General features: G+C 40.3%; 1 protein-coding gene across 1 annotated transcript; it reads left to right on the top strand.

The window, feature by feature from the left end:
- Positions 1-596: 596 nt before the first annotated feature.
- tgfb2 (transforming growth factor, beta 2) lies at positions 597-98,720 on the top strand. Its single transcript, XM_043695788.2, has 7 exons — positions 597-1,651; positions 31,902-32,065; positions 82,605-82,737; positions 82,873-82,983; positions 86,720-86,897; positions 91,780-91,933; positions 94,385-98,720. The coding sequence occupies exons 1-7, from the start codon at positions 1,306-1,308 to the stop codon at positions 94,541-94,543; spliced, it is 1,245 nt and encodes a 414-aa protein (XP_043551723.1). The 5' UTR covers positions 597-1,305; the 3' UTR covers positions 94,544-98,720.
- The last annotated feature ends 6,395 nt before the right edge of the window (positions 98,721-105,115 follow it).

The following is a 105,115-nucleotide window of genomic DNA, read 5'->3' as shown; positions in this document are numbered from 1 at the left end:
GCAACTCGGCGGGGGATCGGGAAGGGTGCAAACATCTATCGATGCTACAGAGGGACAAGCTTTTAGACAAACGTGTCAGTAACAACACACACATACCCTTCCCCCAATATGTGGCTGTCGCGTTTACTGTGGAGGGTTAAACAACTGTGCAATCTTACCTCACAGAAAAATATTCCGATCTATCTGTTGTGAATGACCGGGAAGGAGGAGAAGGGGATGGAATTGTATCAAATCCCCCCGGAAGGACAGTCGACATTAACTCTATAGATAATTTAATGTACAATGTTACTACAGTGTGCTTCAGCCGAGTCATTCAACACTGGCTTTGGTGGGTTAGTCTCTCTCTCTCTCCCCAGGAAAGCTGGCTTTGGACAATCCAAGTGTGACTCCGATGGCCAGGAACGGAGTGGGGTGTTGAGTGAGTGAGTGTGTTTGTGTGTGCGGGGGGGAGACGTAGCGCTAGGAAGCCCCGCGAACCAAAATCAGGAAAATCTTCCATCGGCCGGAGCCCCACGTCACTCCATGGAGGCAACACGTGGTAAAGTGAGACATTATAAAGGTCTCCCTGTGCAGCCTGATGTTATCTGCTGGCAAGTCGCTCACTGACACGCACACTGTACAGACTGTGCTTCTCTCTCTTACTCACTCACTCACTCATTCACTCACTCCCCGCTTGGGCTGTCAGACTAGAGGATGGAGCAGCAAAAATAACGGTTTGCCAAGGACAAGATTCCTTCTCATATACATCAATTTTTTCCACTTCTTGCCAGTCTTTTTTTAAAAGAAATTGAACTCAATTTTTTTTGACAAATTCATTATTCTCACCCCCTCCCCCTCGTGTGTAAGATTCTCTTCCCCCTTTAACTTCACCCTGGACCGCAGGAGAATTCAACCGAGAAAAATAAAGCTGCTGTTTTATTGACTTTTTTCAAAACTGGAGAAAGCAGAGACTGACAGAGAGAGAGAGAGAGAGAAGTTGAAAGAATTCCTCGGGACTGCGATGAAGTGAAGGTGTGTTGAGCCTCGGCAGAAGCAGTTTTTAGCGCCTGGACTGCAGCTGCACCCAAAAGCGAGTCACTGAACTGCACAGGACTTGAGAATCAAGGTTAAACAATAGCAACAAAAAGTGCCTTTCCTCTTTATGTTTTTTTTCTTTTATTGTAAATATTTAACTTGTTGATTCTTTTCGCGTGACGGTCACAAGCTGCAGCTGACTCTCTTGTTTCCCTGGCCCTTACCACCCACTCTCTCTCTCTCTCTTGCTCTCTCTCTCTCTTCAACTTTCCAAACTGCCCAGCTTTGAAAATGCACTACTCCATTTTCACGGTTTTTCTCACGCTGGATTTTGCAATGATCGCCGCTTGCTTATCGACCTGCAACACCCTCGACATGGAGCAGTTCATGAAGAAGCGGATCGAGGCGATCCGTGGGCAAATCCTCAGCAAACTGAAACTCACCAACCCCCCGGAACATTACCCGGAGCCGGAGGAGGTCTCCAACGAGGTGATCGCGATTTACAACAGCACCAGGGATTTGCTTCTTGAGAAAGCGAACGAGAGGGCAGCGACTTGTGAACGGGAGAGGAGCGAAGAGGAATATTACGCGAAAGAAGTTTACAAGATTGACATGAACCCATTTAGCTACCCTGAAAGTAAGCAAAAGCAGCAACTTAAAAGAGTTTGTATCCCTTTTTGTCAGCCTCCGGGGATAATGTATTTATATAAATCTGCTTATTTCAAAAACGCCCCAGTTTGGCTCAAGATTTATGATTGGCAATGCTTTATTTAAGACACTGATAGTTGGAATGCCAAACCTGTGTCGACAAAAAGGGATGTCATTCCTCTTTAAGACTTAAACGTTTTTGCATGTACAACCGAATTTACGAAAGCGTTCAGTTGGCAGTTTGCTTTCGTGCTATCATTATGTAATATGTTAGATATACACACATGAGGAATGTGAAGTATTCGCCTATTTGAACACCACAGTTTGAACAGGGCACACTGCGTTGACTGGACAGTTTTTTTCTCTCTCTTGAGTTGTTTATTTTCCTGTAGCGGTAAATTGGATTGTGGGCAGTATGCACGGTCGCCTGACCACGAACCGCGTTGGGCTGATGCCCCGCGGAAATCCTATCTAAAAATATTAATCAGACAATCTCCAAGCTGCTGTCTTCAGTGGAAATGGTGAAATTTCAAGACAGGTGCTGTGTAAATAAACACGGCAGGCAGGCTCATGGATACACAATCTGATCGCCAGCTACCATTTAACCCATTCAGTGCTGAACGACCCTCTGCAACTTTTCAAGTGCTTACTTGAGAGAATTTCGCAACTTGCCCAGCACTTGTCCATTTCTGATACAGAATGTGGAAATTCACGCTTTTTTTAAAAAAAAAAGATAACCTTTTATTTTTAAATTAACTAAAATTACATTTTTTGGCTTGGAAATATTGTTGCTGCTCTCCTGTGGTTAATTTAACGGAAGGATTGTGTGAAGAACGTACGTAGAAAATCTATAAAAATCTGTTCCACATCCCTAAATTGTCAAAGGAGATTTTTCAAGGAGGTCCGCACCAGAAACCAACCCGTAGAATTGTTGCAGACTGTGCATGGGTATGCTTGTTTTTGTTAAATAGCTGATGACCTATCCTATTAACAACGCAATATCATAGTTTGGACAACTGTCGAAATTTGAGGTATTCCCACGGTTCAGTATTGTAACCATGGTCAATGTCAACAATTATTAGGCCAGGTTTTTATCAGTTCAGACCATAGCTCTTCACAACAGAGTTTACCCCCCCCCCCCCCCCAATGAAGTGGGATGGCTATTTCTGTCCGGAACACGTGCACGTCAAATCATTTTGCACCCGGTTAAAGGACGGAAGTGGTCTGCCTCACAATCCTCAGGGTACAGTTTCACGTACAGTGATATCCTTGGCCGTTATAGAAACACTGTCAGACTCTCAGCTTGGGCTGAACGCCAACACCATTCCGCCCCAGCACTGGGTCAAAGGGATAGTGGTGAGATAATAACGATGGTATCAGAACAGCTTAGACATTCGTTTCCCTCTTTAAAAACTCAAAAAAAGTTGCCTTTAATGCCCTGAATCATGTCTCAATTGGCAGGTGAATTTATATCTCCTTGCTGTTTATTGGAGGGCACCTTCCTCGATATTTCTAAACAACGAGGAAGGAGTGTGGTTTGACTCAGTGGTGTTTCTGCTTTGGTTACCTTGGTGAAGAAGACTGGCCCTAAATAGTTGTTGGGTCCGAATATGAATGCAGCCTCGGAAGGGAAAAGTCGCTTGGGATAATAAACGAGAAATCGATGCCAGACACTGACGTTGTGATATACTTCGAGTCGCCCCGAAAGCAAATCTCAAACCTTTCGGGGCCCGTGAGCTGTTTCACTTCAATTCACGTTTATGGACATGTTTCTCTCCTTATAAATATTTTCAAACTCATTTTTATGGGGGGGGGGGGGGGGGTAAATCTGATTGAGAGTGAAAGTGAGTGCTTTTGTTCAAATGCAAACTCGTGCTGCAGACAGAAGTCGCTTTCTTAGATGTAAAGCGTAATGGGGAGGGGATGTCCTACAAAGCGCTATGTAAATACAAGGTTTCCCTATAATTCCTCAGAATTTGGCGCACATGGTGCTAAACTTGTAACTTCTTGCTCCGATTTTGCATGCTGTGTGTTCCAGGTTCAAAACTCCAGAGTGCAAATGACTTGTTCCAATCTCCAGTCTGCTGCCTGGGTGGTGGTGCAGAACTTGCACTGCCCCCGGACTGTGTATGTTTTTTGTAGGGAACAGCAGTCTCCCAGTCTGAGCCTCGGTGCTCTCTGCTCTGTGCTCCGGTGAACAGGCAGAAAGTGATCCAGTGCTTTCAGTTCACGGAATGAAGGTGCAGGACTTTCGAAACAATCGGGGTGGGGGTTGAGGGTTAGTGCTCACCGCGCATGGGATATACACATGCTCCACCATGAGAAACTCAGAACATAGACTCCAGCTTCTCCCCCCTTAGGGCGGCGAGCTGTGTGGCTACTCACTGAAAGCCCAAAGATAGCCTGGGCCGGCAGAGTTCCAAGCTTCATGAGCCACGGACTTTGCAATTTTGTTTTTTTTCTACGTGTATACTTCTCGCCTCCAACGGGCACCGTCATAAAATGTGTTAGACATCAGCTACTTGACACCGCCTCCTGTTTTCTTGCATCATTTCAGCGGTAGTGAAGGGGACTGGAAGAAATGATTGTCGAATAGTCATTTAGACACATCTTCCTTTTTAAAGACAACACGATGTTGAAAGTCCACCTTTCAGCCTTTCCCACCCAGCCAGGCGTTCCTTTCCAGAGCCCCCTCACCTGCTGCTTTTTATTTGTAACCACTTTAAGGCAGCTGGCACCGGTGAAAGTCAAGTCAGGGTTCCTCAGGATTTTTTTTTCCAATACTGTATTTGTTCAAAACCTGTAATTTCACCACTTCCTAAGGAAGTACACAATCAACTGGTTCACTTTCCAGAAATAACTCTTTTATGTTGGCATTTCCTCGATTGAATTTAACCCACATCAAAACCTCTGCTGGTTTCTGCACTCGCCATGCTGTAGAATGTAGATCCAAATTGTGGAGCCCTGGTTTGTATGGCATACTGTTAGAATCAGCATAAAACAAGTGCAAATACAGCACCATCAACAGGTGAAATAACAAAGTGTTATCTTCAGCCATTTCACCTCTTTTTTGGAGCCTTATGCCTCCACCTGCTGCTTCATGGTTCCCAGTATTACATAGGACATGGTTAAGCAGAGTGGGAGGATGTTTTCAACAGTTTTAACCTTTCTAAATGCGGGGACTGTTAAAGTATTTCAAGGAGAACAACACTTTGGTTAGGTATAATACACCTACCTCTCAGCAAGTGTATTGTTTCAAATTATGAGGAAAATCCTGGTCAAACTCCAGAACTCCCATTTATGTCAATATCAGATTCCTAAATACTTGCCATTCATTCTACTCCAGGGCATTTCATTTTATTGCATAAGTCCAGGAAATGTGAAGGATAGAGGATACAACGTAGATTTAATAGAGTGATACCTGAGATGAGGAATTTTAGGTACGGGTTTAGCAGGGCGAAACAGGAATTGAAGTGAAGGAGATTGAGGTGCAATCTGATTAAGGGGTAAATGATTATAACTAATTTAGATGAAGTGGACAAAGAAAAGTTGTTTACATTAGCAGATGGTAGAAAGGCCAACAGACACAGACTTAAGGTTTTGGGCGAGTGGTGCAAGGGGTACATGATAAAGAAATGTTTTTAATGTAGTAAGTAATAATGACAATGATTTTTTTGCTTACAATGGCATTGGAAGATAAGTTATTTCAGAAGGACATTGGATAGGCGTTTAAATGCAATGAGCTGCATCAGTAGAACTGAGTAATGGGTCTGTTGCACAGAGAGCAAAGAGTATGGACACAGTGGGCTGAATGGTGTCCTTCTGCACTGATATATTTTCTGTATGGGGCTTGGTGTTTTGCATGTGATGGAGCTATGTAAATAAGCAGCAGAGAGCTTTGGCAGCTTTATCTCAGAAGTGTTGTAAGTAATTGAGGCAATTTGCACATTGTGATGTATCAGCGGTAAACTGGTGCTAATCAGCTATGCACAAATTTTCTTGGAAAAATCTGGCACACTTCCAATTTTGCAATATAATTTCACTGAAACTTTCCAGGAAATTCCAAGCCATCACTCCATCCTGTGAACCTTCTTCCAACTCATTTTCCTCACTTTATTTTCTTCATTATTATTTGGCTCTGGAGAAATTTTTAACATTTTAGACAACAGTTGTGACCAGCAGCTTCTAGCTGCTGGTGTACTCTACACATGATAGAGAATATTCACTGTTTTATAGGTGCTGCTTTAGAATCTGATAACTTATCATATATTTGTACTTCCTAGACACACAATGCTAAATAATTTCTCAGATTTTAAAAAAAGTTTCTTCTTATTTAGAATATCATTTCTGTAACTCGAGTATAAATTCCTAAAATACCACTGGATTATGATTTTCACAGAAGGATTTATAAAATATCCTAAAACTCTGGTAAGATTCCCAGAATCTCATGTAATCTAAACAAAGAATGACTTCAATCTTTGCAAACTTGTCATCCAAATTGTAGACAAAGAAAGTGCTGGATTGAAATTTCAAAACATACAGATAAGAAGTTTTGGAATCCCACAGAATAAAAACAGCTATTCATTAAATTAGTCACTACAAATAGATCATAATTAAAATATACTTTGAGAAACACCAATTAAACAAGGGTTGCATTTACAAGCATATGTAGTCTTCAAGTTTCCTATGCAAGTTTGCAATGCTGTATGGCATTCTTGTCCAATTTTTTTTGTTAAAAAGCACAGTATCACACAGTTGACAGCAGCAATGAAAACATTTGCTGGCTTGTGGAAGCAGGCTTAGATCCAATCTATGAGTGCCATTTTATTGAATGATTTGATTATATTGCAGTGGTTGCCTTAGGCAGAAAACCTGATTACAGATGGTATTTCTGATTGCTGCTGCCTGTTATCAAAAATATGCAACTATCTTAGGGTTTATATATTTTATAAAACACCCCAAAACAGGTGATATTCTAAACCTCATTTTAATGACAAAAATGCATTAAGATCATGGAAACTATATATAAAAATGTTTGTTTCCCTTGCCACCCTCCCCCCTCAACCCCATGCCCACGAAATCCCTATAAACAACAACTGGTGGTATTGCAACATAGTTAAACAACCATCTGAAACAATTCAGTGAATGAAATTTAGATTGAATCTTTTATGTGACTGGAAATTTGGAACTGTCCTAACTGTCTTGTTCTCCGAGGAATTTGAACTGAAGATGCACAATTTTGTTTGTATTTCATCCATGTTCAAGTGGTCTGTTGCAACTTCTGAGCACTTTATCATCTTAATATTGAATCTTCCTAACGTCATGAGCAAGTGGACACTTAAGCTCACTCTCCTAACAAAAAAAGTACCAGGGAGTGGAGCTCTAGGCATGTGTGGAAACGTGTGTATTCAGTGCTCTTTCCTGTTGGGCCGTTATGACTTTCAGCCATGCACAGTATAATACATAAGTTGGGTATTGCTGGCTGCATTTTATAGTCTGCATTTATGGGTTTTATTCACTAGTGCAGCTCAACTGAAGGCTTGCCGAGAAGTGACTGCTGGAAGTTTATTTTTTACATGTTTTAAATATAGTTCCACAGGAGTCATTTCAAAATATACTTATTTAACCAAGTTAATTTAGGAAGGCCAGTGACTGCAACTAAAAAGCTTTCTATTCAGGAAAATTTTTAATCATTTGCTAATTTATCACATGTTACTGTCACAAAGTAGTTTATGGAACATTATTCTGATATTTTCAAGTTTTGTCAGTGAGGAGAAGATTTGGAATAAGTTAGCTCCAGCCAGATAGTAACATCTATTGAAGAATGTCTTTAATTTGTTTTATATCACTGACAACATGTAACAACACAGGAGAATTGGTAGACATATCTCTAGAATCTTCCAATTACATTCACTGTGAAATTTATTGATCTGGAAAATATTCAAGAATGCAGAGTTCTTTAAACTGAAAAACTTGGAGGAGGTTGGTAAATTAACTGATGTTAGATGCTGCCTTGACACTGTGAAACCATAAAAATATAAGACATGGAAGCAGAAGTAGGCCATTCAGCCCATTGAGTCTGCTCCATCATGTAATGGGATCATGGCTGATCTGACTGCAGTCAACTCCATTTTACTGTCCTTTTCCCAATCACACTTATTCCTTTACTAATTAAAAATCTGTCTGTCTCAGCCTTGAATATGCTTAATGACCTAGCCTCAACAGTCCTTTGTGGTAATGAATTCTGCAGATTCATCACCTCTGAGACAAGACATTCCTCCTTATCTCTCTGTTTATGCATGATCCCTTATTCTGAGATTATGCTCTCTGCTCCTATAATCTGCTATAAGAGGAGACAACCTTTCCATATCTAACCTATCAAGTTCCCCAAGAATCATGTATGTTTCAATCATTCTTCTATGTTCCAACAAGTACATTAATCTATTCAATCTCTCATAGAGGCACACAGGGCTACAGCAAAGAAAGTGCCTTTCAGTCCATCAAGTTTAAAATAGTTCCTCTGTAACCCCCCCACCTCTCCTGTATCAGCCAAATGCCAGCATATGTTTCCTTTGATAAACAGCCTAAAACAATCCTACTGATGCTGTTCATACCAACGTGGACAATGACACCTGGATCCTTCTCCTCCCAGTCCAAGTTTCTCTCCAACCTGAGAAGCTGTCCTTAACCCGGATAGGCAGCATAGCTTTCATGACCCCTGCTCATGGCTGCAGAAAACTGTATCTATTAACCTAATTATACTGTACCCTACCATAACTGCGTTATTATTTCTTCCCGCCACTTGAATGATTCCCATTATCAGGATGCTGAAGTGTGTTTGTTCACCCATCCTGCAATCTTCACTTTCACCTGCTCAACATGCAAGAATCTTGTAACTGCTGGACAATTGCAGAGGTCGAGACTCCTGAATTTTAACCTTCTGGGTCCCCATACCTGCCTTAGCGTCAGTCACATCTTCCAGTTTCTGGTCACAGGCGAACTTTACCTGTCCTGAAAGGTGTGACTGTCCTCTGGAGCAAAGTGTTCAGGTAATGTTCTCCTTCTCTGATATGATGCAATGTCTGCAGCACAGACTCCAGCTCCTCAACACAGGTCCAAAGTTCCCCGAGCTGCAAACATTTACTCCAGATGTGTCTGCTCTGGATCACATTGGTGTCCAGCAGCTTCCACATGTTGCAGCAGCAACACAACACGCACCCTGCCATCACTATCATATTTGATTTAACTTTGTCAATTATTTACTTGAGACTCCCTATTCTTTATACTTCCCTGCAATGATATTTCCTTTTTATACATTTAAAGGAGGAAAGAGAGACACTCACCACTATCCCTCTGATTTCGGATTGCTGTTACTTCACAGCAATATACAGGTTTTGATGTTTATATTGATTTGTCGAGAATAGTCATGCTTCCACCCTCATTGCTTCTTTCCTACCATGTCCTTTCCAGTCTCTTAAACCCACATTCAGAGTGCCATCTCTTCCAAACTGCAGTCTTTGGAACCTCTTTCATAATTTGATACTTGTCCATTTTAGATTAGGATGTATTAGACAAACTTTGACAAAATATGAAGGAAAACTGACGTGCTGAGTGTAGTACTTATTTATTAATGGGTGCAGCACGGTAAAACACATATGCAGTTCTCTGCAGAATGAGTAATACTTTTAATAGTGCCAAGCAGAAAAAGTACAGTGCAGTCGTCAGACATCTTTCCCACCATAAGGATGGAGAGATTGAGAGTGGGTCACTTCAGCCTGGTTTTGCACACCTACAAGTGACGGGTCAAATGACATGACCTAAGGTACTAAAAGTAGTTTGGGGACTGAGGCCAGCCTGCAGGCTGTAAGAATCTCTGGGCCCGTGTCTCTAAAAGGCTTGGGCTCATTGGCCATGCAGCTTGTCAAACTGGGTGGTCTGTGTCCAAAGCAGCTAATCTGGCATGTGAACCATGCCAATTGTCAAGCTAATTGGCCAATGATTGCTGGGGTCCAACGAACAGCTATCATTGAGCCAATGGGATGCATCAGATTCCCCAGTCAGTGAACTGCCTCCTTTTTTCCAACGATGTGTGACTCATGTTGTGGACCATATGTTGGACAAGTGGACCTGTTTGGAAGTGCAGGCTACTGAGGACAAGTTCAATGAATAGAAATAAAGTTGCTGGTGTCTCACACCTCTCACCTGAAGGTCCTTCTCAGCCATCTCGCTTAATGGTGGTGTATGGTCCTGTCCTACCTGGACCAAACCATGTGGATCTAATATCCTGACCACTTACCTGCTCACACATGATGCTATTGGCTGATGATGACAACTTCATCTCCATGACCATCCTAAAACCCAGGACACCTTCTCAGCATCAGACCTCCCTCCCTCTCACTCAGCATGTGTGGAATCATGGCTGATGGATCCTTCATCACTCGGCAAGCTCCCTGACCTGCCACCAACACACCCCTGGAGCCAGCTTCTCAACTAAACCACCTCCCTCTCTCGTGATGCTATATATGACATGGCTCCTACCCTAAACCCCAGCATTTCAGCTTCCTGAATGATCTCCCTGACCTGAAATCCTCCCTCTGACATATTACGGGAACCTATATTTCTGGCTTTGTTTGTGGTGAGGACTGTAGGCTGAGGCTTTATCAATAACCTGAAATTTCAATAATGGGGACAGATTCTTACTTGTTCCATATTCTCAAATCTCCAGTCAGAATATGAAGGTGCAGGGTTTGGAGATTTTACGACACGATCCTTGTCTACTTCCTCCTCCAAAACTTCCTCCTCTGTGTCTGGTTCTGAGTATTCTTCTAAAGGTTGATATTCATACGTTTCCTCCCGATCTCAGTCTTCCCTTGATGATGAGGGTTAGTGAGGCAGTGATTGTGAGACAGTGAGTGAGTGAGTAAGTCAGCAAATGTGAGAGAGAGAGAGAACTTGGAAATAACTGGGTATGAGCAAGGGAGTGAATGTGACCATTAGTGAGTGAGTGTGGGAAAGCAGGTGAGTGTGAATAAGAAAGAATAAATAAGTAAGTGGGTGTGAGAGACACTGAGTGAATGAGAGTAACAGGAGAGTGAGAGAGTAAATGAGAGAGAATCTGGAGAGTGGTTGTGATTTGGGCACACACACATGCTTGGTTTGGGGCATGCACCCTTTTTCCCTTCCCAAAAACTTATCCACACATACACCAAATAAGGAAAGGAGAGAAACCCAGGCTGAAAGGCAACTTACATCTGAATCCCATCTTCAAATGTATTCCATCAAGATTAGTTTAAAGTCTGAGGCACTAGAGGTGAGTGCAGGGTCCGTGTTAGTGAAACTCAACTCCATATCTTGTGCAGTACCCTCCCCCTGTTGACCACATCTTGGGGCTGGTCTGTATACCTCTACCTTGCTTCTTGAGTGATAAAGCCAAGAAGTTTTATTGGTTAGATATCCTGACTTGCATTTTAACGATCATTTTTATTAATTATTCATTTAACAATGAATGATTTTGCCTCAGCAAGTTGTATGTGGTTTTTGTTTTGCCTACCTGGGCCTTTTTTTTGAAGTTCATGTTTAATGTTGTGCCAAGCCCAATCACAGGCAACAGCTGCTGGGTTTTTTGCTGAAGGGGAATGAAAGACTCACAAGACGCCTGACTGATTGTTTTTGCAAGGCTGGCAAAAACTAATAGAGGTGGGAAGTGTTGGAAATGCTGAGCACATCTGGCAACATCTGTGCAGAGAGACACTGAGTTCACTGACCTTCCATTTGAATTAGTGCAGATCATGAACCTGAAGTCCTATTTCTCCTCTTCTCTCTCTCTCTCATCATCCTGTCTGGCCTGCTGAATATTTCCAGTAATTTTCCTTAAAATTTCCAGCATTGACAGTATTTTGTTTTTCTGTTATATTCTCCCCATTGGGCAGATATAAATACGGCTTGCTTCAACTTAAACTGAGAAAATATTTATCTCTCAGTGCAAGATGCAATATTTCTGTTAACAAAGCCCGCTTGTGTGGATAAAAATAACAAATTTGATGGTACTAATTTACTGGAAGGTTTTGCCATTTTTTAAAACTTGGAAGTAAAACCAGGTGTTATGTGCCAACATAATATGTCACTGCTGGTTCAACATTTTTACATTTGTACAGAGGATTGTTCCTTGTTGTGCTTGTGGGGTTCAAACCTTTTTGATATTACTGATGTCAAAAAGGTGGAGCTGTAGCATAATATGAACAATCAAGTTGTGCACAATTGACTGACAAAGCCATGTTTGTAACATGTGTCATATTGCAATGGGGGAGCAGCAGGAGAAGCACCAGGGTCTATGATTTCTCTCTGGTCTGGGAACATGTCACCCCTTGCCTGTATGTAACATGCAGAAACTGAATAAGTAAGAGGCGAGGTGAGGCGAGGCAATGCCCCAATTACACAAAACAAGTACAGGACTTTGGATCAAGTTCCTCATCACCACCAAACCTGGCAGGAGATGTCAGTGGGCTAAAGCTAATGCTCTGGGACATGGGATTTAATCCCACCACAATAGCTGGTGGAGCCGAAATTCAATTGGTAAGTCAGGAATTATAAATGACCATATCATCAGTTGTTTTAAAAAGAGTCTGATTTACTAGTGTCCTTTACAGAAGGAAATCTGCCATCCTCATCCATTCTCATCTACATGGGACTCCAGATCCATAGCGATAATACTGACTTTTAACTGCCCTCAAATATCTAACAATTCACTTAGTTCATTAGTAATTTGGGATCCGCATGCTAGTCTCATCAACAATGCCTATCATCCCAAAAAAGGAGTTTGCTGCATGTAAAATGATTGATTGAAATATTCATCCCAGTTACCTTTTCTTGTTTATATCGTGCATTATTTTAAAGGACTTATCATTCTCATGTAAAATGTTTTCTCTGTGTTTCAACTTTTTTTTCATTAAGAACAGTTACATTTGGAGAAAAGCAAATAGCATCGAGTATTCCAGATAACCAGTTTCGGTGTGCTGTGACAAATGGAATAAATATTTTCTCTGTCTTACTGCTGAGATAAGTGAAATGGCACAGTTTTCTTTCCAAGAAAACATTACCTAATTACCATTCAAAACTTGCCAATATATAGCAGGGCTTGTTCTTAAACTTTACTCCTTAATTTTTGTGCTTATTCGGTGCTCACAATAAGTACAAACTTCAACATTTTTCTTTCAAGTGAAGGGATATTATCAGGTTTTAATTATTAATGACCTGAGCTATAGGGAGAGGTTGAGTAGGCTGGGGCTGTTTTTCCTGGAGCGTCGGAGGCTGAGGGGTGACCGTATAGAGTTTATAAAATCATGAGGGGCATGGATAGGATAAATAGACAAAGTATTTTCCCTGGGGTCGGGGAGTCCAGAACTAGAGGGCATAGGTTTAGGGTGAGAAGGGAAAGATATAAAAGGGACCTAAGAGGCAACTTTTTCACGCAGAGGGTGGTACGTGTATGGAATGAGCTGTCAGAGGAAGTGGTGGAGGCTGGTACAATTGCAACATTTAAGAGGCATTTGGATGGGTATATAAATAGGAAGGGTTTGGAGGGATATGGGCCGGGTGCTGGCAGGTGAGACTAGATTGGGTTGGGATATCTGGTTGGCATGGATGAGTTGGACCAAAGGGCCTGTTTCCATGCTGTACATCTCTTGACTCTATGACTAAAAGGAGCAATATTCCTTACAATATGTTTAAGCCAGGGATTTCCCAAGTTGGGCTTAGGCAATCTTGGCACCTCAAATGGAGTCACAAACTAAAATGTTGGGGTTGTGTGACCTGAAGTAGTAATAGCTGCTGTGATGTTTGGAATAAGTTCCAACAACCATACTCTTCCTCCAGCCAGCCCTCATTCTCTCACTGAGGAGTTGTGGCAATTTTTATGCCTCTGTCTGGAGTTACAAAGAAACAGGACTTAGGAAGCATAGTTTGAAGCAGATTTAATTTTAAATGAATAACAATAAGTGTTGTAACATAAGCAATATTGTTTAAAAACACATTGTATTCCTTTTCATAAGATTATTCCTTGTCTTATTCGTAAAGAGTGTGTGCTCACTATGAAGGTGAATGTTAATATTAGGAATGTCACTAAAGAAGAATCTCCCAGTGGGCTTCAGAACCCCACTCTCAGGCTGAAATATTTGTGCGAAACTGGCACTGTATGAGAAGATTCACTTGCTGCAAACCTTGGACTCTAGGTATACCCACAGTGCTGTTAGAGGAGGAGTTCCAGCCTTTTGACCCAGCAGTGATGATCGGATGGTGATAATGTTCCAAATTTCAAGTCTTGATGGTAGCACGTAGCTTGGAGGGAAACCTGTTTCAAAACTCATTCACAGAATATGAGTGTTGCTAGCTAGGCCAGAATTTATTGCCATTCTTTAATTGCACAGAGGGCAATTAAGTGTCAACAGCATTATTGTGGGTGTGGAGGCCACATCAGGTAAGGACAGCAGCTACCTTCCCTAAAGGACATTAATAAACCAGAGATGTAATAGTTAACATCAGATGCTTAATTCCAGCATCTTATTGAATTCAACTTCTACTATCTGCCTTGCTGGGATTCAGACATGGGTCCCCAGAACATTACCTGTGTCTACTAGTACCACTAGATCATCACCTCCCCCAACTAATTGTGACAGTCTTCCCTCTCATAAAACAATGAAGTGAGACATACTGAACAAAGGCGCATCAAAGCCATACTGTTGGATAATGGCTACCCTGATTAGATCAGATTACACGCAATTGAATAAAACGGTATATAAATTTCAGTGCCAGTGTGATGCCATGTTTGTGGACCATCTGTTCCAAAGACTGACAGACTATATCCAACAAGATGTTCCTTCTTCCATTTGTAACAAACAATTTGCTGACTGTACTCAACCAGCCCGTGCTTGCAAAACATGCAACCCACTGTGCAACATTATGTGTCATTCTGCAATTCAACAATATTTGCTGTATAATCCTGAGTGTGCAAGCAATTATATTAATAGTCAGAATACCGTAAGATATAGGAGCAGAATTAGGCAATCTAGCCCATCAAATCTGCTCCATCATTCGATCATGGTTGATATGTTTCTCAGTACCATTCTCATGCCTTCTCTCATGCCTGATCCCTTTACTAATCAACAGCCTATCTATCTCTGTCTTAAATACACTCAATTACTTGCCTTCCATAGCCTTCTGCAACCATGAATTCCACAAATTCACCACTCCCTGGCTGAAGAAATCCTTCCACATCTCTGTTCTAAAGGGTCACTGCTTCACTGTGAGGCTGTGCTTTCAGGTCCTGGTCTCTCCTAATAATTTTGGATATCAGTCACGCTCAAAGTGTGGTGAATGCATATATACTGGAGGTACACATATTAATAGAGTGGATCTTGCTCCTTACAGACAGACCAGGTACATACACACTGTGCCTATTTCAGTTTAACAAAATCAGTGACAGCCATTGACTGGTTCATTTTTCAAGGTATTAATCTGACTCGTTAAAGTTAATCGGCCTGGTTTAAAATTTAAACAAAGCCTTGCAGTTATTTCTCAATTGAATTCACAGTGATATTCTCCATGGCAATATTTCTATCAATCAGCACTCTCCTGTCTCCTGATATAAATGTGTTTTTTTTCCATTGAATTGGTATTCTTGTGAATTGTCCTGATGAGCATTAGATGAAAAGCTTCAACAAAATAGGTCTTTTTTCAGCAATACAGAAATGCAAAAGTTGGTGTTACTAAGTGACTGCATCAAGTTGGCGAGAATAAGAAAGAAGTTTCTGAAATCAAAAAGTAGCCCTTGAGAAAAGTGCTCAAGGAAAAAGAAAGATCCTTATTAGAAGATGTGAGGGGGAGGATTAAGGTAGGGGTGAGGCAGGAGTAAGGAGCCCAGAAAAAGGACCAGAGCACATATGTCTGCCCAGGAGGTCATGGACAGTGGCCAGGTCACCATACGTATGGTCTTTGGATGTGTAACTGTCACTTATCCAGTGAACTTGGCTGAGTTTGTGCAGATATTGATGGCTTCCCATTCGTGTATGCTAATTGAATTTGCCTGCTTCAGGAGCAATGGGCTAGTGACCTTGTCCTTCCATGAGATGCAAAGGATGCATAGGAGATGGCAAAGATGGAAACCTTTCAGTCTTTACTCCTGCCTAGTGTACATTGTCCAGATCTTATTGTTGTAGAGGAGTGTTCTGAGGATGCTGGATAGTAAACCCTAGTTTTGATGTTCTCAGTTAGGTTGTGATTGTTCCATTCTCTCTTATTCAGTTGAAGCTTTTGTGATATGTGTGTTGATTTACGCACCAAGTGACACAGTGCTGCTGACTGTGGAGGCGGGAGATGAGAAGCTGGCAATATCCTCCATAGTCACATTAGCAGGGCTGATCAATGGCAGTATGGCAATATCCTGCACCATGATGTTCTTCCTCATGCAGGTGGTCAAATCAGTCTCTTTACACATGTGAGAGAATCTGTCCATTTGCCACTGAATGTGTGTCTTAGCATGGAATACTAATACAGCATTAGAGTGTAGACAACCCTCCATGAGGTCTGAATGTACTTTTATCTTGGATCTCAAATGAGCAAGGATGACTAGCTTTCTGTCTATTCTGACATCTTCTGTAGATGACCTGAAGATATATGATAGCAGCAAAGAAAAGGATGTGTCAAAGGACATCAGTATTTGATTATTCCCACTGTGAATGTTAAAGGCTTGTAATGTCCTAATTGATCTTACCCTTTACAAAAAGAGTATAATGCAGTGAGCCAGAAGTCAATTTTCTGCTGCTGTTTAAATAAACCATCTCTTCTTACATAGTTGAGAGTCTGGTGCTGGAAAAGTACAGCAGGTCAGGCAGCATCCGAGGAGCAGGAGAATCGATATTTCAGGCATAAGCCCTTCAGCCATTCCTGATGAAGGGCTTATGCCCGAAATGTCGATTCTCCTACTCCTTAGATGCTGCCTGACCTGCTGTGCTTTTCCAGCAACACATTATCAGCTCTGATCTCCACTAACTGCAGCCCTCACTTTCTCTTTCTTACATAGTTAAATGACTTGCTGTCACCAATAAAGACAATGTCCTCTTTGTTCATGGATTTTTCTCTTACTGCAGAAAATCATGTCAATTATAGATCTCCTAGTCCTGAGGCCACACTGGGATACAGTCAACAGCATGGTCTGGCATAGTCCCAAGATGCCCAGCAAGGAGATGCCTCAATATTTGATGCACTCACTACAGTTGACCCCAGTCATGTACAAGGGTCACAATCTACGCATCTGCTTCTCACGAGTCACTGCCCCTCCCTCTGGTAGAAACAGCAGTTTTTTCCGACATTGCCTAACTGCCAGTTCACCAAGCTTGATAAATTCCGGTGGGATATCATCAGCATGTGGAGGAAGTCAATTGCTTTGCTAATCTGCCCTGTTGTGGGTTTGATATTATCCTTTTCCATGATAGGCAGGCATTCTGTAGAGTCTAATTCTTCCTTGATGACAGAGTTCTCCCTAGGGTATAACTCAAGGCAGGGTTCCACCATCTGACCAACTGTTTACTGCAGTCAGTAATGACCCCCCCAGGCTTTGTTTGCATTGTTTTCATTTTTTTTTGTTATTGCCTTTTTGATCATTTCATACAGTTATAGCATTCCATGTGTCGAAGGACATCTGGATATGCTGGCAAAGTTACAAACTGTAGTTATTGACATGCTTTCTATTTGAACTGCTATTAATGCATTCACTGTCTTCTTTCTTGGATTTCTCTTACAAATAAAGAGAACCGACCACTTGAATTCAATGACAAGTGCAATCTCAATGATTTTAACCACAAAACAGTCAGCAATTTCCCATTCTTGTTTCCCATATATTTCGAGTGTTACTGTGGATGGTATCTCCCAGTATCTTTCTTTTCCCTCATGCACTTTGTTTGTGAAGGCTTGAGGATACCAAGAATCAGCTAAGTTGAGGATTTTTTAAATATCTCAGCAGGCAGTACAAGTGATGTTGATGTAGGGACAGCATTTCAGCTTTCAGTGAGAATCATGAAGTCTTGCACCCTAACCCTGGTGAATACCAGGTAGGGATCTGTATCACAGTATCTGTCAATCAGATTCAGTTGGTGCCAATGCGCTGAACTTCAATGTCTCCAGACACCTTGTGGAAAAGAAGCTTTGAGTTACACAAAACTATTAGCAGCATAGCACAAGTAGTCTCTGTCCATTGTCATTTATCTTTCCCAGATCATAACATCCAATGCAGGAGGGCCTTGTCTCATGTACTGTTACAACTGAATTCCCTCAGTGAGTAAAGATAATCTTACTTAGTGATTCTGCTGATAGCAGTGCCAGGCTTCTCATAGTACTGCTGTAGTGGAGCATACATTGGAGAATAAATACTTATGAGGCTAATGGCCCTGTTTGAGTTGAGATTCTGAACCATTTGTGGAGGGTTCTGTCATCAATAGTGGCAAGTTACTTATAACAAAGCCTACACTTTGCTTACATGTTTCCTCTGAACTCTTCCAGCTGTACAAGACACTGATAAGGCCACAGCTGGATTATTGCATGCAGTTATGGTCATCGTATTGTAGGAAGGATGTGGAAGCTTTGGAAAGGGTTCAGAGGAGATTTACAAGGATGTTGCCTGGTATGGTAGGAAGGTCTTACAACAAAAGGCTGAGGAAACTGAGGTTGTTTTCGTTGGAGAAGAATTTGAGAGGTGACTTAATCAGACGTATTAAATAATCAGATGGTTAGATAGGGTGGACAGTGAGAGCCTTTTTCCTTGGATGCTGAAGGATAACACCAAGAGACATAGCTTTAAATTGAGGGGTGATACATTTAGGACAGATATCAGAGGTAGTTTCTTCACCCAGAGAGTAGTAAGGGTGTGGAACAGCCTGCCTGCAATAGTAGTAGACTCACTGACACCAAGGCATTTAAATTGGCATTGGACATACGTATGTATAATAATGGAATGGTGTAGGTTAGATGGGCGTCAGATTATTTTCACAGGTCAGCGCAACATCAAAGGGCCTGTACTGTGCTGTAACATTCTTTGTTCTATGTTCTTCCCTTGCTGGTTGAACCTGGGATCCTTTCAGCGTTCTGCTCATTGTGTCAGTGGTCTCTGGAAGACAAAGTGCATCTATATTCACCCTATCAGGTTCCTTATAACTCACTACAGTAAATGTGAACTGCACATTATCAACCAGCTATATTCTTCTCTCAAAGCAGTGCTTGCTGATGGAAGACTTAACTTCTTTTTTGCTTAATGTGACAGATTATGTCCACTTGTTGAGTAAAACTCTAATCTGTATTGAAGGAGAAAGGTAGAGGCAGATCAGTTCTTTACCCATTAGAGACAGTCTGATTTGAGCTGGCCAATGCTGACCTGTGGGTCACAATGGACTGTCCCATCAAGGAAGGCTACTTGAAATACCCCTTCTCTTGACCAATAGACTGGGCTTATCGATTGTAACTTTCATGTTGTAGTGACATTCTGCAGCAAAACTGAAGTGTTCTCTCCAGGATACAAGCCTGGGCAAAGCTTACGGAGACCTTGGGCAGCCCAAAGATTAGGTTGTCCTCGTGACCGCTCCAAATGAGTATAATGGAACACAAAGCGCTGTGTTTGGGATGTGCTTGGTTTCAGGAGTTGCTGGAAAGTTGCTGCCAACTTTATATTTAAACCAGAAAGTGACTTTGGCAGCCAAGTCACCATGGTGAAAGGCAGCAGAGCATTCATTGATGGAATGGCCTGTAGTTACTGCTTCATGAGGCAGGCAGGACGGGTCCTTGCAGAGTACCACTTCCTTCCCCCCCCCCCCCACTTCTCTATCTGACACCAAGAGGCCACTTCTAAACAGTTACACTGGGCTCATTGACACCTGCATCAACCCAAAGACTGACTGAATAATCTGAATGTGGACAGGTAGCCCTGGTGCTGCCCCCATTTCACTGCTGCAAAAATAGTCCATAAAGGGATGAAGCCAAGAAACTGGGTGTCCCTGCCACTGGAGCAACTTTGTGTCCCCCTGCCAACATGTTTTTGGAGCAGTTTTGTGCTGATGATTTTTATGCTATCAGCACCAACATTTTGACAGTCCATCAGTATACGTGGATTAATGGTCTAAAATGATATTTCCATAGACCAGCAGGTCCCTTGGAGCTGGTCTTGATCTGCCATAAATATTTTTCCAGAAGCATACCATGAATCTCGTTATGCCACATTCCAGGCAAAGTTATGCTGGTAGAGTACAAGCAGGTTCAAGGAATTTCCTGGCCATAGTTTCCTCCACGTGATTGGAAATGTACTGTAGGTCTCAAGAAAATGAATTCTTGTGGAGTGAGTTTTCCTGAAAAGCAGCAGTACCGTTTACAGTCAGGAGGTGACTTACCTGAGCGCAGTTTTGGGAAATAACTTCACCGTTTCAAAGGCAGCATTAGGACATTAATTTGTTTACAACTCCAACTTATTTTAAACGCAGACTGGGGTGGAAGCTGGTGATAGTGGATCAGCTGTCTGTTTTCATGTGGAACAGACATTTGAGTGGCATGGAAAACAGGCAACCATTTCATTACCTCATGTTTATACCACACTGAAACAAATTAATCCAGATACAAAAGGAGCAGTTTCTGGATTTGAAGCAAATGTTCCTTGCCACCAAGGTTGGTTCAATGGTTTATACGTAGCACTGCACAGCGTTAACTTACTTGAGCAGCATCAATTGCAAATTAATTCCACTCCTTATGAAGGATTGTGGAATTTAAAGCTTCTTTTATTTTATGAGAAAGGTGTGTATGGAAACTAATATTGTCAAGTGAATGTTTTGCAAAATAAATACCACACAACATTCTGCAACCCTCCCTCAAGTCTTATTTATGGCTTCTAAAATATTTTCTAATCAGTCAGAATGACAGCACAAAACAGTTGTCTTCATTTGTGTGCCTATAAAGTTACCTTCCATTGTTCAAACTAAACGTAGATTGAAACAACTCGGAAATCCTTGAAAAGAGAAATAGTAGCAATAAAGATCTGTAGCTCTAATTTGATTCATTTTCTCAACATAGACTGTGGTAACTGTGGCTGAATATTTTTGAAGGGTAGTGCTACATGAATGAATCAGGCATGTTAGATATTTTTAAGTACGTCTGCACAGGTATCCTGCTTTATTCCCTTCATTTACCTGCAGCCCATCTGAACCCCTTCTGATGCTCCATGCTGTGTTGGGTAGATAAGTGATATGATATGTGATTCCCTTTAGTTTACCTTTTGGATCAAAACAGGGTTAAATTCTTGGATTTGATATTGAGTTATAATCTTAGGACTAGAGTAATGTTTGGAACTCACATGTGGGCCATGGAATCCAGCATAGTATCGTGCCATGTGCTGGACCATGTATTACAGCACATTGGTGTAACAATACACCATACCACCATGGCAATAAGCCTCCTTTCACCCTTTAAAGTCAAATATATTTTTGCGTGTTACACAAAATAAACACAAAATTAGAACTTGCTGTTATTCCTGTTAGTAATAACCAGGATAAAGCACAAAACTTCAAAGCAGGGATTGAATTTAACAGTCAGCATGTAAATCCAAAGTATGAATTACATAATTTAACAATAAGAAGTTGTTATTAGCAGCTCAATATTTGTTTTGAAAATGTCAACACAAATGTAATGTCTGTGATGATCATGTGGGAATGCAACGTTTCCTGTAAACTAAAAGATTAGACTTTACCAATTGGTAGATTAGAAAAAGACCAAAATCCACCTAGTTCATATTCTATCATTGAGAGATGTTACATGATACAATGGAATGGGAATGTTAACAAGTCTTGGCATCCCATTTCTATCAATCAGTTTGCTATAGACCCAAGCATGAGGTGAGAGAAATCAGTAATGATGGAAGATTTTGTGAGCCACAACTCAAAGGTTATCTATTCCTCAAAAGCATGCTTCAGTTTCCATATGTCACTCCTCAAATGATTCACACATCATTCAGACGCATCAATATTATGACAGAATTCTATCTATTTTGCATTTGAAATAAGACGTAAATGTTAATTATGAAAGATGAACTGTAATTTCACATTTTTCCCTGTGTAGTATAACTGCACAGCAATATAAATCAAGAACAAGCAAATGAAAAGACTTGTATTTCAAAGTTTTGCTGAAAGAAAGAGACGTGGGGGCTAAATTTTGCCAAAAATTATGTTAAGTGTCAATTTCAGGAAGTTTCACAGAGGGTCTCCGTCCATGAGCTCTAGCAAGTTATCTCACATAATGTTCCGCTGCTCACCTCATTATGGATGCACCACGCCGGAAATCGCTCACTTGCGCTATCAGTCTACTGACCAGCAGCAGAAGTATTGACAAGAACTTCTGGGATTTAGTCCACTAGTGCCATATTCAAACTCCAGCTGTGCACCAGGTCAAATACTGCCAGCCACAAATAACCCTTCACACAGCGGGAGGGAAGTGTAAAAGCAAGGCTTGCTAGGCCACATAGTTGGTACTGGTGACACTTCATTGGACATAGATATGCATATTCATAGAAGGTATTGCCACTTTATATTATCACCAATTTGTTTGACTGTTCTTGTAACTGCAGCTACAAGATTGAAGTTACAAGGGTTACCCATCCTTAGCATCATACCAGTTTAAAACTTTGTCTGAAGGATTGCTACTCTTTTCCTGTCCAACATAACATCTTGTCTTGGGGGATATCAGAGTATTGTAAAGGCTCCAAACATTTGTTAACATTAACTTTTATTAAACAACAGGAAAAGCAAAGGAGCAGCTAATAAAAAAAAAAAGCTGCATTTGCTTCTGGCAATAAATAGGGGCTGCATGCCTTTCAGTCAACAACAGATTTACAGTCAATGATTGATGACCTCTTTCAACTCATTTCAATTGGATACAGATATCTGTTAAGTTCTGTCTGACGTCTTGTACCTGGGCTGTCATAGTAAAGGTACCATTCTTCCTGCTCAATATCCTCATCTTCCACCTTTGGAGACTGCTTACACTCTCACAGCACCCATTATATCCCCTCCACTTCTGCAAAGCACAGCTTGCAAAGATTATGTGGCACACTACATGTCTGGAGTATACTACAACCCCCCTGGCCCATATACAGACCCAGATATCAGAACCTAACTTTCAGGAAGCCTGTTATCTGTTCTACCACAGCCCTTGGCCTTGTCAAAGACTGAGTAACATTATATTTGCGCTCAGCCTTAATGAGGGGACCTTCTGTAACTCCTCCTCATCCTGTGGGGACCTTCAGCTGCAAATTCTTCATGGAGAGACAGTTCAATAGCTGCTAGAGTTTGCTGCTGGCCTTGGGCTTACTGGTTCATTTGTTCTTCCTCAGTTTCTCTGTGCCTTCAGTGAGGATAAACCCTGCTGTGACTGGACCCATTACCCATGATTGCAATGAACCTGAGTGAGTGATATCAGAAACATCAAGGGTCTTTAATAACGTGAGCAGTCAGCATTTGCATTACTCACATTTGGAATAGTCCTTGTTGCAGTGGGACATGGAGGACCCTGACAAGGAGGGTTTCTGTCCATGGACTTCTGGTGTAGTGGACCTTGTTTCAATGTTTGTAACACAAGCCATATCACACAAATACAGGAGGAGATTGGAAATGTGGTAGGATTACTGAAACCATGCGCCAAACCCCCCGCCCCAACACCCAGCCCCATCTCACCCAATAAAAGGCAAAATTCCATGTACGAGTATTTTGTTAAATATTGTTAAAGGTGAGAGGATATCAGTCTGTGCCTGTGTGCAGCCTCTGAGACTGTAGATTGTCTTTATGAATTGTGGCCTTCAGGTGACATTCTTGAGGTTAACTGCAATTACTTCAGCCTCAAGAAGATGATTGTGATCATGATGCAGTGACAATGACATGGTCAAGGTGCTTGTGACCAGGATTTGTCATCAACACAGTTGGTTACTGATTGTGGTTCACATACAAAATTCTATGATTGTAATGTCTTTAACCTGTACTGTGTAAGTGCTTGATAAATGGAATTGGCCCTTGAAGGTCCTCAAATCACTTACACATAGAGTCGGCCCTTTCAGTCAGGAGGAAAGTTTACTCTGCCCACTCCAGGCATGGTGCGGCCATTTTTAATTCCCGTTGTGCATTTGTGATTGAGATGAAGATGCAAGCTAATGCCTGTCACACTTTGCAGAGTGACTAGCAGGCTCAGCCTGCTAATATAGATGATCTTCCGAAACATTCAAGTTCCTTTCTTCTTTGCGTTTCCTGTCAACCCCTTCATTCCAAATGTTCTCACCCAATATTTTCATTTAAACCTTCATCTACCAACATTATCCCCTGAGTCCCAGTCCTACAGTTTTGTTATGCCAACTGTCATGACATACTGTTCCCCCAATGAAGCCAAGGTGGTGATGAGCATTGATAAACCCCCTTCCCACAGTAAACTGTGACCTCCAATGCATTATAGTTTCCCACCCTTCTACGTATTGAGTTATAAGCCTTTACAGTCTGTGTCCACTCGACATCCCATTTTGCGTTCTGAAATTCCCACAATTGACTTTCCCACCACAGTAGTGTACCTGATAAGCCTACTTGACTTCAAGTCAACTAGAACCCATAGACTGACTGTCCCACGGCCAATCAACTTGAAAGGCGAGGTCATACTATTGCGTGATAAAACTCCTAATTGAACACTGTGCAACTCAGTGACTGACTTACTGCTAATCCCCAGATTGTCTGCACTGATCCTGCAGGTCTGACCATGACCCAATCCCTGGGCTAAAGTGATACAAAATTCCTGACCTCGAATGCCCCAAGTGACTGATCACATTCAAGCACATGGACTGAGATTATACAATGCTCTGAACTGAATATGGCAGAACCCCCTGACTAATGACACCAGATCCTTAACTTGATTAAAACCTGCTTCCTTTAGACGTTGACACATGGAAATGTATTTGAAGCAAATTCAGTGAGTTTGCCATATAAGTTGCGGGCACATGTCTGTAATTGTGATATTATTGTGAAATGGTGCTGTTGACACATAGCTACACCCATGCCTGGCAACCATGACAAACTGCCTGCCTTTGTATCTGTGCTAAAGGGCAAAGCCACACAGGGCAAAGATGCTATGAGCATCAAAGTAGGCTCAAAGTGAGTGAGTGCTAAAAGAACAAGCTAAGAGCTCTGAGATGCACTGTTACAATGCACAAGCTAGGTGCCTGTGCCTATGTACGAACTGGCCTGGCAGCAACATTGCCACAGAAGGTGTCAGTGAATTCCAAAGTACAATATTGAAAGGGTGAACTGTATCATATCTGAGTTGGAGATGTGCCATGTTGATGTGGTAAGGCTGGTACCTGTCCAGTGCCAACCAAATGAATGAAGGATGTAGATGGTTGCTGTTCGTGGAGCATGCCATGAGATGTTGGGAAATACTGACCAAGGTGGAGGTCTGGATGAGCAAGCAATGAACTGGAGGTGCTTGGTACATGCACACACCTTCATCTCAGGAGCGACCAACATTAGTTTCTCTATTCCTTTATTCCTGATGAAGGGCTTTTGCCCGAAACGTCGATTTTGCTGCTCGTCGGATGCTGCCTGAATTGCTGTGCTCTTCCAGCACCACTGATCCAGAATCTGGTTTCCAGCATCTGCAGTCATTGTTTTTACCCCATTAGTTTCTCTACACTGTGTGGGAAAATAGCAAACTGCATTGAAATAATGAGATTATATAATCATCATAACTTATTTGGGTAGAGTGCACCAATAATTGAACCCCACTCTTCCATTAACTGTCACAAATGTGTAATGATCCAACTAAACCCCAAGATTAGATTCCCTACAGTATGAAAAAGGCCCTTCGGCCCAACCAGTCCACACCAACACTCCGAAGAATAACCCAACCTGACTCATTTCCCTCTGACTAATGCACTTAACATTATGGGCAATTTAGCTTGGCCAATTCACCTGCCTTGCACATCTTTGGATTGTGGGAGGAAACCGGAGCACCCAGAGGAAATCCACGCAGACATGGGGAGAATGTGTAAACTCCACACAGTCACCCGAGGCTGGAATTGAACCTGGGACCGGAATTGAACCTGGGACGCTGGTGATGTGAGACAGCAATGCTAACTACTGAGCCACCATGCCACCCATAGATGATCAAAATACATGACTAACAGCTATTAAGAACAAAACGAATTCACACTGTGTTACATAGAGTCATAGAGATGTACAACATGGAAACAGACCCTTCAGTCCAACCCGTCCATGCCGACCAAATATCCCAACCCAATCTAGTCACACCTGCCAGCACCCGGCCCATGTCCCTCCAAACCCTTCCTATTCATATACCCATCCAAATGCCTTTTAAATGTTGGAATTGTACCAGCCTCCATCTCTTCCTCTGGCAGCTCATTCCATACATGTACCACCCTCTGCGTGAAAAAGTTGCCCCTTAGGTCTCTTTTATATCTTTTCCCTCTCACCCTAAACCTATGCCCTCTAATTCTGGACTCCCCCACTCCAGGGAAAATACTTTGTCTATTTATCCTATCCATGCCCCTCATAATTTTGTAAACTTCTATAAGGTCACCCCTCAACCTTTGATGCTCCACGGAAAACAGCCCCAGCCTGTTCAGCCTCTCCCTATAGCTCAAATCCTCCAACCCTGGCAACAACCTTTTAAATCTTTTCTGAACCCTTTCAAGTTACATCATTAACAGGAAAATAACTATTTGTTGTAAATAAACATAGTCTTTAACAAATGGCAAACAAAACGGATTAGTCATTAATAAGATGCAGCTTAAAATATACTGCATTAAAACCCCAAACACATAACAGATTCATCCATAATTGAGACAAAGGCAGACAGCTTGACACAAATTTTACGTGTGGGAAAATATAAACAGGAAAGCAAAAATTCTCTGGTTCATACATCCGTACCACAATGGCAGAATGAGTGTTTTAAATTGTTACTTTGATGTTTCTTTGTGTTGATGATGTAATGTTGTCTGTAGAGTGATAGTTGATCTCCCATTCAATAGCCAGTGGGGTGGATCCAGGTGTTTTTTTGTATTCAAATGTTTTCTAGTCAGAGTCTTTAAGTTCTGTCTTTTGTCACTCAGAGAGACACAGAGAGATGCTTCTTGTTTGCAGGCTTCAGGATGTCTGAGTGCACTGCAACTACAGGTCTCTAACAAACTGCAGCCGGACCATTCCAAAGGCTGTTGTTAGGCAGTCTTTCCTGAACTCAAAGGCTCATGGTGCCACTTTGTCCCAAAATGTGTACACCTGATTCTTCTGAAAAGTGCCATAATCCCATGCAACTGAAATGTGCACCATATAATCCCACATGATTTTCAAGTTTCAACAATTCTCCTGGTAAATTTTATTATATAGTTATGTACAAGAAAGAGGAGGGACTAGTTCACTAGATCCATATATCCCATTGGATATGAAGCTAGATTTCAGATCTGAAATTTCAGCTCCTCTTCTGGGGTACACTGGAGAGAAGATCTGACTCAGAGACAGAAATGGTGTCACGAAACCACATGCTCTTTCACTTCTGTTTGGAAACAAATTATTACATTTTTACTTCTGATTTGTCCATCACTCAAACTATTTACTTAATTTCCAAAACATAAACTAGCATTTTAGACGAAAACAACTAATTTTGGGGAAATATTGAAGTCTGTCCAGAAAGGGTTAAGTGTGTCCTTCTGTAGTGGGAACATGAATTAGTTTAAACTGTAATTTTGTAAAAACAAGCCAAAACATCTGTTAGCCAAAGGTGTTGTCATGGTGACCTCTATATCCAAAAACATATTTCATGTAGGTTGGAGCAACTTGCTATCCAGGCCACTTACATCTGTTTTTATTGGCCAGTTTTTGTTTTGAGGTCACCTGGACTCTGTAGACTATGGAAAATAATCCAGAATGTAGGCAATGTCAAGATTTGTCTGGCAGCATTTCAAAGCCTATATTTGAAGGACTGCTGCTGATAATTGTCCGTTTGTCTTGCTACCAGATATTGAGAAGAACATACCACACGCAGCCAGTAGATCAAAATGTTACTCCATCAATATAAAGGATGGCTTAAATCAAAATGCTATATTCCCTATAATATTCCCTAAAACTAGAAAGTTGGAAGTAGAGTATGGTGTTCAATTCCTCTATTTGTCTGAGATCATGGCTAATCTGTATCTTTACCTCGTTTACCCTCAGTTCATTTTGTTCCTTATCCCTTAACATATTTCTATCATAAATGTCCCTGACAAAAATCTACAAGTCTCAGCCATGAAAATTTAAATTCATCTAGTCTTAGTAGCTTTTGGGAGGAGAGAGACCCAGACTTCTGTTACTCATTGTTTGAAGAAAAGCTTCCTGATTTCACGTTACCCTGGCGATACTCTGGACTCCCCACCAGGGCTGCAGACTCCTACAATAACACTGTTAATTTGTTATGTTATCTTACATTTTATTATCCTTTTGGTTTGCTTGTACAATGTTCAGACTCTGTCATCTAGTTACAGGACTTCACTCAGAGGCTGCATTGAGCTTAATAGTATATTCTGTTAACTGTACATATATTCCCTCAACTCTAACTTCAAATGATGAAAGTTGAAAGGTCAGAAAAGAATGGATTGATATGTATGATTCCACTTCTAGAAAGTTGCATTTGTGACTGTCACAGCTTGAGAAAGGAACATTTCCTGTGTTTCCTGCTCAGTGCCTTGTGTACTTCCAAGAGAGGTATATTGCTGATTGTATTGTTTCTCAAGCTGGCTATAAGTGATGGGTGTTAAAATTGCGGTCTCATATAAGTGATACCGCTTCCTCCAAAAAGTGAAACACTACTGTACATGCACATTATTAGGATCAAAATGGATTTACAGTACATATATGGAATAATATACTGATTCGGGGAGTTAGATTTGTTCTAGTGAGTAGATAGGATGATGTCATTGACATGCATTGGTTTCTGGGGCACTTTATCAATGTCAGCTGTTATACTGAAGCTGGCACAGTTCCTCGAACACTCAGCCACCTACTCAGGAAATGTTTCTGGAGGTGCAGCAGCCAAAACTCTGTATAATTGGCAACCCTCTACAATGATTTTCAAGTCAAATTTATGCGTTAAACTTGCGGTGAAAATTCCAGATAAAGCGAGTCAAATATTCACAAAGGATGACTTGAATAAGATTGCCTCTGCAGAAAAAGACTATTCAGGACTTCACTATAAATAAGATGGAAGTTTTGTTCAAGCTGAAAGGCTTAAACAAATAGATCCTAAAGCAAAGTTGATATTTATTCCAGTTGATATTTATTCCAGAACATCTGAGGGGCACTGAAAATCATTGAGAGAGTCATTGGGCACGATGAAGATATCAATGGATTAGAAACATATTCATTTTCAAATGTAGAGTCAACAAGGTCATAGCTCATTAATTTTAATTTAATTTTATGCAAATTAATGTAACAATTACCGAGGATAAATTGAGGATTGTCTCTATAAACTGACCCGAGCTGACAGCAGACAACATAGCTTTCTTTGGGCAATATTCTGCCAGATTAAATTCCTTGACATCTTTTAGGATGTAGCAACCCAAATAAACAGTGCTAATTCCTATCATGTGCAAAAGGTGATTGAAGAATCTCTTCATAATTAGAATCTATGCTATGGGGATTAGGATAAAACTAGTGTATGGAACAGAAATTGGATAATGGATACAGCTGCTTAGGTATTGGTTATTGGGGTATTATTGGGGTCGTAGAGTTATGAATTCCGCGAGGAGTCCCAAGGCTCAGTGTTGGGGCCAATGTCATTCCTAATATGTACCAGTGGTGTGGATTCAGAAATTCTAATGCAAGCTTGTCAAATTTCATGACAATACCAGAAATAAGAAGAACAGTTATTGTTTAGAATGAACAGATTAAATTAAGTCAAATGGTCTTTAATATTGGTAAATAAATTGTGACCTTGTGGTGGTAAAGCTAACATTATTTTGCTCTTTAACATTATCCACAGGACCAATGTGATACTTGTATTTAGTCAGCACCAATGTGATGCTTGTATTTGTTACAGGTTTCACTTTACTTGACTCGGAATTAAGTCCTAATATTAATATTGAATTGTTATGTTGTTAGTTAACTTATTTTTTGGGGAAAAGGGTTGAGTTTACACAAACATATTTCATATAATAATTCAACAATCAGAATGGAGAGTAGACAACAACTGAAAGAACTGCAAATGCTGTAAAACAGAAACAAAAACATAAGTTGCTGGAAAAGCTCAGCAGGTCGGGCAGCATCTGTAAAGAGAAATCACAGTTAATGTTTTGAGTCCAGTGACCCTTCCTCAGAACTGATTGTAGGTGGCATCCTTAGCTACCATCAGTTCTGAGGAAAGGTCACCGACCCGAAATGTTAACATTGATTTCTCTTAGATGCTGCCAGACCTGCTGAGCTTTTCCAGCAATATCTGTTTTTGTTGGAGAGTAGACAAACTGTATTTATCCTTAATTTCCTCTTGTCTTTTTTTTCAAAAATTCATTGGCTCTCTATTGCATACAGTTCCATGACTTCCAATTGTTTTCAATATAGTGCCCAAGTGTTTATGATTTGTATATAACATTTGGCATTGAGTATTAGGAGGTTACTATACAATGGAAATATCACAAGAGAGTCTGAATCTGTCCATTCTAGGATTCATACACATATCTCCAGCAGGGGCCACTGGATAATTTGGGTGCAGGAGCCCTAATCTACTTCATGTTAATTCTAATTATCTCATACCCAACACTCTCCCAACAGAAAACAGGAATTCAGAACACATCACATCAGGGAATTTCCTATCCTGTAACAGTAATTTGCTGAACCACTGGGAAACTGATGGAAACAGCTTGACTTTGATCTCCAGATATGGAGGCACAATATGTTTGCACCATTCAGACCCAAAGAGTTTTACTCGTCAATTATGTTTGCAGACACCTGCTATTACTTATATTACTTATTTTGCTCTAATACATAAAGGTTTTGAAAATTACCAGGAGATTTTAGTTTTTAAGTGGCTCAAGTATTGCAGTGATTATTACAAATTAGTAGTTATCAGATTGTGGGACACCTTTGGTTAACAACTAAACCAGAGGACGGCTTTTCCATATCCACATGTTGAAGTCCTTAAGATACACTACCATTTTTCCAAAAGAAAAGGGAATTAAATTACAAGACTGGCAGAAAGAAGCCGTGAAATCAATGCCATGAATTTTAATTCAAACCGTTTCCCAACAGGAAAAGAGAACATATGTATGCAGGATAATACACAGTTGAGAAAAAGTAACAAGCTAGTTACTAAACTGAAGAATCCAGGTAATGTCAGAAGTGGCAAAAGTGCAGCTCAAACTGTTCAGGGACCTGAGCTGAACCTACAAGATTAAATTACAGCCTTTTACTTAATTTCTACCAATATTATTTGTTACATAATACTTTCTTCACTAATGCTTATGTTAATGCCTGATATCTTACAGAATGCAGTCTGTGCTGTTAAAATGAATTATTAGTTTGGCAGTTCCATTACAGCAGATGTTTTATTAATATCCTGACTAACTGTGATGATACATTACTTGTGAAGTACTTGCTATGTGTTACACGGAAGGGCAAAATAAGGGGCCATTTAGAAGTTCTGAGGTAAAGTTATGGGGAATAGCGTCGTGTGTATTAGTGCTGTAGAGTTAAAGTATTGTAATAGTAACATTTTATCTTACAGCTCAGCATTACAAATAGGTTTAGAGGGGTGCTGGAAAAGCACAGCAGGTCAGGCAGCATCCAAGGAGCAGGAAAGTCGACGTTTCAGGCAAAAGCCCTTCATCAGGAATAGAGGCAGGGAGCCTGCGGGGTGGAGAGAGAAATGATGCCTAATTTACATGGAAACCTGAGGCTTTTTACCCTCTGAAGCAAGTTGTTATTACATAATGCCAGAATGTGAAAAATATCATAATTGAATGGTTTATATTTAAACTGATTGTTTACGAAACCTGGGAGCAGGGGTCATAGACGATGCAATATGTAGGACATCTCAGATAACTGACTGAAACTAATACTTTGTATCCTGGCATCAATAGTTTTTACACATATACAAGCTGGTCTTTGCTGATATATTGACTTGCCATTACTCTGTGCTTTTTCATGTAGATGTCATCCCGTCCCAACAATATAACCCATACTTCAGACGTGTGTATTTAGATGTCACCTCAATGGAGAAAAATGTTTCGAACCTGGTGAAGGCAGAGTTCAGAGTGTTTCGTTTACAGAATCCAAAGGCGAAAGTAGAGGAACAACGAATAGAGCTTTATCAGGTCATTTTTCATTTTCATTAAGTTAATGCATTTAATGCTTATTTTATTTATAGCTAATTTAAACGTTTAGTAATTGTTGGATGTCCAGTTATTGTGTATTAATTCATTGCGTAACTTTTGGAGAGACTTTATTGGAGAGAAACAATGTGCTCTACATATATGTATGTCAAATATTGAAATTATGTCTTTGGCATTTGGGGCTTGCTTTTATAAAATCACACCAAAATATCCTAAACGCCTTGGAATTATTTTGTGCTGAGATTAGTTTGATGCATGATCCCAAGATGATTCAGCATAATACTTGGTAGCTGACTGGGGTGGTGATTAGCATTACTTGACATTTCTTAGTGAGCCATGTACTGCAAGACAAGAGTTTTTTTGTATTTCCAGCATTACAACCCCTGTTCTATTTTCATGATTTGCTGTAACTTTGAGATACGTCACTTTGATATTAATGTGAGTCAGCAATCTGCTGTGTTACACTCAAAATGAAGAGACAATTGTAACATACAACAGTTGATCTATTCTAATACTTAAAACATTTGGAGCAAGTTTGTTTTTACTTCAAAGGCTAAGCTTCACTGAGTGCACTTCAAAATGCTGCCAGATTACCAACAAAATATTGCTTAAAAACTGTAACGTTTGTGGAAGAGAGTGTGTAATGCTACCAAATGTTATCTGCTTTGTACCCACATATCCCATCACAGCTTTTTGGCTTCAACAATATAAAACACATGTTCGTTTCTCCTCTATATCACAAGTAGTGAATGTATGGGGCAAACCAGCAGCGTAAATTAACTTATGTGCCACTGCAATCTTCAGTATGACCAATTTTTTCTATGTTGTAGGCAAAAGTCTAAGTTTTAATTTATTTTCATGAACAAAAACTGAATTGTTGAAAAGCCTGAAATCTCATGGACTAAAAAATGACTTGTCTGATTTAATTATTTTAAAACAATGGCACTGGGATTCAAGGTTGTATTTAAGGTTATGTTTTCAATTGTTGATTTATATTCAAATTGTCAACTTTTTGGTGTTTATGAATTTTTAAAATATGACCTACTATACATTCAGTATTTGTGAGTTTTCAAGATCAGTATTGATGTACTGATATTTAACTAGTATAATATGGATTTACCAAAATATTAAGACAATTTATGAGGCAGAATGAGATAATAATATTTGATACATTAAATATGATTTTCTCATTAAGCTGCGAGCCATGCTGAATATGATATTGAGAGTGTAATTTCTCTGTTCACAGTACTGGTCATAGGGGAGGGTATTTGTGTGTGTTCTTATGATATTCCTATTACACATGAGATTTAGCTACATTCATCTTGTTGTGACTGTAAATGCTGGAGCAGTATGTGAAAGTAGAATGTCAGTATTGCTTCCAACTTTGGTGTTCCTAGTGAAAATGGTAGTATTATGGTGGATTAACATTGTGTCCACTTGTGTCAAACATAAAGCTGGTACACATCAGAAGCTGTGGCATGTGATGATGTCATTAGCTACATCAATGCAGCTGTCAAGATGCATATTAATTTTTGTCTGAATAAGTTTCCTTGGAAACTCTCGCAAAAGTTCCTTATGTTGAAGATACAATGCAAATGCGAGTTTTGGGGGTTACTTATCAGCCTATGTCCATATCTTGGATTAACTCCAATAACGAAGAAATGAAGAAACTATTGTGTAGAATTAACAGCGGCTTAAATACAAAGCAAAATGGAACTGTTGCAGACTGGGAGAGCTTTAAAGCAACCAAAGGATACACACATTATTATCAACAACTTGCCTTTATATTGCACTTTCACCATTAGAAAACATTCAAAGGCACATTCCAGAACCTTTATGAAACAATATTTCACACTGAACAATGCAATAAGATATTAGGGCAGGTGATGAATGGTAGGTCTCCAAAAGCATTGTTGAGGAGGAAAGAGATGTGGAGAGGTTTTGAGAAGAAATCCCAGAGTCAAGAGACAAGGCAATGGAAGAAGTGACTACCCATAAACAACGAAATGTAGATATGCAAGAGACCAGAACCAAAGAGGCACAGAGAGCAGTGGGGTTGCTGGAAGCTACAGAGAGAAGGAAGTGCATGGAGGGTTTTGAAAACAAGAAAGAGCATTTTGCAATCAAAACTTTACCTTTCCAAGAGCCAAAATTGGTCAGTGAGCATAGGGGTAAATGAGACTTGGGCTGAGTTAATATACACGCAGAAGTGTTTTGGATTAAATCAAGTTATTTTAGGGTTGATCAGGACAGTATTGGAATAATTGATTGCACAGAAAACATAAGCCATGAGCTATGAGAAGAAGTACAGAAAGAGCTTACGAGGAATTTCAAGGCTGATAATAGAAGAGTTTCAGAAGTAGGGCACATGGTTTATAATACAGATTCACCTGAATAATACTGGAAGTTAAAGGTTTATATCATGCAGACATGTTGCACAAACTAGGGGCTGATTTTCACTCAGGTTGATAGTGATAAGACTATGCAGTTCCTATTTGTGTGCCCTGACTATCATCCCCTCCATGCATTTGCAAAAGAGCTGTGGTAAGGAATAGACAGTTGATCACCCTTTTCTGGAATGCAGCTTTGGAAAGAAGATCTGGAAGCAAATGGAGTGATTTTTGTCAAGATCCATCCCAAAGACACCTGTGACATGTGATACTGGGCTGTTATACAGATACACATCAGGATAAAGATCAACAAGCAGCTGTAATACTGAGCTGTTTTCAGATGCTCACCGTGATAAAGATCAAAGATGGCGGCACAGTAGCACAGTGGTTAGCACTGCTGCTTCACAGCGCTAGAGACCCGGGTTCAATTCCCGCCTCAGGCGACTCTCTGTGTGGAGTTTGCACGTTCTCCCCGTGTCTGCGTGGGTTTCCTCCAGGTGCTCCGGTTTCCTCCCACAATCCAAAAATGTGCAGGTCAGGTGAATTGGCCATGCTAAATTGCCCGTAGTGTTAGGTGAAGGGGTAAATGTAGGGGAATGGGTCTGGATGAGTTGCGGGTTGGTGTGGACTTGTTGGGCCGAAGGACCTGTTTCCACACTGTAAGTAATCTAATCTAATCTAAAAATCTAATCAACGTACAGCTGGAATACCAACATCTCACTAAAAGATGCTGTTTGGTCTGCAGAAAGTCTGCTGACCTATCAGTGCAAAGGCTGCATCATGACTAGGTGTTGCAGATTGGCCCATTCCATGGTCCAGTATGAATTATTAAAACCATGATGTTTTATGTGGATGGGTCCTTATCTGGCATGGATACAAATTCCCTACCCAATTAAGGCGAATTCTCAGAACTGGCCATCCAGTTTGAGGAAAAGAGCAATGGAAGGCGGGTAACTGGGGCAGGGGGTGCTTCAGTCAGAAGATGCACTCTCAGAAACTTCTCAAAATTTATCTGAAAAAAAAAACACAATAAAAAGCAAAGTTACCACAGTGGAGGATGGGAAGGCGTGGCTTGTGGGGTTATTGGGCCTGTGTGTTGCAGCTGTCAGCTACACCCTCACTCAAGTGTGGACAAGCAGAGCAGGCTGGGGGTGGTGGGGGTGAGGCAAAGACATTGGCTTGCTGATATGTGTCAGCTTCCAGGCAGCTGATCCACTCCTTGCCATGTCTGCAAACAGGAGGCTGGGAAATTGAAGTTGTCCTCCTCAAGGCCTACTCAGCAGACCTGTCAGTTAGCCGAGTTGTCTGACTTTCCAAGGCCCTGAATCCACATTCATCAGAATGATGTTGAGAACAGGGTCAGGATGTCAGCGTGGTGGCTGGCCTTGTAATCTTCAAGTCTTGCTGCTCAGTTTCTGACATTAGTACAGCTTAAAAATTCAGCCTCTGGTTGGATTTCATTGAGAACAGGAAATTGAGGGTTGATTTAATCAAGGTATTGGAAATGAAGACAACAATTTGCTAGGGTAGGCAAAGGGCTAGTTTAATGAGGAGAAAGTGAGGACTGCAGATGCTGGAGATCAGAGTCAAAAAGAGTGGTGCTGGAACAGCACAGCCAGTCAGGCAGCATCCGAAGAGCAGGAGAGAACCTGATGAAGAGCTTATGCTTGAAACAACACCTGACCAGCTGTGCTTATCTAGTGTCACACTGAAGAAAATTATTGGTTAGATAACCTATTTCATCTGGTGGTAGAAGCCCTAACAAGGAGAAATAATCCTTAGGTTGGAGCTGAAGTATTTAGATGTTAAATCATGAAGCACTTCTTTATACAGAAGATAATAGGAATCTGAAATGTCGCAACAATCCTTAAAGGCTATGGATGCTGGATCAATTGAAAACTGGTTTGTGAGATTTTTCTTACAGGATCCAGATGAAAGGCAAATAGATAGAGTTGGGGAACTGAATAACTTATTCCTTTTCCAATATTTCTGAGCTGATAACTATGACTGACCTGAGTCCAGCAATGTTCATTGGAAATTTTCTTTCCTTCCAATTTCACAATTATATCTGTACATGCAACAAATGTGGAGAATTGGAGTGTGGGCTTTCTCCTTTGTGATTCTACCCAAAATAGCAGGGAAAATCAAAACATCTAAGCCCCTTGCCCAATCAGTAATCCTCAAAGGGCTTTCTCCTGTTGACCCCACTTACCCCCTTGTCCCAGGGTGGCCATGGGAAAGGTGACAGTAAGGGCCAAACTTCTGCTGTCCTGTTGGATGCGCAGAATCGGGAAAATTTCCAACTACCAAAACCAACTCTGAAAAATCTTACCCAAAAGGTTGCATTTTCACTCCAGGGGCAGGAGAAAACTGGAGTCTGGTCAGCCCCGTCTGGAAATAGTGCAATGGGAGTTGCAGAGAATGCCAATGTTGTGGTGGGCTGTTTAAAAAGCCTGTTTGTTTTTGGACCTATGCACTGTGGGAAACATTTACAAGCTGAGAAGGGTGGGAATGGGGGCATTGGATGGCAAATATGGAGGCACCAAGATGGGATATGATCTTGGTCGATAGGCTGTAGTATTGCTGATCCACACAGGTCATTCCTTGAATGAGAGACTCACCTTCCCATCATTTCACCGAATTTGGTGGTGAAATAGCTTTCTTACTCTCTCCTGCCTTCCACTTCTCAGCATATTGTGGAAGTGAATTGAACCCTTTCATTGCCATTTAATTATGGACTTAATGGACCTAATGGCCTCATAAGCACTATATTCCCCTCCCCCTCCCCTGTATTATGGGGACCAGACCATGCAAGGGTGCGAGCATAGTAAGCCCCCAATAAAGAGTCACCGTGGGATTTTCCTTGGTGTTAAAAAGCAGGGGATTTAAATGATTTGACAGCTTGACAATTCCATCCACCTTGTGTATCGTTTATGCACATTCATGTCTACTTTTAACAAGTCAGAAGTGCTAGTTGAACCTTTCCAAAAGGGTGTCTGACATCTGCAAAAAGACTCCTTAGGATTAAAGCTTGTGATCTCATTCTTCAGGAATGTAGGATGAAAAATGCTTCTGACTGAAGACTGCTGTAGTTTTACTTATGGAAATGGCCAAAAATGTGAACCACCCCTGGTCCCTTGCTGTCCTCCTGTCTCCATGAAAGCTTGGACTTAAGTGCCAGGAAACAAGTGTAAAGGGCACCATTGTATTTCCACCAGTAGAGTGACAGGATCTTGTAGCTGTCTTTCTCTCTCAAAGCATTCAGCTGTAGAAGACCTCATTCTTAACAAAGGCCTTCTGAGGAGGCTTTCATGCTACATGCTACTTTTGTTACATTTCCAATCCTTTTAGAGTTCTTTTGACCTCTTGTTCCCAATGCAGTTCTCTTAATTGCTTTGGTGATCCATCTTGAGGGAAGATATCCTGCCAAGAACCTGTTGTGTATATACACTGAGCCCCATGGAAGGGTGTAGCAATGCACAGCATGTACCTGCATGCATGTGTACTGCGATGATGCACTAAAGGAAAAATGTGGGTGGCCGAATAGCTGTGTAGCACAAATGAACAGGCCAGGATATAGCAATATGCGCCAAGGGAATTTCCGCGATCACTTCGAAATAATGACAGCATGAGGCGCAGCCTACGTTGTGATTAATTAGTATCTCTGTTAAGCATAGCATTATAAATCTGCCTGGAAATTCCTAAAAATGACTTCACACAAAATTTAGGCTGACCTCATTGGTGCATTGTATTAAGAATTTCATGAAAATCTTATTAGTGTATGCCAGCTTCCTTATTTTCTCTGCATGAACATGATTTTAAGCATTCAAATTAGCACATACAAATAATTGACATGCCAGGGCTTCTTCAGTGTTTAGTGCAAATCATTTTGATCCATCAAAATGCATTTAGAGACACAAAAAGGTCGTTTTTCTCTGGGTGAATGGAAAAGGTTAAAAGTAAAACATTCACTAACCATGAAATGCCAGAAATAACACCTTGGGTCCCACTGTGTATGAAATGTTATGGTAGACTTACTGCCCACATAGAAGTGGTGTAAGTTCAAGAAATTTGCATAAATTGCACTCTTGTACAGAGTTGGGGCTCAGTTAGTGAAAAGCAGAGATTTACAGCAAAGATTCTTTTGAATCAAAATAAGAGATTGAACTAATTTGGAGTGGAGTAAAAAAGCACTTAATGACGTACCCCTGAAATTTCTTACCTTTACACTTGAAATTGGCACTACACTGTGATTATGCTGTTTCTCTGGTAAAAATTTACAAGGCACGCTTTATATACATTAATTGTTTACAAGGAGCCATACAGTATAGGAGGGCATGTTTAATATGTTTTCTCTCCTGTTTATTGAATCTTAAATGGTCCTGTACGAGAGTTTATTTGGATTTCTTAAGTTTTGTACTTTTTATTGCAAGCTCTATCTTTAAAAGAATGCACTCATAAAGAAACTTGAAAAGGTTTATTTTGAAACTCTAAGATTTTAAACTTAATGGCCTCATGTTTTATTGTGGATTGCTTCTACCTATTTACATAGAAAGAAAATTACCTCAGATAGTGATGGCGAGACTTATTGATTTTTTTGGGCTGCTGTTTAATAATCTCAGTTAAGTCCTCTTATGTCAGTGCAGGAGTATCACAGTTTCATGTTTAGGTTGGAAATTGGAAAATGTCCTGATGTGATGCTGAAAATATAATTAAATCTTTGACTGCTGGATGGCTCTGTGCCATCAATATCATTTTATACTTTAAAAAAAACTAAAAATGGCTCAACAGCACAGTGATGACTTGGCATTGTGACAATATAGATAGTGGCACAGAATGATAGGATGTCCACAAATAGAAGCAGAGTAAGTCTTTGAATCTCTCTGGCCTTTTCTACCACTCACCTCAAACATTGGCTTCAAATTCTTGAACTCAGTCTGAATGTCAAGGTGAAATCGAGAACATAATCCACACTCCACACAACAGACAGGATGGAAACTTCACAAGAGAGTCACTTGAAAGGTTGTAATTTTGCTGGTTTCCCCAATTATTTGCAATTGACTCAAAACAAATTCTTTGGCCTTTCTCTCTCCTGGAGAATAGTTTGCACAAGTAAAAAACATTGGAAGAAGTCAAATACTCCAGATGTTACAAGTCCATAGTAAAAGCAGAAAATGTTGGGAAAAACTCAGCAGGTCAAGCAGCATCTGCAGAGCAGGAGAAACATCAGGTTAACGGTTTTAAATTTTACTTCTTCAGAAGAAGGATCACTGAACCTGAAACATTGACTCTGCTTTCTCTCCACAGATGCTGGCAGACCTGCTGAGACTTTCTAGCAATTTTTAGAATTGTTTCTGATTTCCAGTTATTTACGTTTTTAAAATATTTTACTGACAATGGAATGGCAGGAACAAACGTGAAATTCCAGTAAAACAGTGGGGAGCTGTGTCAGAACAGTACTGGAGTCAGGGAGGTTTTGCCAGCAGTGGGTAGAGGTCTGGGGTTGGTTTGTTTTAGCCCCTGGATGGTTCTGCACAGCCCTTTAGGAAGCCATTAGCAGTCAAATCACTTGACCAATCCTTGTGTCTTTAAAAGCACTTGAGAGCCTGATTTTCACCATAGCTTTGTAGTTCCATAGCTCATGCATGGTAAAACGCAACAGTGTTTCAGTTTCATGAACTGTTGTTATAATTCTAACAGAATCTCCAGAAACCTCTGTCTTTATTCAGCAAAAGTTAGTGTTCTCCTGCATTTACCTTTCCTGCCCCAAATTCCCCACTCAGCAAAAAGAAAACATAGGATTCTGATCAAAAACTACATTGTTTCCGAATGCCCATTAGGCTATTTTTCCAGTCACTAGCTAGTTTATGTGCAAGTGGGAACTGGGAGAAAAATAGTCAATTCTACATGCAGCAAGTTTAATCTCTAACGCTGCAAACAATATAAAGCAATGAGGAAATCCAGCAATGTGTTGTGAAAATATTGTAGTATTGCTTATGTGCTGTAGTACAGTGCATTGCAGTAGACTAGATTTTTCAAATCAACAGAGCTTTTATGACTGAAGAACTGGCATACTAAACAGTGTTTCTCTCCAGAAATGCCGCCAGGCCTGTTGAGTTTCTCCAGCGTTCTTTATGTTTGTTTTAGTTTCACTAACCTTTTTTATGTAAATCTTGTTGCATGAATAAAATTTTAAACAATGACTTAAGACTTCGCTTCAAAAATGTGTATCATGCGTTTAGTCAGCCACAGATCAGTGAAGGCTGCCTTGCATCTTCCCTGAATGTGCTGCAGTGCAACCTATTAATACACAGCTCTTATATTATCTCATTTCAAGAGCTTATACATTCAAAACTAGTTTAGCTTTGTAATTATATGTTTCTAGGAAGCTTTTATTTTCACACAATAAAAGTTAAACAGTATCGCTATCCTTTGTATTGGAAGGCGAGATAGATTTGCTGCAAATAGCAGCTCTGCCAAAATTGAATAATGTCAATAATACCACTGACAGCATGACCAGAAAATTCTAAGATTACTTCTTTTAATAAAGTTCATTTTCATGGCAAGAGAAAAACACCTTTGAATAGTGATCTCTATCTGAAAAAAATAGGAGAGATATGAGGGTGGGCCAAGGCCTCCCAGAAGTGGCAGCATTCTTCACACTTTGCAGTTTGTTTTCACAAAGCAATCTCCTCATAAAATCAAATCAAAACTCTAATGTATTTTCAAGAGAAAGTGGTAGTCATTTAGGGTCAGAAAATTTGATTAAGAATCAAATATATTTTCCCAAGAGCCCCAGCCTTAAATGGTCCTGGGAGATCTGAACGTTTAGCTCATTCATAGTGGGGAAAAGATTTCTGAGACTGCAGCATTCGTCTGTGGGAATTGAAGAAGCTTTTACCTACTACAGTACACTGTATTGTGACTGTTGGATCATATACAGTCAAAACATGAATATAATCCAGAAGGGAGTCTGTTGGACAGTTTGAATTGATATTAACTTACAGCCTACATTCTACAGTTATCTGCTGGCAATAGCATTTTACTCAGCCTGGCATTGCTCTCCTTATCTACCCTGAAAGTAATGATTTCCCAAAGCACAGGCAGTAAAGCTGATAGTCTCTTTACTTCATGAAATGTGGAATGTATGAAGCCAGCCAGTATCTCAAAGAGTCAAGTTCTTGACTCCTAACCAAAAGGCTGAATATTTTCATGAGCCCCTTTCACTGATTATTTTCTTTGGGAAAGTATTGTCAATTGTTAATGGGCTTGTTAGCTAAAGACACCATACAAAATTCAGCTCAGGTGGGGGCCTGGTAGAAAGTATTTTGACAATTGATTTTGTTGAAAGCCATTATGGAAATGACTGCAGGTAAAATCATTCCAGCCCATCTTGTGTCAGTGGAATGGGAAGGATCAAATGGAGGCAGATGGGAAAATATATTCATTAAAAAAAATTGAAAAGTCACATTTAAAGGATAAATATACATGCATTTTAAAAGCAAAAGCATGAAATGTGAAGGTTTGTAAAGACTTTAGATCTGTACTGGGAACGTGATGCTCCTCAGACCATGTGCAAAGTAATATTGGCTGTGTTTCTACTGCAGTTCATGATGCTAACACAGTGTGGGCTAGAATCCCCTCTCTAATCCTCCTTGAAATGAGTGGGATCATGGGAGACAGTGAGAGGAAATGGGACAGTGAATTCAACTGACACTTTATTGTCCCAGCCTGAATTTTCTTAGCATGAACCCTGACAGAACCAGCCTTGGGAATGCTTTCTCTACCTCCTGCATTTGAACAGGAGTTGTTATGGTGAGAGGAAAAAGGATCATGGATAGACATTGCAGATACCCGGATCTCTTCCTGCTGGCTTCCTAGGAAAGGTGGAAGTAGATTTGAGATTTGCGCAAAGTTTCCAAAATCCTTTCAAATGGTGCGTGAGGAGGGGTGGAAAACATGGGGTGGGGGGTGGGGGGAGGGAGGTGGTTTAATAGAGATATCTTATCTCTCAAATTGAAAACCTATTGAAAGCTTCCATTCTTGAAGCCTCAAATTGCAAATCCATTCAATCCCTCAAATGAGTTCGTCCAATGTTCAGGGCCCGGTAGTATTTCCCATGCTGCAGTTGTTGTCCTGATGCAACAAAATCTTATTTTCCTGTGGTTCACTGATGTGCTCTCAACTGCTGTTGGTGATTGTGAGGGAATATTGTGATGAAAATCCAATGACCTCCAGCACAGGAAGCTGGCTGAATTTGGGGTGGTGGGTGGAAGGTCTGTTGCAGTCTTGTCAGGTGAATTGAGGAAATCTGGCCTTCAACCTGCATATAAAAGACTTGCATTTTTAGTTCCCTCCCCTTTAATAATAATTTCATAACTTCCTGACATGGTCAGTGAAAGATGAAAATAATGTGATAATCCATATTGCGCTAATGTTGCTTCTTTAACTTCGTAGGTGGCAAAACTGCAGCGACATTCTTTTTCTTATCATTGTCATTGCGGGGCAAGTTTTTCCCTTCCTCATTAAAGAAGGGCTGCTAACTTGTAATTAGTAAAAGCTACTGTTAATTATTTTATTCCCATACACACACTAAGTAAATCAGAGCAGGAAGCAGTAAACAAGCTGTTCTAACTCATTGTAAACTTGCAAACACAGCCACCATACAAATACTCTCTGATATACAATGCCACCACAGTTACAAGCTTTACATGGTCTGTGAATATTTCTGACTTTCCATATGGTTGACTAACTGGCATGTTTACTGTTTCTTAATTGCTGTCAATTTCCATTGGAATTGAATCAGATCATCACAATGCCAATATTGAGCTCTCCTTTGGATTCATTCAAAGTAATAATTTAAATATTATTGTATTGGCAAGTACTTGATCTTTGATGTGCACATTGCATTTACATAGAATCCTACTTGTCAGTTGCAAGACCCAATCACTGTTGCTGTAAATAACCCTTTTGATAGGTAGAATCCTTTCCATGGCAGATTTCACATAGCAAGTGCCAAGCTGCAACATGAGAGAGGGAAAAAGCAAACTCTATGATGGCTATGCAGAAGTGGATACTGCAGATGCTGAGATTAGAGTAGTGCTGGAAAAGGACAGCTTGTCAGGCAGCATCTGAGGAGCAGGAAAATCGATGTTTTGGGCAAAAACCCTATATCAGGAACGATGAAGCCGATTCTGATGAAGGGCTTTTGCCCGAAACGTCGATTTTCCTGCTTCTCGGATGCTGCCTGGCCTGCTGTGCTTTTCCAGCACCACTCTAATCTTGATTATGATGGCTATGTTTATTCCTTTTGCAGCCAATATAAATTCTCAGTATGAGGGGTGGGATGATTATCATCAAAATCAATTCTGAATGACTTAGGACTGGCAAATCCTTCCTAAACATTCCTGCCTTGCTTAATTGAATAATTAAGGGTAAAAGTTTGGGTTCAGATATTACTGGAAGGCATGGCAGCATTGTTGGATCTGGAGCCCAGGATATCCATGAGCTGGGAAGTGAAGTCATGAACTACCAGTCCCTCTTTAAAAACGTAATGGAATTCCCACCTGTTGCCAATGGGATCTTTCAACAGCCGCGCCAGACATAGTCCCATAATAGAGCAGGGCTAAAATTAAATGCCAAACCTGCAGAACTGATTTCCATTGGATTCTACAAGCCAGGATGCTCTGTCTATGACCATAAGCAGGGCGTTTCTAATCCTAAAACGTGGCCCTATTTATTCATGAAGGTTTCTATTCAGTTTCTATCCACGACCACCCTGAAAATACAGAAGTTGCCTTCCAGTCAGAGATTGATTGAAGTCAGGTTGGCTATTTGTAGTAAACTGACTAGGTGTGTGTTCTGCACCAGGGAAACAGGGAGGAGAATTTGTGTCTAATAATTCCAGAAGATAGACCCAAGCCACAGGAATTCTGTGAGAACTTAATACCTTTCACTTCGCCTGCTCTCTTTCTTCTGTGGTTGCTCCCTCTGTCTTTGAGCGTTGATACATCGACCAAATGTCCTTCCCTTTAGCTTCAGGTTCACCAGAGCAGCTGCGTCTTTTATATAAATTACACTTGAATCCCAAATTTCTGAGAATATTTTTTCTATGGATTGTATTTCAAAACAATTCCAATTCTTTGTGCAGTATTACAGCCAACATGTACAATAGGTGCCAACTGCAAGCATTTTAGTTTACTTTAAAAATCCACTACAAAATGGTAACAATTTTACAGTGTTAATGACTGGGCAGTTAGCCCATTTCAGATTTTGATTTAGACTCGAGGTCACAAAACTTTGGTATTGCCAAATGTGTGTGTTAATGAATCATACTATAATCAACCAACAGGCATCCAAGATACATTCATTTCTCTCCTCTACACTTGTACCAGACTGCCTAGCATTAGACACACATGCAGATGTTGACACGCACACATGCTCAGACATGTAAACTCAGACACACACTCTTCCTCTTCTGCAGAGTGTCAGCTTTCCTATATTATATTATTGATTGGAAAGATTGATGGGATGTGCTGAGGCTGTGAAAGGTGCTAGGCAAATGTACATCTTTTTTTCTTCTCATATTGCTCCATTTGTTGCAATGGCTCCAGGCACATAAATACAATATTTTTGTTAGATTCATGTTGGATCATTCTTTTACAAGTTTTTAAGTTTTGTTTTTAAACATTTAAGGAAGTAATTGGAATGGTGCTTGAAATACTGTAGTTGTTTTCATTGAGGTTTACATATCTCCCAACATGCAGTTTCTCGGCCCTTCAATCATTTGCCAATGATTTATCAAGATTAAAAAAAGGCCAGACAGTCAGTCCTGGCACATGTATCCTTCACACAGTGGAAAAGGTATTGCATGTGTGCACCACATTGGCATGAATTGATTCCAACTTTGAAGAAATATAATGGAGGCATGTGTGTCCTGTCTCGCCGTACAAACACTTGGCTGAATAATTGCAGGACCAGACTCTTAACTCTTCAGTCTTCCAGTTGTCCCTGAATTGAACAAAAGCCAATAGTACACATCACACTGCAAGTCCATTGCTATTTACTTAACAGACCATTTAATTGCTTTAATTCTGTATATTCTTCTTTTTATTGTGTTTTTTCTTTCGCAGCTCCAGCTGTCTTCCCTGTGGAATGTACTACAGTATTACAGCATTCTTTTCTCAAACAGTCTCAGCTGTCCTTTTGTGGAGCTTCCTAGTTTCTGCTGCTGGTGTTGCCACCCGTCCAGTTTTGGATTAGACAGCTCTGTTTTTGAGTAGGCTGTCCGGAAATATCTAAGATGTAAACCAGACATCAAAAGTCTGATTTTTAAAATATAAGTCCATATTTTCATACATTTCCATGTCTCATAACGTGGAGCCATTAATTATTAAGGTTATTAAGGATACTTTCATCACCAACACATTGAGTCTCTGAATTTAAACTATGGTCCCACGCTCTCTCCTGCCCCAATTCCACCCCCTGTCTGGTTTTGAACTTGGCAAAAGATGACTTAATCTGTTTAATTTGTCTAAAAGGCATCATGAGAGCCTGTTTCCTTATATCATTAACTTCTTGTTAGGAAGGAAGCAAACTTCACTAATGCACTAAACAAATAGAGTACTTTAGTTAAGAGTATTCAAGGTGTAAGTCTTCTGTTTTTAACCACAACTATTCCATATGTAACTAATTTTAAAATTAGTATTGGGATGACAGATCTTACACTGTATGAAGCACACACCATAAGTGTATATCTACCATCTATACATATACCTCAATTTCCTAGCTACAGGTACTATATGTTTAGGCTATGGATGCAGACTTCCTGTTCAAATATGTCAATTTATCGTGCATTGAGACAGATTTCCTAACTATCGACTGGTGAACAAATGAATTATACTATGGTAATTATTTTTTCAAAGGATCAAAACCTAGCATTTAAACTAAAATCCAGGTATTTAGCGAAATAACCAACAAAGAGGCATGAAAAGAGAACTGTTAATCAACAAGCAAAAGCACATTCAGCTTTCTAAAGATTTGAATCTAAACCAGAGATTCCGTGGTTATGGAGTCTCTCACTGAGAGATTCTATCCATGCTAATTTAAAATTTAACATTATCTTTCTCCTTCTGTTCGATACAGCATTCCGTAGTGCAGGGAAGACTGGGAAGTGCCCTCAGTTCAGGTTCTGGACTGTGGTGAGTTAAAGAAAAATGGAAACATTTTGAAACATTCTAATTTTCTTCACTAGTGCTATTTAGGGAAGGAAATCTGACCTCCTTATCTGATCTGGCTTACATATGATTCCAGACTTATGGCAATGTGATTGAATTTTAACTGCCTCTGGGCAATTAGGAATGGACAATGAATGCTGCCTCAGCTAGAGATGAGCATATCCCATTAACTAATAATGGAAATTGGCCGTAGTGGACTAGATTTTCACAACTAAGACAAATTGGGGGAAATCCCCAAATGGGTGAACAAAAAGAAGTCTTCTATTTAGATAGCTAATTCTTTAATAGCCCCTTTAAACTAATAAGCTCTGAACTCAGAGCCATGTGCTGAGATATTTGAAACTTAGCCAAGTCTTTGTTCTAACATAATTTTAGCCCTTGGTTAAATAACAACAAAGTACTCTATTAATAAAGCATGACCAAATGGTAATCATTTTTTCTAACTTCACCAGATGGCCTGTCGATCAAAGCAGTATGGCAAAGTTTTTTTTATTTTTAGAACTCTTGCTCTTAAAAGTCTTAAACTCTTAAAAACTCTAATTTTTCATATTTGTGAGTGGGAGAATATTTTTCATTATGACACTTAAACAGACCTATGTACCCTTCAAGGATATATACATTTACTCCAGCAATTCATAACAAATATTTGGCATTAGACCTGTGAAGCAGCACAAATGACATCTGTTTAAACTTTACATTAAGTTGGTATGGCCCAAACACAAACAGAAATTGCAGGTGAAAATGAGCAGATCTGGCACTATTTGTGGAGAGAAAGCAGAGTGAACATTTCCTGTCCAGTGACCCTTCATCAGAATCATATGGCTCTCCTGGGTTTTTGTCTGTGCCTTTGTGAATCAAGTTTGGCCCATTCCTCCACTGATTAAAAATTGGATCATTGGAAACTAGGGAGGATTTCTGCATCCAGGACTTGCCTATCATCTTTTAGATCCACAGGGTCTGCCTGCCTCCACATAAATTTGGCCCTCAAGTTAGGGAGGAAAAGAAATCAGCAGGGATTCCCACACCCAGTTGACAAGCGGTCATTGGAGCCAAGCTCTGCATAAATTGTTGAAACACAGAGTAATGCTGATTTCTTCTGCTTCCTTTTTAATGTGTCTTTGATGAGATTCTGGAGGACAGCAGCTGTCCATGATTTTGCAATACCTTAAAGAGAGAAGAAGAGAATTAAGAAAATTTTAGAATATAAATCACTCTTACTCATACCCATCATTAAGTGTAACCTGTTAAAAGTTAAATATTGGCTCAGCAGATTCAGACTAAACTATATTTTTTACATTACATTTCGGGGTTCTGATTTTGTTAGAATAACTGCTGCAGAGGTAGAGTCATACGGACTTGAAAGGCCCTTCATTCCATCACATCCATTCTGGTCAAAAACAACCACCTAATTTATATTTTAATGTAACAAACATAGGCAGGACTTATACAATTAGTGGTAGGGCTCTGGGTAATGTTGTAGAACAGACACCTAAAGGTTCAAGTACATAATTCTTTGAAATTTGCATCACAGGTGGACAGGGTGGTTAAAAAAGGCATTTAGCAATCTTGCCTTCATTGCTCAGACCTTTGAGTATAGGAGTTGAGGAGTCATGTTGAAGTTATACAGGATGTCAGTGAGGCATCTTTGGGAGTACTGGGTGCTGTTCTGGTTGCGTTGCTATAGGAAGGATATAGGAGGGTTCAGAAAAAATTTACCAGGATGTTGCTGGAATGGAGGGTTTGAATTATAAAAATAGGCTGGGACTTTTTCCACGGGAGTGTAGGAGGTTTAGGGCGACATTATAGAAATTTATAAAATCATGAGGAGTATAGATAAGATGAACAGCAAAGATCTTTTCCTAAGGTGAATGAGTTCAAAACTAAGCAGCATATTGTTAAGGTCAGAGGCGAAAGCTTTAAAAAGGCCAAGAGGGGCAATGTGTTTACACAGAAAGTGACTCGTGTGTGGAGTGTAACTGCCAGAGGAAGTGATGGATGCAGGTACAGTTGCAACATTTAAAAGACATTTGTATAAGTACATGAATAGGAAATGTTTGGAGGGATATAGGCCAAACACAGTGAGACTCTTGAATTTGGGAAGACAGTTAGCGTGGACTAGTTGGATCGAAGAGTCTGTTTCCATGCTGAATGACTCTATAACTATTCTAATCCTGTTTTCCAGAACTTGACTCATAGCCTTGTATGTTATGGCATCTCAAGTACGCATCTAAATGCTTCTTAACTATACTTAGGGTTTCAGCCTCTACCAGGCAATGACTTCCAAATTCCCACCACCCTGTGAATGAAAATGTTTTTCCTTCACAACTCTAAACTTCTGCCCTTTATCTTCAATCCATGTCTCCTGGTCTTTGATCCCTCTATCAAGGGGAAATGTCTCTTCTTGTCTACCCTCATAATTTCATATCTCTCAATCATGTCCCCTCTCAATCACCTCTGAGGAAACAATCCCAGTCTGTCAGATCTCTCTTCACAGCTGAAACTCTGCAGCCCAGGCAACATCCTGGCAAATCTCTCTCTGCACCTACTCCAGTGCTATAACATCCCTCCTATATGTGGATTCCAGAACTGCACACAATACTATTGCTGTGACCTAAAAACACCATTTTGTATAGTTCTAATGTAGCCTTCCTGCCTTTAAACTCTATGCTCAGCTAAAAACTGCAAGTATCCCATATACCTTGTCAACCACTTTATCTACCCGTCCTGATACCTTAAGGACAACTGGACATGTATACCAAGGTGCCTCTTGTGGCTTGCCAGAATCCTCCTGTTCATCATGTATTCCCTTTCCTTGTTTGTCCTGCATAAGTACATCGCCTTACATTTGTCTGGGTTGAATTCCATTTGCCAGTGATCAGTCTGTCTGATCAACACATTGTTACTTTTTTCTTATGTTGCTATTGATGTTGAGCATTCTAAACTTTGCCCTGGGAGTGTGTTAGGTGAGGAACCTGTTTTAGACTGTAGAGTCATTCTGTAAGCGAACAGAAAGTAGGTTTGCCTGTGTCAAAGAGAAACATGAAATTACTGGCCAATGTGTCACTAATGAATATTTCTGTAAAGACCATTTCACAATCTGTATGGTTCCTCTTGGAGCATCATTAATTGGTGGGTGATATGCTGGTACATTACATTTAACTCCGATGGTACTCGGAAATATTTCGGACTCTTCTGATGTGAACTGTAGACCATTATTTGTTTGACAACACACTAATTGCAAACAAACTTTTTAAAACCACAACCGTTTTGGTTGTTTTGGTATTAGATAAAGACACAACATTTATCCGATAATTATACATATCGATGAAAACAAGAACTCTTTCTCTTTCATTTCAAAGAAATTAATGTGTCCTCATTCCCAATGTTTACTTGTCTTTGACTGTTGAATGAAAGGACGATTGATTGAATCGTATCTAATTCTGAGATACACTTCACAATGTTTTGCCAAATCTTCAATTTCTCAAATAAAACCTGAAGAACTGCAGATGCTGTAAATCAGAAACAAAAACAGAAGTTGCTGGAAAAGCTCAGCAGGCCTGGCAGCATCTGTGAAGAGAAATCAGAATTAATGTTTCGGGTCGGGTGACCCTTCCTCAGAACTGATGGTTTATATGCAGAAGATAGGGTGGAGGAGGGTGTTAAGGAGTAAATGATAGATAGGGATAGAGCCTAAAGAGAAGACCAGTTGAACAGACAAAGGAATGGATAATGATCTGGCTGGGAGAGTGTATAGCTGTTAATGGAAACTGTTAGTGTCTAACAATAGGGAATTTGCAATGGCAGACTGTGACAACAAGGCCTGATGTGTGGGGTAAGGGGCTAGGACATGTGGGAGTTCAGGTCCTAAAATTATTGAACTCAGTATTGAATCCGGAAGGCTGTGGGGTCCCTAAGTCATAAATGAGGTGCTGTTCTTTCAGCTTACACTGAGCTTCGCTGGAGCACTGCAGCAAGCCTGAGAAAGAGATGTTGGCCAGGAAACAGGGTGGGGTGTTAAATCTATTCATTGACAACTAAAGACGTGACATTGGTCACCTTAATTTCTCTGTCCCCGTCACCCAATCTAACCAAGTCTCCCTCCAAGTGCATTCCATATACTTTGATCTAACGTGACTGTTGCTCTCAGATACCTCCTCCTATCTTCCTCTGGACCATGATCCCACCATGGAACATCAGACCATTGTATCAACCACAATCACTGACCTCATTTCATCTGGTGATCTCTCCACAGCCCCCCCAAGTACCTTCAAGCTGATAGCTCTCCAGCCCCACACAGCTCACTTCTACGTCCTTCTGAAAATCCACAAACAGGACTGCCCGGGCAGACCCATTGTTTCTGCCTGCTCCTGCCCTACAGAACTCATCTCTTCCTACCTTGACTCAGTCTTTCTCTGCTGGTCCAGTCCTGCTTACATACATCCACGATTCCTCTGGTGCTTTACGCGAGTTTCAGATTTTCTAGTTTGCAGGATCCAGCCACCTCCCCTTCACCGTGGACAGGCAGTCCCTTTAAATGTGCATCCCCCATCAAGATGGTCTCAGGACATCATCCTGGAGCTAAGGCCTGAACTGTCTCCACCCACCTCCACCCTCCTCCACTTGTCCTCACTTTTGACAACTTCTCTTTTAACTTGTCTTATTTTCTTCAGGTCAGAGGGGTGGCTATGGGTACGTGCGTGTGCCCTAATTATGCCTGTCTCTTCATGAGATATGTGGAACATTCCTTCTTCCAGTCTTATTGTGGTCCCCACCCATGGATTCTCACAGCTAGCTAGGCTGTACATTTTCGCACCCTGTTTCCATTTCATTCTCCCAGTTCCTCCACCTCTGTCGCTTATGTTCTAAAGAGGCCAACTTCGACAAGGGAAACTCCAAAATGTCCACCTTCTTCCTCAACTGAGGATTTCCCAGCACTGTTGTCGATAAGGCCCTCTACCAGGTCCAGCCTATATCCCGCACATCCGCCCTCACCATATCTCTTCCTTCCTGCAATAGCAATAGGGCTCCCCTTGTCCTTACCTACCATCCTACCGGCATCTACATCCAGAAGATGACCCCTCCTGTGAGATAGATTAAATTAGATTAGATTCCCTACAGTGTGGAAACAGGCCCTTCGGCCCTACCAGTCCAACCAACCCTCTGAAGAGTAACCCACCCAGACCCATTTCCCTCTGACTAATGCACCTGGCACTATGAGCAATTTAGCATGACCAATTCACCTGATCTGCATATCTTTGGACTGTGGGAGGAAACCGGAGCACCCGGAGGAAACCCACGCAGACACGGGGAGAATGTGCAAACTCCACACAGTCACCCAAGGCTGGAATCGAACCTGGGACCCTGGTGCTGTGAGGCAGCAGTGCTAACCACTGAACCACCATGCTGCCCCATGCCACCACCAGACATAATTCCTTCCCCTCCCTTGTCTGTCTTCCGCAGCGACCTTTCCTTTTGAGACACCCTGGTCCACTCTTCCTTCACGCCCAACTATGCCCCCACAGCCCCATGGCATCTTCCCCTGCAACCATCAAAGGTGTTGCACCTGCCTATTTATCTCTTCCCTTCTCAGTATTCAAGGGCCCAAACACACCTTCCAGATGAAACAGCACTTTACCTGCACTTCTCACAATGTAGCTTACTGCATTCGCTGCTTGCAATGTGGTGTCCACTACATTGGAGAAACAAAGCATTGACTGGGTGACCGCTTTGCAGAACATCTACATTCTGCCCAGAAAAAAGTTGCCTGCCGCTTTAACAAACCACCCAGTTCATTCCTGAAGAAGGGCTTATGCCCGAAACGTTGATTCTCCTGTTCCTTGGATGCTGCCTGACCTGCTGCACTTTTCCAGCAACACATTTTCAGCTTCACCCTGTTCCCTGGTCAACATCTCTGTCTCAGGCTTGCTGCAGTGCTCCAGTGAAGCTCAGTGCAAGCTGAAAGAACAGCACCTCATTTTCCACTTTGGGGATCCTGCAACCTGCAGAACTCAATACTGAGTTCAATAACGTTAGGACCTGAACTCCCACATGTCCTAGACCCCAATCCCACACATTGGCCTTGTTATCACATATTCTGCCATTACACACTATCCATTGTTAGCCACTAATGGTCTCCATTAATAGCTATTGACCATCCCAGTCAGACCGTTACCGAATCCTTTGTCTGTCCAACTGTTCTTCTCTCTCTTTGGGCTCTATTCACACCAATCATTTATTCCTTACCCCCTCTTCTTACTTTACCTCCTACATATAAACCAACATTTTCCTAGCTACCATCAGTTCTGAGGAATGATCACTGGACCTGAAATGTTAACTCTGATTTCCCTTCACAGATGCTGCAAGACCTGATGAGCTTTTCCAGCAATTTCTGTTTTTGCTTCAATTTCACTGTCTTCGTTTGGATAACCTCTGTTACATTTTTCATACAGATTATACCTGTGTGCGTTTGATTAATGGATTTTAATAATCTATCTAAACATTGGCAGTTGGATAACTCTTAAACACAATAGTAGACAGTCTTACTGTGGGGCTGTGGGGCATTCTTGGGAGTGAAGGAAGAGTGGATCAGGGTGTCCCGGAGGGAAAGGCAGTCGAGGGAGGGGAAGGCGTTATATTTGGTTACTCATTCATTTCCATGTATAAAATAGTCATAGACTCATAGAGATGTACAGCACAGAAACAGACCCTTCGGTCCAACTTGCCCCATGCCAACCAGATACCCCAACCTAATCTCGTCCCATTTGCCAGCACTTGTCCCATCTCCCTCTTAACCCTTCCGATTCATATTCCCATCCAGATGCCATTCAAATGCTGCAATTGTACTAGCCTCCACTACTTCCTCTGGCAGCTCATTCCATATACACACCACCCTCTGTGTGAAAAAGTCGACCCTTAGGTCCCTTTTATATCGTTCCCCTCTCACCCTAAACCTATGCCCTCTAGTTCTGGACTCCCCCCACCCCAGGGAAAAGACTTTGTCTATTTATCCTATCCATGCCCCTCATGATTTTATAAATGTCTGTGAGGTCACCCCTCAGCCTTCGACGCCCCAGCCTATTCAGTCCTGTACATCTTTATCTTCACACTCTAAGCCAGCCATTCATGAAATAATTGAGCACTTCACTAAGCAGCACACCCTTGCGAATTTCTTCACTGACTTCTCCACTGGCATGTCATTTAAGTTTATAAAGTAATTAGCAGCTAACTCCGTCATGAAAAGTGAATCAGTCTTTACAGGAAATCCTGAAAGAACATCTACATTTACAAGATCTGCTTGACTTAGGATTTTAAACCAATGATTAATTTTATCTTTTGGTCCATTTTGTTCAAACACCACTTTGTCTTCTTTTACCTCTTCCTCAATGACACATGTATTCTTACTGATTCCTACTATAAATACATCAGCGCACCTGAACACTATGGGCTGAATCTTGCATTTTTTTTGCAGGGATTTTGGCTACAAGGCCTAGCGAGTTTTGTCACCTCTACATAACAAAATTGCTGCATTCACAAACTAGGCCTTTGCTATGGCGTTCCTCACGTCTGGTTCCTGCCCTACCTGCCATGTGCTGTTCAGAACATTGTGTACCAGCATAAGTGTTGGCAATCCGACATTGTCCCTCATCAGCAGAGTAACGGCACAGTAGCCACAAAGCTACGCTGTCCATTACACAAAGCTGGCATGGCTGACACCCCTCTCATATACAGTCCTGTTCTTTCACCCTCTTTGTTGTATACCAGGGCCACACACACACACTCTACCTGTCTGTGTCTATATCCCATCTGAATATTCTCTAAGACAGCCAGTCCTTCATAGATCACAGCTTGTCATTGTCCAGTAGAGGAACATCACATACAGGCAAACAATCATACAAATGCAAAAGTGAAAACAAACAAAACCAATAGAGGCTAAAGTTTGCTGACAACACAAACCAAATTTCAGGATCATTATCAATGACTATTTTACAGTCCACATTGGTCTGCTGTACCCAGCTCACATCTACTGAAACCGGAAATCATCAGGTTCTATCTGGCTTATAGTGCCAGATGCAGCTGAGCTCTGTGGTGGACCATGACAGCTTCCTCATTCCAGAGTCCTTGTTGTTCTCCTCAGGAGACTTACTGCAGGAAGATGTGGTGAACTCTGTCCAGTCTATACTGGAGGGGCCCCTCAGATCAATCCATGTAGCAGAACCACGTCTTCAGCAGCCCTACTGTGTACTCCGTCGCGACCCTGTTGAAGGAAGGGAGGTATTGTATCTGTGCCCCACATCAGTCAGGGCTTTGAGCCGTGGTCACAGTGGGTAGACCTTGTCACTCAGTCACCAGCTTTGTAAGGCCCCTCGACATCAAATGTATGTGAGAGAGCTGCAGGTATAAGCTACATGCTAGGTGCCAGGTTAGTGGCCATACACCTCCAGGAAGTGCTAATGGTGCTCACAGATCACATATATGAATGGGACCCCTTTGGTTGGTGAATTCCACAAGTGTTGTGATATGGCCCAAAGTGTGCCACAAGGAATACACTGTACCCAGGGAAAACCAGTTGTGTTCCCAAAGCTCACTGCCAAGGCTGCAGCACTGACCCTATCATTGGGGGAATGAAGTGAATTGGTGTGACCTCACACAGATAGAATTGGTCACTGTCATGATACTTTTGTGGGTGCATGATCCTGCGCTAGTTTTCTTGATAGTTTTCTTGTAATGGAATCAACAAGGGAACAAGCTATCCTAGATCTGGTCCGGTGTAATGAGACAGGAATAATTAATGATGTCATAGTTAGGAATCTTCTTGGAAGGAGCGATTACAAGATGGTTGAATTTAGAATACAGATGGACAGTGCAAAGATAAAATTCAATACTGAGGTCCTGTGCTTAAACGAGGAAGACTACAATAAGATGAGGGAGGAGTTAGTGAAGGTAAACTGGAAGCAAAGACTTTATGGTGGGACAGTTGATGAACAGTGGAGGACATTCAAAGCAATTTTTCGCAGAGCTCAGCAAAAGTATATGCCAGTGAAAAGGAAGGACTGTCGGATGTCTAAGGAAATAAGTGAGGCTACCAAATTGAAAGAGAAGGCATGAAAAGTGGCCAAGGTCAGTGGGAGATTGGGAAAGTTTTTAAGGTCAATGGAAAGCCTCAAAAAAACTATAAAGAAAAGTAAGATAGATTATGAGAAAAAATGAACCCTGAATATAAAAACAGATAGATCTGATCCAAACCGCTAAATCACCCTCAATCCTATGCCTCCATATTGTGTGCAATAGCCTATGTACCACATCAACCACTTTACCCTCATCCACCTGTTTCTAGTAGCCTGTATCTCAGTAACTTGAGAAAGGATGCCCTGGCGTGAGAAGGGGTTCAGAGGAGGTTGACGAGATTGATTCCGGAGGTGAGGGGGGTTGGCTTATGAGGAGAGACTGAGTAGACTGGGATTATATTCATTCGAATGAGGGGGCATTTTATGGAAACATATAAAATTATGAAGGGAATAGATATGATAGAAGTAGAGAGGATCTTTCCAAAGGTGAGTGCAACTAGGAGAAGAGGGCATAGCCTCAAAATTAGGGGGAGCAGATTTTAGGACTGAATTGAGAAGGAACCTTTTCACCCAGAGGATTGTGAATCAATGGACTTCCCTGACCAGTGAAGTAGGATCATAAAATCCCTACACTGTCAAAACAGGCCCTTCGGCCCAACAAGTCTACACTGACCGTCCAAAGAGTAACCTACCCAGACCCATTCCCCTACACTATTACTCTACATTTACCCCAACTAATGCACCTAACCGACACATCCCTAAACACTATGGACAATTTAGTATGACCAATTCACTTGGCCTGCACATCTTTGGATTGTTGGAGGAAACCTATGCAGACATGGGGAGAATGTACAAACTCCACACAGTCGCCCAAGGCTGGAATCGAACCCAGGTTCAATTAGTTGAGGCTTCCTCAGTAAATGCTTTTAAAGCTAAGATAGATAAATTTTTGAACAGTACAGGAATTAAGGGTGAAAGTGAGAGAGCAGATAAGTGGAGCTAAGACCACGAAAAGATCAACCATAAAGTTATTGAATGGCAGAGCAGGGTCAAAGGGCCAGATAGCCTACTCCTGCTTCTAGTTGTTATGTTCTTATGTTCTTATTATGACCTAGAGAACCCACCCGGGAAGGGGCCAGTCGTATACTCATTCAGAGGATGGCCTCCCACTCCTGCTGCCCTCAGAACCCGCTGTAGCATCTGGCAAAGCCAGTCACTGTGTCCTGGGATGTGGGGAGCCTGTACCTTCACTGTGTGTCACTCAGCCTTAACAAGTAGAGTCAGGCTCAATAAGCTCTGGGCCTCCTGAACCTTCCATGCATCCTGAAGGGCTACAAGACAGTGACTCTCCCTGATCTAGCTGCTCTTTGTCCTCCACGGGGACCTGCTGCTGTCCCTAGGCTTAATATTTATCCTGGTCCTTCTGCATCTGACTTTGCCTTTTGAGGAAGGCAGCCACAGAGACCCACTGGTGGCTGGGTCAGTGGAACTGACCTAATACCGAAACAAAAGAAATGAAAGAGGATACTAGATCCTAGAACAATTATCAGTGGCAGACTCTACAGATGAGGGCTGCAGACTTGTCCTCACAGTGTGACATGCTGCATCCCAATAACAAGGGACATGACTCCATCCTGCACCACCCACATTCAGCTTCAGCCTTCTCAGCAACTTGTTGAAGGTGTTATTCTGGTTGAATGTCCACCATGTATCATTGTAAAGGAGTGTCTGAGCATTCTGATACCCCTTCAATCCCAGACACAAATCAAGCACGAGTTTCACACTGTATTCAGTAGAGACCTTTTCAACACTTTCATGGCAGAAAAGCACCGATGTTGGGTGGCTGACAGAGGACCATGGGAAGCTGTATACATCATCATTCCCCGTCAAGCAGAAATGGCCTTTTGGAACAATACTGCTGCTAACTTAAATATTATTGAGACGCCCAGGTACACTTTGTAAGCACCAATGGCATGTTGCAGCTCACCTTTGAACAGCATCTGACAGTGGAATTCTCACCCTGAATGCATTGAAAATGGGCAAATTAAATACAGCTGAGGTTTACAAATGGCTGCTTTATGTATTTGCTCCTTTAATGTTTTTGCATCCATCACTTGTGGATCCGGTGCTTTGCAGTCACAGTGACACTTTGCCCACGCTGGGTGTTGTCCCAGCCATTTTCCAGTAGCTCTTCACATTGAGACAATGACAAGTGATGGTGAGGAACACAGGTCATGGTGGATACCATCTGCCTGGTCACCAGGTGCCCACCATAAGGCTCCATATTTTCTTCCACTATGCACTACCCATGCCCCCATGCAAAAGCCCAGCACACTGAATCCCTTCCATTGCGATCTCCCCTGTCCCCTGAACCTCGACATCATGCTTTAATGATGCCACTACGTTCCTCTGTGCTCTTCCTAAGGAGGCCACGGTGATAGTCACTGCCATCATCTCCCTTTCTGGAGTCTACCATGACCATCTGACACTATTCCACAATTCTCCCATTCACTTTGAGATTCCCCTGTGACTGTCATTGTCCCCACCTATGCAAATGTCACTGCTTCCACTCCCCCATTAAGTTGACTCCCCCAACATTTTGGGTAGTGATCCTCTCTGCTGACCCTACAGAGCCTGACCACCCTCCTGAGCCTTCCTGAATGATTGGTAGATGAGCATCCTGTAAAACCCGATATCCAGGACTGTAGACTGTAGATGCCCTAGACTTCTGACTGACTTTAATAAGCACGTGACCAATCAGACTCCTGTCTACTTGCTATGTTTGGAGCTCCCTGACTGACAATACATGATTCCTCTGACAGTATTGGCCTACAGGACTCACTGCTGCCTATTTCCTGGACTCCATTAGGATAAGTTCCCCAAAACATGAGAATCCTAAGCACATGACTGATCATGGTCAAGCCCTGGACTGTGTGTGGACTGTCCCCATACATGATGGTTCTGAGACCCTCTAACTGACAGCGGACTCGCTTGACTGGACTGAAGACTAACCCCGACTAACACCCTCCTGTTTCCAAAATGACTGTTTGGTTGAATGAATGTGCAGTATGTTTGTCACGCACATGCTGGAGGTGTGACATTGATGTCTTGCTGTACTATTCATCAAGATATTACCAGACAAATCCCCACTGATAAGCATAACAAGCAGCCTGTCTGAATATTCTTGAAAGACCATTGGCTATGACTGAAGTACCAACATGCTAACAGGCATGGCATGGCAAGGCAAAAAATGGATGCTAAGTGAACGGGTGCTAAGAAAGCATAGGAACAGCTTGTGATGCAGCCTGGTCCAACCAATGAGCTGGTGTCTATTCATGAGTGCAACAAGTCCCTGCTGCAGCCTTTCAATGTGACTCAGAGGTGCATCCTGCATTGCAAGTCTGCACTTCCTATGGCTTGCCAGGGTATCGGAGAAGTGTCATGACGGTCATGCGGGGTTGGTACATTCTGATGTCAGTGTCCATAGACAAGGGGATACATGTGGCTGGGGCCTGTGAATAATGTACGGAGAAGCATTTTGATTGCATGCAACATGGAGGTTCTTTGGAGCAAGCAATTTCATGTCAGATTTTCTCAAAGTCTAGTTTGTTTCTCTAGTTTGGTGAAATAGAATATTAAATATGAATGATGTGAGTGGGGCCTTCAACTAAGTGTTTAACAAGCAATAATCCTGATTTCTTGGTAACTTGCTATTGCCTGGTGAAAAATCCACCATTGTGAAAAGCATAAAAGATGGAGTAAGATCATTTTTAAGGTGGGCTTCACTAGACTTTCTCATCTGATTCTGTCACAAATATCAAATGTTGCTCAGATCTCTGAGATTCTATCCTACTTTCTTAAGCCATTTCCTTGCCCCTTACTACCACCAATGTCAAGTAAAGTGATGCATCACTATATTCTACCCCAACACTAACTTCCTTAAATATTGGAATGCTCTCATTGAAATAACAATATGCTCCACAGCAAATTTGCATAAGTGAATGTGATTCCGGGACATTTTGTACTCTCCTTCTAAAGTAAAAGATATTGCTGCAGCTGTATCAACAATGAACATTAGTTGCGAATTTAGACTTCCATTTTTCCCTCGGCCAATGATTTATATCTTCAGCCCTTTTACTCTCATCTTCCATGTGCTGTTTTTCTTGCTCTTTGACTGAATACAAGTCTTGATCTTTCTGCTTGATAATGTCAACTTCTGTTTCCTTGTCTATCATATGTATTTTCAAACTTTTACAGTCTCCTGAATTAGCTTTAGATCTAACCAAGACTTTAATCTGGTGCGACCTGGAACTTGATTTTGTGCATTACTGTTTCCTCTCTTCCTGTCTGGATATGATTGACTTTCCACAGTGAGTAAAAAGGGGGCATTTAAATTGTTGGTTGTTGTCACAGCAACAGTAGCGTCTAAATTTCTTACTATGAACTTGAATGGTGACACCTGGATCTTGCTGAAATCCTAAGATCTTCTCTGCCAGCTCTGGAAATGAACTCAGTGCAATTTGCAGCTATCTCATGGCTATGCCTTTATCACAGGTCACCTTCCTCGTGTGCTTATTGGTTTTGCTTAAAAGTATGGCCTGGCTTTTATTGTTTTTTTGGCTTCCTAAGGTTGATTTATGTTTTTAAAACATAAGAATTTAATCTGCAATACTTTCATTTGACAAGTCTTTCCTTTGATAGAACATCATTCTCAGTTTAATGTCATTTTCAGTCATGGTCTCTTGTGAGTTCAGAATTTAATTAATTTCAGCATATTCCACTGAACTGGGGTCTATCCAACAACAGGAATTAAAATCTGTCTCAAAAGCATCACAGTTAGGGAAACATTTACTTTATTCTCATCTCCTAATTTATCCACTTGCTGCCAAATGTAAAACATTTGTTCATAATTGTACCATTTCTCTTTGTAGTGATTGAATCCTCCCATTGTCTCAAATACATCTTCAGAGCTATTTTGCCCATTATGTACAATGTTGACTCATTGCGTATCTGAAGACAATGTGCAACAACAGAGACCTCTTTCAAATTGTCCAAGCTCTCTAAAAAGCAACTGTAGGAATTTAAAGACTGTCATAATGTTCTTCAGTACTTAATTTCTGAAATGAAGTGCAGAAACAAATTCCATCCCAGTTCCATCACCATCTTTCTGTTGTATTGTACAGAGAAAAGCTCAGCAGCAGGGAGGCTTAAATGAGCTAACTTTATTTGTACCTCTCCAGCAGGGAGGGCAACAGAGAGTACAATACAACAAATACTCGTACCTCACAATACACTACTGTGTCAAGCACAATGTAATGAGAGCAGTCACAATTCCTTTCATCTATTTTACACATTTTACTTTCATGCACAGTCAGCACCTATATGAAATCTGCTGTGACCTCAGATGAGATTGTCAAATTTAAGTTACAATCTCTGACCAGCCACTAAATGTGTTGTTGCAATCTATTCAGGGACCAATAAACTTTATTTTTTTTAAGGTAGACAAAAGTTGAGATTCCAGGAATGTGTTCAGAGAATAAATCCACAAGGTTCCACGGTTAAAACATCAATATGTTACTATAGGAGTTAGAACAGTCTTAAAAATTCCAATAAAAGTGCTAATCCTAACACCCAGAATCAACATATGGCAAACATGGGCAACACACTCTGATCAAACACACTCAGTGCACACCAAACATCAAATGTGACCAAGACAGTCCTGCAGATTTGTCAGCAATTCCTCTCAAAACATAATGCCACAATGGGTCACCAGGTCCCACTAAACCTCAGAGGAGAAAGTGAGGTCTGCAGATGCTGGAGATCAGAGCTGGAAATGTGTTGCTGGAAAAGCGCAGCAGGTCAGGCAGCATCCAGGGAACAGGAGAATCGACGTTTCGGGCATAAGCCCTTCTTCCTGAAGAAGGGCTTATGCCCGAAACGTCGATTCTCCTGTTCCCTGGATGCTGCCTGACCTGCTGCGCTTTTCCAGCAACACATTTCCAGCTCCCACTAAACCTCACAAGGGTTTACAACTCCGCTGTCCTTGCTGATCTGGCCTTGAAACTGTCACAGAGAATGCTTTTACCTCCAGTGACCACCCTCCTTTCCTGGGCCTATAATTCCTCTGATTACCAACTTACATGCCAGCATTGCTCACAAACACTACTCCAGCTCTTTGCCAACAGCCAGTTCCGCCAAGCCAGATACACCTGTGTTTTTCCCTGAGCTCCAGATTCGGGCAGTTGTGACAAGTAAACACTGCCTTAGGAGCTCTTCAAGCCCCACTCTCTTAGCAGCGTGAATTTCTAATACTGTCATCCAGTTCTGAGAGAGGGGAGAATGAATTTGGGAGGTAGCAACACGATCAAGGAGCTTGGTAGATTGTAAGGACTGAGGGGTCAAGTGGTTCTTTTTTGAGGATAGGGAGGATGGCAGCAGATTTAAAGGAGAAGGAGCCATTTACAATGCTAGCTAACCTGGGATGGGGGAGCAGGCTTGGAGCGTGGGTAGCCAGTAGTTTAGTGGGAATAGCATTAAGGGAGCAGGAAGTGGAGGAAGTAGATTCAGAGAGGCCATGAAATCAGATAGAAGAGGAGCTATCTGATGTGTGCTTGGTGGAGAGCACTGGGGAGCATTAGAGGTGGAACGGAGGGGTGTGGCAGGGGCAGCTGATCAAAATATATGTAACCCATATAAGAGAACTGTTCACTTTACCAACCTCTGATTTGCTGAACCATATCCCTCCCACCCCCAACCAAATCAAAGAATTCCAGAGTGTCTAACAGTTAAGTACAAAACTGACAACACAATCCTTTGAACTAATGATATTCAATAGCTGAAAATTCTACAAGTGTATATTTTCAAATCCTAACCTTGCGCATCCATAAAATTAAAGTTGCTTCTAATTCCTAACATGAAGGGATGTATTTCTTCATGTATTTCTGTACCCTCAACAGGAACTAAAGGAGTTTAATAACATGCACTATGTTTGAAACAATCTCTCACCTGTGTTTTACCTTGGAACCACCAACTGATGAGTTGGCCACCATTCAATTAAGCACAATGGGCAAGCTGTTAAAACCTGAGAGCTAATCAGAAGCCTTGAGGCCTCTTGTGGCACAGTGGTAGCATACCCAATTCTGAGCTAGGAGGATCGTGTTCAAGTCCAACCGCTGCAGAAGCATCTAGTAGCAAAAGTATCTATTATCCTCATCTCAGGCTCTGCTGCCACCCTTTACCTCAACACCAAAGAGTCAAAAACAGCTAATCGAAGCCTGTCTGCATAAGAAGAGCAGTAGAATACCACTCTTAGTACGTGAGGGAGAGGGTGCTTCAAACTCATGGTGCCCTCTCCCAAACCTTCACAAAACTTGTTGAAAGATTGTATTTGCAACCCGGCCATGTTATGTGGAATGGAGCAGACAGGCTAGTGGTAAGTAAGCCATTCTATGGGATAACCAGCAGCTGCTGCTGCACCCAGGCAGGTAGGGAAGAGCTCACAGCCTGTCTGGAATACTGCTTTCCATTGTGTCTTGGAAACTGGATGTTGAATGGAAAATATTAGTCAAACGCTTTAAGTTGGTCTTCACTGGCCACTAACAAACTGAATAATCTATCTGCTGCTGAATGGGTGGGACGGGGTGAGAGTCCTTCTGTCGACACCACTTCTAGGAAAAAGCCATGGGACTGAATGGAGATAGGGACTCAGCATGCCAGCTAATGGCACTATTTTTAGCACCCACTTTGCATCTGAACCCATCTTGGTAGTAACTAAAATGCCAGTCTTCAGAATATACCTAAAAAGCAAGTTACATTGGACTTCTAAGATACTTTCAGTCCCAGTGAGCGAAACAATTGGAAATTGTTCCTGAGTAAATGTTGCCATGAAAGATTCTCAAGTGCAAGATTACACGGTTTTGACAGCTCATGTATTTCCAGTTTGGAGAGGCTTTCTGTGGAGTAGACAAGAAGAGAGTTCAGGCGGAAGGGCTCGTTATGAGCATACTCTCCTCATACATTCCTTGCTACGTTATTGTCATGAGAAGATTTTCCGTGAAGGAAAATCTGGTTGACTTTTGTTGACTTTCAGTTCAGCAACTTTACATTTGTTTTCTGTGTAGCATTCCAGTTCTTTTGAGACCATGTCCTTATGCGTCGTAAGAATGAAATGCCAGGAACGCCATTCACATTGGGAAAAAAAATTGGCTGTGTTGTGATTCTCAGAAGGCAAACTCTTTGTATGTACAACCGGCCACAAATATTCATACATGGCGATGGTGTTTGAGTGAATATGCCAAAGCAATTTAACTCCTGAGGAACTGAAATATTCGAAATTCACTCATGAATGAGAACGGTGGGAAAGTAAGGCTTTAATTTCTATAGCTGAATATTGTGGAATGAAGGAATGATTTAGAATTCTGGGAATATTCTGAACTCAAAACATTGTTTCTACTCACATAAACATTCTTTAATTTTGGCACAACAGTGATACTCGAGGCCTCAGAACGTGCTGGGTGTTCTACAATCAGGAAGGTTGCAGAGATAAAGCCTGACTAAATGAAATAATTGTTACTATATCAACTCTGACACTCACACTCCCTTGTGTGTGGCTCAATGAAGAAAGGATACCCAGCCAGTAAAATGCAGTGAGAAAGAATGTCAGTCAAAACGTGAAGTATGACTGGCACCATTCCCAGTTGAGAAAGCAGACAAAGTAATCTGCACCCAAAGCTTCACCGGAATCATTCAATCTTAGCAATGATAGAAATTTAATTCTTTTCTGGAAGTCACAAATCAAGAAATGTATATATGACGTTATGTTGAGTTTGTATAGGATGTTGGTGAGGCACTTTTGGACTACTATGTACAGTCCTGGTCGTCCTGCTATTGGGAGGATATTATTAAATTGGAGAGAATACAGAAGGTTTACCAGGCTATTGCCAAGACTGGAGGGTTTGAGTTATAAGAAGAGTCTGGATAGACTGGGACTTGTTTCACTGGATTGTATAAAAGATAAGGTGAAGAGCAAAGGTCTTTTCCCAGGGTAGGGGATTTCAAAACCAGAGGGTATATTTTTAAGGTGAGAGGAGAAAGATTTAAAAAAGAAATTAGGGGCTAGTGTTTTACACAGTGGGTGGTTCGTCTATGGAATGAACTTCCAGAGGAAGTGTTAGATGCAGGTACAATTACAACATTTAAAAGCCATTTGGACAAATACGTGAAGAGGAAGGGCTTCGAGGGATTTGGGCCAAATGCAGGCAAGTGGGACTAGTTTAGTTTTGGAAACTTGGTCGGCATGACTGAGTTGGACCAAAGTGTCTGAATCCATGCTGTGGATCCTGCAGTGTGTCACATTTACAGGTACCAATCCTGCCAGTAATGTTGTATCTTCTGGCTACAAGTGCTGCTGGCTTGTGAAAGACCTTTGTAATTGTTTGTGGGATGGAATAGACTACTATAGAATCTTAACAAGAAGAAGCCCTTGTTTTAAATAGCAGGATATACTTTATTACATGATAACAATAGGTCCAATTAACATTAATTAGTTAGACATAAATACAACTATCAGGAGCTGGGTATGTCATTGCCTGTCTCCATTAGAAAATTGTACAAGATTAACTGTTTCTCCATCAAAATCTGTGTGACATCATCAGACTCAGTGAAACTACTGCAACCTCAACACAAACTCTTTTAGAACTATTATCAATGGATGTGTTGTTTCCAAATATTTTAGGCACAGCCAGGTGTAGTTGCTTTTAAATATATACGAGTGCCCAAACGTATCATAATAATTGGCTTTCTGCACTGAAATAACAATGTGTTGCACTTAAGTGACACTTAACTTAAGTCCTTGAGGTATTTGACAAAGGAAGACAAAGGATTAGAAGATTTTGATGAGGTCATCAAAGGCAAGGCATTGTTGGTTTTTGAGGAGGACAGTGAGTAGTAGAATCTTTCAACATTTCATTCTACCCATCTCTTGTCCTTGTAATCTCAATTCATTGTAATGTCAAAAAAGTAATTTCATATGTTTCTATTTAACCTGCCTTTCTAAGCCTTTTGTTTAAGAAAAATCTGTTTACAAAGCAAGAAATGCAAATTCCTCCAGTGGCCTCTGACAAAAGGCTTTAAGTGACCTTTAATGTCCATCCTGTAGCTACCCTTCTAGTTGGGTAGATTTCCTGAATGCCCATCCCAGTTCTGGGAAAATGGCCTGAGGAAGGAAAAATGGCAGGAAGCTACACGCTAGTTGGCAGCAAGAATTTTCACATTTGTCTGCATCCATACCCATTTCCATCTTGGGATGAACATCCTGACCTCAGTGTCAGCACCAAGCATACTCAGGTCAAGTAAAGCAGGAGATAGGCAACACTCACTCTACTTTATCCCAGTCGCAAATGGGCACTCTTTATTACACCAGTGTGATCTGTTCGATATTTAGTAGATTTTTTCACTAAAGTCACAGTTAATGCTATACTTGGACTATAGTCCCATGGCCACTATGAAGTGACTTAAACTGCCCAAACATTTTCATGTATGAGACATTTTGAATGAGCCCAAGTGTCACTAGAGTCAGTGTAGAACAGAAGAAGGTGAATCAACCCATTGAATCCACTCTGGCATAAGATTTATTCTCCCAAAGGTTCATCGATTTAATGGACTATTGTTTGATCTGTTGCACCAGCCAATTCCCTACCAGTGTTTTCTCATTTTAAAGCTACTATTAAACCTTTCACCTAGCTTTCTGTTAGCTACACACAGTCCATTTGGAGATAAAAGCCAGTTTATACAATCCAGATCTTGAAAGAAATTCCCCTGAGTTTGTTGAAATTTTGAATAATGTTGCCATCTGAATTTCCATTCCAATATTCTTCCCAATGTCTTTAAATGCATGTGAGAGGTATCAAAAATAATGATTAACACCATTTGCCCCAGAAATTGGTGCAAGGTTGGATAGGAGAGTATAGAATTGAAGATTGAATAAAATTGTATTATCACAGTAAATCCACTCTGCATAGAAACCTTTTCAATCCAGTCCATTTATTTATTTATTTAACAATATGATTTTCACTATCATATCTTTATATTCTCTTTGGTGAACATAGGTACACACTTTATAGACAGCATAATTTTGACTCAAATATCTACAGGATATTGTATGCAAATCTGCTTCCACTGGAATCTAAGTCATGCATGATATTATTTAATTAAGCTATGAGTTTAAAAATAATGCATTTTTAAAATTGACAAAATGATAAAATTATACATTTTTTATTTGTATTCCAATAACAAATGTTAATGTGTGGCTTTCTAACAACTCAGAGGTTCATTACTTTGTCAGATATGGCACTGAATTCTAAGCACCAGGGTAGTCCTACAATAAGATCCTGGATTCAGTTGAGGAAGCTTATATTAACCAGTTAAGGACAGGTCTATCACAATTAGCATCAGGATTTTGAGTTAAGGAGAAGGAAAATCATGCCTATGTCTACTAACTGACTCTTCCTCGGAGTATGTGTGTGTGAATGTGAGGATGTGGACAGGCTTGACTTTGATAGACTCTATCATTGAAACATCCAACAATCAATTGCTGATTCAACATAGGAAGAATATGCACTGAATTCACTGCTTCAGGAGAGATGGGGAAAAATGAGAAAACAGTCTTTAAAACAAATGATTATTACCTAGCTGCATATTAAATAACCAAGACCAGATTGGTGTAAAACCTTTGTGCTCATAGGTCTTATGTCGAAATGGGATCAGTGAGTCAATTCAACTTCTTCTGTTCTATAATGACTCTAGTGACTCCACGAGATCCTTACGATGCCAGCAAACTCCTGGATTAGATTTTTTGTTTCTTTAGCGAGGCCAAGGATGTAATGTATGATGTGCAGTATAGCACTCAAGCTGCAAAGGGAGGAGAGAATTCAAAATAAGTTAACTGATTAAATAATATCATCACTGAATTTGGAGAGGTACTGGATCAATTGAGGAAAGGAAGGTTGAAGGTTGCATGGAGTTCAACAGGTTAGACATCCTGGAAAGAATGGGTAGAGCTAGGAGAAAATGTGGTGGGTCGCAATTTCAACACAGTAAGGCAGAAAGAATAGAAAATCTGTGCAGGATGATGAACTTTGAACTTAGGAGGAGCAGAAGACCTATTAATTCACTTTCAGCCATCTATTATCTTGTTGTGAATGACTTGTACTCAAGCACTGATAGTGCTTTGTTTATAATGTGTGTGGTCTGGGTTGCGTCTAAGGCTACAGGATGACTTCATAACCATACTTGCAAGCATCAAGAGTTTGGCTTCTCTTTTCCATCTCTTCCGACAGTACAACTGTCTTTATAGCTTGAAAACTCTCAAGCTCTGCTTTCTGCTCCTGTATGAATGGCTAAAAAAGTTGCCATTACCTAAGAAAATACTTTGAAATTTGAAAAGTTGCGTGTGCTTGGAAGTCAAGTGCAAGCAGCTTTGGACTTTGGTTGATACCTCTCTCTTCTCTCTTATGTAGGCTGGCCACACGATTTAGATTTAAACATGTAAAGAAGATCAGTATTGGAATGTCACTAGTGCCCAGGAACTGAGCTGCATCTTAAGTCAGCACCTTCAAGAGAGAAGAAAGTTGATGTGAAAGTCCCTCTAATTTTATTTCCCATTAGGGCATTTTTAGGATGTTTTTCGATATGTAATATGCACTGTGTAACACTCCACAAAAGGACGAAACCAGCTTTCTTATCTTATAATTACTTTCTTTTAACACAGTGCAACAGCCTGTCTGTGAGCTGATCTTTTTATTCAAGTAATTCCAGAGATTATTTCAGTACCCATTTACTTTAATGAAAAGCACGACACAGGCTGTGTCTTAATACCAACCCGCAAGCCTTTATAATACTGTAATATCACTTTCCTGTTCCCTAAATTTAGATTTTTGCCAAAAGTAATAGAGATAGAGGCCAATAACAACATTTTTGCAGTTAGTAAATGTAAAAACATGTGACCTTTAAATACAAAAATGAATACTGTAAAGAAAAATATTAAACACTGTGGTAATGAATTAAGATAATAGTTTGTGGTGTCTCTCTTCATCTCCAAATCTCTGAACTTGTACTTCTGTACATAATGCTTCATCACTTTTTTTTCTCTTTCTGGTCTATTTAAGTTACAATTTGAATTTTCTGTACTTTTTTAGTTGCAAATATGAAATTACTGAAATCTATATGACTTCTCTAATCTGAGTATGCCGAAAGTTTTAAGAGAAAAGTGAGGACTGCAGATGCTGGAGATTAGAACTGAAAAATGTGTTGCTAGAAAAGCGCAGCAGGTCAGGCAGCATCCAAGGAGCAGGAGGAGATTCCTGAAGAAGGGCTTATGCCCGAAATGTCGATTCTCCTGCTCCTTGGACGCTGCCTGACCTGCGCTTTTCCAGCAACACATTTTTCAGCTCTGAAAGTTTTAAGAGCCTTCCTTTAGACCGTTCCATTTTTTTTTAAGGTTTGGAGGTGCCGGTATTGGATTGAGGTGTAGCAAGTTAAAAATGTCACAACACCAGGTTATAACCTGACATGTTTATTTGGAAGCATGAGCTATTGGACTGCTGCTCCTTCGTCAAGTAGCTACTGAAAGCTAGTACTTCCAAATATACCTGTTGGACTATAACCTGGTATTGTGACATTTTTTTAAAGGTGCTTTATTTGGCCTTCTTTGCTACACCTTACAGATATAGCATCTCAAAACCAGCAACCTTGGGACTGGGTCCATGCTGGATGTCAGACCTTTCTGGGTCAGCTCAAGTGTGTGCAGTGGTGAGGGCATGTTTCTCAAATAAGGAATCCAAAGGGCAATTTGGAAAGAAATATTGTAGAGACATTGTAAGAGGCAAGATAAGGCAGAGCATTTATGGGAACTGCTTCAGATCCATCAGTACTACTTTTCCAGAAACACAGCAGCTCTGTTTATGCATTCAAATGGAGTTCCCGCTGAACTTCACTGAGGGGTTAGTGGTGGAGTGGGAGTAGCTCCAAGGGATTTCCCAGCCACATAGTTAGACCAAAGATGTCGGTGAGGAGGGAAAGTCAGATGGCATCCAATTTTGGACATTGCCATTTCTTGAGAGCAAGATTTGTGATGCTGTACCATCATTTTATAATTAAGGCAGTGATGCGCTGTATGTCAGCTTCGTTAATACAGATGCAACATAGAAAATTGAAAGCTTTGGGTGGTGATTATTTTCTCTGCAAGTATGGAGGTTACAAATGCAGACAGTCAAATATTATAAGAGGTATGTTCTCTCGTTTTTGGGCAGTCGAGTTTATTTCAATGCTAGTATTTTCCAATTCGAAGCGTTAATGGAGGGTGACTTTGTTGCAAAGAGATGCTATTGATGAGACCTGCTCCCTAAATCACCAATGCTAGGATTTCGGACTGGGTGGTGAGGGGAATATGGTAAAACCACAGGGAGCCATATTGGCTCCTGATATGGTCTTGTCTTCAGGATATTTTACTGACAATAGGAAAGGGAGTGGGGAGACTGCCTACTTCCAGAAGGTGGACAATTTCCACAAAGACCCAAATATTGATCTGTTTACACTGCCATGTGTGGGGACCTTGCTGGCTAAATGAGATGACCTCCCAGTTGCAGCTTAGGGCAGGGGTGAATGTGTGTTGGAACAAGGGTGAAGCAGGGAAGGCAGGTCTCACTGCTTAAATATGATGTTGCTCATGGGGCTCCCATCAGACATAGGAACCTCTTTCTCTTATTTTTTTTGTTTACTATCTGTTAACTTGATTTCTCCTATGCCACCTCTCATGGTGACACTGCTGAGGCTTCAGAGGTGTCAGCCCTCTAATTGCCAAAATGAGGAACACTATTCTTCATTACCCAAAGACATGGTAAAAAGTTAGAACAGATTCCATTACCTGCAAGGGTGGAATTGTGACCCATGTTTCATCAAGCCGTATCTTAGCATCTACTCCCTTTGGTGAAAGCAAGTCTTCAATACTTGATACTATCTTGCATTCTACCACCACAAGCGTCTCCTGTGCCCTTTCTCTAATGTTGATCTGCTGAGCTATCAGTTAAGGCTGTCATATTATGGCAAATGTTACTAAACACCTGTGCTCTGAGAGGGATTAAAAATCTTTTTTTTAACACATATTATCCCTACATATCAATGGCAATCCATTGTTCTGATGTCTTTCCAGAAAATATTTTCTAGATCAGAGAACAAATTCAACGTGGGATCTATAATAAGTCGACTAATATACATTTGAAGAAAAAGCTTAGAATTTCCACTCTATCACATTGTTGGTAGGTTTACTTACCAATTTAAAATATATATATATATTTTTAGAAGAAATAATGCATTTATTTTTTCTTTTTCTTTTCCTTTTCTTCGCTTCATAGCTTTCCTGTGCAAAGTTATTTAAAAAATAAAGAGGAACATTTGAGGAAAAAATGTGATACTTAACCATGTGCATGTGTGTGGACATATCCATTTTACTTTACTGGAATAGACTGTGAGAGAGGAAATGGAAAATAGATACGTGAATGGAAGAAAAAATGGGACAGAAAAGAATTCCACACTTCCCTTAAAATGGTTGCTTTAGCCGTCAGATGTATGTACAGATGTTCTATTTACCATTCTTGAGTAAGAAAATGAACCAAGATTTGTTGGATTGGTACTGCAGCAGACATTGTCTGCTTAACAGATGTTTTTCTGAATTTCCAAAAATATGCCAATCAATTGGATATTTCATTATTTGAGTTGCATTTTACCTGTGCTTCAGTGCATTCCTTCATATGAACAAAAGGGAAAGTACAGAGTCAGAGTGTGACAGAAAGAGAGAGCGAGTTAAAAATGACTGAAGGCTTAAAATAGACATGGCTTTTTTAACTCCCAGTCCCTGAAGATAGCACTGGGTGGTGAAACATTTCGCATAGGATAAGCGAGGCAGGCGTGGGGAGGTACTGGCAACATAAATCTTGCTACACCAGCACTTATAGTGTTTAGCGATATATACCAAATGCCATACTTGCTGAAATAGAAACCAGGCTTACTCTGAAGTTAAATTTTTCCTCTATTAACAGATCTTGAAAAATCACTTTTTTAACTCTTTACATGTTATTACAAGTCCATCCACTCTAAAGTTCAAAGCAGCCTTTCAAGTACACATTTACACCAGCTTGGAGAAGCCGATGATTTCTCGTTCCAGTAGTTACACCAGTGGATCATTGAACATGTTTGGGAGGCAGTGGAATAATGTTGACACTCGGTGACCAATGGCTTCATTTCAAAGGGTTTAACCATTCAACTTTCTCAAGTGGAAAGGAGGAAACAAAGCCAGGAAAAAATTGGAAGTACGTTCATACATCAGGAAGTGAGCCCAACATTGAACCTGTATGAGGCACAACATAAAGAATCACAGAAAAATATATACTGATCCCTGCCCGCAGTTTGTGACACTGCAGAACTGACACTTTGACGTAAATAAGCATAACACATAAGTTTAAATTGACATCAGATCTGATACAGCAAATATTTTGAAAATATATTTATTCATAATAGCATGGCAAATGGTAGGATGTTTTAACATCATATTAGTGTAATGTTTATTGGTTGCACTCTTGAGGTCATGTTAATTACCAGATGTAGCAGTTGGATTGGTTTAATACTCACTCTTCAATGCACTTGACAGTCATTCAATTTAACATTCAATTAATAGTTCTTCATCTCCTCTTAAAATCATAGAGTCATAGAGATGTACAACACGGAAACAGACCCTTCGGTCCAACCCGGTCCATGCTGACCAGACATCCCAACCTAATCTAGTCCCACTTGCCAGCACTTGGCCCATATCCCTCTGAACCCTTCCTATCCATGTAGCCATCCAGATGCCTTTCAAATGTTGCAATTGTACCAGCCTCCATCACTTCCTCTGGCAGCTCATTCCATACAAAAACCAACCTCTGAATGAAACATTTGCCCTTTTGGTCACTTTTATATCTTTCCTCTCTCACCCTAAACCTATGCCCTCTAGTTCGGGACTCCAACACCCCAGGGAAAAGATTTTGTCTATTTATCGTATCCATGCCCCTCATGATTTTATAAACCTCTATGAGATCACCTCTCAGCCTCAAACGCTCCAGGGAAAACAGCCCTAGCCTATTCAACCTCTCCCTGTAGCTCAAATCCTTCAACCCTGGCAACATCCTTGTAAATCTTTTCTGAACCCTTTCAAGTTTCACAACATCCTTTCGATAGTAAGGATTCCAGAATTGCTCCCAATATTCCAAAAGTGGCCTAGCCAATGTCTTCATAGCTTCTAAATATTTTGAGATGTAAGTTCCACTTATCCTTTTGTCTTTGTGCCATTATCAATAATTTAAGTTGAAGGTCATTTTTTTCCTATTTCTTCTGGCGTCCAATGATCTGCCACTCCACTGCCTTCTGACATTGTCCTCCTCTTCCACCATATTCTCCTCTCAACTTTTCCATTGTCTTCCTCCTTCACCATTTTTTCTCTTCCCCCTCCGCTGCCTAGGTCTGATTATCTCCCAACTATGAACCTTGCCAGGTCTGAATATTGAACTTGATCTTGATTCCATCGCAGGGCAATGGTGGCCCACAGGACAGGCTGGAAAAGAACTGGGGCAACCCTGCCTCAGCATTCTTAGGGGGCCTGAACAAATTGTGAGTCAGTGTTAAAAGATAATAGCTGATGGTTGCTATGATGGTCAATCCTGTCCTTTCCAGGAGAGCTGGCAGCTTTTCAGCAACAATAGCATCACTGGGAGGGCTGGGCAACTCATAACTGCATTCTTGATGAAGGGCTTCTGCATGAAATATCGATTCTCCTGTTCCTCGAATGTTGCCTGACCTGCTGTGCTTTTCTAGCACCACACTCTTGACTCTGATCTCCAGCATCTGCAGTCCTCACTTTCTCCAACTCATAACTGTATTCAACCTTGAGAGTCAGCATGTTCACCAACTTTGGAAGAAAGTGGGGGTCACTGGGGCCAGTTAGACAGTTCCTGGCAATGCCATTGGGCACTCTTTGCTGCTATGGGAGGACTCAGCAAAGTAAGCAGTTTCCTCACAACCTCTGAGCTCACAGACAACTTCCAGTGTTCACCAGGTGCTCTGCTCTCATAGCAGAGGGGTTAACAGCCATGGGTAAAATGGTAAGAAAAGCGGAAGAGGCTCTCAATTGGTCACTTAATGGTCCCATTAAGTTTGGACTGGAAGGTGGTCCTTCATTTTCCTTGTCACTGACAAACTCCTACTGCTTCATGAAGGCAGCAGACATCAGCCTTCTGCTTCGTTTGTTATTATACTGACCTGTTACCCAATACCCATCCCACTCCCAACCTGCCCATCCCTAGAGGTTCCATAAAATTCAGCCCCATGTGTGATATTTAGAAAATGGGGCTTTTAAAGATGCCCATAATGGGATATTTAAGGCCTCAATGCCTGTTTATATTTCAGCTGCGCAGAGTCAGGCAAATTCCTGTTTCCGTGAACCAGATCTTGAATAATCATTACCTGGGTGTAAGAATCTCTGTCTGTGGTTAGGAAGCAGGGTGAACTGTGAGGTGTTGATGGTGGCAGCCTACATGGAACCCAGTGCAGACTGTACCAGGGATGGAGTGATGCTGGGTGACAGGCTTGCCTCCATTCACCAAACAAAAACCTGTACATAATCAGCTCACACCCCTTCACAATCCACATTACACATCAATATTAGTCCAGGTATGGAACCCTTATGGCTCCCCATGCCCTCAAAACAACCAATGCACCTGCACCCAAATCCCATGGCCATCATAGTTCCACACCAATGCATGCCTCTACCCCATAGACATTTATAGCCCCTATGCCAACTTAATACCAATTCATGTCCATCCCCCACACAGCTTCATCTCCCCTTCAAACTACCATATCAATTTGTCTTGTATACACCATGGGCCACCCTCAGTATCTATGCAGAGATAAACAAAGTAAATTTCTACTCAATAAAATGTCTATTGTCGACTTTAGTATATTAAAATATCTCATTCAAAAAATCACATTTACTGTATTTACATTCTATAAACAATATACTACCTTAAAACAAACATATACTGACTTAGAACAAACATTTCATTAAAGTGCGCAACCTCTTATAACAACAAGCATTGGAATTCTTTTAGAGTCTCACTTCAAAGAGTCTATAACCATTCGCAATCAAACTGTGAAATGGCAGGCACCCTACAGTGATAATGAATGGTTGTAAAATCAGTCAGTTGGCAATAATTCAGTAATGGAAGACCTGAGGCTTCTATCAACAGACAGAATGAAATAGCAAGCATTTTATTTTTTTGTTTGGAAGATTTGAAGAACAGGCTGCTCTCCTATCATATTGTCTTGATAATTATGTTTGACACATTTGCATTTGATTTTGACAAGTCTATTGAGAGTTCCAATGAGCTTGACAGTTAATGAGTTTATGCATTTCTAATATACATTCATGCCTACTTATAACCATTTTGAAAAGAGCCTGACTTCCTCCAGGGACACTTTTGCCTCCTATCAAAGTGCACCAGAGCCATATTCAAAGGGATACCTTACCTCCCCAAAAATATGTACAAAGCATAGACTTGTTCATACCAGGTTTATTCTGTATACTTTGTGTTTCACAATAATGTTTCATAAATATCTGACTTGAATGAAAACAGCCAATGATTTAAATGGCCAGCTGTTTCTGTAAACCACAGAATGTGTGGTTGGTCCAGTCCTGTCTCCATTAACATAGGAAGTGCTCTGTTTGGGGAGGGTGAGAGTGGTTTGGGAGGGGGAACTTGTGATTTGCAGACTCCTGCCCCATTTTTACCATGATGAAAAGGCTGTCTTTTGTGGGGAAAATGCAGGCCTTGCTGGGAATTTCCTGTCCATCACACCTCAATTTCCCCTGGTCCCTCCTGGGACCTGGATTTCAGGGTAATATTAACAGATCGGTAGAAAGTGGAATCTCAAAGGAAAATTGCCAGAGGCAAAATGCAACAATAATTTAGAACAATTTACAAACAATACTGACGAGTAAGAATTCTAATCCTTTTGAGGGTAGTTTGCAGGGTTTAAAGATGTTTTAATCAAAACTGGTAGAACAAAGGATTTGTGTATGGGGGGGTGAATAGTCATTGGACCTCCTGCTCTATGAACTGTGATTGGTCACACAGTGTCATCCCAGTAATTCGATTGGCTGTGCATTTGTGAGTGCCTTCCATTTTTTATAAATGTCCCCATCTGAAAGGCAGTGGGTCTCACTTTATTTGAAACAGCAGCCTCCAAAACTGGCTCGGATTCCGAGTGAGATGGCAACGTGCAAAATCCTGCTCTGGAATTTCAATGTCTCTTTGTTGCAGCCCCATCCATCTTCATTCCCTTCAATGGGAGTCCCTGAACCAGTACAGGCCTGGTGCAACTGGTTCTCTATTGAACTCTGCCAGTCTCCCATTGGAGTGACAGCAGGAGATTACAAAGCCTGCAGAACTTCTGTCCAAATATTTGTACACTCTCTACATTGGAGAGCTCTTGGAGAGAAACTCGCCTGCCTTTGATACATGCAAACCGTATTAGGGCTACAACACAAATTGGCATTTGGTTTTGAAATAATTAACTGTAAATTCTCACAAGCTGCATGAATGCCCTCGAAAATTCCTATTTAATGCCAGAAGGAAAATGTCCAGTAACAACTTCACAAAAATAATTTAACGTAATGTTGATAATATTCTTGGTGAGTAATTACCGCTGTCTCAAATCCAAAGCAAAACCTCAAGCAACTAACATAATTTTTTTTTTCTCTAGATTAGAGAGCCAATAATATTCAGCAATAAATAGGTCAGCTGATACCATAGGGACAATGTCACTGGATCAGTAACCTGGAGACCCAGCTTGTTTTCTGGGGATATGGGTTCAAAACTCACTATTGCATACATTCCAACTGTGGAGCTTAAATTCAATTAATAAACCTGGAACACAAAGCAGTGTAATGGTAAATGGACCATTGAAACTTGTCAAAAATCCATCTTGTTCATTAAAGTCTTTTAGAAAGGAAACCTGTTTTTAACGTGGTCTCGCCTACATGGGAATCCAGATCCACAGCAATGTGATTGACTCTTAAATACCCTCTGAAACAAACTACGAATCATTCAATTGTATGAGGCTACCATAAAAATTGGAACTAAATCAGATGAACCATCTGCATTGAGCTAGACACTGGAACCAACAACAGTAAACCCAGCCCTGTCGATGTTGCAAGGTCCTATACTAACATCTGAGAGTTTGTGCCAAATATTAGGAGAGCTGGCCAGCAGTCGAGTCAAGGTGGTGATACAATAGTATACAGTTAAGATGGAATTCCGTTCTGAGCCCTCAGCATTGATTTCAGACCAAGTATCATGTTACTTGATAAAACATGGACAGTTCTACCTGACCAGCTCTCACCTCAGCCGATGAATTAGTACTCCTCCATATTGAACAGCAGATGGAGGGTGGCAAATGCACAGAATATAGTCTGGGTGTGGGTCTCCAGTGCTCATTACTAAGAGTGATACAATAGCTTCAAACTGACCCACTGGCCAAGCCCTAAAGAATGTAGTAACTAGGCTGGATCCATAGCAGATGGGGAAAGAACAACAAAAGGGAGAAAGTTGCTTTATCTCTTCCTCACCAATCTGTATGTTGCACCTACACCTGTTCATGATAGAATTGGTTAGGGTTGCCACTACTCAGACCACGTAGAGATAAAGTCTGATCTTCAGATTGAGGATACCCAACACTGCATTTTGTGACATTAGTGCTGCTTTAAATAAGAAAGAACACCTCGAGAAAATCAAACTGGGCATCCATGAGGTGCTGTGGATCAATAGCAGCACAATAATATACTCTGTAGCCTCATGGTCCCAATACACAGTCAGGCTGAGGAGCAACCCTGGTTCAGTGAAGAGTGCCGAAGGAGGAGCATCAGGCATACCTAAAATGAGGTGTCAACCTAGTGAAGTTCTTGCCTTTCTGAAGACCTATGCACCAAAGTTAATCACACGCTTAGGGGCTACAACATTGGCATTGACCTGGCAATGTGGAAAATTGCTTAAATTTACCCTGTTCACAAAAAGCAGAATAGATCTGACCCAGTTAATTACTGCCCCTGTCTACTCTCAATGACTAGCAAAGTGATTAAAGGGGACATTGACAGTGCTGTCAAGCTTCACTTGTGGAGTGACAACCTACTCATTGATGCTTAGTTTGGGTCTCACCAGAATTATTCAGCTCCTGACCTTAGTACAGGCTTGTCCTGTGATGGATAAAGATACTGACTCTAGAGACAATGTTGGAATATTAAGGCAGCAATGGACCAAGCCTGGCATTAAGGAGCTCCCTAGCAAATCCAAAGTCAATGGGAATCTGAAAATAAACTCCATCAGCTCAAGTCATAGAGAGAGAGACAGAGAAGCTTTTATTTGTCATTTCTACCATATACAACTGATACAGTAAAAACGAGACCGCGTTCCTCCAGGACCAAGGGTGCTACAAGGACAGCACGTACCATAATCATACTTGGCATAAAGTACATAAGAAGTGCAAAACACACAAGTTACAATCTAATAGAAGAATGATTAGTAATAGACATTTTTTCTAGCAGCAATTCAAAGTCATGCAAAGAACTTCAGATGGGGAAAGAGTCTAATCATATTGTGTTAAGGAGCCTGATCGCTTGGGGGAAGAAACCGTTGCACAGCCTGGCTTTGAGAAACCAAATGCTCCGGTATCTTCTGCCAGATGACAGGAGGGAGCAGAGTTTGAGTGAGGGTTGTGTGGGATCTTCCACAATGCTCTTAGCCTACCACAAAGAGATATAGCTGTGGTTGTTGGAGGTCAATCATCTCACCTCCATGACACCTCTGCAGGAGTTCCTCAGTGTAGTGTCCGAGACCTAACCAATTTCAGCTGCTTCATCAAGGACCTTTCCTCCATCTTAAGGTCAGAAGTGGGGATTTTTGGTGATGATTGCTCAATGTCCAGCACCATTCACAACTCCTCAGATACTGAAACAGTCCATGTTCAACTGTAAAAAGACTTGGACAACTTTCAGGCATAGGCTGATAAGTGGCAAGTGACATTCATACCACACAAATGCCAAGCAGTGACTATCACTGACAAGAGAGGATCCAAACATCAACTTTGATATTCAATGGCATTGCTATTATTGAATCACCGATTGTCAACAGCGTGGGGGTTACTATTAGCCAGAAACTGAACTGGACTAGCCATATAAATACTTTCACTGCAAGCACTGGTCAGATGCTGGGAACTTTGAGGTGCGTAACTCAGTTCTTGGCTCCTCAAAGACTGTTCATCTATGAAGCACAAGTCATGGATGTGATGATAATATGCTCCACTTGGCTAGATGAATGCAGCTCCGATAACATTCGAGAAGTTAATACTATCCAGGAGAAAGCCTGCTTTATTGGCTTCCTGTTCACCAGCCATAACATTCATCCCATTCATCCCAATGCAGTGGCAGAGCTGTGCATATTGTACAAGATGCCCTACTCCTTTGACTGCGCCATCCAAATCTGTGACCTCCACCACTGTGAAGGAGAAGGAAAGCAAATGCATGGGAAACCACTACCTGCAAGGTCCCCTCTGTGCTACACACCATTTCTGGCTTGGAGATATTTCACTGTTGCTTGGTCAAAATCCTAGAATCCCCCTGCTTAATTGTACTTAATCCACTTGAACCGCAACGGTTCAAGACCGAAGCTGATTACTATAATCTCAAGGGCAAATAGGGATGCCCAATAAATGCTGGCCTAGCCAGCGATGCTCACATCCCATCGATGAATAAAAATAAATTGTTCTGCTGACAGAATAACATGCTTGACATAGTGCCTTTCCCCCAGTCCAAGTTATACCATTTTCCTCAAAGAAATTGGCAATTAATAACTGTGTGATATTATTATTATGAAAAATAGTGCTTGCACCATGATAATATAGAGAAGGAATGCCTACCTTTTTAAACAATTCCTGGAAAAGCAAAACAACAGTTACCTCAAAAAGTGGACTGTTGGTCTAACTGGACAGTATTCCAGGGAATTGGGAGCCTGCCTCTTTGGGAAAGTCTGCAAGTAATTTCAGGCATTTAAGTGGCCAGTGGCAGGCCCTCTCCAGCATCAAGAACCCCACAGCCAGACCTTCTGTCTTTTTTAGAGCCAATCAGAAGTTAGTACCTGTCAAATGCAGGCAATGTCATGGGGGAGTGGTGATGGCTTCTGTCAGGAAGAGAACTCAGACTGCCTCTGGACCCATCGCTGGTGAGTGAGGATAATGGGGCACTCATGGATGTGTAGGGGGATTAGCAGCAAAGGTGGGAGGATGATACTCAGCTGGCTCCCCTTTCCAAATGCTGGGTCTCTCAGTCAAGCACAGTGTGCCTTGGAAAATCTATCATAGTGGGAAGAAACCCCTAATTAGACACTAAATGTGGACTTGCCTGGAAAGTGGGAAAGCTGTCCAGGAACCTTCCTGTATCAGACTTAATTGGAGTTGAAGTGGGAAGCTGCCTGGGTTCACACAGAGAAAATTAAATTCCATCTTATGTATCTGCCTATTCTGTCTTCCCAGTAAAACGGCAGAATCGCCTGCTCGGTAATAGCTGGCTAGTCCAAGATCAAAAATATCCAATCATACTTCTTCTCCGTGCTTGGCCTGCTGAATGCTGGTAGCTGCATTCTGCATTATTATTCATATGCTCTCCAAGAAAGGAACGGCTGCAGTAGAGAAGCCTGGAACAAGAAACAGAAAGCAAGTGATCTATCTGTCTTGCAGTTGTCAGCAACAGTAGCTTTTCCTCCACTATTGAGTATTTCAACTTTGCATAATGTGCAGAGAAAGACAGAGAACTATGTTACTGTCATGCTGATTTGTAAATGTACACTTCATACACATGTTTACAATTTTGCTACAAATGGTAAACAGTGAAAACCTTCTGTTGAGTTTGTTGGAAGAGGTACAGCTTGACTACAGCTAGTCAGTTGGATGAAATGGGTCGTAATCATCTTCAATGTACCATTCTTCAATGTAACACTATCTGATAAACCATGAAGGGTGGAGGAAAACACATAGTTCATAACTCTTTCTAATAGCAGGTTATACAAAACATCCCATTCAATTGATATGTCAGTGAAGTATGTTTTATGTGTGATTTCAGGAAAAGATAAGATTGCAATATCTTGAATGGTCTCATGTGAATATATTTCATTTGTGTTGTATATTCAAGGCTATAAAGATGTAAATATTACACATAAGCCACAACCAAAGACATAAGATCTATTTTGATTCAGGAACAAATTGCAATGTGTGCAAGATGTGGAGTAGGAGGATTGTCAATGCACAGCTGTGCATGCCTTGAGTATTTAATGAACAACTTGAATAAAATAGTTTGGAAATATGTATGACCTCCATGGATCTACTGAGTTTGCACTGAATTTGGTACTCACTACCTGTAAGGATAGAATCATAGAATCTCTACAGTGTGCAAACAGGCCATTTGGCCCAACAAGTCCAAACCGACCATCCAAAGAATATCCCACCCTGACACATTCCTCCCTGACTAATATACCTAACCTACACATCCCTGAATACTATGGTCAATTTAGCCAATCCACCTAACCTGCACATCTTTAGACTGTAGGAAGAAACTGAAGCACCGAGAGGAAACCCACGCAAATGGGGAAGAATGTGCAAACTCCACACAGACAGTCACCTGAGCTGGAATCAAACCCGGGTCTCTAACCACTGAGTCACTGTGCCATCCCAGTAGTAGAGGCAGAAACCCTCATAACATTGAAGAAGGATTTAGATATGCCCTTGCGATGCCAAGGTTGACAAGCTACAGCCAAATATTGGAAAATGGGATTAGAATAGTTCGATGCTTGTTTTTGACTGGTGCAGACTCGATGGGTTGAAGGAACTTTGTCTGTGCTGTAGATCTCTATGACTACAACCCTATTCAAATATTTCAGAACTTTTAAATATACTGAGGAAAGTGTATCACCTTGAAGTAAAAATAAATAAAACCATCCAATAAAGTCAGGACACTTAAATTTTGCTCTATCAGATTGTAAAACGCAGTAGTAATGGATGGGATTAGAGGAATATACGACCATTCAATTAAATCATGACCGATCTGTATCTCAGTTCCATTTTTCCACCATTTATTCATATCATTCTGTACTGTGACCCAATAAAAATCTATTATCACAGTCATTAAAATTTCAATTCACCTAGTATCTACATCAGACCTGGTTTCATTTTTCCACCACCCATTGTGATAAATCTACTCTTTGGATAGGATTTCAATTTTTTTCAATATTGGCTCAGAATTTCACTCCCCACCCTGCTTTCCTGTTCATAGTTTTGGAATTCATTATTCAAAGGCAAAATAAGATTAGTTGAGGACCCATTCACCTTAAATCTCTTAATCTGGTTGCCTCATAAATTCAGTTTAGTTCTACTGAAAGGTTCCTTTTGATTTCCTTCTCTTCACAAGTCAGCTTCCTGACAGGATTATTTTGTTCCATCCAGCAAACATCATCAGAAGAAATTTTCTACAATGTGCTCACTAAGGCGATACAGGCTGTCTGCTTGCCAGATTCCATGTACTGGCATTTTTATCAAAATTCTGGCCAGTAACAAAAATCTGTCCCATTCTTAGGGAAAATGAATAATCTTTGATTAAAATGGATGTTATCAGGGAAAAAAAATACCATTATTACATTCTTATCCTCAGATTCTAAAATCTAAAGAACCTTCGTCTCCATCCCAACGGTATATTGACAGTAAAGTTGTACGGACGAGAACAGAAGGAGAATGGCTGTCATTTGACGTCACTGAGACAGTTAATGAATGGCTTCTCCATCGAGGTAAAGTGTTCTGATTTTAACTTTTCATTTTATGACAATATTGTTCAAAAATATATTTTACGAATATCAATTTTGACTTTATAACAATATGCATTATGCTGTGCGTTAAATTGTTCAATATTTTGTGTTTTGCAGACAGAAACCTTGGATTTAAGATAAGTCTACATTGCCCATGTTGTACATTTGTGCCTTCAAATAATTATATTATACCAAATAAGAGTGAAGAGCTAGAAGCCAGATTTGCAGGTAAATAATACACAATTTACAAATAATCTCACGTAAATTACAACATTTCATGCAGTCTATCCTGGGCAATGGTACTTCCTTCAGTTCTGTAAGTTGTTGGTTTCAGCTTCAATTGTCTGCTTAAGGCCTGTGTTGTAATTTCATGTAAAATTTCCTTTGGTCCTGTGTCATCTGTCATTTATAGCTGCCATTTTGAGTTTTACTGATAGATTGTAAAGGCTCTGGTTTTAATAGTAGGATTAGTTAGAATGACTTTGGAACAAAACCAATTCTACCCGCTAAAATCATATTGCATATGTAATTTTGAATGGATTTTGCAGCAAAATATTCATGATTTGCACTGAAAGTGTATGGCAATTGATCATTCACTACCAGAGAGATTAGGACTGAGAAATAACTATTTAGCCTCCAGCTTGTAATTAAGAAGGTCTCTTAGACAGAAGATGGTTATCCCTTGTAATGTATTCAAATTGAGCCAGTGCCTTGCCAGTTTCTGAGGTATTTGTAAAAAGTAGCCATTTTGTCCTGTTTGAACATTGATTAAAATTGTTTAGTTTCCTAAAAGGAAGAGGATCAAGTTTGAATGCCCCCAAAACATACCAACTCATGCACTGATCTGTCAGAGAGAGTCCATGGTGGGGACTCTTTTGACATCAAAAATGATTGCTATTGATACTTATGTACATTCTAAAACAGATCCTTTTTACAGCCAAGAATTTTTAAAACTTCTCCAAGGATTTTCCTTGTAACTGTTTTGGGATGAAGACATTCATTCTCCAATGTCAGCGACAACTACTTCTTAAAAACAAGAAAAACATAATTACTCGGAAAATATTTTTCCATTTTGTGACAGTGAGTCGAAGGTTCATGTTAATGGGAATGACTTGTCTGACTAGTTAGTTTACTACTATTGTTTTAATATGGCTTGTGTCTTTGATAAACAATAATTGTCCAGTTTTTCATAACATAAATATTCCAACAAAGCCAAACCAATGAATCAAAATTTGCCATTTAATAGCAGTGAGAAAATGGTAACAAAAGTGGACTAGTGCCAAAACAGTATCTGGAGAATAGTACTTTGATATTCTTAGATTAAAATGAATCAGCTATAAGCCATAATATAACTTATTAACATTTGACTTTGTCCATCTTGGCTCTGAGCTGTTTTTAAGCTTATGTTAGTCCTTATTAAAACTCCATTTTATTAACTTCTCCATATCATTGCTAGGACCGCCACTGGAATTCAGGATTTTGAGCAGCTGTAACTGCATTTAGTACAGCACTACAGTAACATACATTACAGTTGCTGGAAAAATGGATCTTGCTACTGGAAACAGTAAGCATTCCAGAGATTCCTTAAGTTAACAGACCTTAGTTAGGTCATATTTATGGAATTTCACAGTAATGTAACATTGAATCTTTTAAGTTCTAACAATTAAGTAAAATATTTTAGTTACCAAGAGAAACACTTAAATCCAAGTGAATATCTGAGAGCCCTGAACTGAAGCATTGAGTAGCCTTAATTAGTATAATCAATTATTGAAGTTATTTTCAAAGCAGTATCTAAATGGGAGTCCTGAGGCAGGACTAATGGAGAGTTTGAGAAATTAGCAATGACCCATTTAGCTCAGGTTCAGTGCCATTTGAGTTTCTTGCTTTCAAAAGTTTTAGCATGCTGTTATATTAATGTCAGATTTTACCCATTTAAGGTCTCTCTTGGGGTGATGAATCCTCTTAAAAATAAAGGCTGCAAGTCCATATGGACCTAATGGACTCATTTTCTTCACTGCCCTCTGCCCAGGCATGTGACAGCCTGAGGTAAATGTTCAGATAGTTACATCTACACCTCTGGTGTAGGCCCATTCCACTGACAACATCAATGACCAGCAAACAGGGTGGGGACAGGAATACAGCTACAAAATTAAATTAAAAGACTTCTTTTGGAAAACATCAGACCTGAAAATCTAACTGAGCTACAAAAAATGTCGCCCACTTACCTTTTGTCAGATTTTACAGTGCTGATTGGGTACCCTCAGATTTTCCAATCTAAGAGATACAAGGTAAAAGCTCACCTTTAAGGGGAACCAGTGAAAAGAGGTGCAGCTGAGATATTGAGGAAATTGAGGGCAAGACATTTTTTCACCTCATTACCATGCAAATGTTGGGCTTGCATCTCCTGTTGCCATTTGCACACTATGTAAGTACAGACTATTCAATACAAATCTCTATATTTTAGTCAATTACAAACTGAAGCAAATATTAACATTCTGTTGCTGATTGGCAGTCCAGCGGAAAATTCTGCAGTTCCCAGTGGATTATCTGTCTGATTTTTGTTGGCTTAGTCTGGGATAAATCTTGCTCTTAAAGGGATATTTCTGCTAATTGCTAAGCAGCTTCCAAGTTTAATCTTTTGTATGTCCTGAACTAGCTCTGATGTTAACATTGGGCTTAGCTCAGGGGTTGAGCCAGGGACAGGAAGAAAGGAGAATGACCCTTCCTCAACCCAAAACGTTAACTCTGATTTCTCTCCACAGATGCTGCCAGACCCGCTGAGCTTTTCCAGCAGGTTTTTGTTTCTGATTTACAGCATCTGCAGTTCTTTCGGTTTTCATTCAGAAAGCTGGTACTCAGCAGGTTTCTAAGGGGAAGGCTGCTGCTGCTGCTGATGTTTCTGCTGCTGCTTCTCTTGTTGCTCAACAACATTCAGAGTCGAGCTGCATTAGTTGCTCCAAGGCTGTGGAGAAGGTTGACAGCCAGACGATAATAAAGTCCAAGGGAGCACAAATGTTGTTCAAATGTGAAAAATCACTTTTAAATCCAAGAAAGCAAGCTCTCACGTTAAATTCTTTGTTTATTGCAAAAAATATACCTTTTTCCTAAAAAGACTATCTATAACCACATACAAAATTCAGTCTGTTCCCCATACAGTCTTTGCAGAGAGAAAAAAAGATACAAATGGCATATAGCAGTTGCGAAATAAAGGCATTTTTAACCCATGCAGGAAAAATATCAGACTCATTCACTGAGGCAAGGGAGCAACTGTCATATCTTGGTACTTAAAGGCTTCCCAGCCTGACTATTTCATAGTTCCATTAACTCTAACTGTGCTTGGGTTGTTAACCCTGGTGATTGCCATGAAATCTGTGCATCGGCAGTTAAAGCGAGAATCCAGGGTTAAAGCTGCAGACATTTGTATATTTAAATCACAGACCTGCTTTTCCCATGAAGGATACCAACATGTTTGATCACATTCCAAAGTTAATTGCAGAGGTCAATGTGTTCCTACAGCATTCCCATTTTTGATGTCCTTTGCACGCTGACACCTGCATTCCCCTTCACGTTAAAACGCCCCCTAATTATCTTAGTTGCTCAGTATAAGAGGAAAACAAATAGATACTAACCAGTTCAGATGGGCCATTCTGCTTGTGTTGATATGACTCTTTCTTTATATTAGCATTCAGGAGAGGCAATTGTACGGATAACACTAATCCTACTTTTTCAGAGTGCTTCCTCTCTCTCTCTCTCTCTCTCTCTCTCTCAGAAACTGAAAATGAGGGAATAGCCAGAATTAATTCAATGTACATTGTTACTGGACCGGGGAAATGTTTCAGTTTTAATATGGAATAAGTCAAGTATCTGATCTGGTTTTGCAGAAGGCCTGACTGCGATAGTGACATGTCATGAAGGAAGGAATATGCATTGTGACCTTTTCTAACAAGAGTTGTTATTTTTAAAGGAATTTATGACAACTATCCAAGAGATTATTCCAGTGGTGATATGAGAAAAATGAAAAGTAATCATTATAATGGGAAAACGGCACACCTTCTCCTCATGCTATTACCAACCTATAGACTAGAATCACAACAATCTAGTCGGCGGAAGAAACGTGCACTGGATGCTGCATTTTGTTTTAGGTAATGTACATGCCCACATTGCACATCCTTCAGCCCTATGTATCATTGTAAACTCACCATGTTTTGAGGCTTGAAGTGGAATATTTTTAAACACTGAGACTTCATTGCTCTATCAATCAACTTAGTTGCTACTGCTATTATTAATGATAAATATTAATATTAAAACCCTTTCCATTGATGTTTTATTTGGTGGGGGGGGAGGGGGGACAATATTCATTAGGTTGAGATAATAACTGGGAAGATCAAAACCATTGTCTTAAGCTTTTTGTTATGAATTTATTTCTCTTGTCATTAGCAACAAGCTCACATTACTTCACTATTGTGTCAGATCCAATCGTTTATGTCTTGATTGACCCATAAGTTGAATTTTTAAACCCATAACCTCTCTATCACAATGACCAACTGCTTCCACCATTGTAACATCTTCTACTATTTCAATTTCTACACTTTTGTAGCTCTTGGAAATACTGTGGTCACTTTACAATCAATTACTGTGGTGTACTTCTGGCTGGTGTACCATTCTCCAATGAGAATTCCACTCACCCAAAATTCTACTCCCATGCCAATTCCTAATCACCCATTGTTAACATTAGTTATGTTTAGTTGTATGCATGTAGTGGGCATTAACTGGAGGTTAACTAGTGCTAACATAAGTAGACACAGACTGAAAGTGTGAATGTTAGGTTAGGAGGTGCAGTTTGTACTGTAAATGCAAGAATTCAGTTCGCCTTTTTTTATGTGTCCAGGTTATGCATTTTTATAGGTTTACAATTTTTTTATTTCTCTAAACTGTCTGCAGATTCCATATTCAAAGCTGTAAACAATTTAGTGCTCTGCAAAATACAGGCTAAATTATAGAAATCTGCTCATTAATCTCTTAGCTGAACTTACTGACTACTTGTTTGTTACTGCCCTAGTTTCCTAATTTTATTCATTAATGTTTTTATCTACATGCATTTTTCTCCTTATTTTATCTCTAAATTCTTATTTTTATCCCTCATAACCCTGCCTAGTGTTATTTGCTTTGCATAGTTTTTATCTCATTCCCTACTATTTTTGAGGCCACCTTTATCTACTATTGGCGATAAAGATTAATATTAAAACCTTTCCATAGATCTTTTGTTTGGTGGGAGGGAATAATCAGGAGAACTCCTGACAAACTCAGCCTTGTTCGCCTTTCCCCCTTACCTGCAGGTTTAAATTCACACTTATCAAGAGCAAATCAAGGTTACCCTTGTTGTACATCTTTTACTTCTACAGAATTTGCTGATGCCATTGGAAATCTGAAATCTTCATCTTTGCACCATTTTTTGACATAAACTGCGATGACTGTAGCCCTTCTGTCCCTAACCAGTTGAGACCATGGAACCAGGTGTAACCCTGTGAGGCTATCTTTGCTGGCTTGTGCTGTAGCGATTAATAGTCAAATTCCTTTTGAAAGACGACTACATTATTATACTCTTTGCTATGTTGATCGATCTGATATGAAGTATATCTTTTGGCTGATCACACTTGAAATGGAGCACACTCGTTGGGACTGCAAGCTTTACTGAAAAAGTGTTGATCTAGCACAAAATTATGGGTTTCCTACAATAATAACGGAATTGCTGTCCTCACGGTCTTATCCTTTTTGCCTGTGTAATCAGTTGGTTTTATTTGTGACAGTCTTCCCCTATGCTACCTTTTTTTGTCTCAGTACAATTCAAACATGAATGCCCTTTCATGCCAGTTTTTACCAGGTGTCTGCCCCATGCTAGAGATAAAGAAACATCTTTGATATGTTGAACCAGGCAGACAAAAAGGCTGCTTCATGAAAAAGCCTAACAAGAAAATATCTCTGAAATATAAGTGAGAGGTTCAATCTTAGAATGTTATCCACCTCAGTCCTTCTAAGTTCTCAAGGAACACAGATGGGATATTGGATGATGAAGTGACCTTTATGAATGGGGATTAAGCATTCCTCAAGACCAAAGATAAAACATAACTTTCTAACAATCATAAACCATCTTAGTATTTGAAATAGCAAGTTAATTTTCACTAAACAATTCACAAGGGAAAATGCTTGTCAAATAAAAGAGCAGATTTCTGTACTATTTATTTGGTAAATTAGACATTCGCAAATTCATATTCAGAGCTTATCTTCTTACCATACTAAATATTTAAGTTGTTATCTTACTCTTCAACTTCCCAGGTGACAGGCCCTATTTTCTAGCCAAGACAATGGGCAAGTAACCTAATGCTAGGCTTCCCCTAAAATGACTCCTGAGCTAATCCCTAGCAGTTGACTAAACCACAAATTTCCCCTCCTCGAATATAGGAGCAAGCCTAACTTTTGTCGTATGGCTGCCTCAGATAACCTGGAATTAGAGTAGTTCTTCTCTGCACTGTTACTTATATTGTATCTCACGCTGCTAAAGCTAGTTAGAGTAGTAACAAAGGACAGCATGTTGTTTATCTTTTTATAAATTCATAACCAAGGTATAAACATCAACATTTTTTAGAAAACAAAATTGTAACAATACTGAAGGTATTGTGTACTGAAAGTCTTAGCAAGTACTTTTTGCCTGAAAGTTGCCAACATAACAAAGATTACAATTTCAAAAAATGTTCAGATAAATGAATGTTATGAAAGATTTCTCAATCAGTGTAATAGGCTATAAAGGCTAGGTTGTAAAGTATTATAATTGAATGTGATCTTCTCATCTATTTGGGTGTCCTTTTAGAGATGAAACCTGGGTCTCATTAAAATGTTTTAAGCTCACATTTTTGCTAATTTTAGTGAAAATGTAAGCATTAGTAGAAACATAGAATTCTATATTGTACCACATCTCATTTTTCTTTCTCACATTAATAAAGACAAGCAATATTTTTTCAACTGCAACACTTAATATATTACAATCTTTCAACAGCCTTTTTTAGATTTAATTTTATTGGTCTGATAACATGACAATTGTTTTTCATTCATTTATGCAATGAGTGTCATAAGCTAGGCCAACATTTATTGCCCATTCCTATTCATCCTTGCGAAGGTGATGGTGAGTCTCCTTCTTGAAACACTGCAGTTCATGTTATGCTGAGGGAGGGGGTTCCAAGGAATTGACCCTGTGACTGTGAAGGAAAGGCAATATAGTCTCAAGACAAGTTGGTTTGGTGAGAATCTTGCAGGTGGTGATGTTCCCATGTATGTACTGGCTTTGTCCTTCTAGCTAGTAGAGGTAGCATGTTTGAAAGATGCTGTCCAAGGAGACTTCATGAGTTGCTACACTGTAGCAGTGTAGATATTGGCACTGCTGTCACTATGAATCGGTGTTGAATGGTGAAGGTATTAGATGGGGTTCTAGTTAAGTAGGCTGCTTTGTCCTAGATGATGTTAAGTTTCGTGTGTAATGTTGAAGATGCAAGTGGATTTATTCCATTGCATCTTTGACTTGTATCTTGTAGATGATGGACAGGCTTTGAGATGTCAGGAAATGAGTTGCTCAGTACAGAATACCAGCCTCTGGTCACTCTTGTGCCCACCATGTTTTGATGGCTGGAAGGTCATTGATGAAGTAGCTGTAGATAGTTGGGCATAGGACAGTACCCTGAGGAACTCGTTTGGAGTGTCCTGAGATGGTTGGCCTGATGCCACACTCGGTCAACTTGACAACAAGGGCAGTGACCCTCCCTTTCTATATGGACTTCAGCTCTTTTATCCATATTTGGACAAGGTCTTAATGAAGTCAGGAGCTGAGTGGGTGGATGGAAAACAAACTGATTGTCAGGGAGCAGCTGAGTAAGTGATGTTCGATAGTACTGTCAATGACATCTTCCATCATTTTGCTGTCGACTAAACATAGACTGATGGGGCAGCAATTGGCTGGGATGATTTCAGCCTACTTTTTGTGGACTGCACAAAGCTGGGCAATTTTCCACATTGCCAGGTAGATGCCAGTGTTATAACCGGACTGGAACAGGCTGGCACAAATGCACATAAATACCTATCCAAATGCACCTATTGCTTTGCTTTTCCAAAAAGAAATTAGGGACAGCTTCAGGCTGGACATTTATTGTAATTATTTACTATGTTTCATTGAAACATATCTGATTGTGCAAATTAGTTTCTGTTCCTCCAAATCTGGCAAATATGAACAATAAATGTCACTTTCATGTAAAGTATCTATTCACAGGAGAACTGGTGCTTTTAAGTGAGATCACATATTAAACTCAAAGTACTGGATTTAATAATGGATTTGGGAAACTACTGCTTCAGTTGCATTCCTGATTAAAAACATTCAGAGCAGCTTCCTCAGTGTAGTCACTGTTAGTGTAGGAAACACAGCAACCAGGTTGCACCTAACAAGGTCACAGTCAAGTAATCAAGATGAGTACTGACCAACACCTTGTACAGGAATGATGGAATCTCCTTTGATTTATAGTCTATCTCTCTGCTTTTGCAAAACATAGCGTTGTTTGTCTTTTTTTCTAATCACAGTCAAGCATTGAGTTGATAGCCTTATATAATTTTCCAGAACTGATACATTTATCCAATGAGTTTTGCTAGATTTGGGAAAAAAAAGCAAACAGCTTTTTAAAAAAAATTCTGTTTCGTATTTAATTTGAGTCTCCAACACCACAGCAACATTGTTGAATCTTTACTGCCCTCTGGAGTGGTACAATAAGCCACTCAGTTGTACCAGTTGTATGAAAGTTCAGGGCGAGATAGGCGGTAAATGCCAGCCTTTCCAGTGCTGCCTGCATCCTGAGAACTATACTTAAAGGAATCATGTTTTGGGCAGACCGTTGCATAAGTCAGAAGCTTCAGGAGATAAGGGGAAAGAAAAGCAGACATTGAAAAAAAAGGTGCCTGTTATTTAAATGTGAATATTTGTCTATTGAACAGAAGTGTGCAGGACAATTGCTGCCTACGCCCACTATACATTGATTTCCGGAGAGACCTGGGGTGGAAATGGATTCATGAACCCAAGGGCTATCAGGCTAACTTCTGTGCTGGGGCCTGTCCTTACTTGTGGAGTTCAGATACTCAACACAGCCGGGTGAGTACTGTTTGTGAGTGAAACAAAGGCATTCTCACTATTACATTGAAAACTTTAAATAATATTTGTCTTTTACATTGCTGTTAAATTGCACTTGTATCATGCAGTTCGATTACTTTTGAGGCAGTATCAGGAAAAACAACCATCATATGCTATCATTTTATATTTTCTCCAATCAATTTTTAATGATTAAAGATGTATAAAAATGAACAGTTACTCTGTGGAAGTATGACGATTGAGCAATGCAAACACAATTTTATCATCCACAATCCGAAAATTTGTTTTTGAAGGAGAAAAGAGTTGGGGTGTGGTCCACCTTGGCCCAATTTCTATGAAATTCTTTTCTCGAATTAGTAAGCTTTGTCAGGCTGGAAGCAGTATCACTTTTCATCTGCACAGTGTTCTGTAAGTTTAACTGTTCTGGGCTCAAAACATCTAGTGAGAAACCACAATGCAGTTGGAAAACTGGATGCTTGAATATACAACTCAGAGAGTAATGCAATCAAATAGCCAAATGAGGGAACAGCAAAGAAGTCAAATCTTTGGCCTTGGTGTTCTCATATTTTATATTTGAGGCTGCAGTCCAATTATTACAACTGTTATTAACAGAATTATTAGGACTTTTAGCATAACTTTTTCAACCTATCCATTATATGACGTTTCATTAAAGCACTGTGTTCATACAGTCAGATCATTCAGCCCATTGTGTCTGCATCGACCCTACAAAGAGCATCCCACCCAGAACCATTCTGCTTTATCTTACTCCCTGTAATCCTGCATTTCCCAGGACTAAACCATACAACTTACATGTCCCTGGGCACTACGGGCAATGTAGCAAGGCCAAACCACCTAACCATGGGAGGAAACCAGAGCACCTGGAGGAAATCCACACAGACACAGGGAGGATGTGCAAACTCCACACAGCCAGTTGTCTGAGGCTGGAATCGAACCCAGGTCCCTGGTGCTGTGATGCAGCAGTGTACCCACTTCAAACTGTTCTTGCACAACATTAACTATCTATATACTGTTCTTAACGAGTACCACACCTCATACTGTTTCTACACAGTAGGGTAACCCAGCACATTGCTCCTGTACAGCAGTATACAACAATATTCCATTATAGCAGTTGACCCATTCTGCAATTTTCCTGTAGAAGAGTACCTCTACCTCACATTATTTTCAGACAAATACTCATATTTTCTGAACAAAGAACCAAAAGAGGTGTGGATGCTGCAAACCATAAACAGAAATTTCTGGAAAACCTCCACAGGTCTGGCAGCATCTGTGGAGAGAAAGCAAAGTTAACATTTCGGAACATTAATTTTGCTTTCTCTCCATTGATACTGCCAGACCTGCTGAGTTTTTCCAGCACTTTCTGTTTTTGTTCCTTTTACTTTCTATCATTCTTATAGTTTCCATCATCGGAAATATTTCAATTCAGGAGAATCTCTATTCAGCTTGTTCCTTGAAAGTTGACACTAGTTTACAACTAGTTTCCACTCTTTTCATTAGCAATCAACATTTCTCAATTTTTTCTTAAAATAGCTGGTTGCCCGTTTAGTTGTTAGTTCTTAGGATTTCTTAGGAAGTCACTGGACTCAAAATGTTAACTGATTTCTCTCCACAGATGTGTCAGACCTGTTGAGATTTTCCAGCGATTTCTGTTTTTATTTCAGATTTGCAGCATACGCAGTTCTTTTGGTTTGTTTTGCCTATTTAGTTAGTTTATCTTACACTAGTTTTGTAAAACCATTTTGAAGGAATTCTGGGGTGTTATATCTCAACCTACGGGCAGGTTAAGATAGTAGCAGTCAAACCCGTTGAGCCAGTAGAGTTTTGGCAATCATTTTGATTACATTAAAGTTTTGAATAACAACCCATTTTGAGCCCAATCAGCACAACCATTTGCTGCTTACTTAATAAAATATACTTTTTTTAATAAGAAGTTAAGGAATTAGAGATATAACACAGCTCTGTTTTATCCTAGGAGACAGTCAAAATATTTATAGATGCCAAAAGGTGACATACTGTAGTAATGGCAAAACTTACTTCAGCATTTCTCACATTGCCATGGATTTATATTAAATATTTTCACTGCCATCTGTGTCCATCAAAGGGTTGAGTGTTCTATAAAAGTCAAGAACACCCTGTATGTGGTATCTTTTTTAGTGGTAGAATGTTTCTGTGATGTTACCATAAAATTATATTTCAGAATCTGACATGGTAGGAAAATTGCATAACAATTTCTTTTGCTTATTCAATGGGTCAATGGTCAAACTGCAAAACTACCTTTGTCCCAATAGGTCAGGATTTATTTAAGGTACTTCTCAAGTGATCATTCACTCTTTGTTTCAGCAATTTATAAATTTCCTACCAGAATGACCCAGGTCACCTGATTCTGTGTTTCGAAAAGATTATTCAGCAGATTAAATGATGTTTTCTTTATTTCAGATACTTAGTCTGTACAACAATATAAACCCTGAAGCTTCTGCCTCCCCATGTTGTGTTTCTCAAGACCTGGAGCCTCTCACTATTCTCTACTTCGTTGGCAAAGTTCCCAAAATTGAACACCTTTCGAACATGGTAGTCAAGTCTTGCAAATGCAGCTAAGAATGAATACAACTCCCTTGAAAATCCCAGGTTCATCAGTGTTAAACAAACGAACAATACATGGTACTAGTTTGAACTATTTGGAACTTTTTCTTTCGTTTAACTACCAACAGAAGCAAAAGGAAATAAAATGTACATTGAAGGCTTTATTCCTATCCTTCACCTACTAATTTAGTGTGATAGATGAGACACAGAATCTTTAAATTTAAAAGACAAAAACACTGGAAAAATTGTAAGTGTTAATATGTGAAATAAAAAGAGTCCCACTTAGTGGAAATGCTGTACAGGTCCCGTGCCTTACTTGATCTCTTGTGTATTGTTATGCAATTGGCATCCTATATATACTCCTTTGTTAGGGCACCAACAAAGTCAAATGTATTACTGTTATGTCCATTGTGGGGATGTGTTATTGGTTCAAGTGATGGGAGATGACAGCAAGCTTTGTAATCAGCAAGCAAGTGTGCACTTGCCATCAGTCATATATGGCATTGGTTGAAGGAATGCTGATAATTAAAATTTGGGCTTAAAAATTTGCATGTTACAAATAAGAAGGTACATCAGGTGGAGCACTTCAAACGCAAAGGCTAGCATGTTTATAGCAGATGTGTCCAATGAAGTAGATGCATTCCTGAAGAGAAAAAAGATTGAGTGACATGGTGAGAGGGTTGAAAGTTGGGTTGATTTTTCAAAAAAAGGGACTGACTGTTCGACTTAATGCTCTTTCCACTTAGTACCAAACATTTTACTCTCTGAATTAGCTTCAACAAATTCAGAAGCACATTAGTCTGAAATTTGTCACCTCTGCTTCGGGTGCAGAGATTTATTCGGCAGAAGTGCTGATTGGAGAATCGTCCATGGAGGTTGACATGGTTGATTTCATTTTCCAGCTGTTAAAATCAATGACTGGAATATCAGGAATGCCATAAATTGAACTCACTACATTATGGTAAATCTTTCTAAGGCATTTTTGCTGATATTTTCTGAGTGTTGGTTTTCACAAATTTGTACGTGCATTTCCAGATAATAGAAATTGTGAAGCTCCACTCCAGCATAGATCAGAGAGCTGGTTACAGAGGTCAGTGTGCACAATTTGTGGGACTCATCATATTCAAGACATTAAAAACAGAAATGCACCAACTCAGGCACATTGACCTTTCTGCCATGTCTTCAATCTGCTCTCCTGCTGAGCCAGACTGCTTATAAGGAGCAGACTACTACAACTCTAGAGCTAATACATTTATACATTTTCAACAACAAATTCAGAGAGCAAAATACAGAGGATTATGACCTTTGATGTTTCTGTTTCTGGAGTTCCATATTTCAACTTCATCTCTAGGAGCAGTTAAGGAAATACCTCTTTCTCCCAAATACCATTTATGATATATGGTAAATTAATTTGACTTGATCCTCCCTGCAAATTGAGCATCAGCCAATTTACAAAGTTCCAACTCCAACCCTGCTCATAACTTTTGTTTTTAAATTACTTGTTCTTTTCTGTTTTCACTTCATTATAAGTGAACAGTTAGCAACACAAAATTGAAATGTGTACAGTATTGTTAAAAATAAAGAAAATAGCACAACAATGTGAAAGTGATGCTTCTGTTTACACTAAGCTTGATATATTTTATCTGCAAGGGCAGCCCCTAGATGTAGCACCCATCTGATTGGAATACGTGATTGCTTTTCTAGCCCGGGGTTAGGCTAACAATAATAATAGGACAATATCTTTTTGGTCCAGGATCACATTAGGATTGTCGTAACATGTTGCATCATGCAATGAGAAGATGTGGGTCTATGTCTGATGCACTTCACATGGTAAACTTCCTGTTTTAAGCCGAGACTAAACATTTCCTTGCAGGAAGGAGAAAGAAAACCAGGTTTCATAGAAACCAAGGGAATGGAAGATTATCAGCAGTATGCAGCAACGTAGAGTTAAGGTTAAAATCAGATCAGTTGCGATCTTATTGAATAGTGGAGCATACTTAAAGTGCTAAGTATTTGTTTGGTATGTAAACTATATAGAAATTCCTATGATTTTAACAGAGTCTCTTAATAAACTTTATGAATACTAGGATATCTTCTTCCCCCAAGACATTTTCCTTTCTTTCTCTACCTGTATAGCAATAGGAAAGGGAAGATCTGGAAACATTCTGTGGGAAGGGGAGGCATGGTGTATGTCTTCTGAGAGCCACAGGTGAAAGGACAGTGAACCAGAAATATTTCCCCTTCCCATGACACTGAAGTGCTGTCTCTTGTTCAGGAATTCTATGTTCCACTCCTGATCTATAAAAAATGGTCCGATTTTGATCAGGATTGCGAAGTTATATTCCCCATTTTTACAGCCCAGTCCCTTGCAAGATATGATAGCAAAATGCTACCCCTTCACGAGGACATCGAAGGTAAATTCCAGTAAAGGATCTGCAGGCTGGTAACAAATGTAGCTAGATCACTCCTTACTGAAAATACATGCTTAGAATGCCTATCCCATGTGGGATAAAAAGGAAAAGTCACAGAGGACTGAAACCAATTGGATAGTTCCTTCAAAGAACCAGTCGGCACATTGGACTGATTGCCTCTTCTGTGCTCTATGAATCTATAACTGGGGTCGGGTGGAGGGTGCAGATACCTTTACATATGGCTTTTGGGATCTTGACATGTTTCTGGTGAGTGACAATGGAATAGCATTTACGGTGGGGGTGGAGAATAGCAGGCATCGCCTAAGTGGTTGCACCTTTTAGCTGAGAAGGACAACATGAACATAAGGATGGAAAGACTTACTTCCATGGGGATTTTGAAAAATCCAAGTTTGATCATAGACCCTTTATTCCTTTCAATATTTTAATTCATATGCCATTTCATAATAACTATTAAAGGTTTTTACAATATTAAATTATGGGAACGTCCTTCTGTTGTGACTATTTCCATTCACTTGGTAAGTGTAAACATAAGGTCACTAGAAAAATATGCAAGAAACTGTGTGCTAAAATTTCACAAGTTAACTCATGGAAATAAGCAGTGACCTTTGACAGCTTCCACAAGATATACAGTGGAAAATGTGCTGATGTAGTTGCCTAAATAAAATAAATATCCAAATCCCCTTTATTACTTCTCATGACTCACTAATGTGTATAGGACACTCGTTTAAAACCATTTGGAAGCCCCTACTTCTGTGATGCTCATCATACTAGATGATAAAATCATGTGACTTGTTTCATATTACTGTCTATTCATTTCTGATCTTTTTGAATTGTTAAACTAATTCCCATATGATTTTCATTGTTCTTTGGGATATAAAGAGTAAATCATTTTAAAGGGCCATTGCCTTCAAGAAAAATGCCATTGGCCAACTTTCTTTTTAGTTTGGCAAAGAAGAAGACCCATGCATCATCTTCATGATTGTAATATTGCCTGAAAATGACACAATGATACATTTTGGCTGGGTTTGCATCCATGAGGTAATTGTGTCAGACAAATGAAAAGATGTTTGCCAAATACTATTTTCATGAAGACAGTGGCCTCAATTTAGCTCTAATCTAACACTTTTAAGCATCGTTTGAAATTCACAACGTATACATTGTAGATAAATACCTGAAAATAGCTTCTGACATCTGGAATGCCAGTCGTAAGCACTTTTGTTGGGGATAGCCTATGTTAAACTCTTATGAATGTCATTCATAGTGGATGGTTTGTGGTCCTATATATGAATGGCATGATAATTTGTCTTTTAGCTCCAATAGAAGGAGATGGGATGCCAGAATGTCGAACTATACTTGATTGCGCTGGACGCAGCCAAATGTTAAATGCTTTTTTTAGAAAAAAAAATCTGTATTTTGCTCAATATTTCCTTTTTTTTGCCCCATTAAAATGAAGTTTCTCTTCCTCAGGATTGCACTGATACTAGTATTAAGCTTCTTCTTGTAATGCTGACGTCTTTGAAACTATTGTTTTTAAATATTGTACACTTATTTCTTGATCCTTAGTAAATGTTGGACATTTGATGATCTTACCACTTGGGTGGGAGGGTGGGTGCTTTCTTCTTGTTTTATCTTTCAAACGTACATTTTGGTCAAACATACATATTTGTTGGCTAATTACTATGTATTTTAACACATGGTATGTCTGTGAAGCCTGCAAATTTTGTGGTGCTCTAGTGGTTAAATAAATTATTTCAGTTTTACTTTTTTTGGCTTTCCTTGACTTATTATATAAAAAAGTATTTTACAGATGTATCACAGACTTAGGTCCAAGATGTTCCTACTCAGATTTCTAGAGAGATCATAGTCCAGGTGTCTGTTGACTGAAAACTGGCTTAAAACACTTAGTTGAAATACAACTTATCTCAGTTCTCAAAGACACATTATATAAAATGCAGGATTAGTATTATAATCTAATTAGTGAATTATTTAAGTGGACAATTCCCTACCTTGCCCAAAGTGGGTTGATTAGCTAATTTACTATTGGCAGTCGAAATTTTGAGCATCAGGTCTTCTTTGAATGCTTCAAACATTTGTGGGAAGTCCTCACAATATTATATTTCTAAACTGATAATTAACAATTCATATCAATTGTAAAATGAGGCAATACTTCAAACACTTGGGATATTTTAAACAACCAATGCTTGCTAGGTTGATTCCAATTATATTGATTAACCCATCACTGATCAGAAAAAAAATTGTTGAAATTTTCATTCTAATACATTTGACAGATGGTATTAATTGAGGCATCGGTGCCAAGTGAAGTGAGGTAGATCATGGACAGATGTGCAGAAATTGTTGTTGACTATTTTATGCTCCATTACATACAATTTAAGTCTGCAGAGCTTTGGGTTCAGTTGTTAATCTACCTTAATTGAATGCATCCTGTTGCTGGAAGAACCATTCCATTTGCACGATTTGTAGCCTCTGCCTTTACAGACCTGAGAAACGAGCCTCAGATTGGCCTGATAGTGTAATTCCATCTATTGTGAAATATGTATTGCTGTATTTTCTGACAATAAAGTAAGTGTTAAAATAGCAATAGTTTCAATGTTACTCAAACTTCCAAATTAGGTAGTGGGATTGGTAAGCAAACGATAAAAGGTGAGTAAAAATCTTAAATAACGTTATTTATTAGATAGAGTAAATTGGAAGCTCAACCTAAAAATTGAACAAAAAACGAATGGAGAAGTCAAGAGACTGGGTTCAATTCAATGACTGAATTCTCTGAGCAGCAAACTGTATATTTAAAAGGAGTGCAGCTATGAGTCGATGCAATACCATAGTAGTCAGTGCTTTGGTCCTACAATTCCTTTGACTTTGCCTTGAATGTCACTTGCTCACCCAAGCCTGGACATTATCCATATCCTGGACTGAAGTGGTTTGCTTCATTATCAGAAGGGATGTGGGTATCACTGAAAATTACAGAACTACAGATGATCAGGCCAGACTCCTGACTGTATGATGGAGTAGGACCACTGATAAACCAACCGATGATGATTAGGTTAAAGAATCAGAGCTGAGAAATTCCTGTAGTGATGTTCTTGGAATACAATTATTGGCATCCTAAAACAGAAACCATCTTTATGAACCAGTGCTGTTCCTTTGACACTAATTACCTCAACTTTATCAGAATGGCTTGGGTGCCATATTGTGTAAAATGACATCTCGATGTCATCAGAAATTGTTCTCATTATTTTTTGACATTAAAGTTTTGTGCCGTCACCTGCGATGAGAGCTAGAGTCAATTGCTTTTAGTGGAAACTGAATTGAGTATCATTGACTTCAGTTATTGGTGAACAGGTGTCATTTGATGGCAGAAAAATTGACCTTTCCAACTGAAACTTCAAAAACATGGAAAATAATTCTACTCCTCCTGTATACCAGGCTACACACATGTAAATCTTGGACCAGAACATGTGCATTTTAAAGTCACTAAAAGATTATTCTGATGTGACTTTAGGAAGGGACCTATTGAGTATCTATTAAAATGTATTATTTTTTTCTTGATATTATAGCCGGCCCTCTCATGCTGCCGCTCAGAAGCATCGTCCAGATATAAATCTTCAGGTACCACATGTCCACTGGTGACATACAGCTCTACCTAACCACCATCACATCTCTCCGCCCATCTCTGGTCTCTCACTTGTAATATGCTTGTCCACTGTGTAGTGCTTTTAACATTTATTCAATAATGGGATGTGGAAGTCGCTTGCTGGACTAACATTTGTGCCCATTACTTTCCCTCAACATATACGAGGAAAAGCCAAATTCCCTGCAACTAAATTTGCAGAAGATCAAATCTGAATTTTGGACTGAATTTTCCTACTTTCAAGGTGGAAGCAGGAGTGTAAGAAATGTGCATCATACAGTATTTCCAACATGTTCCCACCTCAGAACACTCTGCCCAGTTGTGACAGATATCCAATTAAGGGTGATAACAAGCCACTTTATTCTCTTGGTCCAAGTGGTTTTCCCAATGGTGATTGAAGCTTCCCCAGTGTCTCAGAAACCTGAAAATGGATCAGAGGTGTTCCAATATGTTCCAACAGTGATCCACAAGGATATCTGTACCCCAGCATCAGACATTCTCTTGCTGCCGTTTCTTGGAGACTGATGTCTCTGATAATCCCAGTCCTACTTCAGTGACATCTAATTCCCTTCCACTGGAAAGTGTCCATGGCACTTCTGTTGCTTTTGCTGATGGAGAGGCATTGCCCACATTATAAAGGATTCTGGCAACCCTATTAACAAGATATGTTGCAGGCACCTCCTAAGGTGGAGTCCAGCGATCATCCGTAATTAGATAAGGTTACAGGAGGTGGTTTGTTCATGAAGCTTATATTTATCATTTACCAGTACTCATTTTCAGGATCCCCCACTTTGAATTCATCCTGCTATCAGGATTGTGATGCATTGTACAAAACTTTATGGCTATCTTCACTCACAACCACAAACACCACTTGCTAGCCACTGAATCTATCCCTCTCCTTCCACCTGCCTGAGGCCAAACCAGATTATTTGCAATCTCACTGTATTACATAACCCCAAGACAAAGTTCTGACAACATATCAGCTCTGTCACCAGGAATCATAGAATCCCTACAGTGTGTAAAGACCTACATTTTGCCCTCGAGTCTGCACTGATCCTCCAAAGGGCATCCCCCCAGACGCAGTCCCCTTAACCCCATATTTACCATGGCTAATCTACCTAGTCTGCACATCCCTGGACACTACGGACAATTTCAGCATGGCCAATCCTCCAAACCAGCACATCTTTGCACTGCGTGAGGAAACCAGAGCACCACCCCACACAACCATGGGGAGAACGTGCAAAATCCACACAAACAGGCAAGAATCAAACCTGGGTCCCTGATGCTGTGAGGCAGCAGTGCTAACCACTGAGCCATCATGCCATCCAAAGACTTTTTAGTTCCACTTTTGCATCATCAACCAACTCTGACTCGACCTTAGCTGAATTGTTACTGAAATCCTAATCCATCCTTTGTTACCTCAAGATTTGATCATTCTAAAGCACACTTCGCCAGTGAACATTTTCTACCCTCTCACTTCAAATTATCTAAAAATCAGTCACCTGTATTCTAACTCATGCCAAGTTCTGTTCATCATTTACCCCTGTGGTTTCTGACCTATGGGCTCCTGGTTGAAAAATGCCTTGATTTTAAGTTTTGTTTTAAAATACATCCATTAGCTCTCTCTAACCCTGGTATCCCATCCAGCCTCACAATGCTTTGAGATATATGTGCTATTTGAGTAACCCTGATTTTATTAGCTTAGTTACTGGGAGCATGCCTTCAGCTGTATAGTTTGCAATCTGTGGATTCCTCTTCCTAACTCACTCAGTCTCTCCTTCATCCTCTAAAAAAACTTATTAAAGACTACATCTTGCTTTTGGACATGTGTCTGCCTGAGTATCTCCTTATGCAGCTCAGTGTCAAATGTCTTGTCAAGCACCCATGAATATTTCATCAAGTTAAAGGTGCTAGGAGATTTGAACAATCCTTAGATAAGCACAATGATGACTTTGGGATAGCGTAGGGGAACAAGCTGAAAATAGTTCACAGGTCGGCACAACATCGAGGGCCGAAGGGCCTGTTCTGCGCTGTATTGTTCTATGTTCTATGTTCTAAATGCAATATGCTTTGCTTTAAAAATAATTAGAGGCAGTTTTGACAGTCTCATTTCTATTCATTTACAAACATCACTGAATATTCCAGAAAGCATCAACATAACGATTTGGCTTTTTAACAGTGTGCCTAGCCAGATGACCTATTCCCAGCCTTTGCCTGCCCTGTTCTTTGTTTGCGATGAGGTGCAGAAGAATAGTCCTCAATGATTCCATTCAATTACTCCATCTGTAGGGCAGTATTTGGTCTTTGTTTAGCATGGCTGAGATTGATAACATGTATCGAAACAAAACTTTAAATTCTGAAAACTCTTTGGATCCAAATGTCAAAGTTCTTTTCAATAAAACTGAACATTTTTTTCACACATCTTTGTCACAGCTTTTAGTACTGTGATTGATTTTCATTTCTTTTTTGTCTTTTTCAGAGGCTGCTACATGACTTTAAAGTGGGATTAATAGTTACTTTTGAGAGTGTCAAAGCCTGCTAAAATGCTTTGTAAAAAATCACACTTAGAAAAGAATGATTACAATGCAGATGCTCCTTTGATAAATTTTGTCAAGCAAATTTTAATAGAAATGATGCAATCCTTTTGTTCCTGGCCAAATAAAACTGCAGCCTTTCTGATCTTCTTTACTCGGCCTGTGTAAATAACATGAACATAGTTGATGACTGAATCCAAAACTTAGAAACCTCAGAAAATGGGAGAGCTTGTCCACCAGCATCAATGCAGGGAATTGTACTCCTAGGAAACAAGTGGCAGGCAATCCCATCAATTGATTACCTTACTGTTGAAAGGTTCTGGTTAGGCCTAGGCTGAAGCCTTTTAAAGATGAAGGGGACATCATGATCTGGGAAAAATCTAGATTTAACCAGGTATGCCCCTTTGACTGGCTCAAGGCCCTCCTATCAAATCAACAGGCTGGTACTAAAGGGATGAGTTCTGTTTGAGTGAGTTCTGTCCCAGATTCCAGATCCTTCCCAGGCAAAACTTTTGTTTTACATCTTCCCCAAATTCCAGGAATTTTACAGAGTATTTTTCACAAAATGAATGAAAATTCAGTTGTCACAAATGCGTAATGCTCTGTGAACCGTTCTCCAGCTGTCTGGATCTGTGAACTGCAACAATTTATACAGTGAGCAAACAACATTCATGATTCTAAACCTTTAGCTCTAAGAATCACAAAAAGCTGTGCTGCTGTGCAAAGTTGTTTACTCTGTGGCTCTGAACAGATATCATTTCCTGGCCATTGATGACATTCTAGGTTAAGAATTTTATCAAGCCCTTCCTGCACGGCTATGAATATGATGTAAGTTTGGTTTTCATTATCATTTCAATCATTGGGATAAAGGGGGTTGAGCAACATTTCAAGTCAGAACGCAGTTATGTACAAAGGAAAAACAGACGTTTGATTCCATTTAACCACTATGCTGGCGAAGAGTGCTACTGAATTACACGCAAGATCAACTCACAGCAACACAAAGCAGTCTATGGGTTGTATAATCATCTGTGAGCCATAGAAAAACATAATACACATAAGCATTACCACATGTGTGGAGGAAATATATTCCAGCCTGTATCTTCCACTTCATTTGTCCACTCATGTTGAGATGTTTTTACTGTTGACTTATCTTCCCCAGCGTGAAACAGGTTGTGGATAGCACAAATAGACAGGGCAAATTGTATTCAGCCAGGTGCTGGCAATCTTCATAGTTCCATGACAAAACAACAAAAAGGATCACTGAATCCACATACATGCTAATTCATTACTGTGCTCCTTACCTACAAAATACTCAGCCTGTCAGGCAGCTTGTGTGCAGAGAAAAATCAAAGTTCAGGCTGAAGATCTTTTTTGCAGAATTAGAACATAGAACATAGAAAAGTACAGCACTGAACAGGCCCTTTGGCCCATGATGTTGTGCCAAGGTTTAATCCTAAAGTAAAGTATAATAATTAAACTACACACCCCTCAACTCACTGCTATCCATGTGCATTTCCAGCAGTCACTTAAATGTCCTTAATGACTGCTTCCACTACCACTGCTGGCAATGCATTCCATGCATTCACAACTCTCTGCGTGAAGAACCTACCTCTGACGTCTCCTCTGTACCTTTCTCTTAATATCTTAAAACTATGACCCCTTGTACCAGTCAGTCCTGTCCTGGGGAAAAGTCTCTGGCTATTGACTCTATCTATTCCTCTCATTACCTTGTATACCTCCATCAAGTCTCCTCTCTTCCTCCTCTCTCCAGAGACAAAAGTCTGACCTTATTCAACCTTTCTTCATAAGGCAAGCCCTCCAGTCCAGGCAGCATCCTGGTAAACCTTTTTTGCACCCTCTCTAAAGCCTTTGTATCTTTCCTATATCAGGGCAACCAGAACTGGACACAATATTCCAAGTGTAGTCTCATCAGGGACTTGTAGAACTGTAGCAAAACCTCGCGGCTCTTAAA

This window comes from Chiloscyllium plagiosum, unplaced genomic scaffold, assembly GCF_037043375.1.
Source record: "Chiloscyllium plagiosum isolate Xiang-an unplaced genomic scaffold, Cpla_swu_hap1 HiC_scaffold_10, whole genome shotgun sequence".
Taxonomy (NCBI): domain Eukaryota; kingdom Metazoa; phylum Chordata; class Chondrichthyes; order Orectolobiformes; family Hemiscylliidae; genus Chiloscyllium; species Chiloscyllium plagiosum.
The sequence above is the reverse complement of the archived record's forward strand: the minus strand, read 5'-3'. Positions and strand labels throughout refer to the sequence as shown.

Coding starts and splice junctions, on each gene's coding strand:
- tgfb2 (XM_043695788.2), top strand. CDS start 1,306: ATGCACTACTCCATTTTCACGGTTTTTCTCACGCTGGATTTTGCAATG. Junction 82,738..82,872: donor TGAATGGCTTCTCCATCGAG/GTAAAGTGTTCT, acceptor TGTGTTTTGCAG/ACAGAAACCTTGGATTTAAG. Junction 82,984..86,719: donor GCTAGAAGCCAGATTTGCAG/GTAAATAATACA, acceptor TTATTTTTAAAG/GAATTTATGACAACTATCCA.